Raw genomic sequence first — 144,179 nt, 5'->3', positions numbered from 1 at the left:
ATCCCTGCATGTTTATTATTATAATTATATATTAATAAAATAATAAAATTACAAATATGTTTTTATTTTAATAATAAAAATAATATTTTATTACCTAATTTTTCATTTATATGTTAAAAAATCTATACAATTTTAGCAACATAAAAATTCTTGGTGATTGGTTCTAAGTAACACAATTCATTAATTAATTGAAAACTACTGGCTATTGCTTTCTCCTTCTGTATGATAAGTAGACTTTTTTCAGTCCTTCTCTAATCCTTGTTATCATTTTCTCAGACAGGGTAAAAGGGGCCACTCTGGGGTCCATGGAAACATTTCTGGGGTACATTTGGGGCAGTCTTGGGTCTGCACAGGGAATTTAGAACTTGAGGGTTTGTAGGACACTTCAATGAGCCGGGTGGGCACTGGGCAGGGCACTGAGGGATTCTGACGGACACCTCGGAGGCCGGGAGAGCTCTTGGGGGTCCAAGGAAAAACTTGGAGGTCAGGGAGGGGAATGTGGAGCCCTTCGGGGTCCGGGTGGGTATTTGGGGGGCTCGAACGGGGCTCTCTGGGGCGCGGGGCATGATGGAAGTTGTAGGCGCGGGTAGAATACTGTTCAATAGAGCCGCGGAGCATCACGGGAGTTGAAGGCACAGCCGCAGTGTCTCTCTGTGGGTCGCGGTGCCTGATGGGAAATGTAGTCACGGCTGGAATAACACTCTACGGGACCGCGGAGCATGATGGGAGCTGTAGTCCCGGAAGTGGCTCGGACAAGGCATTTGGGGTCCGGGAAAGCACCTGGGGGACACTTTTGAGTCCGAGCCGTGACTTGAGGTCCTCAGGGCAGAACGCATGTGGTTCTGGAGCACTTGGGGGAAGCTTTGGGGGGTCTAATCAGGCTTTTTGGGCACCGAACTTTGCAGGTGTTTTTGGTGCCGAACTGTATTATGAGGGGCTGTGAGGCTGCGGTGGATGAGACGAGATGAATTCACAGAAGTGGCTCTAACGGGAATCTATGGGGTTGGTACCACTCAGGGCATCCGGTGATGCTTTTGGGGAGTCCCGAGTGGGCTCTGAGGGGGCACTTGGGGATTCTGGAGGGTCTGAGGGACACATATAGGACATTGTGGCAGATAGATTAGTGGAGGGGGAGGTGTGTAGCGCTGGGTATGATGGGCGTTGTGGTCCCAGCTCCAATGGAGTTCTATCGGGTGCATGATGTGAGACATAGGCAAGAAGAAAAGGCACCACCCCGAGGCCCCGATCCCCGGCTCTGATTGGCTGCTGGCAGTGATGGGCAGATACGTGAGCAGCCTGTTCAGCCACTCCAGTCTCTCCCAGTACACCCCAGTCAATCCTCAGTACAGCCCAGTACCACCCACGTGCTCCTCCATACCCTCCCAATACACCTGAGTTCATTCCTATTCCCTTCCAGTTCACCCCAGAGTCATCCATAGCACAACCCAGTGTCCCCCAATCTTCTCCACACTGTTCCCTGTGTCCCCAGTTGGTCCCACTATACCCCGTATTACTCACAGTATCCTCAGTTTGCTCCATTATTGCCCAGTATCATTCCCAGTATGTCCCAGTATGTCCCAGTGGGTCTCTGTGTACCCTCACAGTCCAACCCATCTGTACTGGTTTGAAAAGCAAAACCAATGAGACTTCAAGTCAGTAATACAATTTTTAATAGGGAAGAGAAAAAGGAAAAACAAAATACATGCAATAATAAAAAATACAACCACTGACAGTGTCAGAATGCAACCTGATACCCTGTCAGTCAGGGTGCTGGTGCAGTTTTCCTCCAAAGGGTCCAGCAATGATGTGGAAAAAAAGCCTGGCTCTTCCTCTGGAATCCAGTGGAAAAAGGTTGCATTTGGTGTTCTAAACCTCAGTTTTTATCTAGGTAGGAAAGGCTTGGCTCATCCCCCTGGCTGGAGCATCTCCCAATGGGATGATGTAATCTTATCAGTTATACAGTAGGACTCAATGGCCCATTAACAGAAGATACTTCCCGCAGAGATAAGGATGATCACCCTTCTCAGTTATACAGTTGGACTCAATGGCCCATAATCAGAAGACATTTCCCACAGAGATAAGGATGATCACCCTTCTCAGATGGTAATAGAATATATATCCTGTATTGTAAACCAGAACAATAATATAGAACATTTGTCAGGTGTTACCATACTCATTATTGAACAGAAGGAGTGAAGATGCTGAGGGGCTCCTCTTCATTTGAAGGGATTTCCATGGAAAATGTTGAACAGCAGGAGTGGTCTCTGTCCCCTCTCACCTGTGTGGAGTAGATCTGAATTGACATGAGGCCCTGGGATTACTTCCCATCATTGCAGCTGTGGTCTCCACCAAGCATACCTCCAACCTGGGGGCTGATGGAGGGTTTCCTGGAAAAGAAAGAGTTTTCTATGTGAGAGTGGGAATTGTGGAGGTGTTTTTGGACTAGCAAGGCCAAAGTGAGCTTGCTTTGCAGTATTGGGATAAATTGGGCTATTTCAGTACTAGCAAGGACTTGCTGACCTTGGACTGAGAATTAAGAGGTAAGCAGGTGGCAAAAATAAAGAAACCAAGCCAGGATGTGCTAATCGCAAGAGCAAGAAAGTAGAACAAAAACATAAAATGATATAACCAATTAGTAGGGTAGTCTCGGAGCATGAACAGTTGTTTATAGCCAATAAAATAGTAGTATTAGGCACGTAAGCACATGCACGCATGTTGAAACTTTATAAAAGACAACAGCTTGAAAAATAAAGTAGAGCATTCACCATAACTTTATGAGTGTTACGTGTTTGTCTCCGTTCGCTCCTCACAACATCTGGCCCTTGAACAGGGACACAGCGCGGTTTGACGCGGATCTCACTAGATATGTAGAAGCATTGATGCGAACTTGCTAATCTTGCCACGGCGTGTGGTGAGACAAAGTGGAAAGAGGAGCAAGGGACCATCCCTAGAGGAGGTAGGAAGAATTGAGCACTCTCTTCCCGGTCCTAATCAGAGGCAAGCATGGAAAGTGAATATGCTGCCGCGACTGCTTAGTATACTCGCTAAGCGAGGGGAATCAGTAGCCGAAAAATCCTCACCAAACTGGTGATGTGGGTGTGAGAACGTGGGTTTCTCACTAGCCCACCGCTTGTGTTTCAAGCAGAGGCTTGGTGTGCTCTCGGTGATCACATGCGGGACATGATGATCACAAGCAAGGATAAAGAAATTAAAGACCTCTGCACTACCTGGCACACGGTCATTAATACCTTAAATAATACGAAAGCGGAGGTAAAGATAGCTGCTGCTGCTGCTGTTGAGGTTCCTGCCCTGCCGGAGGGAGTGGCGAAACCCCCATTACCGGTTAAAGTGCTCATAAATTTTCCCTGAAATTTTCCCTGTTTTCCCCCATTTTTCCAAATTAAGATCTGGATTTCTCTCATTTTTTTCCATTTTCCCCCCAATTTTTTTCCATTTTTTCCCCATTTTTTTCCCAACTTTTTCCCAACTTTTCCCCAGTTTTTTCCCAAATTTTCCCAATTATTTTCCCAATTTATTTCCCATTTCTTCCCCATTTTTCCCATTTCCCCCATGTTTCCCATTTCCCCCATTTTTTCCATTTGTTTCCCTTTCTTTTCCCGTTTTTTTCTGTTTTTTCCCCATTTCCCTCCATTTTTCCTATTTTCCCCCATTTTCCCCCTCCTTTTTCCCTATTTTCTCCTTTTCTTCTTTTTCCTCATTTCCCCCATTTCCCCCACTTTTTCCATTTCTTCCTTTTCTTCCCTTGTTTCCCCTTTCCCCACATTTCTTCCCTTTTCCCATTTTTTCCCAATTTTATTTTTACCATTTTTCCCATTTTCCCCATTTCCCCCCCTTTTTCCCCCTCTTTTCCTATTTTTCCCTGTTTCCTCATTTTCCCGCATCTTCCCCACTTCCCCTTTTCCCATATTCCCCATTTCCCCCCTTTTTCCCCCCTCTTTTCCCCGTTTCCCCATTTTCCCCCAATTATTTCAAATTTCCTCCGATTTCCCCCCTTTTATCCCATTTCTTCCCATTTCCCCCCATTTCCCCCATTTCCCATTTTCCCTTTCTCCCATTTCCCCCCCTTTTTTCCCCATTTTTCCCCATTATTCCCCATTTCCCCCATTTTTCCTATTTTTCCCCAAATTTTTCCCAATTTCCCCCCAAATTTTTATTCCCCATTTTCCCCACTTTTCCCTATTTGTTTCCCTTTCTTTTCCTGTTTTCCCTTTCTTCCCATTCCCCATTTTTCCCATTTTTCCTATTTTTCCCTATTTTCCCACAACAAGAAGTAAAAAGCCAAATCCCAGCCCGGCCCCTCCCCCCGCTTCTGGAATCCTGGGAAAAATTGGGAAATATTGGGAGGGGGATGGGCGGTTGCCACGGCAACCATGGTGGGCGGGAATTGCCGGGGATGCCCAGAGAGCCAAGAAGAGGTCGGGGGAAATCCAGGAACTGCGGGGGAAAAGATGGGAAAAAATTCCGGGAATTGCGGGAGAAAATCTGGGGATTTGGGGGAAAAAATCTGGGAATTCCGGGAAAAAAATCGAGGGATTTGGAAAAAAAATCTGGGAATTTGGGAAAAAAAATCTAAGAAAAGAGTTAGGGAACTGTTTGAAAACCTGGTCCTGGAGGTAGACAGCTTGGCTCGGTATTGCTGAGTAGAAATAGAAGAGTATCTCTTCTGATTTTTCTCTCATCTTTCTTGCACAGTGTTTTTGTATTCCTGACTTGCGTTCACATCGGGGCCATCTGGCTTGGAGATCAGGAGCCAGTTCTGTTACTTACCCACGTCAGATTGGTCTGCACTGGTGCAGGAGATGAACTACAGGCTGACTTGGGAGCTCATAAAAAAAAGAAGCTCTTTTGTCTCTCTGCAAAATGATTTGGCTCCATCCGGGCATTAATTCAGGGAACTAACAGTTCATCTTTAATGTTCTCTGATCTGCCATCATCGCTGTGAGCCATGAAAGCCTCCTCAGCTGTTCTCATACAGACCTAACTTATTTGGTCAAAAAAAATAATCTTATTTTTGTTTGTTAAAAAAAATGCTATTACTGTGTGCAAACTCAGGGAGAAGACGCCTTGGCCATGGAACAACTAAGCCAGCAAGTTCTGGCTTCTGCCGCAACGAGCTCGCTACGTGCACTTTTCTTCTCAACCCTGTATGCCCTTGCTTTCTACCTTTCTTGTCTCCTTAATGGAGATGGAAAGCTTCTCGGTTACAACTGGCGTAGAGCAACTACAGCTGCTCATTAAGCTCACCCGGAGCATCCTGCTGAAATCTGCCTTCTCGCACCACATTCACAGGGTAGCCGTCCTTCTTCTGTCTCTGCAAAGCAAGCGCTGCCACATCGCCGTGCTCGTCACACGCCTATTTTCAGTTCGGCGTACCATGGCGCTGATTACAGCCTAGACAAATACTAGCACTCCGGAGAGCTGTCTCACAGACAAGAATGTCCCAGCACAGAAATTTGTCCTGCAATGTTCCCTTCTCTTTTCCCACATTCTGTTGCTCTGCTGAATGCCTTGACCATGGAACAACTAAGCCAGAAAGTGTTCCTCGCCGGCCACTTTTTGCTGAGAGAGATGTACGTGGACCTTTTGAACGCTGCCAAGCGAAAAGCACAGCAATGTCCCTAAAAGCGAGGAGAGAGCATGCACGAAGCACACTAGTTCTGTCTAGTGCTTTCCGTGCAGAAAGGTGGCAAAGCTGAATGCCGTGCCCGAGCTTCACTTCTCGCTGGAACACAGGAAGGCAAGAATGAAGAGGCAGAACACAGCCTTGGTTTCAGCAGCCTCTAGGAATGCAAAAGTGCGGCAATTGCTCTGTCAAAGCAGAACTCAGCCGAGAATGCTCTTGCAGCTTGGGAAAGTTAGGCGCAGCTGTTGACCAGCTCTGCCCGTGGCCACAGGCTGCTTCTTCCACCTTCACTGTGGCAGAGCTTTTGCGGAACAGAGAGGGCATTCTTCAAGTGCGTGTTCTCCAAGGAGCTGTGAAACAGAGCCTAGCACGCTGCCTCACTGATACTCGCTTTCTGCCAGCAGGCGTGCCGCGCCACCTACATTCTGCACTCTCGCAGCCTAGTTGCCAGCTTTCGGCAGCTGCTGTCCTAGCAAGGAAGCTCAGGAGGTCAAAGCCAGGGCAGGGCGGCACCTTTCTGCTTTGCCCGCCGAAGCGGCGTCACACTCACCCGGATACTGTGTCCTTTCCCTGTGCACTGCGTCTGCCAACGTGCTCTCTGCATCTCAGAGCCTCATGGCAAAGGACAGTGTTTTCCACATCAGGGTGGAAGTGGCATTGCAGACAGGAAAGCTGGCTGCCTTTCAACTGCCCCCTTACCACTTCCCACTCACTTCAGGCTCGTATGCTGAGCAGGGCAGCCTGTTGTTCTGCGGCTTCGCTGGCTGCCGTTCGTGCCCAGCTGCACTTTCCTTCCCGGAAGGAAGTAGACGGCGAAGCGCCGTCTACTTCTCGCACTGAGCACGCTGCTCCCGGCTTTCGCTTCTGCCGCAGCAAGCTCCCCACGTGCACTTTTCTTCTCAACCCTGGGTGCCCTTGTGTTCTGCCTTTCTTGTCTCGTGAATGGAGACAGAAAGCTTCTCGGCTTCAACTCGCCTAGAACAACTGCGGCTACACATTAAGCTTGCCCGGAGCATCCTGCTGCAACTTGCCTTCTCGCACCACATTCACGGGGCAGCCGTCTTTCTTCGGCCACCTGCAAAGTGCCCCCATTATCGGCGTGCCCGTCGCACTCCTCTTGTCAGCTTGGCATATGTTGGGGGTTGGTTTCTTTCCCTTTTTCCCTCTGTGGAATTTTCCCCATTGTCATGCTAAGATACCTGTTGACTGGGCCCTGGTGACAAGGGGGAGGGGACGGGACGGAAGAAGCAAGCCCCGCGAGATTCAAACAGCCAGAAGAGGAAGTGGAAGGCTGGGCCTCGGCCCATTTCCCCCGCGGAGTTCGGACGAGAAGGACGATCGCCGCCGGTGTCTCATCCCTGCCATCCCAGCGTCGGGAAACCACCATCGGACCCTGCCCGGCTGTCTTCTCGCTGTGAACTACCACCATCCAGCACTCTGCTGAGCATCGGGACCGACACCGTGAGCCGACAGCTCTCTCTCTCTCCATCTCTCTCTCCCCTGGGACAGCGCTGCCATCACCCCCAGCCCTCCTGCGGCTCTGCGGGACCCGCCCGCCCCCAGCACCGGGAACTGCAGCTCAGGGAAAAGGTGCCTGCAGCCAAAAAACACTGGGACTGAGTTACTGTTCTGTTTGTGGGTAATTTCATAGCTGTTGTTGTTCTTGTTTGTCGTGTTAGATATACTAGTAAAGAACTGTTATTCCTACCCCCATATCTTTGCCTGAGAGCTCTCTTAATTCCAAAATTATAATAATCGGAAGAATCACATTTTCTTTCAGTCCAAGGGGAAGCTTCTGCTTTCCTTGGCAAACACCTGTCCTTCAAACCAGGACAGATTTTGGCCACCCAGTGTGGGGCCCGAGGGCATTGAGAGAAAAGGGTGAAAAAGGAATAACAGTTCTTGAGTTACCTCAGTTTTGTGTTAGGTGGCATCATGTTGTCCAGCTTACCGTGGTTTGGGCTCCATGTGGCCACAGCTTTATCTCTCCCATTTGCAATCCCTTACTTGAACATGGGTCCTATAACTCAGGCTGCTGTAACTATTATCCAGTTCCTACTCTGGGGTGATAACGTGAGAAATTCATGGATTTTTAACTTCCTCTGGAAGGTGGGCACATGGATTCGGAGCTATCACACTCTAACTGTATGTTTTTGGGGCTACTTTAATAATGGTACATACTGTGAGGATATGACACCAGGGAAAATTTTGTCCCAACCCCTTACACAGTTTTTTGGGTCTGCTCCACCAGCTTTTGAGGGGTTCAAATCTCTTCTAAGCAGTAATGATATCATACAGTGGCTGACATTGCTAATAGGCCTTGTAAACCTGTTCTATTTAACATTCCGAGATGAGGGGAGATTGACTTGGATGACAACCCTGATACGTCCCCCAAGGAATAGGGATCCTGCCCCAGAGCCTGGCCCTGCCCCAGAGCCTGGCTCTGCCCCAGAGACTAAGGATTCTGCCCCAGAGACTAAGGATTCTGTCCCAGAGCCTGACCCTGCCCCTGCCCCAGAGACTAAGGATTCTGCCCCAGAGACTAAGGATTCTGCCCCAGAGGTTAAGGATGTTGCCCCTGAGCCTGATTCTGCCCCAGAGCTCACCTCAGAAAGGAACCATCCAGAGTGGGTGGGGTTTTCTAGTGAAGGAGATGGGCCAAATGCTGAAGGAGTACCTTTCCCCAGCTCTTGAGAAACTCTCCCTCTGCCTTAAAGAGGGAGAACCTGATGGTGCAGCAGTGGAACCCACAAATGTTACATCTCTCCAGGCTCCAGCTGAACTGCAAGGGCACTCACAGCCAGCAGCAGTTGCCCCCGTGGAAACTAGAAAGTCTAAGGTGAAAACAAAGCACCTAGATAATAATGATCAGAAAGCAGGGCCCTCACAACCAGCAGGGGAGCCAGAGGTTGAGATCGTCACAGAGTCCCTGTCATACGAGAGTCTCCGTAATCTGCGTAAAGATGTTGTACGAAGGGGCCGTGAGGCTTTTACAACGTGGTTACTGCGGGTCTGGGATCTTATGGGTACAGGTGTGCAGCTGGATGGTACTGAGGCAAGGAATTTGGGACCCCTAACCCAGGACTCAGGTGTGGATCACATATTCGTAACGGAACGAGGCCCCCTTTCCCTCTGGGAGCGGCTTTTAATGAGTGTAAGAGAGAGGTTTGTCCATAGAGAGAGAATGCAGGAGCACCACCATAGAATGCGCTGGAAAACCGCTGAGGAGGGGATCCAACAGCTGAGAGAAGTAGTAATACTGGAAGTACTCTTTGGGAGGGGTGGACAACATGACAATGACCCCGACAAGGTCAGGTGCACAGGGCAGATGTTGTGGAATCTGGCACACCTGGGGCCATCTCAATACACCACATTCATTGCAGCCATTAATGCTGACACCAACCACGAGACAGTGGGTTCTGTTGCCGATAAGCTCAGAAATTTTGAGAGTATAATGAATGGCCCAATGCAGGCTCAGGTCTCTGCCGTGATTAGGGAACTCAGAGAGGAGTTCAAGGAGGAGATAAGAGGGGTGAGGGAGGAGATGAGGAAGGTCAATGCAGCACCAGTGCGAGTCACAGATGCCAGAGTTAGAGCCCAACGCCCCCCAGCTAAGGAGAGAGGATACACCCCACGAGCTGACCTGTGGTTCTTTCTGCGTGACCATGGGGAAGACATGAGGAGGTGGGATGGGAAACCCACTTCTGCCCTGGCAGCACGGGTGCGTCAACTCAGGGAGGGAAACACTAACCAAAGGAGCTCCACTAAAGTGAAGGTAGCCTCAACTTCCCATAACCAAGATGCAGGGTATTACAAAAGGGAGGATGATTTGTCAGATCCCCTTGAGGGAACCTCCAACATGTATGCCCAGGAAGGAAATAATAACCAGTGCTAGAGGGGCCCTGCCTCTAGCCAGGGAGAGGCACGGGAAAACCGGGTCTTTTGGACGGTGTGGATCCGATGGCCTGGCACATCAGAGCCACAAAAACATAGGGCATTAGTTGACACTGGTTCACAGGTCACCCTAATACCATCAGAACATGTAGGGGAAGAGCCTGTTTCTATTGCTGGGGTGACAGGGGGATCACAGGAATTGACTTTGCTGGAGGCTGTGGTGAGCCTGACTGGGAAGGAGTGGCAGAAGCTTCCAATTGTGACTGGCCCAGAGGCACCGTGTATTCTAGGCATAGACTTCCTCAGGAATGGCTATTACAAAGACCCAAAGGGACTCAGGTGGGCTTTTGGAATAGCTGCTGTAGAGGCAGAAAACATTAAGCAATTGAACACCTTGCTTGGACTGCCAGAGAACCCATCTGTAGTGGGACTCCTGAAGGTGAAGGAGCAGCAAGTGCCAATTGCCACCTCCACAGTGCACCACCGGCAGTACAGGACAAAGCGAGATGCCATGATCCCCATCCACAAGATGATCCGTGAGCTGGAGGGCCAAGGGGTGGTCAGCAAAACCCACTCACCCTTCAACAGCCCCATCTGGCCTGTGCGCAAGTCTGACGGAGAATGGAGATTGACTGTGGACTATCGTGCATTGAATGAAGTGACTCCACCGCTGAGCGCTGCCGTGCCGGACATGCAGGAACTCCAGTACGAGCTGGAGTCCAAGGCAGCAAAGTGGTACGCCACCATTGACATTGCCAATGCATTTTTCTCCATTCCTCTGGCAGCAGAGTGCAGGCCTCAGTTTGCTTTCACCTGGAGGGGCGTGCAGTACACCTGGAACCGACTGCCCCAGGGGTGGAAACACAGCCCCACCATCTGCCATGGACTGATCCAGGCTGCACTGGAAAAGGGTGAAGCTCCAGAACACCTGCAATACATTGATGACATCATTGTGTGGGGGAACACGGCAATGGAAGTATTTGAGAAAGGAGAAAAGATCATCCAGATTCTGCTGGGAGCCGGTTTTGCCATCAAGAGGAGCAAAGTCAAAGGTCCTGCCCGAGAGATCCAGTTCCTGGGAGTAAAGTGGCAAGACGGGCGGCGCCAAATCCCCACTGAGGTCATCAATAAGATCACCGCGATGTCTCCACCAGCCAACAAGAAGGAAACACAAGCTTTCCTAGGTGCCATAGGCTTTTGGAGAATGCACATTCCTGAGTACAGCCAGATCGTGAGCCCTCTCTACCTGGTCACCCGGAAGAAGAACGAATTCCACTGGGGCCCTGAGCAGCAGCAAGCCTTTGCCCAGATCAAGCAGGAGATCGCTCATGCTGTAGCCCTCGGCCCAGTCAGGACGGGACCAGAGGTGAAGAATGTGCTCTACTCTGCAGCCGGGAACAAGGGCTTGCCCTGGAGCCTTTGGCAGAAGGTACCTGGTGAGACCCGAGGCCGACCTCTGGGATTTTGGAGCCGAAGTTACAGAGGGTCTGAAGCCAACTACACCCCAACAGAGAAGGAGATCTTGGCTGCTTATGAAGGAGTTCAAGCTGCCTCAGAAGTGATTGGCACAGAAGCACAGCTCTTCCTGGCACCCCGACTACCAGTGCTGGGGTGGATGTTTAAAGGGAAGGTCCCCTCTACCCACCATGCCACCGATGCCACATGGAGCAAGTGGATTGCCCTCATCACACAGCGCGCCCGTATCGGAAACCCAAATCTCCCTGGGATTTTGGAAATAATTACAAACTGGCCAGAAGGTGAAAATTTTGGTCTTGCCAATGAAGAGGAGCAAGAACAAGTGACCCGGGCTGATGAAGCCCCGCCATACAACCAACTGCCAGCAGATGAAACTCGCTACGCTCTTTTCACTGACGGTTCCTGTCACATCGTGGGGATGAACCGGAAGTGGAAAGCAGCCGTATGGAGCCCCACACGACAGGTTGCACAAGCTACTGAAGGAGAAGGTGGATCAAGTCAACTTGCTGAACTCAAAGCCGTTCAGCTGGCCCTGGACATTGCTGAAAGAGAGAAGTGGCCAAAGCTTTACCTTTACACTGATTCATGGATGGTAGCCAATGCTCTGTGGGGCTGGTTGGAAAGATGGAAAAAAGCTAACTGGCAACATAGGGGAAAACCAATCTGGGCTGCTGATGAGTGGAAAGACATTGCCAGTTGGGTAGAGAAGCTACCCGTAAAGGTCCGTCATGTAGATGTCCGTGTCCCCAAGAGTCGGGCTAATGAGGAGCACCAACACAATGAGCAAGTAGATCAGGCTGCAAGGATAGAGGTGTCACAGATAGACTTAGACTGGCAACACAAGGGAGAGTTGTTTCTGGCTCGATGGGCCCACGATGCCTCAGGTCACCAAGGCAGAGATGCTACCTATAAGTGGGCACAAGACCGAGGGGTGGATCTCACCATGGACAGTATTTCCCAGGTTATCCATGACTGTGAGACGTGTGCTGCCATCAAGCAAGCCAAGCGAGTGAAGCCCCTCTGGTATGGGGGGCGGTGGTCCAAATATAAGTATGGGGAGGCCTGGCAGATTGACTACATCACACTGCCTCAGACACGCCAAGGCAAGCGCTACGTGCTGACCATGGTGGAAGCCACCACTGGATGGTTGGAGACCTACCCTGTGCCTCATGCCACTGCCCGCAACACCATCCTGGGTCTGGAAAAACAAGTCCTTTGGAGACATGGTACCCCTGAGAGAATTGAGTCAGACAATGGGACTCATTTCAAGAACAGCCTCATAAGCACCTGGGCCAGAGAACACGGCATCGAGTGGGTGTACCACATTCCTTATCACGCACCAGCGGCTGGGAAAGTGGAACGGTGCAATGGGCTGCTTAAAACCACCTTGAAGGCACTGGGTGGGGGGACTTTCAAAAACTGGGAGATTAATCTACCAAAGGCCACATGGTTAGTAAACACCTGAGGTTCCACTAATCGAGCAGGCCCTGCCCAGTCTGAGCCCTTGAGAACACCAGATGGGGACAAGGTTCCACTGGTGCATATGAGAGGTATGCTAGGAAAAACTGTTTGGGTGAACCCTGCCTCCAGCAAAGACAATCCAATTTGGGGGGTGGTTTTTGCTCAAGGGCCAGGGTGTACCTGGTGGATCATGCAAAGGGATGGAAAGACCAGATGCATACCCCAAGGAGACCTTGTTTTAGGGTGAACTACCTTCAATACTGTGCCTGTATCTGTAACTGTATGGATGTCTATAATTTGAAGATTTTTAATTTGATTTGGCATGATGGTAGGGGAAAATTCGGGGTGGATAATGTTGAGGGTTAGTTCTTTCTTTTTTTTTCCCTCTGTGGAATTTTCCCCATTGTCATGCTAAGATACCTGTTGACTGGGCCCTGGTGACAAGGGGGAGGGGACGGGAGGGAAGAAGCAAGCCCCGCGAGATTCAAACAGCCAGAAGAGGAAGCGGAAGGCTGGGCCTCGGCCCAATTTCCCCCGCGGAGTTCGGACGAGAAGGACGATCGCGGTCTGTGTCCCATCCCAGCGTCGGGAAACCACCATCGGACCCTGCCCGGCTGTCTTCTCGCTGTGAACTACCACCATCCAGCACTCTGCTGATCACCAGGACCCACACCGTGAGCGGAGAGCTCTCTCTCCATCTCTCTCTCCCCTGGGACAGCGCTGCCATCACCCCCAGCCCTCCTGCGGCTCTGCGGGACCCGCCCGCCCCCAGCACCGGGAACTGCAGCTCAGGGAAAAGGTGCCTGCAGCCAAAAAACACTGGGACTGAGTCACTGTTCTGTTTGTGGGTAATTTCATAGCTGTTGTTGTTCTTGTTTGTCTTGTTAAATATACTAGTAAAGAACTGTTATTCCTACCCCCATATCTTTGCCTGAGAGCTCTCTTAATTCCAAAATTATAATAATCGGAAGAATCACATTTTCTTTCAGTCCAAGGGGAAGCTTCTGCTTTCTTTGGCAAACACCTGTCCTTCAAACCAGGACAGTGGCCTAAAAGGGCATGGGATGCATTGTGACAGCACAGGGGTTAAGAGAAGCAAGGATCCATTGTGACCCAATGGAGGATAATAATCCCAGGATCCGTTTTGACACCAAGGGGCGTAAAAGGGCCAGGGATGGATTGCTACAGCATGGGGCCCAATAGAAACAAGGAACCATTATGACACCATGGAGGCCAAGAATCAAATGATTCATTGTGACATCAAGTGGCCTAAAAGGGCATGGGATGCATTGTGACACCACAGAGGGTAAGAGAAGCAAGGAACCATTGTGACCCAATGCAGGCTAACAATCTAATGATCCATTGTGACACCAGGGGTTGTAATAGGGCCAGGGATGAATTGTGAAAGCATGGGGCACAATAAAAACCTGGAAATATTATGACACCATAGAGGCCAAGAATCAAATGATTCATTGTGACATCAAGTGGCCTAAAAGGGCATGGGATGCATTATGACACCACAGAGGATAAGAGAAGCAAGGAACCATTGTGTCCCAATGCAGGCTAACGATCTAATGATCCCTTTTGACACCAGGGGTTGTAAACGGGCCAGGGATGAATTGTGAAAGCATGGGGCACAATAAAACATGGAAACATTATGACACCATAGAGGCCAAGAATCAAATGATTCATTGTAACACCAAGTGGCCTAAAAGGGCATGGGATGCATTGTGACACCACAGGGGTTAAGAGAAGCAAGGAACCATTGTGACCCAATGCAGGCTAACAATCTAATGACCCCTTGTGACACCAATGGGCCTAAAAGGGCCAGGGATGGATTGTTACAGCACGGGGACCAATAGAAGCAAGGATCTATTATGCCACCATGGAGGCCAAGAATCAAAAAATTCATTGTGACATCAAGTGGCCTAAAAGGGCATGGGATGCATTGTGACACCTCAGGGGTTAATTAAACTAAGGAACCATTGTGACCCAATGCAGCCTAACAATCTAAGAATCCCTTTTGACACCAATGGGCCTAAAAGGGCCAGGGATGAATTGTGACACCATGGGGCCCAATAGACACAAGGAAATATTATGACACCATGAAGGCCAACAATCAAATGATTCATTGTGACATCAAGTGGCCTAAAAGGGCATGGGGTGCATTGTGACACCACAGAGGTTAAGAGACGCAAGGAACCATTGTGACCCAATGCAGGCTAACAATCTAATGATCCCTTGTGTCACCAGGGGGCGTAAAAGGGCCAGGGATGGATTGCTACAACATGGGGCCCAATAAAAACATGGAAACATTATGACACCATGTGGCCCAGAATCAAATGATTCATTGTGACATGAAGTGGCCTAAAAGGGCATGGGAAGCATTGTGACAGCACAGAGGTTAAGAGAAGCAAGGAACCATTGTTACCCAATGGAGGCTAGCAATCTAATGATCCCTTTTGACACCAGGGGTCTTAAAAGGGCCAGGGATGAATTGTGACACCATGGGGCCCAATAGAAATAAAGAAATATTATGACACCATGAAGGCCAAGAATCAAATGATTCATTGTGACATCAAGTGGCCTAAAAGGTCATGGGATGCATTGTGACACCACAGGGGTGAAGGAAACTAAGGAACCATTGTGACAGAATGGAGGCTATTAATCTAAGAATCCCTTTTGACACGAGGGGGCGCAAAAGGTCCAGGGATGAACTGTGACAGCATGGGGACCTATAGAAGCAAGGAACCATTATGACACCATGAAGGCCAAGAATCAAATGATTCATTGTAACAACGAGTGGCCTAAAAGGGCATGGAATGCATTGTGACACCACAGGGGTTAAGAGAAGCAAGGAACCATTGTGACCCAATGGAGGCTAACAATCTAATGATCCATTGTGACACCAGGGGTTGTAATAGGGCCAGGGTTGAATTGTGAAATCATGGGTCACAACAAAAACATGGAAATATTATGACACCATAGAGGCCAAGAATCAAATGATTCATTGAACACCAAGTGGCCTAAAAAGGCATCGGATTCATTGTGACACCACAGAGGTTAAGAGAAGCAAGGAACCATTGTGACCCAAAGCAGGCTAACAATCTAATGATCCCTTGTGACACCAATGGGCCTAAAATGGCCAGGAACTAATAGTGACACCATGGGGCCGAATAGAAACAAGGAAATATTATGACAAGAAGGCCAAGAATCAAATAATGCATTGTGACATCAAGCGGCCTAAAAGGGCATGGGATGCATTGTGACACCACAGAGGTTAAGAGAAGCAAGGAACCATTGTGACCCAATGCAGGCTAACAATCTAATGACCCCTTGTGACACCAATGGGCCTAAATGGGCCAGGGAAGGATTGTTACAACACGGGGACCAATAGAAGCAAGGATCTATTATGCCACCGTGGAGGCCAAGAATCAAATAATTCATTGTGACATCAAGTGGCCTAAAAGGGCATGGGATGCATTGTGACACCACAGAGGTTAAGAGAAGCAAGGAACCATTGTGACCCAAGGCAGGCTAACAATCTAAGAATCCCTTTTGACGCCAGGGGGCGCAAAAGGACCACGGATGTACTCTGACAGCATGGGGACCTATAGAAGCAAGGAACCATTATGACACCATGAAGGCCAAGAATCAAATGGTTCATTTTAAGACCAAGTGGCCTAAAAGGGCATGGGATGCATTGTGACACCACAGCGGTTAAGAGAAGCAAGGAACCATTGTGACCCAATGGAGGCTAACAATCTAATGGTCCCCTGTGACACCAATGGGCCTAAAAGGGCCAGGGATGAATTGTGAAAGCATGGGGCCTAATTAAAACCTGGTACAATTATGCCACCATGGAGGCCAAAAATGAAATGATTCATTGTGACATCAAGTGGCCTAAAAGGGCATGGGATGCATTGTGACACCACAGGGGTTAAGAGAAGCAAGGAACCATTGTGACCCAAGGCAGGCTAACAATCTTAGAATCCCTTTTGACACCAATGGGGGCGCAAAAGGACCACGGATGAACTGTGACAGCATGGGGACCTATAGAAGCAAGGAACCATTATGACACCATGAAGGCCAAGAATCAAATGGTTCATTGTAAGACCAAGTGGCCTAAAAGGCCTTGGAATGCATTGTGACACCACAGAGGTTAAGAGAAGCAAGGAACCATTGTGACCCAAAGCAGGCTAACAATCTAAGAATCCCTTTTGACACCAGGGGGCGCAAAAGGACCACGGATGAACTGTGACAGCATGGGGACCTATAGAAGCAAGGAACCATTATGACACCATGAAGGCCAAGAATCAAATGGTTCATTTTAAGACCAAGTGGCCTAAAAGGGCATGGAATGCATTGTGACACCACAGCGATTAAGAGAAGCAAGGAACCATTGTGACCCAATGGAGGCTAACAATCTAATGGTCCCATGTGACGCCAGGGGGCGTAAAAGGGCCAGGGATGAATTGTGAAAGCATGGGGCCCAATTAAAACCTGGTACAATTATGCCACCATGGAGGCCAAGAATCAAATGATTCATTGTGACATCAAGTGGCCTAAAAGGGCATGGGATGCATTGTGACACCACATGGGTTAAGAGAAGCAAGGATCCATTGTGACCCAATGGAGGCTAATAATCCCAGGATCCCATGTGACACCAGGGGGCGTAAAAGGGCCAGGGATGAATTGTGACAGCATGGGGCCCAATAGAAACAAGGAACCATTATGACACCATGGTGGCCAAGAATCAAATGATTCATTGTGACATCAAGTGGCCTAAAATGGCATGGAATGCATTGTGACACCACAGAGGTTAAGAGAAGCAAGGATCCATTGTTACCCAATGGAGGCTAACAATCTAATCGTCCCATGTGACACCAGGGGGCGTAAAAGGGCCAGGGATGAATTGTGAAAGCATGGGGCCCAATTAAAACCTGGTACAATTATGCCACCATGAAGGCCAAAAATCAAATGATTCATTGTGACATCACGTGGCCTAAAAGGGCATGGGATGCATTGTGACACCACAGGGGTTAAGAGAAGCAAGGAACCATTGTGTCCCAAGGCAGGCTAACAATCTTAGAATCCCTTTTGACACCAATGGGGGCGCAAAAGGACCACGGATGAACTGTGACAGCATGGGGACCTATAGAAGCAAGGAACCATTATGACACCATGAAGGCCAAGAATCAAATGGTTCATTGTAAGACCAAGTGGCCTAAAAGGGCTTGGAATGCATTGTGACACCACAGAGGTTAAGAGAAGCAAGGAACCATTGTGACCCAATGCAGGCTAACAATCTAATGATCCATTGTGACACCAGGGGTTGTAAAAGGGCCAGGGATGAATTGTGAAAGCATGGGGCACAATAAAAACATGGATATATTATGACACAATAGAGGCCAAGACTCAAATGATTCATTGTAACACCAAGTGGCCTAAAAGGGCATGGGATGCATTGTGACACCACAGGGGTTAAGAGAAGCAAGGAACCATTGTGACTCAAGGCAGGCTAACAATCTAAGAATCCCTTTTGACACCAGGGGTCGCAAAAGGACCACGGATGAACTCTGACAGCATGGGGACCTATAGAAGCAAGGAACCATTATGACACCAGGAAGGCCAAGAATCAAATGGTTCATTGTAAGACCAAGTGGCCTAAAAGGTCTTGGAAGGCATTGTGACACCACAGAGGTTAAGAGAAGCAAGGAACCATTGTGACCCAATGCAGGCTAACAATCTAATGATCACTTGTGGCACCAGGGGTTACAAAAAGGGGCAGGGATGGATTGTTACAGCACAGGGACCAATAGAAGCAAGGATCTATTATGCCACCATGGAGGCCAAGAATCAAATGATTCATTTTAAGACCAAGTGGCCTAAAAGGGCATGGGATGCATTGTGACACCACAGGGGTTAAGAGAATCAAGGAACCATTGTGACCCAATGCAGGCTAACAATCTAATGATCCCTTGTGGCACCAGGGTGTATAAAAAGGGCCAGGGATGAATTGTTACAGCACGGGGACCAATAGAAGCAAGGATTTATTATGTCACCATGGAGGCCAAGGATCCAATGATTCATTGTAAGACCAAGTATCCTAAAAGGGCATGGGATGCATTGTGACAGCACAGGGGTTAAGAGAAGCAAGGATCCATTGTTACCCAATGGAGGCTAACAATCTAATGATCCCTTGTGACACCAGTGGGCGTAAAAGGCCAGGGATGAATTGTGACAGCATGGGGCCCAATAGAAACAAGGAACCATTATGACACCATGGAGGCCAAGAATCAAATGGTTCATTGTAAGACCAAGTGGCCTAAAAGGGCTTGGAATGCATTGTGACACCACAGAGGTTAAGAGAAGGAAGGAACCATTGTGACCCAATGCAGGCTAACAATCTAATGCTCCATTGTGACACCAGGGCTTGTAATAGGGCCAGAGATGAATTGTGAAAGCATGGGGCACAATAAAAACATGGAAATATTATGACACCATGGAGGACAAGAATCAAATGATTCATTTTAAGACCAAGTGGCCTAAAAGGGCATGGGATGCATTGTGACACCACAGGGGTTAAGAGAAGCAAGGAACCATTGTGACCCAATGCAGGCTAACAATCTAATGATCCCTTGTCCCCCAGGGGGTATAAAAAGGGCCAGGGATGAATTGTTACAGCACGGGGACCATTAGAAGCAAGGATCTATTATGTCACCATGGAGGCCAAGACTCAAATGAATCATTGTGACATCAAGTGGCCTAAAATGGCATGGAATGCATTGTGACACCACAGAGGTTAAGAGAAGCAAGGAACAATTGTAACCCAATGGAGGCTAACAATCTAATGGTCCCTTGTGACACCAATGGGCCTAAAAGGGCCAGGGATGAATTGTGACAGCATGGGGCCCAATAGAAACAAGGAACCATTATGACACCATGAAGGCCAAGAATCAAATGGTTCATTGTAAGACCAAGTGGCCTAAAAGGGCTTGGAATGCATTGTGACACCACAGAGGTTAAGAGAAGCAAGGAACCATTGTGACTCAAGGCAGGCTAACAATCTAAGAATCCCTTTTGACACCAGGGGGCGCAAAAGGACCACGGATTAACTGGGACAGCATGGGGACCTATAGAAGCAAGGAACCATTATGACACCATGAAGGCCAAGAATGAAATGGTTCATTTTAAGACCAAGTGGCCTAAAAGGGCATGGGATGCATTGTGACACCACAGGGGTTAAGAGAAGCAAGGAACCATTGTGACCCAATGCAGGTTAACAATCTAATGATCCCTTGTGGCACCAGGGGGTATAAAAAGGGCCAGGGATGAATTGTTACAGCACGGGGACCAATAGAAGCAAGGATTTATTATGTCACCATGGAGGCCAAGGATCAAATGATTCATTGTAAGACCAAGTATCCTAAAAGGGCATGGGATGCATTGTGACACCACAGAGGTTAAGAGAAGCAAGGATCCATTGTGACCCAATGGAGGCTAATAATCCCAGGATCCCATTTGACACCGGGGGGCGTAAAAGGGCCAGGGAGGAATTGTGACAGCATGGGGCCCAATAGAAACAAGGAACCATTATGACACCATGGAGGCCAAGAATCAAATGATTCATTGTGACATCAAGTGGCCTAAAATGGCATGGAATGCATTGTGACACCACAGAGGTTAAGAGAAGCAAGGATCCATTGTGACCCAATGGAGGCTAATAATCCCAGGATCCCATGTGCTACCAGGGGGCATAAAAAGGGCCAGGGATGAATTGTGAAAGCATGGGGCCCAATTAAAACCTGGTACAATTATGCCACCATGGAGGCAAAAAATCAAATGATTCATTGTGACATCAAGTGGCCTAAAAGGGCATGGGATGCATTGTGACACGACAGGGGTTAAGAGAAGCAAGGAACCATTGTGACCCAAGGCAGGCTAACAATCTTAGAATCCCTTTTGACACCAGGGGGCGGAAAAGGACCACGGATGAACTGTGACAGCAGGGGGACCTATAGAAGCAAGGAACCATTATGACACCATGAAGGCCAAGAATCAAATGGTTCATTGTAAGACCAAGTGGCCTAAAAGGGCTTGGAATGCATTGTGACACCACAGAGCTTAAGAGAAGCAAGGAACCATTGTGACCCAATGCAGGCTAACAATCTAATGATCCATTGTGTCACCAGGGGTTGTAAAAGGGCCAGGGATGAATTGTGATAGCATGGGGAACAATAAAAACATGGAAATATTATGACACAATAGAGGCCAAGACTCAAATGATTCATTGTAACACCAAGTGGCCGAAAAGGGCATGGGATGCATTGTGACACCACAGGGGTTAAGAGAAGCAAGGAACCATTGTGACCCAATGCAGGCTAACAATCTAATGATCCCTTGAGACACCAGGGGGCCTAAAATGGCCAGGGATGGATTGTTACAGCACGGGGACCAATAGAAGCAAAGATCTATGATGCCACCATGGAGGCCAAGAATCAAATGATTCATTGTGACATCAAGTGGCCTAAAAGGGCATGGGATGCATTGTGACACCACAGGGGTTAAGAGAAGCTAGGAACCATTGTGACCCAAGGCAGGCTAACAATCTAATGATCCCTTGAGACACCAGGGGGCGCAAAAGGACCACGGATGAACTCTGACAGCATGGGGACCTATAGAAGCAAGGAACCATTATGACACCATGAAGGCCAAGAATCAAATGGTTCATTGTAAGACCAAGTGGCCTAAAAGGGCTTGGAATGCATTGTGACACCACAGAGGTTAAGAGAAGCAAGGAACCATTGTGACCCAATGCAGGCTAACAATCTAAGAATCCCTTTTGACACCAGGGGGCGCAAAAGGACCAGGGATGAACTGTGACAGCATGGGGACCTATAGAAGCAAGGAACCATTATGACACCATGAAGGCCAAGAATCAAATGGTTCATTTTAAGACCAAGTGGCCTAAAAGGGCATGGAATGCATTGTGACACCACAGCGATTAAGAGAAGCAAGGAACCATTGTGACCCAAGTCAGGCTAACAATCTAATGATCCCTTGTGGCAGCAGGGGGTATGAAAAGGGCCAGGGATGAATTGTTACAGCACGGGGACCAATAGCAGCAAGGATTTATTATGTCACCATGGAGGCCAAGACTCAAATGATTCATTGTGACATCAAGTGGCCTAAAAGAGCATGGGATGCATTGTGACACCACAGAGGTTAAGAGAAGCAAGGATCCATTGTGACCCAATGGAGGCTAATAATCCCAGGATCCCATTTGACACCAGGGGGCGTAAAAGGGCCAGGGATGAATTGTGAAAGCATGGGGCCCAATTAAAACCTGGTACAATTATGCCACCATGGAGACCAAAAATGAAATGATTCATTGTGACATCAAGTGGCCTAAAAGGGCATGGGATGCATTGTGACACCACAGGGGTTAAGAGAAGCAAGGAACCATTGTGACCCAATGCAGGCTAACAATCTAAGAATCCCTTGTGGCACCAGGGGGTATAAAAAGGGCCAGGGAAGGATTGTGAATGCATGGGGCACAATAAAAACATGGAAATATTATGACACCGTGGAGGCCAAGAATCAAATGATTCATTGTGACATCAAGTGGCCTAAAATGGCATGGAATGCATTGTGACACCACAGAGGTTAAGAGAAGCAAGGAACCATTGTTACCCAATGGAGGCTAACAATGTAATGGTCCCTTGTGACACCAATGGGCCTAAAAGGGCCAGGGATGAATTGTGACAGCATGGGGCCCAATAGAAACAAGGAACCATTATGACACCATGGAGGTCAAGAATCAAATGATTCATTGTGACATCAAGTGGCCTAAAATGGCATGGAATGCATTGTGACACCACAGAGGTTAAGAGAAGCAAGGATCCATTGTTACCCAATGGAGGCTAACAATCTAAGAATCCCATGTGACACCAGGGCGCGTAAAAGGGCCAGGGATGAATTGTGAAATCATGGGGCCTAATTAAAACCTGGTACAATTTTGCCACCATGAAGGCCAAAAATGAAATGATTCATTGTGACATCAAGTGGCCTAAAAGGGCATGGGATGCATTGTGACACCACAGGGGTTAAGAGAAGCAAGGAACCATTGTGACCCAAGGCAGGCTAACAATCGAAGAATCCCTTTTGACACCAGGGGGCGCAAAAGGACCACACATGAACTCTGACAGCATGGGGACCTATAGAAGCAGGGAACCGTTATGACACCATGGAGGCCAAGAATCAAATGGTTCATTGTAAGACCAAGTGGCCTAAAACGTCTTGGAATGCATTGTGACACCACACAGGTTAAGAGAAGCAAGGAACCATTGTGACCCAATGAAGGCTAACAATCTAATGATCCCTTGTGGCACCAGGGTGTATAAAAAGGGCCAGGGATGGATTGTTACAGCACGGGGACCAATAGAAGCAAGGATTTATTATGTCACCATGGAGGCCAAGACTCAAATGATTCATTGTGACATCAAGTGGCCTAAAAGGGCATGGGATGCATTGTGACACCACAGAGGTTAAGAGAAGCAAGGATCCATTGTGACCCAATGGAGGCTAATAATCCCACGATCCCATGTGACACCAGTGGGCGTAAAAGGGCCAGGGATGAATTGTGACAGCATGGGGCCCAATAGAAACAAGGAACCATTATGACACCATGGAGGCCAAGAATCAAATGATTCATTGTGACATCAAGTGGCCTAAAAGGGCATGGGATGCATTGTGACACCGCAGCGGTTAAGAGAAGCAAGGAACCATTGTTACCCAATGGAGGCTAACAATCTAATGGTCCCTTGAGACACCAATGGGCCTAAAAGGGCCAGGGATGAATTGTGAAAGCATGGGGCCCAATTAAAACCTGGTACAATTATGCCACCATGAAGGCCAAAAATCAAATGATTCATTGTGACATCAAGTGGCCTAAAAGGGCATGGGAGGCATTGTGACACCACAGGGGTTAAGAGAAGCAAGGAACTATTGCGACTCAAGGCAGGCTAACAATCTAAGAATCCCCTTTGACACCAGGGGACGCAAAAGGACCACGGATGAACTGTGACAGCATGGGGACCTATAGAAGCAAGGAACCATTATGACACCATGAAGGCCAAGAATCAAATGGTTCATTGTAAGACCAAGTGGCCTAAAAGGGCTTGGAATGCATTGTGACACCACAGAGGTTAAGAGAAGCAAGGAACCATTGTGACCCAATGCAGGCTAACAATCTAATGATCCCTTGTGGCACCTGAGGGTTTAAAAAGGGCCAGGGATGGATTGTTACAGCACGTGGACCAATAGAAGCAAGGATCTATTATGTCACCATGGAGGACAAGAATCAAAAGATTCATTGTGACATCAAGTGGCCTAAGAGGGCATGGGATGCATTGTGACACCACAGAGGTTAAGAGAAGCAAGGATCCATTGTGACCCAATGGAGGCTAATAATCCCAGTATCCCATGTGACACCAGGGGGCGTAAAAGGGCCAGGGATGAATTGTGACAGCATGGGGCCCAATAGAAACAAGGAACCATTATGACACCATGGAGGCCAAGAATCAAATGATTCATTGTGACATCAAGTGGCCTAAAATGGCATGGAATGCATTGTGACACCACAGAGGTTAAGAGAAGCAAGGAACAATTGTGACCCAAGGCAGGCTAACAATCTTAGAATCCCTTTTGACACCAGGGGGCACAAAAGGACCACGGATGAACTCTGACAGCATGGGGACCTATAGAAGCAAGGAACCATTATGACACCATGAAGGCCAAGAATCAAATGGTTCATTGTAAGACCAAGTGGCCTAAAAGGGCTTGGAATGCATTGTGACACCACAGAGCTTAAGAGAAGCAAGGAACCATTGTGACCCAAAGCAGGCTAACAATCTAATGATCCCTTTTGACACCAGGGGGCGAAAAAGGACCACGGATGAACTCTGACAGCATGGGGACCTATAGAAGCAAGGAACCATTATGACACCATGAAGGCCAAGAATCAAATGGCTCATTTTAAGACCAAGTGGCCTAAACGGGCATGGGATGCATTGTGACACCGCAGCGGTTAAGAGAAGCAAGGAACCATTGTGACCCAATGCAGGCTAACAATCTAATGACCCCATGTGGCATCAGGGGTTATAAAAAGGGCCAGGGATGAATTGTTACAGCACGGGGACCAATAGAAGCAAGGATTTATTATGTCACCATGGAGGCCAAGGATCAAATGATTCATTGTAAGACCAAGTATCCTAAAAGGGCATGGGATGCATTGTGACACCACAGGGGTTAAGAGATGCAAGGATCCATTGTTACCCAATGAGGTCTAATTATCCTAGGATCCCATTTGACACCAGGGGGCGTAAAAGGGCCAGGGATGAATTGTGACAGCATGGGGCCCAATAGAAACAAGGAACCATTATGACACCATGGAGGCCAAGAATCAAATGATTCATTGTGACATCAAGTGGCCTAAAATGGCATGGAATGCATTGTGACACCACAGAGGTTAAGAGAAGCAAGGATCCATTGTTACCCAATGGAGGCTAACAATCTAAGAATCCCTTTTGACACCAGGGCGCGTAAACGGGCCAGGGATGAATTGTGAAATCATGGGGCCTAATTAAAACCTGGTACAATTATGCCACCATGGAGGCCAAAAATGAAATGATTCATTGTGACATCAAGTGGCCTAAAAGGGCATGGGATGCATTGTGACACCATATGGGTTAAGAGAAGCAAGGATCCATTGTGACCCAATGGAGGCTAATAATCCCTGGATCCCATTTGACACCAGGGGGCGTAAAAGGGCCAGGGATGAATTGTGACAGCATGTGGGCCAATAGAAACAAGGAACCATTATGACACCATGGAGGCCAAGAATCAAATGATTCATTGTGACATCAAGTGGCCTAAAAGGGCATGGTATGCATTGTGACACCGCAGCGGTTAAGAGAAGCAAGGAACCATTGTGACCCAATGGAGGCTAACAATCTAATGGTCCCTTGTGTCACCAATGGGCCTAAAAGGGCCAGGCATGAATTGTTACAGCACGGGGCCCAATAGAAACAAGGAACCATTATGACACCATGGAGGCCAAGAATCAAATGATTCATTGTGACATCAAGTGGACGAAAATGGCATGGAATGCATTGTGACACCACAGAGGTTAAGAGAAGCAAGGAACCATTGTTACCCAATGGAGGCTAACAATCTAATGGTCCCTTGTGACACCAATGGGCCTAAAAGGGCCAGGGATGAATTGTGAAAGCATGGGGCCCAATTAAAACCTGGTACAATTATGCCACCATGAAGGCCAAAAATCAAATGATTCATTGTGACATCAAGTGGCCTAAAAGGGCATGGGAGGCATTGTGACACCACAGGGGTTAAGAGAAGCAAGGAACCATTGCGACTCAAGGCAGGCTAACAATCTAAGAATCCCTTTTGACACCAGGGGACGCAAAAGGACCACGGATGAACTGTGACAGCATGGGGACCTATAGAAGCAAGGAACCATTATGACACCATGAAGGCCAAGAATCAAATGGTTCATTGTAAGACCAAGTGGCCTAAAAGGGCTTGGAATGCATTGTGACACCACAGAGGTTAAGAGAAGCAAGGAACCATTGTGACCCAATGGAGGCTAACAATCTAATGGTCCCTTGTGTCACCAATGGGCCTAAAAGGGCCAGGCATGAATTGTTACAGCACGGGGCCCAATAGAAACAAGGAACCATTATGACACCATGGAGGCCAAGAATCAAATGATTCATTGTGACATCAAGTGGACGAAAATGGCATGGAATGCATTGTGACACCACAGAGGTTAAGAGAAGCAAGGAACCATTGTTACCCAATGGAGGCGAACAATCTAATGGTCCCTTGTGACACCAATGGGCCTAAAAGGGCCAGGGATGAATTGTGAAAGCATGGGGCCCAATTAAAACCTGGTACAATTATGCCACCATGAAGGCCAAAAATCAAATGATTCATTGTGACATCAAGTGGCCTAAAAGGGCATGGGAGGCATTGTGACACCACAGGGGTTAAGAGAAGCAAGGAACCATTGCGACTCAAGGCAGGCTAACAATCTAAGAATCCCTTTTGACACCAGGGGACGCAAAAGGACCACGGATGAACTGTGACAGCATGGGGACCTATAGAAGCAAGGAACCATTATGACACCATGAAGGCCAAGAATCAAATGGTTCATTGTAAGACCAAGTGGCCTAAAAGGGCTTGGAATGCATTGTGACACCACAGAGGTTAAGAGAAGCAAGGAACCATTGTGACCCAATGGAGGCTAACAATCTAATGGTCCCTTGTGTCACCAATGGGCCTAAAAGGGCCAGGGATGAATTGTTACAGCACGGGGCCCAATAGAAACAAGGAACCATTATGACACCATGGAGGCCAAGAATCAAATGATTCATTGTGACATCAAGTGGCCTAAAATGGCATGGAATGCATTGTGACACCACAGAGGTTTAGAGAAGCAAGGAACCATTGTTACCCAATGGAGGCTAACAATCTAATGGTCCCTTGTGACACCAATGGGCCTAAAAGGGCCAGGGATGAATTGTGAAAGCATGGGGCCCAATTAAAACCTGGTACAATTATGCCACCATGAAGGCCAAAAATCAAATGATTCATTGTGACATCAAGTGGCCTAAAAGGGCATGGGAGGCATTGTGACACCACAGGGGTTAAGAGAAGCAAGGAACCATTGCGACTCAAGGCAGGCTAACAATCTAAGAATCCCTTTTGACACCAGGGGGCGCAAAAGGACCACGGATTAACTGGGACAGCATGGGGACCTATAGAAGCAAGGAACCATTATGACACCATGAAGGCCAAGAATCAAATGGTTCATTGTAAGACCAAGTGGCCTAAAAGGGCTTGGAATGCATTGTGACACCACAGAGGTTAAGAGAAGCAAGAAACCATTGTGACCCAATGCAGGCTAACAATCTAATGATCCCTTGTGGCACCAGAGGGTTTAAAAAGGGCCAGGGATGGATTGTTACAGCACGTGGACCAATAGAAGCAAGGATCTATTATGTCACCATGGAGGACAAGAATCAAATGATTCATTGTGACATCAAGTGGCCTAAGAGGGCATGGGATGCATTGTGACACCACAGAGGTTAAGAGAAGCAAGGATCCATTGTGACCCAATGGAGGCTAATAATCCCAGTATCCCATGTGACACCAGGGGGCGTAAAAGGGCCAGGGATGAATTGTGACAGCATGGGGCCCAATAGAAGCAAGGAACCATTATGACACCATGGAGGCCAAGAATCAAATGATTCATTGTGACATCAAGTGGCCTAAAATGGCATGGAATGCATTGTGAAACCACAGGGGTTAAGAGAAGCAAGGAACAATTGTGACCCAAGGCAGGCTAACAATCTAATGGTCCCTTGTGACACCAATGGGCCTAAAAGGGCCAGGGATGAATTGTGAAAGCATGGGGACCTATAGAATCAAGGAACCATTATGACACCATGAAGGCCAAGAATCAAATGGTTCATTGTAAGACCAAGTGGCCTAAAAGGGCATGGGATGCATTGTGACACCACAGAGGTTAAGAGAAGCAAGGAACCATTGTCACTCAAGGCAGGCTAACAATCTAAGAATCCCTTTTGACACCAGGGGGCGCAAAAGGACCACGGATGAACTCTGACAGCATGGGGACCTATAGAAGCAGGGAACCATTATGACACCATGAAGGCCAAGAATCAAATGGTTCATTTTAAGACCAAGTGGCCTAAAAGGGCATGGGATGCATTGTGACACCACAGGGGTTAAGAGAAGCAAGGAAACATTGTGACCCAATGCAGGTTAACAATCTAATGATCCCTTGTGGCACCAGGGTGTATAAAAAGGGCCAGGGATGAATTGTTACAGCACGGGGACCAATAGAAGCAAGGATTTATTATGTCACCATGGAGGCCAAGGATCAAATGATTCATTGCAAGACCAAGTATTCTAAAAGGGCATGGGATGCATTGTGACACCACAGAGGTTAAGAGAAGCAAGGATCCATTGTGACCCAATGGAGGCTAATAATCCCAGGATCCCATGTGCTACCAGGGGGCGTAAAAGGGCCAGGGATGAATTGTGAAAGCATGGGGCCCAATTAAAACCTGGTACAATTATGCCACCATGGAGGCCAAAAATGAAATGATTCATTGTGACATCAAGTGGCCTAAAAGGGCATGGGATGCATTGTGACACCACAGGGGTTAAGAGAAGCAAGGAACCATTGTGACCCAATGCAGGCTAACAATCTAAGAATCCCTTGTGGCACCAGGGGGTATAAAAAGGGCCAGGGATGGATTGTGAATGCATGGGGAACAATAAAAACATGGAAATATTATGACACCATGGAGGCCAAGAATCAAATGATTCATTGTGACATCAAGTGGCCTAAAATGGCATGGAATGCATTGTGACACCACAGAGGTTAAGAGAAGCAAGGAACCATTGTTACCCAATGGAGGCTAACAATGTAATGGTCCCTTGTGTCACCAATGGGCCTAAAAGGGCCAGGGATGAATTGTGACAGCATGGGGCCCAATAGAAAAAAGGAACCATTATGACACCATGGAGGTCAAGAATCAAATGATTCATTGTGACATCAAGTGGCCTAAAATGGCATGGAATGCATTGTGACACCACAGAGGTTAAGAGAAGCAAGGATCCATTGTTACCCAATGGAGGCTAACAATCTAAGAATCCCATGTGACACCAGGGCGCGTAAACGGGCCAGGGATGAATTGTGAAATCATGGGGCCTAATTAAAACCTGGTACAATTATGCCACCATGGAGGCCAAAAATGAAATGATTCATTGTGACATCAAGTGGCCTAAAAGGGCATGGGATGCATTGTGACACCACAGGGGTTAAGAGAAGCAAGCAACCATTGTGACCCAAGGCAGGCTAACAATCTAAGAATCCCTTTTGACACCAGGGGGCGCAAAAGGACCACGGATGAACTCTGACAGCATGGGGACCTATAGAAGCAAGGAACCATTATGACACCATGAAGGCCAAGAATGAAATGGTTCATTGTAAGACCAAGTGGCCTAAAAGGTCTTGGAATGCATTGTGACACCACAGAGGTTAAGAGAAGCAAGGAACCATTGTGACCCAATGCAGGCTAACAATCTAATGATCCCTTGTGGCACCAGGAGGTATAAAAAGGGCCAGGGATGGATTGTTACAGCACGGGGACCAATAGAAGCAAGGATTTATTATGTCACCATGGAGGCCAAGACTCAAATGATTCATTGTGACATCAAGTGGCCTAAAAGGGCATGGGATGCATTGTGACACCACATGGGTTAAGAGAAGCAAGGATCCATTGTGACCCAATGCAGGCTAACAATCTAAGAATCCCTTTTGACACCAGGGGACGCAAAAGGACCACGGATGAACTGTGACAGCATGGGGACCTATAGAAGCAAGGAACCATTATGACACCATGAAGGCCAAGAATCAAATGGTTCATTGTAAGACCAAGTGGCCTAAAAGGGCTTGGAATGCATTGTGACACCACAGAGGTTAAGAGAAGCAAGGAACCATTGTGACCCAATGGAGGCTAACAATCTAATGGTCCCTTGTGTCACCAATGGGCCTAAAAGGGCCAGGGATGAATTGTTACAGCACGGGGCCCAATAGAAACAAGGAACCATTATGACACCATGGAGGCCAAGAATCAAATGATTCATTGTGACATCAAGTGGCCTAAAATGGCATGGAATGCATTGTGACACCACAGAGGTTTAGAGAAGCAAGGAACCATTGTTACCCAATGGAGGCTAACAATCTAATGGTCCCTTGTGACACCAATGGGCCTAAAAGGGCCAGGGATGAATTGTGAAAGCATGGGGCCCAATTAAAACCTGGTACAATTATGCCACCATGAAGGCCAAAAATCAAATGATTCATTGTGACATCAAGTGGCCTAAAAGGGCATGGGAGGCATTGTGACACCACAGGGGTTAAGAGAAGCAAGGAACCATTGCGACTCAAGGCAGGCTAACAATCTAAGAATCCCTTTTGACACCAGGGGGCGCAAAAGGACCACGGATTAACTGGGACAGCATGGGGACCTATAGAAGCAAGGAACCATTATGACACCATGAAGGCCAAGAATCAAATGGTTCATTGTAAGACCAAGTGGCCTAAAAGGGCTTGGAATGCATTGTGACACCACAGAGGTTAAGAGAAGCAAGAAACCATTGTGACCCAATGCAGGCTAACAATCTAATGATCCCTTGTGGCACCAGAGGGTTTAAAAAGGGCCAGGGATGGATTGTTACAGCACGTGGACCAATAGAAGCAAGGATCTATTATGTCACCATGGAGGACAAGAATCAAATGATTCATTGTGACATCAAGTGGCCTAAGAGGGCATGGGATGCATTGTGACACCACAGAGGTTAAGAGAAGCAAGGATCCATTGTGACCCAATGGAGGCTAATAATCCCAGTATCCCATGTGACACCAGGGGGCGTAAAAGGGCCAGGGATGAATTGTGACAGCATGGGGCCCAATAGAAGCAAGGAACCATTATGACACCATGGAGGCCAAGAATCAAATGATTCATTGTGACATCAAGTGGCCTAAAATGGCATGGAATGCATTGTGAAACCACAGGGGTTAAGAGAAGCAAGGAACAATTGTGACCCAAGGCAGGCTAACAATCTAATGGTCCCTTGTGACACCAATGGGCCTAAAAGGGCCAGGGATGAATTGTGAAAGCATGGGGACCTATAGAATCAAGGAACCATTATGACACCATGAAGGCCAAGAATCAAATGGTTCATTGTAAGACCAAGTGGCCTAAAAGGGCATGGGATGCATTGTGACACCACAGAGGTTAAGAGAAGCAAGGAACCATTGTCACTCAAGGCAGGCTAACAATCTAAGAATCCCTTTTGACACCAGGGGGCGCAAAAGGACCACGGATGAACTCTGACAGCATGGGGACCTATAGAAGCAGGGAACCATTATGACACCATGAAGGCCAAGAATCAAATGGTTCATTTTAAGACCAAGTGGCCTAAAAGGGCATGGGATGCATTGTGACACCACAGGGGTTAAGAGAAGCAAGGAAACATTGTGACCCAATGCAGGTTAACAATCTAATGATCCCTTGTGGCACCAGGGTGTATAAAAAGGGCCAGGGATGAATTGTTACAGCACGGGGACCAATAGAAGCAAGGATTTATTATGTCACCATGGAGGCCAAGGATCAAATGATTCATTGCAAGACCAAGTATTCTAAAAGGGCATGGGATGCATTGTGACACCACAGAGGTTAAGAGAAGCAAGGATCCATTGTGACCCAATGGAGGCTAATAATCCCAGGATCCCATGTGCTACCAGGGGGCGTAAAAGGGCCAGGGATGAATTGTGAAAGCATGGGGCCCAATTAAAACCTGGTACAATTATGCCACCATGGAGGCCAAAAATGAAATGATTCATTGTGACATCAAGTGGCCTAAAAGGGCATGGGATGCATTGTGACACCACAGGGGTTAAGAGAAGCAAGGAACCATTGTGACCCAATGCAGGCTAACAATCTAAGAATCCCTTGTGGCACCAGGGGGTATAAAAAGGGCCAGGGATGGATTGTGAATGCATGGGGAACAATAAAAACATGGAAATATTATGACACCATGGAGGCCAAGAATCAAATGATTCATTGTGACATCAAGTGGCCTAAAATGGCATGGAATGCATTGTGACACCACAGAGGTTAAGAGAAGCAAGGAACCATTGTTACCCAATGGAGGCTAACAATGTAATGGTCCCTTGTGTCACCAATGGGCCTAAAAGGGCCAGGGATGAATTGTGACAGCATGGGGCCCAATAGAAAAAAGGAACCATTATGACACCATGGAGGTCAAGAATCAAATGATTCATTGTGACATCAAGTGGCCTAAAATGGCATGGAATGCATTGTGACACCACAGAGGTTAAGAGAAGCAAGGATCCATTGTTACCCAATGGAGGCTAACAATCTAAGAATCCCATGTGACACCAGGGCGCGTAAACGGGCCAGGGATGAATTGTGAAATCATGGGGCCTAATTAAAACCTGGTACAATTATGCCACCATGGAGGCCAAAAATGAAATGATTCATTGTGACATCAAGTGGCCTAAAAGGGCATGGGATGCATTGTGACACCACAGGGGTTAAGAGAAGCAAGCAACCATTGTGACCCAAGGCAGGCTAACAATCTAAGAATCCCTTTTGACACCAGGGGGCGCAAAAGGACCACGGATGAACTCTGACAGCATGGGGACCTATAGAAGCAAGGAACCATTATGACACCATGAAGGCCAAGAATGAAATGGTTCATTGTAAGACCAAGTGGCCTAAAAGGTCTTGGAATGCATTGTGACACCACAGAGGTTAAGAGAAGCAAGGAACCATTGTGACCCAATGCAGGCTAACAATCTAATGATCCCTTGTGGCACCAGGAGGTATAAAAAGGGCCAGGGATGGATTGTTACAGCACGGGGACCAATAGAAGCAAGGATTTATTATGTCACCATGGAGGCCAAGACTCAAATGATTCATTGTGACATCAAGTGGCCTAAAAGGGCATGGGATGCATTGTGACACCACATGGGTTAAGAGAAGCAAGGATCCATTGTGACCCAATGGAGGCTAATAATCCCTGGATCCCATTTGACACCAGGGGGCGTAAAAGGGCCAGGGATGAATTGTGACAGCATGTGGGCCAATAGAAACAAGGAACCATTATGACACCATGGAGGCCAAGAATCAAATGATTCATTGTGACATCAAGTGGCCTAAAAGGGCATGGTATGCATTGTGACACCGCAGCGGTTAAGAGAAGCAAGGAACCATTGTGACCCAATGGAGGCTAACAATCTAATGGTCCCTTGTGTCACCAATGGGCCTAAAAGGGCCAGGCATGAATTGTTACAGCACGGGGCCCAATAGAAACAAGGAACCATTATGACACCATGGAGGCCAAGAATCAAATGATTCATTGTGACATCAAGTGGACGAAAATGGCATGGAATGCATTGTGACACCACAGAGGTTAAGAGAAGCAAGGAACCATTGTTACCCAATGGAGGCTAACAATCTAATGGTCCCTTGTGACACCAATGGGCCTAAAAGGGCCAGGGATGAATTGTGAAAGCATGGGGCCCAATTAAAACCTGGTACAATTATGCCACCATGAAGGCCAAAAATCAAATGATTCATTGTGACATCAAGTGGCCTAAAAGGGCATGGGAGGCATTGTGACACCACAGGGGTTAAGAGAAGCAAGGAACCATTGCGACTCAAGGCAGGCTAACAATCTAAGAATCCCTTTTGACACCAGGGGACGCAAAAGGACCACGGATGAACTGTGACAGCATGGGGACCTATAGAAGCAAGGAACCATTATGACACCATGAAGGCCAAGAATCAAATGGTTCATTGTAAGACCAAGTGGCCTAAAAGGGCTTGGAATGCATTGTGACACCACAGAGGTTAAGAGAAGCAAGGAACCATTGTGACCCAATGGAGGCTAACAATCTAATGGTCCCTTGTGTCACCAATGGGCCTAAAAGGGCCAGGCATGAATTGTTACAGCACGGGGCCCAATAGAAACAAGGAACCATTATGACACCATGGAGGCCAAGAATCAAATGATTCATTGTGACATCAAGTGGACGAAAATGGCATGGAATGCATTGTGACACCACAGAGGTTAAGAGAAGCAAGGAACCATTGTTACCCAATGGAGGCGAACAATCTAATGGTCCCTTGTGACACCAATGGGCCTAAAAGGGCCAGGGATGAATTGTGAAAGCATGGGGCCCAATTAAAACCTGGTACAATTATGCCACCATGAAGGCCAAAAATCAAATGATTCATTGTGACATCAAGTGGCCTAAAAGGGCATGGGAGGCATTGTGACACCACAGGGGTTAAGAGAAGCAAGGAACCATTGCGACTCAAGGCAGGCTAACAATCTAAGAATCCCTTTTGACACCAGGGGACGCAAAAGGACCACGGATGAACTGTGACAGCATGGGGACCTATAGAAGCAAGGAACCATTATGACACCATGAAGGCCAAGAATCAAATGGTTCATTGTAAGACCAAGTGGCCTAAAAGGGCTTGGAATGCATTGTGACACCACAGAGGTTAAGAGAAGCAAGGAACCATTGTGACCCAATGGAGGCTAACAATCTAATGGTCCCTTGTGTCACCAATGGGCCTAAAAGGGCCAGGGATGAATTGTTACAGCACGGGGCCCAATAGAAACAAGGAACCATTATGACACCATGGAGGCCAAGAATCAAATGATTCATTGTGACATCAAGTGGCCTAAAATGGCATGGAATGCATTGTGACACCACAGAGGTTTAGAGAAGCAAGGAACCATTGTTACCCAATGGAGGCTAACAATCTAATGGTCCCTTGTGACACCAATGGGCCTAAAAGGGCCAGGGATGAATTGTGAAAGCATGGGGCCCAATTAAAACCTGGTACAATTATGCCACCATGAAGGCCAAAAATCAAATGATTCATTGTGACATCAAGTGGCCTAAAAGGGCATGGGAGGCATTGTGACACCACAGGGGTTAAGAGAAGCAAGGAACCATTGCGACTCAAGGCAGGCTAACAATCTAAGAATCCCTTTTGACACCAGGGGACGCAAAAGGACCACGCATGAACTGTGACAGCATGGGGACCTATAGAAGCAAGGAACCATTATGACACCATGAAGGCCAAGAATCAAATGGTTCATTGTAAGACCAAGTGGCCTAAAAGGGCTTGGAATGCATTGTGACACCACAGAGGTTAAGAGAAGCAAGAAACCATTGTGACCCAATGCAGGCTAACAATCTAATGATCCCTTGTGGCACCAGAGGGTTTAAAAAGGGCCAGGGATGGATTGTTACAGCACGTGGACCAATAGAAGCAAGGATCTATTATGTCACCATGGAGGACAAGAATCAAATGATTCATTGTGACATCAAGTGGCCTAAGAGGGCATGGGATGCATTGTGAAACCACAGAGGTTAAGAGAAGCAAGGATCCATTGTGACCCAATGGAGGCTAATAATCCCAGTATCCCATGTGACACCAGGGGGCGTAAAAGGGCCAGGGATGAATTGTGACAGCATGGGGCCCAATAGAAACAAGGAACCATTATGACACCATGGAGGCCAAGAATCAAATGATTCATTGTGACATCAAGTGGCCTAAAAGGGCATGGAATGCATTGTGAAACCACAGGGGTTAAGAGAAGCAAGGAACAATTGTGACCCAAGGCAGGCTAACAATCTAATGGTCCCTTGTGACACCAATGGGCCTAAAAGGGCCAGGGATGAATTGTGAAAGCATGGGGACCTATAGAATCAAGGAACCATTATGACACCATGAAGGCCAAGAATCAAATGGTTCATTGTAAGACCAAGTGGCCTAAAAGGTCTTGGAATGCATTGTGACACCACAGAGGTTAAGAGAAGCAAGGAACCATTGTGACCCAAGGCTGGCTAACAATCTTAGAATCCCTTTTGACACCAGGGGGCACAAAAGGACCACGGATGAACTCTGACAGCATGGGGACCTATAGAAGCAAGGAACCATTATGACACCATGGAGGCCAAGAATCAAATGGTTCATTTTAAGACCAAGTGGCCTAAAAGGGCTTGGAATGCATTGTGACACCACAGCGGTTAAGAGAAGCAAGGAACCATTGTGACCCAATGCAGGCTAACAATCTAATGATCCCTTGTGGCACCAGGGTGTATAAAAAAAACCAGGGATTGATTGTTACGGCACGGGGACCAATAGAAGCAAGGATCGATTATGTCACCATGGAGGCCAAGACTCAAATGATTCACTGTGACATCAAGTGGCCTAAAATGGCATGGAATGCATTGTGACACCACAGAGGTTAAGAGAAGTAAGGAACCATTGTTACCCAATGGAAGCTAACAATCTAATGGTCCCTTGTGACACCAATGGGCCTAAAAGGGCCAGGGATGAATTGTGAAAGCATGGGGCCCAATTATAACCTGGTACAATTATGCCACCATGGAGGCCAAAAATGAAATGATTCATTGTGACATCAAGTGGCCTAAAAGGGCATGGGATGCATTGTGACACCACAGGGGTTAACAGAAGTAAGGAACCATTGTGACTAAAGGCAGGCTAACAATGTAAGAATCCCTTTTGACACCAGGGGGTGCAAAAGGACCACAGATGAAATGTGACAGCATGGGGACCTATAGAAGCAAGGAACCATTATGACACCATGAAGGCCAAGAATGAAATGGTTCATTTTAAGACCAAGTGGCCTAAAAGGGCATGGAATGCATTGTGACACCACAGCGGTTAAGGGAAGCAAGGAACCTTTGTGACCCAATGCAGGCTAACAATCTAATGATCCCTTGTGGCACCAGGGGGTATAAAAAGGGCCAGGGATGAATTTTTACAGCACGGGGACCAATAGAACAAAGGATCGATTATGTCACCATGGAGGCCAAGGATCAAATGATTTCATTGTAAGACCAAGTATCCTAAAAGGGCATGGGATGCATTGTGACACCACGGAGGTCAAGAGAAGCAAGGATCCATTGTGACCCAAGTCAGGCTAATAATCCCAGGATCCCATTTGACACCAGGGGGCGTAAAAGGGCCAGGGATGAATTGTGACAGCATGGGGCCCAATAGAAACAAGGAACCATTATGACACCATGGAGTCCAAGAATCAAATGATTCATTGTGACATCAAGTGGCCTAAAATGGCATGGAATGCATTGTGACACCACAGGGGTTAAGAGAAGCAAGGAACCATTGTTACCCAATGGAGGCTAACAGTCTAATGGTCCCTTGTGACACCAATGGGCCTAAAAGGGCCAGGGATGAATTGTGAAAGCATGGGGCCCAATTAAAACCTGGTACAATTATGCCACCATGGAGGCCAAAAATCAAATGATTCATTGTGACATCAAGTGGCCTAAAAGGGCATGGGATGCATTGTGACACCACAGGGGTTAAGAGAAGCAAGGAACCATTGTGACCCAAGGCAGGCTAACAATCTAAGTATCCCTAGTGTCACCAGGGGGCGCAAAAGGGACACGGATGAACTGGGACAGCATGGGGACCTATAGAAGCAAGGAACCATTATGACACCATGAAGGCCAAGAATCAAATGGTTCATTGTAAGACCAAGTGGCCTAAAAGGTCTTGGAATGCATTGTGACACCACAGAGGCTAAGAGAAGCAAGGAACCATTGTGACCCAATGCAGGCTAACAATCTAATGATCCCTTGTGGCACCAGGGGGTATAAAAAGGACCAGGGATTGATTGTTACGGCACGGGGACCAATAGAAGCAAGGATCGATTATGTCACCATGGAGGCCAAGATTCAAATGATTCATTGTGACATCAAGTGGCCTAAAAGGGCATGGGATGCATTGTGACACCACAGGGGTTAAGAGAAGCAAGGATCCATTGTGACCCAATGGAGGCTAATAATCCCAGGATCCCATGTGACACCAGGGGGCGTAAAAGTGCCAGGGATGAATTGTGACAGCATGGGGCCCAATAGAAACAAGGAACCATTATGACACCATGGAGGCCAAGAATCAAATGATTCATTGTGACATCAAGTGGCCTAAAATGGCATGGAATGCATTGTGACACCACAGGGGTTAAGAGAAGCAAGGAACCATTGTGACCCAATGCAGGGGAGCAACCTAATGGTCCCTTGTGACACCAATGGGCCTAAAAGGGCCAGGGATGAATTGTGAAAGCATGGGGCCCAATTAAAACCTGGTACAATTATGCCACCATGGAGGCCAAAAATCAAATGATTCATTGTGACATCAAGTGGCCTAAAAGGGCATGGGATGCATTGTGACACCACAGAGGATAAGAGAAGCAAGGAACCATTGTGACCCAATGCAGGCTAACAATCTAATGATCCCTTGTGGCACCAGGGGGTATAAAAAGTGCCAGGGATGGATTGTTACAGCACGGGGACCAATAGAAGCAAGGATCGATTATGGCACCATGGAGGCCAAGACTCAAATGATTCATTGTGACATCAAGTGGCCTAAAAGGGCATGGGATGCATTGTGACACCACATGGGTTAAGAGAAGCAAGGATCCATTGTGACCCAATGGAGGCTAATAATCCCAGGATCCCATGTGACATCAGGGGGCGTAAAAGTGCCAGGGATGAATTGTGACATCATGGGGCCCAATAGAAACCAGGAACCATTATGACACCATGGAGGCCAAGAATCAAATGATTCATTGTGACATCAAGTGGCCTAAAATGGCATGGAATGCATTGTGACACCACAGAGGTTTAGAGAAGCAAGGAACCATTGTGACCCAATGCAGGCTAACAATCTAATGATCCCTTGTGGCACCAGGGGGTATAAAAAGGGCCAGGGATGAATTGTTACAGCACGGGGACTAATAGAACCAAGGATCGATTATGTCACCATGGAGGCCAAGGATCAAATGATTTCATTGTAAGACCAAGTATCCTAAAAGGGCATGGGATGCATTGTGACACCACGGAGGTTAAGAGAAGCAAGGATCCATTGTGACCCAAGTCAGGCTAATAATCCCAGGATCCCATTTGACACCAGGGGGCGTAAAAGGGCCAGGGATGAATTGTGACAGCATGGGGCCCAATAGAAACAAGGAACCATTATGACACCATGGAGGCCAAGAATCAAATGATTCATTGTGACATCAAGTGGCCTAAAATGGCATGGAATGCATTGTGACACCACAGAGGTTAAGAGAAGCAAGGAACCATTGTTACCCAATGGAGGCTAACAGTCTAATGGTCCCTTGTGACACCAATGGGCCTAAAAGGGCCAGGGATGAATTGTGAAAGCATGGGGCCCAATTAAAACCTGGTACAATTATGCCACCATGGAGGCCAAAAATCAAATGATTCATTGTGACATCAAGTGGCCTATAAGGGCATGGCATGCATTGTGACACCACAGGGGTTAAGAGAAGCAAGGAACCATTGTGACCCAAGGCAGGCTAACAATCTAAGTATCCCTTGTGTCACCAGGGGGCGCAAAAGGGACACGGATGGACTGCGACAGCATGGGGACCTATAGAAGCAAGGAACCATTATGACACCATGAAGGCCAAGAATCAAATGGTTCATTGTAAGACCAAATGGCCTAAAAGGTCTTGGAATGCATTGTGACACCACAGAGGTTAAGCGAAGCAAGGAACCATTGTGACCCAATGCAGGCTAACAATCTAAGAATCCCTTTTGACACCAGGGGGCGCAAAAGGACCACGGATGAACTCTGACAGCATGGGGACCTATAGAAGCAAGGAACCATTATGACACCATGAAGGCCAAGAATCAAATGGTTCATTTTAAGACCAAGTGGCCTAAAAGGGCTTGGAATGCATTGTGACACCACAGAGGTTTAGAGAAGCAAGGAACCATTGTGACCCAATGCAGGCTAACAATCTAATGGTCCCTTGTGGCACCAGGGGGTATAAAAAGGACCAGGGATTGATTGTTACGGCACGGGGACCAATAGAAGCAAGGATCGATTATGTCACCATGGAGGCCAAAAATGAAATGATTCATTGTGACATCAAGTGGCCTAAAAGGGCATGGGATGCATTGTGACACCACAGGGGTTAAGAGAAGCAAGGATCCATTGTGACCCAAGTCAGGCTAATAATCCCAGGATCCCATTTGACACCAGGGGGCGTAAAAGGGCCAGGGATGAATTGTGACAGCATGGGGCCCAATATTAACAAGGAACCATTATGACACCATGGAGGCCAAGAATCAAATGATTCATTGTGACATCAAGTGGCCTAAAATGGCATGGAATGCATTGTGACACCACAGGGGTTAAGAGAAGCAAGGAACCATTGTTACCCAATGGAGGCTAACAGTCTAATGGTCCCTTCTGACACCAATGGGCCTAAAAGGGCCAAGGATGAATTGTGAAAGCATGGGGCCCAATTAAAACCTGGTACAATTATGCCATCATGGAGGCCAAAAATCAAATGATTCATTGTGACATCAAGTGGCCTAAAAGGGCATGGGATGCATTGTGACACCACAGGGGTTAAGAGAAGCAAGGCACCATTGTGACCCAAGGCAGGCTAACAATCTAAGAATCCCTTTTGACACCAGGGGGCGCAAAAGGATCACGGATGAACTCTGACAGCATGGGGACCTATAGAAGCAAGGAACCATTATGACACCATGAAGGCCAAGAATCAAATGGTTCATTTTAAGACCAAGTGGCCTAAAAGGTCTTGGAATGCATTGTGACACCACAGAGGCTAAGAGAAGCAAGGAACCATTGTGACCCAATGCAGGCTAACAATCTAATGATCCCTTGTGGCACCAGGGGGTATAAAAAGGACCAGGGATTGATTGTTACGGCACGGGGACCAATAGAAGCAAGGATCGATTATGTCACCATGGAGGCCAAGAATCAAATGATTCATTGTGACATCAAGTGGCCTAAAAGGGCATGGGATGCATTGTGACACCACAGGGGTTAAGAGAAGCAAGGATCCATTGTGACCCAATGGAGGCTAATAATCCCAGGATCCCATGTGACACCAGGGGGCGTAAAAGTGCCAGGGATGAATTGTGACAGCATGGGGCCCAATAGAAACAAGGAACCATTATGACACCATGGAGTCCAAGAATCAAATGATTCATTGTGACATCAAGTGGCCTAAAATGGCATGGAATGCATTGTGACACCACAGGGGTTAAGAGAAGCAAGGAACCATTGTGACCCAATGCAGGGGAGCAACCTAATGGTCCCTTGTGACACCAATGGGCCTAAAAGGGCCAGGGATGAATTGTGAAAGCATGGGGCCCAATTAAAACCTGGTACAATTATGCCACCATGGAGGCCAAAAATCAAATGATTCATTGTGACATCAAGTGGCCTAAAAGGGCATGGGATGCATTGTGACACCACAGAGGATAAGAGAAGCAAGGAACCATTGTGACCCAATGCAGGCTAACAATCTAAGTATCCCTTGTGGCACCAGGGGGTATAAAAAGTGCCAGGGATGGATTGTTACAGCACGGGGACCAATAGAAGCAAGGATCGATTATGGCACCATGGAGGCCAAGACTCAAATGATTCATTGTGACATCAAGTGGCCTAAAAGGGCATGGGATGCATTGTGACACCACATGGGTTAAGAGAAGCAAGGAACCATTGTGACCCAATGCAGGCTAACAATCTAAGAATCCCTTTTGACAACAGGGGGCGCAGAAGCACCACGGATGAACTCTGACAGCATGGGGACCTATAGAAACAAGGAACCATTATGACACCATGAAGGCCAAGAATCAAATGGTTCATTTTAAGACCAAGTGGCCTAAAAGGTCTTGGAATGCATTGTGACACCACAGAGGCTAAGAGAAGCAAGGAACCATTGTGACCCAATGCAGGCTAACAATCTAATGATCCCTTGTGGCACCAGGGGGTATAAAAAGGACCAGGGATTGATTGTTAGGGCACGGGGACCAATAGAAGCAAGGATCGATTATGTCACCATGGAGGCCAAGAATCAAATGATTCATTGTGACATCAAGTGCCCTAAAAGGGCATGGGATGCATTGTGACACCACAGGGGTTAAGAGAAGCAAGGATCCATTGTGACCCAAGTCAGGCTAATAATCCCAGGATCCCATTTGACACCAGGGGGCGTAAAAGGGCCAGGGATGAATTGTGACAGCATGGGGCCCAATAGAAACAAGGAACCATTATGACACCATGGAGGCCAAGAATCAAATGATTCATTGTGACATCAAGTGGCCTAAAATGGCATGGAATGCATTGTGACACCACAGGGGTTAAGAGAAGCAAGGAACCATTGTTACCCAATGGAGGCTAACAGTCTAATGGTCCCTTGTGACACCAATGGGCCTAAAAGGTCCAAGGATGAATTGTGAAAGCATGGGGCCCAATTAAAACCTGGTACAATTATGCCACCATGGAGGCCAAAAATCAAATGATTCATTGTGACATCAAGTGGCCTATAAGGGCATGGCATGCATTGTGACACCACAGGGGTTAAGAGAAGCAAGGAACCATTGTGACCCAAGGCAGGCTAACAATCTAAGTATCCCTTGTGTCACCAGGGGGCGCAAAAGGGACACGGATGGACTGGGACAGCATGGGGACCTATAGAAGCAAGGAAACATTATGACACCATGAAGGCCAAGAATCAAATGGTTCATTGTAAGACCAAATGGCCTAAAAGGGCTTGGAATGCATTGTGACACCACAGAGGTTAAGAGAAGCAAGGAACCATTGTGACCCAATGCAGGCTAACAATCTAAGAATCCCTTTTGACACCAGGGGGCGCAAAAGGACCACGGATGAACTCTGACAGCATGGGGACCTATAGAAGCAAGGAACCATTATGACACCATGAAGGCCAAGAATCAAATGGTTCATTGTAAGACCAAATGGCCTAAAAGGGCTTGGAATGCATTGTGACACCACAGAGGTTAAGAGAAGCAAGGAACCATTGTGACCCAATGCAGGCTAACAATCTAAGAATCCCTTTTGACACCAGGGGTTTCAAAAGGACCACGGATGAACTCTGACAGCATGGGGACCTATAGAAGCAAGGAACCATTATGACACCATGAAGGCCAAGAATCAAATGGTTCATTTTAAGACCAAGTGGCCTAAAAGGGCTTGGAATGCATTGTGACACCACAGAGGTTTAGAGAAGCAAGGAACCATTGTGACCCAATGCAGGCTAACAATCTAATGATCCCTTGTGGCACCAGGGGGTATAAAAAGGGCCAGGGATGAATTGTTACAGCACGGGGACCAATAGAAGCAAGGATTTATTATGTCACCATGGAGGCCAAGGATCAAATGATTTCATTGTAAGACCAAGTATCCTAAAAGGGCATGGGATGCATTGTGACACCACAGGGGTTAAGAGAAGCAAGGATCCATTGTGACCCAAGTCAGGCTAATAATCCCAGGATCCCATTTGACACCAGGGGGCGTAAAAGGGCCAGGGATGAATTGTGACATCATGGGGCCCAATAGAAACAAGGAACCATTACGACACCATGGAGGCCAAGAATCAAATGATTCATTGTGACATCAAGTGGCCTAAAATGGCATGGAATGCATTGTGACACCACAGGGGTTAAGAGAAGCAAGGAACCATTGTTACCCAATGGAGGCTAACAGTCTAATGGTCCCTTGTGACACCAATGGGCCTAAAAGGGCCAGGGATGAATTGTGAAAGCATGGGGCCCAATTAAAACCTGGTACAATTATGCCATCATGGAGGCCAAAAATCAAATGATTCATTGTGACATCAAGTGGCCTAAAAGGGCATGGGATGCATTGTGACACCACAGGGGTTAAGAGAAGCAAGGCACCATTGTGACCCAAGGCAGGCTAACAATCTAAGAATCCCTTTTGACACCAGGGGGCGCAAAAGGATCACGGATGAACTCTGACAGCATGGGGACCTATAGAAGCAAGGAACCATTATGACACCATGAAGGCCAAGAATCAAATGGTTCATTTTAAGACCAAGTGGCCTAAAAGGTCTTGGAATGCATTGTGACACCACAGAGGCTAAGAGAAGCAAGGAACCATTGTGACCCAATGCAGGCTAACAATCTAATGATCCCTTGTGGCACCAGGGGGTATAAAAAGGACCAGGGATTGATTGTTACGGCACGGGGACCAATAGAAGCAAGGATCGATTATGTCACCATGGAGGCCAAGATTCAAATGATTCATTGTGACATCAAGTGGCCTAAAAGGGCATGGGATGCATTGTGACACCACAGGGGTTAAGAGAAGCAAGGATCCATTGTGACCCAATGGAGGCTAATAATCCCAGGATCCCATGTGACACCAGGGGGCGTAAAAGTGCCAGGGATGAATTGTGACAGCATGGGGCCCAATAGAAACAAGGAACCATTATGACACCATGGAGGCCAAGAATCAAATGATTCATTGTGACATCAAGTGGCCTAAAATGGCATGGAATGCATTGTGACACCACTGGGGTTAAGAGAAGCAAGGAACCATTGTGACCCAATGCAGGGGAGCAACCTAATGGTCCCTTGTGACACCAATGGGCCTAAAAGGGCCAGGGATGAATTGTGAAAGCATGGGGCCCAATTAAAACCTGGTACAATTATGCCACCATGAAGGCCAAAAATCAAATGATTCATTGTGACATCAAGTGGCCTAAAAGGGCATGGGATGAATTGTGACACCACAGAGGATAAGAGAAGCAAGGAACCATTGTGACCCAATGCAGGCTAACAATCTAAGTATCCCTTGTGGCACCAGGGGGTATAAAAAGTGCCAGGGATGGATTGTTACAGCACGGGGACCAATAGAAGCAAGGATCGATTATGGCACCATGGAGGCCAAGACTCAAATGATTCATTGTGACATCAAGTGGCCTAAAAGGGCATGGGATGCATTGTGACACCACATGGGTTAAGAGAAGCAAGGATCCATTGTGACCCAATGGAGGCTAATAATCCCAGGATCCCATGTGACATCAGGGGGCGTAAAAGTGCCAGGGATGAATTGTGACATCATGGGGCCCAATAGAAACCAGTAACCATTATGACACCATGGAGGCCAAGAATCAAATGATTCATTGTGACATCAAGTGGCCTAAAATGGCATGGAATGCATTGTGACACCACAGAGGTTTAGAGAAGCAAGGAACCATTGTGACCCAATGCAGGCTAACAATCTAATGATCCCTTGTGGCACCAGGGGGTATAAAAAGGGCCAGGGATGGATTGTTACAGCACGGGGACTAATAGAACCAAGGATCGATTATGTCACCATGGAGGCCAAGGATCAAATGATTTCATTGTAAGACCAAGTATCCTAAAAGGGCATGGGATGCATTGTGACACCACGGAGGTTAAGAGAAGCAAGGATCCATTGTGACCCAAGTCACGCTAATAATCCCAGGATCCCATTTGACACCAGGGGGCGTAAAAGGGCCAGGGATGAATTGTGACAGCATGGGGCCCAATAGAAACAAGGAACCATTATGACACCATGGAGGCCAAGAATCAAATGATTCATTGTGACATCAAGTGGCCTAAAATGGCATGGAATGCATTGTGACACCACAGGGGTTAAGAGAAGCAAGGAACCATTGTTACCCAATGGAGGCTAACAGTCTAATGGTCCCTTGTGACACCAATGGGCCTAAAAGGGCCAGGGATGAATTGTGAAAGCATGGGGCCCAATTAAAACCTGGTACAATTATGCCACCATGGAGGCCAAAAATCAAATGATTCATTGTGACATCAAGTGGCCGATAAGGGCATGGAATGCATTGTGACACCACAGGGGTTAAGAGAAGCAAGGAACCATTGTGACCCAATGCAGGCTAACAATCTAAGTATCCCTTGTGTCACCAGGGGGCGCAAAAGGATCACGGATGAACTGGGACAGCATGGGGACCTATAGAAGCAAGGAACCATTATGACACCATGAAGGCCAAGAATCAAATGGTTCATTGTAAGACCAAGTGGCCTAAAAGGGCTTGGAATGCATTGTGACACCACAGAGGTTAAGAGAAGCAAGGAACCATTGTGACCCAATGCAGGCTAACAATCTAAGAATCCCTTTTGACACCAGGGGGCGCAAAAGGACCACGGATGAACTGTGACTGCATGGGGACCTATAGAAGCAAGGAACCATTATGACACCATGAAGGCCAAGAATCAAATGGTTCATTGTAAGACCAAGTGGCCTAAAAGGGCTTGGAATGCATTGTGACACCACAGAGGTTTAGAGAAGCAAGGAACCATTGTGACCCAATGCAGGCTAACAATCTAATGATCCCTTGTGGCACCAGGGGGTATAAAAAGGACCAGGGATTGATTGTTACGGCACGGGGACCAATAGAAGCAAGGACCGATTATGTCACCATGGAGGCCAAGACTCAAATGATTCATTGTGACATCAAGTGGCCTAAAAGGGCATGGGATGCATTGTGACACCACATGGGTTAAGAGAAGCAAGGATCCATTGTGACCCAATGGAGGCTAATAATCCCAGGATCCCATGTGACACCAAGGGGCGTAAAAGGGCCAGGGATGAATTGTGACATCATGGGGCCCAATAGAAACAAGGAACCATTATGAAACCATGGAGGCCAAGAATCAAATGATTCATTGTGACATCAAGTGGCCTAAAATGGCATGGAGTGCATTGTGACACCACAGAGGTTAAGAGAAGCAAGGAACCATTGTGACCCAATGCAGGCTAACAATCTAAGAAGCCCTTTTGACAACAGGGGGCGCAGAAGCACCACGGATGAACTCTGACAGCATGGGGACCTATAGAAGCAAGGAACCATTATGACACCATGAAGGCCAAGAATCAAATGGTTCATTTTAAGACCAAGTGGCCTAAAAGGTCTTGGAATGCATTGTGACACCACAGAGGTTAAGAGAAGCAAGGAACCATTGTGACCCAATGCAGGCTAACAATCTAATGATCCCTTGTGGCACCAGGGGGTATAAAAAGGGCCAGGGATGGATTGTTACAGCACGGGGACCAATAGAAGCAAGGATCGATTATGTCACCATGGAGGCCAAAAATGAAATGATTCATTGTGACATCAAGTGCCCTAAAAGGGCATGGGATGAATTGTGACACCACAGGGGTTAAGAGAAGCAAGGATCCATTGTGACCCAAGTCAGGCTAATAATCCCAGGATCCCATTTGACACCAGGGGGCGTAAAAGGGCCAGGGATGAATTGTGACAGCATGGGGCCCAATAGAAACAAGGAACCATTATGAAAACATGGAGGCCAAGAATCAAATGATTCATTGTGACATCAAGTGGCCTAAAATGGCATGGAATGCATTGTGACACCACAGGGGTTAAGAGAAGCAAGGAACCATTGTTACCCAATGGAGGCTAACAGTCTAATGGTCCCTTCTGACACCAATGGGCCTAAAAGGGCCAGGGATGAATTGTGAAAGCATGGGGCCCAATTAAAACCTGGTACAATTATGCCACCATGGAGGCCAAAAATCAAATGATTCATTGTGACATCAAGTGGCCTAAAAGGGCATGGGATGCATTGTGACACCACAGGGGTTAAGAGAAGCAAGGAACCATTGTGACCCAAGGCAGGCTAACAATCTAAGTATCCCTTGTGTCACCAGGGGTTTCAAAAGGACCACGGATGAACTGGGACAGCATGGGGACCTATAGAAGCAAGGAACCATTATGACACCATGAAGGCCAAGAATCAAATGGTTCATTGTAAGACCAAGTGGCCTAAAAGGGCTTGGAATGCATTGTGACACCACAGAGGATAAGAGAAGCAAGGAACCATTGTGACCCAATGCAGGCTAACAATCTAATGATCCCTTGTGGCACCAGGGGGTATAAAAAGGGCCAGGGATGGATTGTTACAGCATGGGGACCAATAGAAGCAAGGATCGATTATGGCACCATGGAGGCCAAGACTCAAATGATTCATTGTGACATCAAGTGGCCTAAAATGGCATGGAATGCATTGTGACACCACAGGGGTTAAGAGAAGCAAGGAACCATTGTTACCCAATGGAGGCTAACAGTCTAATGGTCCCTTGTGACACCAAGGGGCGTAAAAGGGCCAGGGATGAATTGTGAAAGCATGGGGCCCAATTAAAACCTGGTACAATTATGCCATCATGGAGGCCAAAAATCAAATGATTCATTGTGACATCAAGTGGCCTAAAAGGGCATGGGATGCATTGTGACACCACAGGGGTTAAGAGAAGCAAGGCACCATTGTGACCCAAGGCAGGCTAACAATCTAAGAATCCCTTTTGACACCAGGGGGCGCAAAAGGATCACGGATGAACTCTGACAGCATGGGGACCTATAGAAGCAAGGAACCATTATGACACCATGAAGGCCAAGAATCAAATGGTTCATTTTAAGACCAAGTGGCCTAAAAGGTCTTGGAATGCATTGTGACACCACAGAGGCTAAGAGAAGCAAGGAACCATTGTGACCCAATGCAGGCTAACAATCTAATGATCCCTTGTGGCACCAGGGGGTATAAAAAGGACCAGGGATTGATTGTTACGGCACGGGGACCAATAGAAGCAAGGATCGATTATGTCACCATGGAGGCCAAGATTCAAATGATTCATTGTGACATCAAGTGGCCTAAAAGGGCATGGGATGCATTGTGACACCACAGGGGTTAAGAGAAGCAAGGATCCATTGTGACCCAATGGAGGCTAATAATCCCAGGATCCCATGTGACACCAGGGGGCGTAAAAGTGCCAGGGATGAATTGTGACAGCATGGGGCCCAATAGAAACAAGGAACCATTATGACACCATGGAGGCCAAGAATCAAATGATTCATTGTGACATCAAGTGGCCTAAAATGGCATGGAATGCATTGTGACACCACAGGGGTTAAGAGAAGCAAGGAACCATTGTGACCCAATGCAGGGGAGCAACCTAATGGTCCCTTGTGACACCAATGGGCCTAAAAGGGCCAGGGATGAATTGTGAAAGCATGGGGCCCAATTAAAACCTGGTACAATTATGCCACCATGGAGGCCAAAAATCAAATGATTCATTGTGACATCAAGTGGCCTAAAAGGGCATGGGATGCATTGTGACACCACAGAGGATAAGAGAAGCAAGGAACCATTGTGACCCAATGCAGGCTAACAATCTAATGATCCCTTGTGGCACCAGGGGGTATAAAAAGTGCCAGGGATGGATTGTTACAGCACGGGGACCAATAGAAGCAAGGATCGATTATGGCACCATGGAGGCCAAGACTCAAATGATTCATTGTGACATCAAGTGGCCTAAAAGGGCATGGGATGCATTGTGACACCACATGGGTTAAGAGAAGCAAGGATCCATTGTGACCCAATGGAGGCTAATAATCCCAGGATCCCATGTGACATCAGGGGGCGTAAAAGTGCCAGGGATGAATTGAGACATCATGGGGCCCAATAGAAACCAGGAACCATTATGACACCATGGAGGCCAAGAATCAAATGATTCATTTTAAGACCAAGTGGCCTAAAATGGCATGGAATGCATTGTGACACCACAGAGGTTTAGAGAAGCAAGGAACCATTGTGACCCAATGCAGGCTAACAATCTAATGATCCCTTGTGGCACCAGGGGGTATAAAAAGGGCCAGGGATGAATTGTTACAGCACGGGGACTAATAGAACCAAGGATCGATTATGTCACCATGGAGGCCAAGGATCAAATGATTTCATTGTAAGACCAAGCATCCTAAAAGGGCATGGGATGCATTGTGACACCACGGAGGTTAAGAGAAGCAAGGATCCATTGTGACCCAAGTCAGGCTAATAATCCCAGGATCCCATTTGACACCAGGGGGCGTAAAAGGGCCAGGGATGAATTGTGACAGCATGGGGCCCAATAGAAACAAGGAACCATTATGACACCATGGAGGCCAAGAATCAAATGATTCATTGTGACATCAAGTGGCCTAAAATGGCATGGAATGCATTGTGACACCACAGGGGTTAAGAGAAGCAAGGAACCATTGTTACCCAATGGAGGCTAACAGTCTAATGGTCCCTTGTGACACCAATGGGCCTAAAAGGGCCAGGGATGAATTGTTAAAGCATGGGGCCCAATTAAAACCTGGTACAATTATGCCACCATGGAGGCCAAAAATCAAATGATTCATTGTGACATCAAGTGGCCGATAAGGGCATGGCATGCATTGTGACACCACAGGGGTTAAGAGAAGCAAGGAACCATTGTGACCCAATGCAGGCTAACAATCTAATGATCCCTTGTGTCACCAGGGGGCCCAAAAGGGACACGGATGAACTGGGACAGCATGGGGACCTATAGAAGCAAGGAACCATTATGACACCATGAAGGTCAAGAATCAAATGGTTCATTGTAAGACCAAGTGGCCTAAAAGGGCTTGGAATGCATTGTGACACCACAGAGGTTAAGAGAAGCAAGGAACCATTGTGACCCAATGCAGGCTAACAATCTAAGAATCCCTTTTGACACCAGGGGGCGGAAAAGGACCACGGATGAACTGTGACAGCAGGGGGACCTATAGAAGCAAGGAACCATTATGACACCATGAAGGCCAAGAATCAAATGGTTCATTGTAAGACCAAGTGGCCTAAAAGGTCTTGGAATGCATTGTGACACCACAGAGGTTAAGAGAAGCAAGGAACCATTGTGACCCAATGCAGGCTAACAATCTAATGATCCCTTGTGGCACCAGGGGGTATAAAAAGGACCAGGGATTGATTGTTACGGCACGGGGACCAATAGAAGCAAGGACCGATTATGTCACCATGGAGGCCAAGACTCAAATGATTCATTGTGACATCAAGTGGCCTAAAAGGGCATGGGATGCATTGTGACACCACATGGGTTAAGAGAAGCAAGGATCCATTGTGACCCAATGGAGGCTAATAATCCCAGGATCCCATGTGACACCAAGGGGCGTAAAAGGGCCAGGGATGAATTGTGACATCATGGGGCCCAATAGAAACAAGGAACCATTATGAAACCATGGAGGCCAAGAATCAAATGATTCATTGTGACATCAAGTGGCCTAAAATGGCATGGAGTGCATTGTGGCACCACAGAGGTTAAGAGAAGCAAGGAACCATTGTGACCCAATGCAGGCTAACAATCTAAGAAGCCCTTTTGACAACAGGGGGCGCAGAAGCACCACGGATGAACTCTGACAGCATGGGGACCTATAGAAGCAAGGAACCATTATGACACCATGAAGGCCAAGAATCAAATGGTTCATTTTAAGACCAAGTGGCCTAAAAGGTCTTGGAATGCATTGTGACACCACAGAGGTTAAGAGAAGCAAGGATCCATTGTTACCCAATGCAGGCTAACAATCTAATGATCCCTTGTGGCACCAGGGGGTATAAAAAGGACCAGGGATTGATTGTTACGGCACGGGGACCAATAGAAACAAGGAACCATTATGTCACCATGGAGGCCAAAAATGAAATGATTCATTGTGACATCAAGTGCCCTAAAAGGGCATGGGATGCATTGTGACACCACAGGGGTTAAGAGAAGCAAGGATCCATTGTGACCCAAGTCAGGCTAATAATCCCAGGATCCCATTTGACACCAGGGGGCGTAAAAGGGCCAGGGATGAATTGTGACAGCATGGGGCCCAATAGAAACAAGGAACCATTATGACACCATGGAGGCCAAGAATCAAATGATTCATTGTGACATCAAGTGGCCTAAAATGGCATGGAATGCATTGTGACACCACAGGGGTTAAGAGAAGCAAGGAACCATTGTTACCCAATGGAGGCTAACAGTCTAATGGTCCCTTCTGACACCAATGGGCCTAAAAGGGCCAGGGATGAATTGTGAAAGCATGGGGCCCAATTAAAACCTGGTACAATTATGCCACCATGGAGGCCAAAAATCAAATGATTCATTGTGACATCAAGTGGCCTAAAAGGGCATGGGATGCATTGTGACACCACAGGGGTTAAGAGAAGCAAGGAACCATTGTGACCCAAGGCAGGCTAACAATCTAAGTATCCCTTGTGTCACCAGGGGTTTCAAAAGGACCACGGATGAACTGGGACAGCATGGGGACCTATAGAAGCAAGGAACCATTATGACACCATGAAGGCCAAGAATCAAATGGTTCATTGTAAGACCAAGTGGCCTAAAAGGTCTTGGAATGCATTGTGACACCACAGAGGATAAGAGAAGCAAGGAACCATTGTGACCCAATGCAGGCTAACAATCTAATGATCCCTTGTGGCACCAGGGGGTATAAAAAGGGCCAGGGATGGATTGTTACAGCACGGGGACCAATAGAAGCAAGGATCGATTATGGCACCATGGAGGCCAAGACTCAAATGATTCATTGTGACATCAAGTGGCCTAAAAGGGCATGGGATGCATTGTGACACCACATGGGTTAAGAGAAGCAAGGATCCATTGTGACCCAATGGAGGCTAATAATCCCAGGATCCCATGTGACATCAGGGGGCGTAAAAGTGCCAGGGATGAATTGTGACATCATGGGGCCCAATAGAAACCAGGAACCATTATGACACCATGGAGGCCAAGAATCAAATGATTCATTGTGACATCAAGTGGCCTAAAATGGCATGGAATGCATTGTGACACCACAGAGGTTAAGAGAAGCAAGGAACCATTGTTACCCAATGGAGGCTAACAATCTAATGGTCCCTTGTGACACCAATGGGCCTAAAAGGGCCAGGGATGAATTCTGAAGGCATGGGGCCCAAATAAATCCTGGTATAATTATGCCACCATGGAGGCCAAAAATGAAATGATTCATTGTGACATCAAGTGGCCTAAAAGGGCATGGGATGCATTGTGACACCGCAGGGATTAAGAGAAGCAAGGAACCATTTTGACCCAAGGCAGGCTAACAATCTTAGAATCCCTTTTGACACCAGGGGGCGCAAAAGGACCACGGATGAACTCTGACACCATGGGGGCCTATAGAAGCAAGGAACCATTATGACACCATGAAGGCCAAGAATCAAATGGTTCATTGTAAGACCAAGTGGCCTAAAAGGTCTTGGAATGCATTGTGACACCACAGGGGTTAAGAGAAGCAAGGAACCATTGTGACCCAATGCAGGCTAACAATCTAATGATCCATTGTGACACCAGGTCTTGTAAAAGGTCCAGGGATGAATTGTGAAAGCATGGGGCACAATAAAAACATGGAAATATTATGACACAATAGAGGCCAAGACTCAAATGATTCATTGTAACACCAAGTGGCCTAAAAGGGCATGGGATGCATTGTGACACCACAGGGGCTAAGAGAAGCAAGGAACCATTGTGACCCAATGCAGGCTAACAATCTAATGATCCCTTGAGACACCAGTGGGCCTAAAATGGCCTGGGATGCAAGGTTACGGCGCGGGGACCAATAGAAGCAAGGATCTATTATGTCACCATGGAGGCCAAGACTCAAATGATTCATTGTGACATCAAGAGGCCTAAAAGGGCATGGAATGCATTGTGACACCACAGGGGTTAAGAGAAGCAAGGATCCATTGTGACCCAATGGAGGCTAATAATCCCAGGATCCCATGTGACACCAAGGGGCGCAAAAGGTCCAGGGATGAATTGTGACAGCACGGGGCCCAATAGAAACAAGGAACCAGTATGACACCATGGAGGCCAAGAATCAAATGATTCATTGTGACATCAAGTGGCCTAAAATGGCATGGAATGCATTGTGACACCACAGAGGTTAAGAGAATCAAGGAACCATTGTGACCCAATGGAGGCTAACAATCTAAGAATCCCATGTGACACCAGGGGGCGTAAAATGGCCAGGATGAATTGTGAAATCATGGGGCCTAATTAAAACCTGGTACAATTATGCCACCATGAAGGCCAAAAATGAAATGATTCATTGTGACATCAAGTGGCCTAAAAGGGCATGGGATGCATTGTGACACCACAGGGGTTAAGAGAAGCAAGGAACCATTGTGACCCAAGGCAGGCTAACAATCTAAGAATCCCTTTTGACACCAGGGGGTGCAAAAGGACCACGGATGAACTGTGACAGCATGGGGACCTATAGAAGCAAGGAACCATTATGACACCATGAAGGCCAAGAATCAAATGGTTCATTGTAAGACCAAGTGGCCTAAAAGGGCTTGGAATGCATTGTGACACCACAGAGGTTAAGAGAAGCAAGGAACCATTGTGACCCAATGCAGGCTAACAATCTAAGAATCCCTTTTGACACCAGGGGGCACAAAAGGACCACGGATGAACTCTGACAGCATGGGGACCTATAGAAGCAAGGATTTATTATGTCACCATGGAGGCCAAGAATCAAATGATTCATTTTAAGACCAAGTGGCCTAAAAGGGCATGGGATGTATTGTGACACCACAGCGGTTAAGAGAAGCAAGGAACCATTGTGACCCAATGCAGGCTAACAATCTAATGGTCCCTTGTGTCACCAATGGGCCTAAAAGGGCCAGGGATGAATTGTTACAGCACGGGGCCCAATAGAAACAAGGAACCATTATGACACCATGGAGGCCAAGAATCAAATGATTCATTGTGACATCAAGTGGCCTAAAAGGGCATGGAATGCATTGTGACACCACAGGGGTTAAGAGAAGCAAGGAACCATTGTGACTCAAGGCAGGCTAACAATCTAAGAATCCCTTTTGACACCAGGGGACGCAAAAGGACCACAGATGAACTCTGACAGCATGGGGACCTATAGAAGCAAGGAACCATTATGACACCATGACGGCCAAGAATCAAATGGTTCATTGTGAGACCAAGTGGCCTAAAAGGGCTTGGAATGCATTGTGACACCACAGAGGTTAAGAGAAGCAAGGAACCATTGTGACCCAATGCAGGCTAACAATCTAATGATCCCTTGTGGTACCAGGGGGTATAAAAAGGGCCAGGGATGGATTGTTACAGCATGGGGACCAATAGAAGCAAGGATCTATTATGTCACCATGGAGGACAAGAATCAAATGATTCATTGTGACATCAAGTGGCCTAAAAGGGCATGGGATGCATTGTGACACCACGGGGGTTAAGAGAAGCAAGGATCCATTGTGACCCAATGGAGGCTAATAATCTAAGAATCCCATGTGACACCAGGGGGTGTAAAAGGACCACGGATGAACTGTGACAGCATGGGGACCTATAGAAGCAAGGAACCATTATGACACCATGAAGACCAAGAATCAAATGGTTCATTGTAAGGCCAAGTGGCCTAAAATATCTTGGAATGCATTGTGACACCACAGAGGTTAAGAGAAGCAAGGAACCATTGTGACCCAATGCAGGCTAACAATCTTAGAATCCCTTTTGACACCAGGGGGCGCAAAAGGACCACGGATGAACTGTGACAGCATGGGGACCTATAGAAGCAAGGAACCATTATGACACCATGACGGCCAAGAATCAAATGGTTCATTTTAAGACCAAGTGGCCTAAAAGGTCTTGGAATGCATTGTGACACCACAGAGGTTAAGAGAAGCAAGGAACCATTGTGACCCAATGCAGGCTAACAATCTAATGATCCCTTTTGGCACCAGGGGGTATAAAAAGGACCAGGGATTGATTGTTACGGCACGGGGACCAATAGAAGCAAGGATCGATTATGTCACCATGGAGGCCAAGAATCAAATGATTCATTGTGACATCAAGTGGCCGAAAAGGGCATGGGATGCATTGTGACACCACAGGGGTTAAGAGAAGCAAGGATCCATTGTGACCCAATGGAGGATAATAATCCCTGGATCCCATGTGACAGCAAGGGGCGTAAAAGGGCCAGGGATGAATTGTGACAGCATGGGGCCCAATAGAAACAAGGAACCATTATGAAAACATGGAGGCCAAGAATCAAATGATTCATTGTGACATCAAGTGGCCTAAAATGGCATGGAATGCATTGTGACACCACAGAGGTTAAGAGAAGCAAGGAACCATTGTGATCCAAGGCAGGCTAACAATCTTAGAATCCCTTTTGACACCAGGGGGCGCAAAAGGACCACGGATGAACTCTGACAGCATGGGGACATATAGAAGCAAGGAACCATTATGACACCATGAAGGCCAAGAATCAAATGGTTCATTGTAAGACCAAGTGGCCTAAAAGGGCTTGGAATGCATTGTGACACCACAGAGGTTAACAGAAGCAAGGAACCATTGTGACCCAAGGCAGGCTAACAATCTAAGAATCCCTTTTGACACCAGGGGGCGCAAAAGGACCACGGATGAACTGTGACAGCATGGGGACCTATAGAAGCAAGGAACCATTATGACACCATGACGGCCAAGAATCAAATGGTTCATTTTAAGACCAAGTGGCCTAAAAGGGCTTGGAATGCATTGTGACACCACAGAGGTTAAGAGAAGCAAGGAACCATTGTGACCCAATGCAGGCTAACAATCTAATGATCCCTTTTGGCACCAGGGGGTATAAAAAGGACCAGGGATTGATTGTTACGGCACGGGGACCCTTAGAAGCAAGGATCTATTATGTCACCATGGAGGCCAAGAATCAAATGATTCATTGTGACATCAAGTGGCATAAAAGGGCATGGGATGCATTGTGACACCACAGGGGTTAAGAGAAGCAAGGATCCATTGTGACCCAATGGAGGCTAATAATCCCTGGATCCCATGTGACAGCAAGGGGCGTAAAAGTGCCAGGGATGAATTGTGACAGCATGGGGCCCAATAGAAACAAGGATCCATTATGAAAAGATGGAGGCCAAGAATCAAATGATTCATTGTGACATCAAGTGGCCTAAAATGGCATGGAATGCATTGTGACACCACAGGGGTTAACAGAAGCAAGGAACCATTGTGATCCAAGGCAGGCTAACAATCTTAGAATCCCTTTTGACACCAGGGGGCGCAAAAGGACCACGGATGTACTGTGACAGCATGGGGACCTATAGAATCAAGGAACCATTATGACACCATGAAGGCCAAGAATCAAATGGTTCATTGTAAGACCAAGTGGCCTAAAAGGGCTTGGAATGCATTGTGACACCACAGAGGTTAAGAGAAGCAAGGAACCATTGTGACCCAATGCAGGCTAACAATCTAATGATGTCTTGTGGCACCAGGGGGTATAAAAAGGACCAGGGATTGATTGTTACGGCACGGGGAACAATAGAAGCAAGGATCTATTATGTCACCATGGAGGCCAAGACTCAAATGATTCATTGTGACATCAAGTGGCCTAAAATGGCATGGAATGCATTGTGACACCACAGGGGTTAACAGAAGCAAGGAACCATTGTGACTCAAGGCAGGCTAACAATCTAAGAATTCCTTTTGACATCAGGGGGCGCAAAAGGACCACGGATGAACTCTGACCGCATGGGGACCTATAGAAGCAAGGAACCATTATGACACCATGAAGGCCAAGAATCAAATGGTTCATTTTAAGACCAAGTGGTCTAAAAGGGCTTGGAATGCATTGTGACACCACAGAGGTTAAGAGAAGCAAGGAACCATTGTGACCCAATGCAGGCTAACAATCTAATGATCCCTTTTGGCACCAGGGGGTATGAAAAGGACCAGGGATTGATTGTTACGGCACGGGGACCAATAGAAGCAAGGATCTATTATGTCACCATGGAGGCCAAGACTCAAATGATTCATTGTGACATCAAGTGGCCTAAAAGGGCATGGGATGCATTGTGACACCACAGGGGTTAAGAGAAGCAAGGATCCATTGTGACCCAATGGAGGATAATAATGCCTGGATCCCATGTGACACCAAGGGGCGTAAAAGGGACAGGGATGAATTGTGACAGCATGGGGCCCAATAGAAACAAGGATCCATTATGAAAACCTGGAGGCCAAGAATCAAATGATTCATTGTGACATCAAGTGGCCTAAAATGGCATGGAATGCATTGTGACACCACAGAGGTTAAGACAAGCAAGGAACCATTGTGACCTAAGGCAGGCTAACAATCTAAGAATCCCTTTTGACACCAGGGGGCGCAAAAGGACCACGGATGAACTGTGACAGCATGGGGACATATAGAAACAAGGAACCATTATGACACCATGACGGCCAAGAATCAAATGGTTCATTTTAAGACCAAGTGGCCTAAAAGGGCTTGGAATGCATTGTGACACCACAGAGGTTAAGAGAAGCAAGGAACCATTGTGACCCTATGCAGGCTAACAATCTAATGATCCCTTGTGGCACCAGGGGGTATAAAAAGGACCAGGGATTGATTGTTACGGCACGGGGACCAATAGAAGCAAGGATCTATTATGTCACCATGGAGGCCAAGATTCAAATGATTCATTGTGACATCAAGTGGCCTAAAAGGGCATGGGATGCATTGTGACACCACAGGGGTTAAGAGAAGCAAGGATCCATTGTGACCCAATGGAGGCTAACAATCTAAGAATCCCATGTGACACCAAGGGGCGTAAAAGGGACAGGGATGAATTGAGACATCATGGGGCCCAATAGAAACAAGGAACCATTATGACACCATGGAGGCCAAGAATCAAATGATTCATTGTGACATCAAGTGGCCTAAAATGGCATGGAATGCATTGTGACACCACAGAGGTTAAGAGAAGCAAGGAACCATTGTGACCCAATGCAGGCTAACAATCTTAGAATCCCTTTTGACACCAGGGGGCGCAAAAGGACCACAGATGAACTGTGACAGCATGGGGACCTATAGAAGCAAGGAACCATTATGACACCATGAAGGCCAAGAATCAAATGGTTCATTGTATGACCAAGTGGCCTAAAAGGGCTTGGAATGCATTGTGACACCACAGAGGTTAAGAGAAGCAAGGAACCATTGTGACCCAATGCAGGCTAACAATCTAATGATCCCTTGTGGCACCAGGGGGTATAAAAAGGACCAGGGATTGATTGTTACGGCACGGGGACCAATAGAATCAAGGATCGATTATGTCACCATGGAGGCCAAGACTCAAATGATTCATTGTGACATCAAGTGGCCTAAAAGGGCATGGGATGCATTGTGACACCACAGGGGTTAAGAGAAGCAAGGATCCATTGTGACCCAATGGAGGATAATAATCCCTGGATCCCATGTGACAGCAAGGGGCGTAAAAGGGCCAGGGATGAATTGTGACAGCATGGGGCCCAATAGAAACAAGGATCCATTATGAAAACATGGAGGCCAAGAATCAAATGATTCATTGTGACATCAAGTGGCCTAAAATGGCATGGAATGCATTGTGACACCACAGAGGTTAAGAGAAGCAAGGAACCATTGTGATCCAAGGCAGCCTAACAATCTTAGAATCCCTTTTGACACCAGGGGGCGCAAAAGGACCACGGATGAACTGTGACAGCATGGGGACCTATAGAAGCAAGGAACCATTATGACACCATGAAGGCCAAGAATCAAATGGTTCATTGTAAGACCAAGTGGCCTAAAAGGGCTTGGAATGCATTGTGACACCACAGAGGTTAAGAGAAGCAAGGATCCATTGTGACCCAATGGAGGCTAATAATCCCAGGATCCCTTTTGACACCAGGGGGCGCAAAAGGACCACGGATGAACTGTGACAGCATGGGGACCTATAGAAGCAAGGAACCATTATGACACCATGACGGCCAAGAATCAAATGGTTCATTTTAAGACCAAGTGGCCTAAAAGGGCTTGGAATGCATTGTGACACCACAGAGGTTAAGAGAAGCAAGGAACCATTGTGACCCAATGCAGGCTAACAATCTAATGATCCCTTGTGTCACCAGGGGGCCCAAAAGGGACACGGATGAACTGGGACAGCATGGGGACCTATAGAAGCAAGGAACCATTATGACACCATGAAGGTCAAGAATCAAATGGTTCATTGTAAGACCAAGTGGCCTAAAAGGGCTTGGAATGCATTGTGACACCACAGAGGTTAAGAGAAGCAAGGAACCATTGTGACCCAATGCAGGCTAACAATCTAAGAATCCCTTTTGACACCAGGGGGCGGAAAAGGACCACGGATGAACTGTGACAGCAGGGGGACCTATAGAAGCAAGGAACCATTATGACACCATGAAGGCCAAGAATCAAATGGTTCATTGTAAGACCAAGTGGCCTAAAAGGTCTTGGAATGCATTGTGACACCACAGAGGTTAAGAGAAGCAAGGAACCATTGTGACCCAATGCAGGCTAACAATCTAATGATCCCTTGTGGCACCAGGGGGTATAAAAAGGACCAGGGATTGATTGTTACGGCACGGGGACCAATAGAAGCAAGGACCGATTATGTCACCATGGAGGCCAAGACTCAAATGATTCATTGTGACATCAAGTGGCCTAAAAGGGCATGGGATGCATTGTGACACCACATGGGTTAAGAGAAGCAAGGATCCATTGTGACCCAATGGAGGCTAATAATCCCAGGATCCCATGTGACACCAAGGGGCGTAAAAGGGCCAGGGATGAATTGTGACATCATGGGGCCCAATAGAAACAAGGAACCATTATGAAACCATGGAGGCCAAGAATCAAATGATTCATTGTGACATCAAGTGGCCTAAAATGGCATGGAGTGCATTGTGGCACCACAGAGGTTAAGAGAAGCAAGGAACCATTGTGACCCAATGCAGGCTAACAATCTAAGAAGCCCTTTTGACAACAGGGGGCGCAGAAGCACCACGGATGAACTCTGACAGCATGGGGACCTATAGAAGCAAGGAACCATTATGACACCATGAAGGCCAAGAATCAAATGGTTCATTTTAAGACCAAGTGGCCTAAAAGGTCTTGGAATGCATTGTGACACCACAGAGGTTAAGAGAAGCAAGGATCCATTGTTACCCAATGCAGGCTAACAATCTAATGATCCCTTGTGGCACCAGGGGGTATAAAAAGGACCAGGGATTGATTGTTACGGCACGGGGACCAATAGAAACAAGGAACCATTATGTCACCATGGAGGCCAAAAATGAAATGATTCATTGTGACATCAAGTGCCCTAAAAGGGCATGGGATGCATTGTGACACCACAGGGGTTAAGAGAAGCAAGGATCCATTGTGACCCAAGTCAGGCTAATAATCCCAGGATCCCATTTGACACCAGGGGGCGTAAAAGGGCCAGGGATGAATTGTGACAGCATGGGGCCCAATAGAAACAAGGAACCATTATGACACCATGGAGGCCAAGAATCAAATGATTCATTGTGACATCAAGTGGCCTAAAATGGCATGGAATGCATTGTGACACCACAGGGGTTAAGAGAAGCAAGGAACCATTGTTACCCAATGGAGGCTAACAGTCTAATGGTCCCTTCTGACACCAATGGGCCTAAAAGGGCCAGGGATGAATTGTGAAAGCATGGGGCCCAATTAAAACCTGGTACAATTATGCCACCATGGAGGCCAAAAATCAAATGATTCATTGTGACATCAAGTGGCCTAAAAGGGCATGGGATGCATTGTGACACCACAGGGGTTAAGAGAAGCAAGGAACCATTGTGACCCAAGGCAGGCTAACAATCTAAGTATCCCTTGTGTCACCAGGGGTTTCAAAAGGACCACGGATGAACTGGGACAGCATGGGGACCTATAGAAGCAAGGAACCATTATGACACCATGAAGGCCAAGAATCAAATGGTTCATTGTAAGACCAAGTGGCCTAAAAGGTCTTGGAATGCATTGTGACACCACAGAGGATAAGAGAAGCAAGGAACCATTGTGACCCAATGCAGGCTAACAATCTAATGATCCCTTGTGGCACCAGGGGGTATAAAAAGGGCCAGGGATGGATTGTTACAGCACGGGGACCAATAGAAGCAAGGATCGATTATGGCACCATGGAGGCCAAGACTCAAATGATTCATTGTGACATCAAGTGGCCTAAAAGGGCATGGGATGCATTGTGACACCACATGGGTTAAGAGAAGCAAGGATCCATTGTGACCCAATGGAGGCTAATAATCCCAGGATCCCATGTGACATCAGGGGGCGTAAAAGTGCCAGGGATGAATTGTGACATCATGGGGCCCAATAGAAACCAGGAACCATTATGACACCATGGAGGCCAAGAATCAAATGATTCATTGTGACATCAAGTGGCCTAAAATGGCATGGAATGCATTGTGACACCACAGAGGTTAAGAGAAGCAAGGAACCATTGTTACCCAATGGAGGCTAACAATCTAATGGTCCCTTGTGACACCAATGGGCCTAAAAGGGCCAGGGATGAATTCTGAAGGCATGGGGCCCAAATAAATCCTGGTATAATTATGCCACCATGGAGGCCAAAAATGAAATGATTCATTGTGACATCAAGTGGCCTAAAAGGGCATGGGATGCATTGTGACACCGCAGGGATTAAGAGAAGCAAGGAACCATTTTGACCCAAGGCAGGCTAACAATCTTAGAATCCCTTTTGACACCAGGGGGCGCAAAAGGACCACGGATGAACTCTGACACCATGGGGGCCTATAGAAGCAAGGAACCATTATGACACCATGAAGGCCAAGAATCAAATGGTTCATTGTAAGACCAAGTGGCCTAAAAGGTCTTGGAATGCATTGTGACACCACAGGGGTTAAGAGAAGCAAGGAACCATTGTGACCCAATGCAGGCTAACAATCTAATGATCCATTGTGACACCAGGTCTTGTAAAAGGTCCAGGGATGAATTGTGAAAGCATGGGGCACAATAAAAACATGGAAATATTATGACACAATAGAGGCCAAGACTCAAATGATTCATTGTAACACCAAGTGGCCTAAAAGGGCATGGGATGCATTGTGACACCACAGGGGCTAAGAGAAGCAAGGAACCATTGTGACCCAATGCAGGCTAACAATCTAATGATCCCTTGAGACACCAGTGGGCCTAAAATGGCCTGGGATGCAAGGTTACGGCGCGGGGACCAATAGAAGCAAGGATCTATTATGTCACCATGGAGGCCAAGACTCAAATGATTCATTGTGACATCAAGAGGCCTAAAAGGGCATGGAATGCATTGTGACACCACAGGGGTTAAGAGAAGCAAGGATCCATTGTGACCCAATGGAGGCTAATAATCCCAGGATCCCATGTGACACCAAGGGGCGCAAAAGGTCCAGGGATGAATTGTGACAGCACGGGGCCCAATAGAAACAAGGAACCAGTATGACACCATGGAGGCCAAGAATCAAATGATTCATTGTGACATCAAGTGGCCTAAAATGGCATGGAATGCATTGTGACACCACAGAGGTTAAGAGAATCAAGGAACCATTGTGACCCAATGGAGGCTAACAATCTAAGAATCCCATGTGACACCAGGGGGCGTAAAATGGCCAGGATGAATTGTGAAATCATGGGGCCTAATTAAAACCTGGTACAATTATGCCACCATGAAGGCCAAAAATGAAATGATTCATTGTGACATCAAGTGGCCTAAAAGGGCATGGGATGCATTGTGACACCACAGGGGTTAAGAGAAGCAAGGAACCATTGTGACCCAAGGCAGGCTAACAATCTAAGAATCCCTTTTGACACCAGGGGGTGCAAAAGGACCACGGATGAACTGTGACAGCATGGGGACCTATAGAAGCAAGGAACCATTATGACACCATGAAGGCCAAGAATCAAATGGTTCATTGTAAGACCAAGTGGCCTAAAAGGGCTTGGAATGCATTGTGACACCACAGAGGTTAAGAGAAGCAAGGAACCATTGTGACCCAATGCAGGCTAACAATCTAAGAATCCCTTTTGACACCAGGGGGCACAAAAGGACCACGGATGAACTCTGACAGCATGGGGACCTATAGAAGCAAGGATTTATTATGTCACCATGGAGGCCAAGAATCAAATGATTCATTTTAAGACCAAGTGGCCTAAAAGGGCATGGGATGTATTGTGACACCACAGCGGTTAAGAGAAGCAAGGAACCATTGTGACCCAATGCAGGCTAACAATCTAATGGTCCCTTGTGTCACCAATGGGCCTAAAAGGGCCAGGGATGAATTGTTACAGCACGGGGCCCAATAGAAACAAGGAACCATTATGACACCATGGAGGCCAAGAATCAAATGATTCATTGTGACATCAAGTGGCCTAAAAGGGCATGGAATGCATTGTGACACCACAGGGGTTAAGAGAAGCAAGGAACCATTGTGACTCAAGGCAGGCTAACAATCTAAGAATCCCTTTTGACACCAGGGGACGCAAAAGGACCACAGATGAACTCTGACAGCATGGGGACCTATAGAAGCAAGGAACCATTATGACACCATGACGGCCAAGAATCAAATGGTTCATTGTGAGACCAAGTGGCCTAAAAGGGCTTGGAATGCATTGTGACACCACAGAGGTTAAGAGAAGCAAGGAACCATTGTGACCCAATGCAGGCTAACAATCTAATGATCCCTTGTGGTACCAGGGGGTATAAAAAGGGCCAGGGATGGATTGTTACAGCATGGGGACCAATAGAAGCAAGGATCTATTATGTCACCATGGAGGACAAGAATCAAATGATTCATTGTGACATCAAGTGGCCTAAAAGGGCATGGGATGCATTGTGACACCACGGGGGTTAAGAGAAGCAAGGATCCATTGTGACCCAATGGAGGCTAATAATCTAAGAATCCCATGTGACACCAGGGGGTGTAAAAGGACCACGGATGAACTGTGACAGCATGGGGACCTATAGAAGCAAGGAACCATTATGACACCATGAAGACCAAGAATCAAATGGTTCATTGTAAGGCCAAGTGGCCTAAAATATCTTGGAATGCATTGTGACACCACAGAGGTTAAGAGAAGCAAGGAACCATTGTGACCCAATGCAGGCTAACAATCTTAGAATCCCTTTTGACACCAGGGGGCGCAAAAGGACCACGGATGAACTGTGACAGCATGGGGACCTATAGAAGCAAGGAACCATTATGACACCATGACGGCCAAGAATCAAATGGTTCATTTTAAGACCAAGTGGCCTAAAAGGTCTTGGAATGCATTGTGACACCACAGAGGTTAAGAGAAGCAAGGAACCATTGTGACCCAATGCAGGCTAACAATCTAATGATCCCTTTTGGCACCAGGGGGTATAAAAAGGACCAGGGATTGATTGTTACGGCACGGGGACCAATAGAAGCAAGGATCGATTATGTCACCATGGAGGCCAAGAATCAAATGATTCATTGTGACATCAAGTGGCCGAAAAGGGCATGGGATGCATTGTGACACCACAGGGGTTAAGAGAAGCAAGGATCCATTGTGACCCAATGGAGGATAATAATCCCTGGATCCCATGTGACAGCAAGGGGCGTAAAAGGGCCAGGGATGAATTGTGACAGCATGGGGCCCAATAGAAACAAGGAACCATTATGAAAACATGGAGGCCAAGAATCAAATGATTCATTGTGACATCAAGTGGCCTAAAATGGCATGGAATGCATTGTGACACCACAGAGGTTAAGAGAAGCAAGGAACCATTGTGATCCAAGGCAGGCTAACAATCTTAGAATCCCTTTTGACACCAGGGGGCGCAAAAGGACCACGGATGAACTCTGACAGCATGGGGACATATAGAAGCAAGGAACCATTATGACACCATGAAGGCCAAGAATCAAATGGTTCATTGTAAGACCAAGTGGCCTAAAAGGGCTTGGAATGCATTGTGACACCACAGAGGTTAACAGAAGCAAGGAACCATTGTGACCCAAGGCAGGCTAACAATCTAAGAATCCCTTTTGACACCAGGGGGCGCAAAAGGACCACGGATGAACTGTGACAGCATGGGGACCTATAGAAGCAAGGAACCATTATGACACCATGACGGCCAAGAATCAAATGGTTCATTTTAAGACCAAGTGGCCTAAAAGGGCTTGGAATGCATTGTGACACCACAGAGGTTAAGAGAAGCAAGGAACCATTGTGACCCAATGCAGGCTAACAATCTAATGATCCCTTTTGGCACCAGGGGGTATAAAAAGGACCAGGGATTGATTGTTACGGCACGGGGACCCTTAGAAGCAAGGATCTATTATGTCACCATGGAGGCCAAGAATCAAATGATTCATTGTGACATCAAGTGGCATAAAAGGGCATGGGATGCATTGTGACACCACAGGGGTTAAGAGAAGCAAGGATCCATTGTGACCCAATGGAGGCTAATAATCCCTGGATCCCATGTGACAGCAAGGGGCGTAAAAGTGCCAGGGATGAATTGTGACAGCATGGGGCCCAATAGAAACAAGGATCCATTATGAAAAGATGGAGGCCAAGAATCAAATGATTCATTGTGACATCAAGTGGCCTAAAATGGCATGGAATGCATTGTGACACCACAGGGGTTAACAGAAGCAAGGAACCATTGTGATCCAAGGCAGGCTAACAATCTTAGAATCCCTTTTGACACCAGGGGGCGCAAAAGGACCACGGATGTACTGTGACAGCATGGGGACCTATAGAATCAAGGAACCATTATGACACCATGAAGGCCAAGAATCAAATGGTTCATTGTAAGACCAAGTGGCCTAAAAGGGCTTGGAATGCATTGTGACACCACAGAGGTTAAGAGAAGCAAGGAACCATTGTGACCCAATGCAGGCTAACAATCTAATGATGTCTTGTGGCACCAGGGGGTATAAAAAGGACCAGGGATTGATTGTTACGGCACGGGGAACAATAGAAGCAAGGATCTATTATGTCACCATGGAGGCCAAGACTCAAATGATTCATTGTGACATCAAGTGGCCTAAAATGGCATGGAATGCATTGTGACACCACAGGGGTTAACAGAAGCAAGGAACCATTGTGACTCAAGGCAGGCTAACAATCTAAGAATTCCTTTTGACATCAGGGGGCGCAAAAGGACCACGGATGAACTCTGACCGCATGGGGACCTATAGAAGCAAGGAACCATTATGACACCATGAAGGCCAAGAATCAAATGGTTCATTTTAAGACCAAGTGGTCTAAAAGGGCTTGGAATGCATTGTGACACCACAGAGGTTAAGAGAAGCAAGGAACCATTGTGACCCAATGCAGGCTAACAATCTAATGATCCCTTTTGGCACCAGGGGGTATGAAAAGGACCAGGGATTGATTGTTACGGCACGGGGACCAATAGAAGCAAGGATCTATTATGTCACCATGGAGGCCAAGACTCAAATGATTCATTGTGACATCAAGTGGCCTAAAAGGGCATGGGATGCATTGTGACACCACAGGGGTTAAGAGAAGCAAGGATCCATTGTGACCCAATGGAGGATAATAATGCCTGGATCCCATGTGACACCAAGGGGCGTAAAAGGGACAGGGATGAATTGTGACAGCATGGGGCCCAATAGAAACAAGGATCCATTATGAAAACCTGGAGGCCAAGAATCAAATGATTCATTGTGACATCAAGTGGCCTAAAATGGCATGGAATGCATTGTGACACCACAGAGGTTAAGACAAGCAAGGAACCATTGTGACCTAAGGCAGGCTAACAATCTAAGAATCCCTTTTGACACCAGGGGGCGCAAAAGGACCACGGATGAACTGTGACAGCATGGGGACATATAGAAACAAGGAACCATTATGACACCATGACGGCCAAGAATCAAATGGTTCATTTTAAGACCAAGTGGCCTAAAAGGGCTTGGAATGCATTGTGACACCACAGAGGTTAAGAGAAGCAAGGAACCATTGTGACCCTATGCAGGCTAACAATCTAATGATCCCTTGTGGCACCAGGGGGTATAAAAAGGACCAGGGATTGATTGTTACGGCACGGGGACCAATAGAAGCAAGGATCTATTATGTCACCATGGAGGCCAAGATTCAAATGATTCATTGTGACATCAAGTGGCCTAAAAGGGCATGGGATGCATTGTGACACCACAGGGGTTAAGAGAAGCAAGGATCCATTGTGACCCAATGGAGGCTAACAATCTAAGAATCCCATGTGACACCAAGGGGCGTAAAAGGGACAGGGATGAATTGAGACATCATGGGGCCCAATAGAAACAAGGAACCATTATGACACCATGGAGGCCAAGAATCAAATGATTCATTGTGACATCAAGTGGCCTAAAATGGCATGGAATGCATTGTGACACCACAGAGGTTAAGAGAAGCAAGGAACCATTGTGACCCAATGCAGGCTAACAATCTTAGAATCCCTTTTGACACCAGGGGGCGCAAAAGGACCACAGATGAACTGTGACAGCATGGGGACCTATAGAAGCAAGGAACCATTATGACACCATGAAGGCCAAGAATCAAATGGTTCATTGTATGACCAAGTGGCCTAAAAGGGCTTGGAATGCATTGTGACACCACAGAGGTTAAGAGAAGCAAGGAACCATTGTGACCCAATGCAGGCTAACAATCTAATGATCCCTTGTGGCACCAGGGGGTATAAAAAGGACCAGGGATTGATTGTTACGGCACGGGGACCAATAGAATCAAGGATCGATTATGTCACCATGGAGGCCAAGACTCAAATGATTCATTGTGACATCAAGTGGCCTAAAAGGGCATGGGATGCATTGTGACACCACAGGGGTTAAGAGAAGCAAGGATCCATTGTGACCCAATGGAGGATAATAATCCCTGGATCCCATGTGACAGCAAGGGGCGTAAAAGGGCCAGGGATGAATTGTGACAGCATGGGGCCCAATAGAAACAAGGATCCATTATGAAAACATGGAGGCCAAGAATCAAATGATTCATTGTGACATCAAGTGGCCTAAAATGGCATGGAATGCATTGTGACACCACAGAGGTTAAGAGAAGCAAGGAACCATTGTGATCCAAGGCAGCCTAACAATCTTAGAATCCCTTTTGACACCAGGGGGCGCAAAAGGACCACGGATGAACTGTGACAGCATGGGGACCTATAGAAGCAAGGAACCATTATGACACCATGAAGGCCAAGAATCAAATGGTTCATTGTAAGACCAAGTGGCCTAAAAGGGCTTGGAATGCATTGTGACACCACAGAGGTTAAGAGAAGCAAGGATCCATTGTGACCCAATGGAGGCTAATAATCCCAGGATCCCTTTTGACACCAGGGGGCGCAAAAGGACCACGGATGAACTGTGACAGCATGGGGACCTATAGAAGCAAGGAACCATTATGACACCATGACGGCCAAGAATCAAATGGTTCATTTTAAGACCAAGTGGCCTAAAAGGGCTTGGAATGCATTGTGACACCACAGAGGTTAAGAGAAGCAAGGAACCATTGTGACCCAATGCAGGCTAACAATCTAATGATCCCTTGTGGCACCAGGGGGTATAAAAAGGACCAGGGATTGATTGTTACGGCACGGGGACCAATAGAAGCAAGGATCGATTATGTCACCATGGAGGCCAAGATTCAAATGATTCATTGTGACATCAAGTGGCCTAAAAGGGCATGGGATGCATTGTGACACCACAGGGGTTAAGAGAAGCAAGGATCCATTGTGACCCAATGGAGGCTAATAATCCCAGGATCCCATGTGACACCAGGGGGCGTAAAAGTGCCAGGGATGAATTGTGACAGCATGGGGCCCAATAGAAACAAGGAACCATTATGACACCATGGAGGCCAAGAATCAAATGATTCATTGTGACATCAAGTGGCCTAAAATGGCATGGAATGCATTGTGACACCACTGGGGTTAAGAGAAGCAAGGAACCATTGTGACCCAATGCAGGGGAGCAACCTAATGGTCCCTTGTGACACCAATGGGCCTAAAAGGGCCAGGGATGAATTGTGAAAGCATGGGGCCCAATTAAAACCTGGTACAATTATGCCACCATGGAGGCCAAAAATCAAATGATTCATTGTGACATCAAGTGGCCTAAAAGGGCATGGGATGCATTGTGACACCACAGAGGATAAGAGAAGCAAGGAACCATTGTGACCCAATGCAGGCTAACAATCTAATGATCCCTTGTGGCACCAGGGGGTATAAAAAGTGCCAGGGATGGATTGTTACAGCACGGGGACCAATAGAAGCAAGGATCGATTATGGCACCATGGAGGCCAAGACTCAAATGATTCATTGTGACATCAAGTGGCCTAAAAGGGCATGGGATGCATTGTGACACCACATGGGTTAAGAGAAGCAAGGATCCATTGTGACCCAATGGAGGCTAATAATCCCAGGATCCCATGTGACATCAGGGGGCGTAAAAGTGCCAGGGATGAATTGTGACATCATGGGGCCCAATAGAAACCAGTAACCATTATGACACCATGGAGTCCAAGAATCAAATGATTCATTGTGACATCAAGTGGCCTAAAATGGCATGGAATGCATTGTGACACCACAGAGGTTTAGAGAAGCAAGGAACCATTGTGACCCAATGCAGGCTAACAATCTAATGATCCCTTGTGGCACCAGGGGGTATAAAAAGGGCCAGGGATGAATTGTTACAGCACGGGGACTAATAGAACCAAGGATCGATTATGTCACCATGGAGGCCAAGGATCAAATGATTTCATTGTAAGACCAAGTATCCTAAAAGGGCATGGGATGCATTGTGACACCACGGAGGTTAAGAGAAGCAAGGATCCATTGTGACCCAAGTCAGGCTAATAATCCCAGGATCCCATTTGACACCAGGGGGCGTAAAAGGGCCAGGGATGAATTGTGACAGCATGGGGCCCAATAGAAACAAGGAACCATTATGACACCATGGAGGCCAAGAATCAAATGATTCATTGTGACATCAAGTGGCCTAAAATGGCATGGAATGCATTGTGACACCACAGGGGTTAAGAGAAGCAAGGAACCATTGTTACCCAATGGAGGCTAACAGTCTAATGGTCCCTTGTGACACCAATGGGCCTAAAAGGGCCAGGGATGAATTGTGAAAGCATGGGGCCCAATTAAAACCTGGTACAATTATGCCACCATGGAGGCCAAAAATCAAATGATTCATTGTGACATCAAGTGGCCGATAAGGGCATGGCATGCATTGTGACACCACAGGGGTTAAGAGAAGCAAGGAACCATTGTGACCCAATGCAGGCTAACAATCTAAGTATCCCTTGTGTCACCAGGGGGCGCAAAAGGATCACGGATGAACTGGGACAGCATGGGGACCTATAGAAGCAAGGAACCATTATGACACCATGAAGGCCAAGAATCAAATGGTTCATTGTAAGACCAAGTGGCCTAAAAGGGCTTGGAATGCATTGTGACACCACAGAGGTTAAGAGAAGCAAGGAACCATTGTGACCCAATGCAGGCTAACAATCTAAGAATCCCTTTTGACACCAGGGGGCGCAAAAGGACCACGGATGAACTGTGACAGCATGGGGACCTATAGAAGCAAGGAACCATTATGACACCATGAAGGCCAAGAATCAAATGGTTCATTTTAAGACCAAGTGGCCTAAAGGGCTTGGAATGCATTGTGACACCACAGAGGTTAAGAGAAGCAAGGATCCATTGTGACCCAATGGAGGCTAATAATCCCAGGATCCCATGTGACACCAAGGGGCGTAAAAGGGCCAGGGATGAATTGTGACATCATGGGGCCCAATAGAAACAAGGAACCATTATGAAACCATGGAGGCCAAGAATCAAATGATTCATTGTGACATCAAGTGGCCTAAAATGGCATGGAGTGCATTGTGACACCACAGAGGTTAAGAGAAGCAAGGAACCATTGTGACCCAATGCAGGCTAACAATCTAATGATCCCTTGTGGCACCAGGGGGTATAAAAAGGGCAAGGGATGGATTGTTACAGCACGGGGACCAATAGAAGCAAGGATCGATTATGTCACCATGGAGGCCAAAAATGAAATGATTCATTGTGACATCAAGTGGCCTAAAAGGGCATGGGATGCATTGTGACACCACAGGGGTTAAGAGAAGCAAGGATCCATTGTGACCCAAGTCAGGCTAATAATCCCAGGATCCCATTTGACACCAGGGGGCGTAAAAGGGCCAGGGATGAATTGTGACAGCATGGGGCCCAATAGAAACAAGGAACCATTATGACACCATGGAGGCCAAGAATCAAATGATTCATTGTGACATCAAGTGGCCTAAAATGGCATGGAATGCATTGTGACACCACAGGGGTTAAGAGAAGCAAGGAACCATTGTTACCCAATGGAGGCTAACAGTCTAATGGTCCCTTGTGACACCAATGGGCCTAAAAGGGCCAGGGATGAATTGTGAAAGCATGGGGCCCAATTAAAACCTGGTACAATTATGCCACCATGGAGGCCAAAAATCAAATGATTCATTGTGACATCAAGTGGCCTAAAAGGGCATGGGATGCATTGTGACACCACAGGGGTTAAGAGAAGCAAGGAACCATTGTGACCCAAGGCAGGCTAACAATCTAAGTATCCCTTGTGTCACCAGGGGGCGCAAAAGGACCACGGATGAACTGGGACAGCATGGGGACCTATAGAAGCAAGGAACCATTATGACACCATGAAGGCCAAGAATCAAATGGTTCATTGTAAGACCAAGTGGCCTAAAAGGGCTTGGAATGCATTGTGACACCACAGAGGATAAGAGAAGCAAGGAACCATTGTGACCCAATGCAGGCTAACAATCTAATGATCCCTTGTGGCACCAGGGGGTATAAAAAGGGCCAGGGATGGATTGTTACAGCATGGGGACCAATAGAAGCAAGGATCGATTATGGCACCATGGAGGCCAAGACTCAAATGATTCATTGTGACATCAAGTGGCCTAAAATGGCATGGAATGCATTGTGACACCACAGGGGTTAAGAGAAGCAAGGAACCATTGTTACCCAATGGAGGCTAACAGTCTAATGGTCCCTTGTGACACCAAGGGGCGTAAAAGGGCCAGGGATGAATTGTGAAAGCATGGGGCCCAATTAAAACCTGGTACAATTATGCCATCATGGAGGCCAAAAATCAAATGATTCATTGTGACATCAAGTGGCCTAAAAGGGCATGGGATGCATTGTGACACCACAGGGGTTAAGAGAAGCAAGGCACCATTGTGACCCAAGGCAGGCTAACAATCTAAGAATCCCTTTTGACACCAGGGGGCGCAAAAGGATCACGGATGAACTCTGACAGCATGGGGACCTATAGAAGCAAGGAACCATTATGACACCATGAAGGCCAAGAATCAAATGGTTCATTTTAAGACCAAGTGGCCTAAAAGGTCTTGGAATGCATTGTGACACCACAGAGGCTAAGAGAAGCAAGGAACCATTGTGACCCAATGCAGGCTAACAATCTAATGATCCCTTGTGGCACCAGGGGGTATAAAAAGGACCAGGGATTGATTGTTACGGCACGGGGACCAATAGAAGCAAGGATCGATTATGTCACCATGGAGGCCAAGATTCAAATGATTCATTGTGACATCAAGTGGCCTAAAAGGGCATGGGATGCATTGTGACACCACAGGGGTTAAGAGAAGCAAGGATCCATTGTGACCCAATGGAGGCTAATAATCCCAGGATCCCATGTGACACCAGGGGGCGTAAAAGTGCCAGGGATGAATTGTGACAGCATGGGGCCCAATAGAAACAAGGAACCATTATGACACCATGGAGGCCAAGAATCAAATGATTCATTGTGACATCAAGTGGCCTAAAATGGCATGGAATGCATTGTGACACCACAGGGGTTAAGAGAAGCAAGGAACCATTGTGACCCAATGCAGGGGAGCAACCTAATGGTCCCTTGTGACACCAATGGGCCTAAAAGGGCCAGGGATGAATTGTGAAAGCATGGGGCCCAATTAAAAGCTGGTACAATTATGCCACCATGGAGGCCAAAAATCAAATGATTCATTGTGACATCAAGTGGCCTAAAAGGGCATGGGATGCATTGTGACACCACAGAGGATAAGAGAAGCAAGGAACCATTGTGACCCAATGCAGGCTAACAATCTAATGATCCCTTGTGGCACCAGGGGGTATAAAAATTGCCAGGGATGGATTGTTACAGCACGGGGACCAATAGAAGCAAGGATCGATTATGGCACCATGGAGGCCAAGACTCAAATGATTCATTGTGACATCAAGTGGCCTAAAAGGGCATGGGATGCATTGTGACACCACATGGGTTAAGAGAAGCAAGGATCCATTGTGACCCAATGGAGGCTAATAATCCCAGGATCCCATGTGACATCAGGGGGCGTAAAAGTGCCAGGGATGAATTGTGACATCATGGGGCCCAATAGAAACCAGTAACCATTATGACACCATGGAGTCCAAGAATCAAATGATTCATTGTGACATCAAGTGGCCTAAAATGGCATGGAATGCATTGTGACACCACAGAGGTTTAGAGAAGCAAGGAACCATTGTGACCCAATGCAGGCTAACAATCTAATGATCCCTTGTGGCACCAGGGGGTATAAAAAGGGCCAGGGATGAATTGTTACAGCACGGGGACTAATAGAACCAAGGATCGATTATGTCACCATGGAGGCCAAGGATCAAATGATTTCATTGTAAGACCAAGTATCCTAAAAGGGCATGGGATGCATTGTGACACCACGGAGGTTAAGAGAAGCAAGGATCCATTGTGACCCAAGTCAGGCTAATAATCCCAGGATCCCATTTGACACCAGGGGGCGTAAAAGGGCCAGGGATGAATTGTGACAGCATGGGGCCCAATAGAAACAAGGAACCATTATGACACCATGGAGGCCAAGAATCAAATGATTCATTGTGACATCAAGTGGCCTAAAATGGCATGGAATGCATTGTGACACCACAGGGGTTAAGAGAAGCAAGGAACCATTGTTACCCAATGGAGGCTAACAGTCTAATGGTCCCTTGTGACACCAATGGGCCTAAAAGGGCCAGGGATGAATTGTGAAAGCATGGGGCCCAATTAAAACCTGGTACAATTATGCCACCATGGAGGCCAAAAATCAAATGATTCATTGTGACATCAAGTGGCCGATAAGGGCATGGCATGCATTGTGACACCACAGGGGTTAAGAGAAGCAAGGAACCATTGTGACCCAATGCAGGCTAACAATCTAAGTATCCCTTGTGTCACCAGGGGGCGCAAAAGGATCACGGATGAACTGGGACAGCATGGGGACCTATAGAAGCAAGGAACCATTATGACACCATGAAGGCCAAGAATCAAATGGTTCATTGTAAGACCAAGTGGCCTAAAAGGGCTTGGAATGCATTGTGACACCACAGAGGTTAAGAGAAGCAAGGAACCATTGTGACCCAATGCAGGCTAACAATCTAAGAATCCCTTTTGACACCAGGGGGCGCAAAAGGACCACGGATGAACTGTGACAGCATGGGGACCTATAGAAGCAAGGAACCATTATGACACCATGAAGGCCAAGAATCAAATGGTTCATTTTAAGACCAAGTGGCCTAAAGGGCTTGGAATGCATTGTGACACCACAGAGGTTAAGAGAAGCAAGGATCCATTGTGACCCAATGGAGGCTAATAATCCCAGGATCCCATGTGACACCAAGGGGCGTAAAAGGGCCAGGGATGAATTGTGACATCATGGGGCCCAATAGAAACAAGGAACCATTATGAAACCATGGAGGCCAAGAATCAAATGATTCATTGTGACATCAAGTGGCCTAAAATGGCATGGAGTGCATTGTGACACCACAGAGGTTAAGAGAAGCAAGGAACCATTGTGACCCAATGCAGGCTAACAATCTAATGATCCCTTGTGGCACCAGGGGGTATAAAAAGGGCAAGGGATGGATTGTTACAGCACGGGGACCAATAGAAGCAAGGATCGATTATGTCACCATGGAGGCCAAAAATGAAATGATTCATTGTGACATCAAGTGCCCTAAAAGGGCATGGGATGCATTGTGACACCACAGGGGTTAAGAGAAGCAAGGATCCATTGTGACCCAAGTCAGGCTAATAATCCCAGGATCCCATTTGACACCAGGGGGCGTAAAAGGGCCAGGGATGAATTGTGACAGCATGGGGCCCAATAGAAACAAGGAACCATTATGACACCATGGAGGCCAAGAATCAAATGATTCATTGTGACATCAAGTGGCCTAAAATGGCATGGAATGCATTGTGACACCACAGGGGTTAAGAGAAGCAAGGAACCATTGTTACCCAATGGAGGCTAACAGTCTAATGGTCCCTTGTGACACCAATGGGCCTAAAAGGGCCAGGGATGAATTGTGAAAGCATGGGGCCCAATTAAAACCTGGTACAATTATGCCACCATGGAGGCCAAAAATCAAATGATTCATTGTGACATCAAGTGGCCTAAAAGGGCATGGGATGCATTGTGACACCACAGGGGTTAAGAGAAGCAAGGAACCATTGTGACCCAAGGCAGGCTAACAATCTAAGTATCCCTTGTGTCACCAGGGGGCGCAAAAGGACCACGGATGAACTGGGACAGCATGGGGACCTATAGAAGCAAGGAACCATTATGACACCATGAAGGCCAAGAATCAAATGGTTCGTTGTAAGACCAAGTGGCCTAAAAGGGCTTGGAATGCATTGTGACACCACAGAGGATAAGAGAAGCAAGGAACCATTGTGACCCAATGCAGGCTAACAATCTAATGATCCCTTGTGGCACCAGGGGGTATAAAAAGGGCCAGGGATGGATTGTTACAGCATGGGGACCAATAGAAGCAAGGATCGATTATGGCACCATGGAGGCCAAGACTCAAATGATTCATTGTGACATCAAGTGGCCTAAAATGGCATGGAATGCATTGTGACACCACAGGGGTTAAGAGAAGCAAGGAACCATTGTTACCCAATGGAGGCTAACAGTCTAATGGTCCCTTGTGACACCAAGGGGCGTAAAAGGGCCAGGGATGAATTGTGAAAGCATGGGGCCCAATTAAAACCTGGTACAATTATGCCATCATGGAGGCCAAAAATCAAATGATTCATTGTGACATCAAGTGGCCTAAAAGGGCATGGGATGCATTGTGACACCACAGGGGTTAAGAGAAGCAAGGCACCATTGTGACCCAAGGCAGGCTAACAATCTAAGAATCCCTTTTGACACCAGGGGGCGCAAAAGGATCACGGATGAACTCTGACAGCATGGGGACCTATAGAAGCAAGGAACCATTATGACACCATGAAGGCCAAGAATCAAATGGTTCATTTTAAGACCAAGTGGCCTAAAAGGTCTTGGAATGCATTGTGACACCACAGAGGCTAAGAGAAGCAAGGAACCATTGTGACCCAATGCAGGCTAACAATCTAATGATCCCTTGTGGCACCAGGGGGTATAAAAAGGACCAGGGATTGATTGTTACGGCACGGGGACCAATAGAAGCAAGGATCGATTATGTCACCATGGAGGCCAAGATTCAAATGATTCATTGTGACATCAAGTGGCCTAAAAGGGCATGGGATGCATTGTGACACCACAGGGGTTAAGAGAAGCAAGGATCCATTGTGACCCAATGGAGGCTAATAATCCCAGGATCCCATGTGACACCAGGGGGCGTAAAAGTGCCAGGGATGAATTGTGACAGCATGGGGCCCAATAGAAACAAGGAACCATTATGACACCATGGAGGCCAAGAATCAAATGATTCATTGTGACATCAAGTGGCCTAAAATGGCATGGAATGCATTGTGACACCACAGGGGTTAAGAGAAGCAAGGAACCATTGTGACCCAATGCAGGGGAGCAACCTAATGGTCCCTTGTGACACCAATGGGCCTAAAAGGGCCAGGGATGAATTGTGAAAGCATGGGGCCCAATTAAAAGCTGGTACAATTATGCCACCATGGAGGCCAAAAATCAAATGATTCATTGTGACATCAAGTGGCCTAAAAGGGCATGGGATGCATTGTGACACCACAGAGGATAAGAGAAGCAAGGAACCATTGTGACCCAATGCAGGCTAACAATCTAATGATCCCTTGTGGCACCAGGGGGTATAAAAAGTGCCAGGGATGGATTGTTACAGCACGGGGACCAATAGAAGCAAGGATCGATTATGGCACCATGGAGGCCAAGACTCAAATGATTCATTGTGACATCAAGTGGCCTAAAAGGGCATGGGATGCATTGTGACACCACATGGGTTAAGAGAAGCAAGGATCCATTGTGACCCAATGGAGGCTAATAATCCCAGGATCCCATGTGACATCAGGGGGCGTAAAAGTGCCAGGGATGAATTGAGACATCATGGGGCCCAATAGAAACAAGGAACCATTATGACACCATGGAGGCCAAGAATCAAATGATTCATTTTAAGACCAAGTGGCCTAAAATGGCATGGAATGCATTGTGACACCACAGAGGTTTAGAGAAGCAAGGAACCATTGTGACCCAATGCAGGCTAACAATCTAATGATCCCTTGTGGCACCAGGGGGTATAAAAAGGGCCAGGGATGAATTGTTACAGCACGGGGACTAATAGAACCAAGGATCGATTATGTCACCATGGAGGCCAAGGATCAAATGATTTCATTGTAAGACCAAGTATCCTAAAAGGGCATGGGATGCATTGTGACACCACGGAGGTTAAGAGAAGCAAGGATCCATTGTGACCCAAGTCAGGCTAATAATCCCAGGATCCCATTTGACACCAGGGGGCGTAAAAGGGCCAGGGATGAATTGTGACAGCATGGGGCCCAATAGAAACAAGGAACCATTATGACACCATGGAGGCCAAGAATCAAATGATTCATTGTGACATCAAGTGGCCTAAAATGGCATGGAATGCATTGTGACACCACAGGGGTTAAGAGAAGCAAGGAACCATTGTTACCCAATGGAGGCTAACAGTCTAATGGTCCCTTGTGACACCAATGGGCCTAAAAGGGCCAGGGATGAATTGTGAAAGCATGGGGCCCAATTAAAACCTGGTACAATTATGCCACCATGGAGGCCAAAAATCAAATGATTCATTGTGACATCAAGTGGCCGATAAGGGCATGGCATGCATTGTGACACCACAGGGGTTAAGAGAAGCAAGGAACCATTGTGACCCAATGCAGGCTAACAATCTAATGATCCCTTGTGTCACCAGGGGGCCCAAAAGGGACACGGATGAACTGGGACAGCATGGGGACCTATAGAAGCAAGGAACCATTATGACACCATGAAGACCAAGAATCAAATGGTTCATTGTAAGGCCAAGTGGCCTAAAATGTCTTGGAATGCATTGTGACACCACAGAGGTTAAGAGAAGCAAGGAACCATTGTGACCCAATGCAGGCTAACAATCTAAGAATCCCTTTTGACACCAGGGGGCGGAAAAGGACCACGGATGAACTGTGACAGCAGGGGGACCTATAGAAGCAAGGAACCATTATGACACCATGAAGGCCAAGAATCAAATGGTTCATTGTAAGACCAAGTGGCCTAAAAGGGCTTGGAATGCATTGTGACACCACAGAGGTTTAGAGAAGCAAGGAACCATTGTGACCCAATGCAGGCTAACAATCTAATGATCCCTTGTGGCACCAGGGGGTATAAAAAGGACCAGGGATTGATTGTTACGGCACGGGGACCAATAGAAGCAAGGACCGATTATGTCACCATGGAGGCCAAGACTCAAATGATTCATTGTGACATCAAGTGGCCTAAAAGGGCATGGGATGCATTGTGACACCACATGGGTTAAGAGAAGCAAGGATCCATTGTGACCCAAGTCAGGCTAATAATCCCAGGATCCCATGTGACACCAAGGGGCGTAAAAGGGCCAGGGATGAATTGTGACATCATGGGGCCCAATAGAAACAAGGAACCATTATGAAACCATGGAGGCCAAGAATCAAATGATTCATTGTGACATCAAGTGGCCTAAAATGGCATGGAGTGCATTGTGACACCACAGAGGTTAAGAGAAGCAAGGAACCATTGTGACCCAATGCAGGCTAACAATCTAAGAAGCCCTTTTGACAACAGGGGGCGCAGAAGCACCACGGATGAACTCTGACAGCATGGGGACCTATAGAAGCAAGGAACCATTATGACACCATGAAGGCCAAGAATCAAATGGTTCATTTTAAGACCAAGTGGCCTAAAAGGTCTTGGAATGCATTGTGACACCACAGAGGTTAAGAGAAGCAAGGATCCATTGTTACCCAATGCAGGCTAACAATCTAATGGTCCCTTGTGGCACCAGGGGGTATAAAAAGGACCAGGGATTGATTGTTACGGCACGGGGACCAATAGAAACAAGGAACCATTATGTCACCATGGAGGCCAAAAATGAAATGATTCATTGTGACATCAAGTGCCCTAAAAGGGCATGGGATGCATTGTGACACCACAGGGGTTAAGAGAAGCAAGGATCCATTGTGACCCAAGTCAGGCTAATAATCCCAGGTTCCCATTTGACACCAGGGGGCGTAAAAGGGCCAGGGATGAATTGTGACAGCATGGGGCCCAATAGAAACAAGGAACCATTATGAAAACATGGAGGCCAAGAATCAAATGATTCATTGTGACATCAAGTGGCCTAAAATGGCATGGAATGCATTGTGACACCACAGGGGTTAAGAGAAGCAAGGAACCATTGTTACCCAATGGAGGCTAACAGTCTAATGGTCCCTTCTGACACCAATGGGCCTAAAAGGGCCAGGGATGAATTGTGAAAGCATGGGGCCCAATTAAAACCTGGTACAATTATGCCACCATGGAGGCCAAAAATCAAATGATTCATTGTGACATCAAGTGGCCTAAAAGGGCATGGGATGCATTGTGACACCACAGGGGTTAAGAGAAGCAAGGAACCATTGTGACCCAAGGCAGGCTAACAATCTAAGTATCCCTTGTGTCACCAGGGGTTTCAAAAGGACCACGGATGAACTGGGACAGCATGGGGACCTATAGAAGCAAGGAACCATTATGACACCATGAAGGCCAAGAATCAAATGGTTCATTGTAAGACCAAGTGGCCTAAAAGGTCTTGGAATGCATTGTGACACCACAGAGGATAAGAGAAGCAAGGAACCATTGTGACCCAATGCAGGCTAACAATCTAATGATCCCTTGTGGCACCAGGGGGTATAAAAAGGGCCAGGGATGGATTGTTACAGCACGGGGACCAATAGAAGCAAGGATCGATTATGGCACCATGGAGGCCAAGACTCAAATGATTCATTGTGACATCAAGTGGCCTAAAAGGGCATGGGATGCATTGTGACACCACATGGGTTAAGAGAAGCAAGGATCCATTGTGACCCAATGGAGGCTAATAATCCCAGGATCCCATGTGACATCAGGGGGCGTAAAAGTGCCAGGGATGAATTGTGACATCATGGGGCCCAATAGAAACCAGGAACCATTATGACACCATGGAGGCCAAGAATCAAATGATTCATTGTGACATCAAGTGGCCTAAAATGGCATGGAATGCATTGTGACACCACAGAGGTTAAGAGAAGCAAGGAACCATTGTTACCCAATGGAGGCTAACAATCTAATGGTCCCTTGTGACACCAATGGGCCTAAAAGGGCCAGGGATGAATTGTGAAGGCATGGGGCCCAAATAAATCCTGGTATAATTATGCCACCATGGAGGCCAAAAATGAAATGATTCATTGTGACATCAAGTGGCCTAAAAGGGCATGGGATGCATTGTGACACCGCAGGGATTAAGAGAAGCAAGGAACCATTTTGACCCAAGGCAGGCTAACAATCTTAGAATCCCTTTTGACACCAGGGGGCGCAAAAGGACCACGGATGAACTCTGACACCATGGGGGCCTATAGAAGCAAGGAACCATTATGACACCATGAAGGCCAAGAATCAAATGGTTCATTGTAAGACCAAGTGGCCTAAAAGGTCTTGGAATGCATTGTGACACCACAGGGGTTAAGAGAAGCAAGGAACCATTGTGACCCAATGCAGGCTAACAATCTAATGATCCATTGTGACACCAGGTCTTGTAAAAGGTCCAGGGATGAATTGTGAAAGCATGGGGCACAATAAAAACATGGAAATATTATGACACAATAGAGGCCAAGACTCAAATGATTCATTGTAACACCAAGTGGCCTAAAAGGGCATGGGATGCATTGTGACACCACAGGGGCTAAGAGAAGCAAGGAACCATTGTGACCCAATGCAGGCTAACAATCTAATGATCCCTTGAGACACCAGTGGGCCTAAAATGGCCTGGGATGCAATGTTACGGCGCGGGGACCAATAGAAGCAATGATCTATTATGTCACCATGGAGGCCAAGACTCAAATGATTCATTGTGACATCAAGAGGCCTAAAAGGGCATGGAATGCATTGTGACACCACAGGGGTTAAGAGAAGCAAGGATCCATTGTGACCCAATGGAGGCTAATAATCCCAGGATCCCATGTGACACCAAGGGGCGTAAAAGGGCCAGGGATGAATTGTGACAGCATGGGGCCCAATAGAAACAAGGAACCATTATGACACCATGGAGGCCAAGAATCAAATGATTCATTGTGACATCAAGTGGCCTAAAATGGCATGGAATGCATTGTGACACCACAGGGGTTAAGAGAAGCAAGGAACCATTGTTACCCAATGGAGGCTAACAGTCTAATGGTCCCTTGTGACACCAATGGGCCTAAAAGGGCCAGGGATGAATTGTGAAAGCATGGGGCCCAATTAAAACCTGGTACAATTATGCCACCATGGAGGCCAAAAATCAAATGATTCATTGTGACATCAAGTGGCCGATAAGGGCATGGCATGCATTGTGACACCACAGGGGTTAAGAGAAGCAAGGAACCATTGTGACCCAATGCAGGCTAACAATCTAAGTATCCCTTGTGTCACCAGGGGGCGCAAAAGGATCACGGATGAACTGGGACAGCATGGGGACCTATAGAAGCAAGGAACCATTATGACACCATGAAGGCCAAGAATCAAATGGTTCATTGTAAGACCAAGTGGCCTAAAAGGGCTTGGAATGCATTGTGACACCACAGAGGTTAAGAGAAGCAAGGAACCATTGTGACCCAATGCAGGCTAACAATCTAAGAATCCCTTTTGACACCAGGGGGCGCAAAAGGACCACGGATGAACTGTGACAGCATGGGGACCTATAGAAGCAAGGAACCATTATGACACCATGAAGGCCAAGAATCAAATGGTTCATTTTAAGACCAAGTGGCCTAAAGGGCTTGGAATGCATTGTGACACCACAGAGGTTAAGAGAAGCAAGGATCCATTGTGACCCAATGGAGGCTAATAATCCCAGGATCCCATGTGACACCAAGGGGCGTAAAAGGGCCAGGGATGAATTGTGACATCATGGGGCCCAATAGAAACAAGGAACCATTATGAAACCATGGAGGCCAAGAATCAAATGATTCATTGTGACATCAAGTGGCCTAAAATGGCATGGAGTGCATTGTGACACCACAGAGGTTAAGAGAAGCAAGGAACCATTGTGACCCAATGCAGGCTAACAATCTAATGATCCCTTGTGGCACCAGGGGGTATAAAAAGGGCAAGGGATGGATTGTTACAGCACGGGGACCAATAGAAGCAAGGATCGATTATGTCACCATGGAGGCCAAAAATGAAATGATTCATTGTGACATCAAGTGCCCTAAAAGGGCATGGGATGCATTGTGACACCACAGGGGTTAAGAGAAGCAAGGATCCATTGTGACCCAAGTCAGGCTAATAATCCCAGGATCCCATTTGACACCAGGGGGCGTAAAAGGGCCAGGGATGAATTGTGACAGCATGGGGCCCAATAGAAACAAGGAACCATTATGACACCATGGAGGCCAAGAATCAAATGATTCATTGTGACATCAAGTGGCCTAAAATGGCATGGAATGCATTGTGACACCACAGGGGTTAAGAGAAGCAAGGAACCATTGTTACCCAATGGAGGCTAACAGTCTAATGGTCCCTTGTGACACCAATGGGCCTAAAAGGGCCAGGGATGAATTGTGAAAGCATGGGGCCCAATTAAAACCTGGTACAATTATGCCACCATGGAGGCCAAAAATCAAATGATTCATTGTGACATCAAGTGGCCTAAAAGGGCATGGGATGCATTGTGACACCACAGGGGTTAAGAGAAGCAAGGAACCATTGTGACCCAAGGCAGGCTAACAATCTAAGTATCCCTTGTGTCACCAGGGGGCGCAAAAGGACCACGGATGAACTGGGACAGCATGGGGACCTATAGAAGCAAGGAACCATTATGACACCATGAAGGCCAAGAATCAAATGGTTCATTGTAAGACCAAGTGGCCTAAAAGGGCTTGGAATGCATTGTGACACCACAGAGGATAAGAGAAGCAAGGAACCATTGTGACCCAATGCAGGCTAACAATCTAATGATCCCTTGTGGCACCAGGGGGTATAAAAAGGGCCAGGGATGGATTGTTACAGCATGGGGACCAATAGAAGCAAGGATCGATTATGGCACCATGGAGGCCAAGACTCAAATGATTCATTGTGACATCAAGTGGCCTAAAATGGCATGGAATGCATTGTGACACCAGAGGGGTTAGGAGAAGCAAGGAACCATTGTTACCCAATGGAGGCTAACAGTCTAATGGTCCCTTGTGACACCAAGGGGCGTAAAAGGGCCAGGGATGAATTGTGAAAGCATGGGGCCCAATTAAAACCTGGTACAATTATGCCATCATGGAGGCCAAAAATCAAATGATTCATTGTGACATCAAGTGGCCTAAAAGGGCATGGGATGCATTGTGACACCACAGGGGTTAAGAGAAGCCAGGCACCATTGTGACCCAAGGCAGGCTAACAATCTAAGAATCCCTTTTGACACCAGGGGGCGCAAAAGGATCACGGATGAACTCTGACAGCATGGGGACCTATAGAAGCAAGGAACCATTATGACACCATGAAGGCCAAGAATCAAATGGTTCATTTTAAGACCAAGTGGCCTAAAAGGTCTTGGAATGCATTGTGACACCACAGAGGCTAAGAGAAGCAAGGAACCATTGTGACCCAATGCAGGCTAACAATCTAATGATCCCTTGTGGCACCAGGGGGTATAAAAAGGACCAGGGATTGATTGTTACGGCACGGGGACCAATAGAAGCAAGGATCGATTATGTCACCATGGAGGCCAAGATTCAAATGATTCATTGTGACATCAAGTGGCCTAAAAGGGCATGGGATGCATTGTGACACCACAGGGGTTAAGAGAAGCAAGGATCCATTGTGACCCAATGGAGGCTAATAATCCCAGGATCCCATGTGACACCAGGGGGCGTAAAAGTGCCAGGGATGAATTGTGACAGCATGGGGCCCAATAGAAACAAGGAACCATTATGACACCATGGAGGCCAAGAATCAAATGATTCATTGTGACATCAAGTGGCCTAAAATGGCATGGAATGCATTGTGACACCACAGGGGTTAAGAGAAGCAAGGAACCATTGTGACCCAATGCAGGGGAGCAACCTAATGGTCCCTTGTGACACCAATGGGCCTAAAAGGGCCAGGGATGAATTGTGAAAGCATGGGGCCCAATTAAAAGCTGGTACAATTATGCCACCATGGAGGCCAAAAATCAAATGATTCATTGTGACATCAAGTGGCCTAAAAGGGCATGGGATGCATTGTGACACCACAGAGGATAAGAGAAGCAAGGAACCATTGTGACCCAATGCAGGCTAACAATCTAATGATCCCTTGTGGCACCAGGGGGTATAAAAAGTGCCAGGGATGGATTGTTACAGCACGGGGACCAATAGAAGCAAGGATCGATTATGGCACCATGGAGGCCAAGACTCAAATGATTCATTGTGACATCAAGTGGCCTAAAAGGGCATGGGATGCATTGTGACACCACATGGGTTAAGAGAAGCAAGGATCCATTGTGACCCAATGGAGGCTAATAATCCCAGGATCCCATGTGACATCAGGGGGCGTAAAAGTGCCAGGGATGAATTGAGACATCATGGGGCCCAATAGAAACAAGGAACCATTATGACACCATGGAGGCCAAGAATCAAATGATTCATTTTAAGACCAAGTGGCCTAAAATGGCATGGAATGCATTGTGACACCACAGAGGTTTAGAGAAGCAAGGAACCATTGTGACCCAATGCAGGCTAACAATCTAATGATCCCTTGTGGCACCAGGGGGTATAAAAAGGGCCAGGGATGAATTGTTACAGCACGGGGACTAATAGAACCAAGGATCGATTATGTCACCATGGAGGCCAAGGATCAAATGATTTCATTGTAAGACCAAGTATCCTAAAAGGGCATGGGATGCATTGTGACACCACGGAGGTTAAGAGAAGCAAGGATCCATTGTGACCCAAGTCAGGCTAATAATCCCAGGATCCCATTTGACACCAGGGGGCGTAAAAGGGCCAGGGATGAATTGTGACAGCATGGGGCCCAATAGAAACAAGGAACCATTATGACACCATGGAGGCCAAGAATCAAATGATTCATTGTGACATCAAGTGGCCTAAAATGGCATGGAATGCATTGTGACACCACAGGGGTTAAGAGAAGCAAGGAACCATTGTTACCCAATGGAGGCTAACAGTCTAATGGTCCCTTGTGACACCAATGGGCCTAAAAGGGCCAGGGATGAATTGTGAAAGCATGGGGCCCAATTAAAACCTGGTACAATTATGCCACCATGGAGGCCAAAAATCAAATGATTCATTGTGACATCAAGTGGCCGATAAGGGCATGGCATGCATTGTGACACCACAGGGGTTAAGAGAAGCAAGGAACCATTGTGACCCAATGCAGGCTAACAATCTAATGATCCCTTGTGTCACCAGGGGGCCCAAAAGGGACACGGATGAACTGGGACAGCATGGGGACCTATAGAAGCAAGGAACCATTATGACACCATGAAGACCAAGAATCAAATGGTTCATTGTAAGGCCAAGTGGCCTAAAATGTCTTGGAATGCATTGTGACACCACAGAGGTTAAGAGAAGCAAGGAACCATTGTGACCCAATGCAGGCTAACAATCTAAGAATCCCTTTTGACACCAGGGGGCGGAAAAGGACCACGGATGAACTGTGACAGCAGGGGGACCTATAGAAGCAAGGAACCATTATGACACCATGAAGGCCAAGAATCAAATGGTTCATTGTAAGACCAAGTGGCCTAAAAGGGCTTGGAATGCATTGTGACACCACAGAGGTTTAGAGAAGCAAGGAACCATTGTGACCCAATGCAGGCTAACAATCTAATGATCCCTTGTGGCACCAGGGGGTATAAAAAGGACCAGGGATTGATTGTTACGGCACGGGGACCAATAGAAGCAAGGACCGATTATGTCACCATGGAGGCCAAGACTCAAATGATTCATTGTGACATCAAGTGGCCTAAAAGGGCATGGGATGCATTGTGACACCACATGGGTTAAGAGAAGCAAGGATCCATTGTGACCCAATGGAGGCTAATAATCCCAGGATCCCATGTGACACCAAGGGGCGTAAAAGGGCCAGGGATGAATTGTGACATCATGGGGCCCAATAGAAACAAGGAACCATTATGAAACCATGGAGGCCAAGAATCAAATGATTCATTGTGACATCAAGTGGCCTAAAATGGCATGGAGTGCATTGTGACACCACAGAGGTTAAGAGAAGCAAGGAACCATTGTGACCCAATGCAGGCTAACAATCTAAGAAGCCCTTTTGACAACAGGGGGCGCAGAAGCACCACGGATGAACTCTGACAGCATGGGGACCTATAGAAGCAAGGAACCATTATGACACCATGAAGGCCAAGAATCAAATGGTTCATTTTAAGACCAAGTGGCCTAAAAGGTCTTGGAATGCATTGTGACACCACAGAGGTTAAGAGAAGCAAGGATCCATTGTTACCCAATGCAGGCTAACAATCTAATGATCCCTTGTGGCACCAGGGGGTATAAAAAGGACCAGGGATTGATTGTTACGGCACGGGGACCAATAGAAACAAGGAACCATTATGTCACCATGGAGGCCAAAAATGAAATGATTCATTGTGACATCAAGTGCCCTAAAAGGGCATGGGATGCATTGTGACACCACAGGGGTTAAGAGAAGCAAGGATCCATTGTGACCCAAGTCAGGCTAATAATCCCAGGTTCCCATTTGACACCAGGGGGCGTAAAAGGGCCAGGGATGAATTGTGACAGCATGGGGCCCAATAGAAACAAGGAACCATTATGAAAACATGGAGGCCAAGAATCAAATGATTCATTGTGACATCAAGTGGCCTAAAATGGCATGGAATGCATTGTGACACCACAGGGGTTAAGAGAAGCAAGGAACCATTGTTACCCAATGGAGGCTAACAGTCTAATGGTCCCTTCTGACACCAATGGGCCTAAAAGGGCCAGGGATGAATTGTGAAAGCATGGGGCCCAATTAAAACCTGGTACAATTATGCCACCATGGAGGCCAAAAATCAAATGATTCATTGTGACATCAAGTGGCCTAAAAGGGCATGGGATGCATTGTGACACCACAGGGGTTAAGAGAAGCAAGGAACCATTGTGACCCAAGGCAGGCTAACAATCTAAGTATCCCTTGTGTCACCAGGGGTTTCAAAAGGACCACGGATGAACTGGGACAGCATGGGGACCTATAGAAGCAAGGAACCATTATGACACCATGAAGGCCAAGAATCAAATGGTTCATTGTAAGACCAAGTGGCCTAAAAGGTCTTGGAATGCATTGTGACACCACAGAGGATAAGAGAAGCAAGGAACCATTGTGACCCAATGCAGGCTAACAATCTAATGATCCCTTGTGGCACCAGGGGGTATAAAAAGGGCCAGGGATGGATTGTTACAGCACGGGGACCAATAGAAGCAAGGATCGATTATGGCACCATGGAGGCCAAGACTCAAATGATTCATTGTGACATCAAGTGGCCTAAAAGGGCATGGGATGCATTGTGACACCACATGGGTTAAGAGAAGCAAGGATCCATTGTGACCCAATGGAGGCTAATAATCCCAGGATCCCATGTGACATCAGGGGGCGTAAAAGTGCCAGGGATGAATTGTGACATCATGGGGCCCAATAGAAACCAGGAACCATTATGACACCATGGAGGCCAAGAATCAAATGATTCATTGTGACATCAAGTGGCCTAAAATGGCATGGAATGCATTGTGACACCACAGAGGTTAAGAGAAGCAAGGAACCATTGTTACCCAATGGAGGCTAACAATCTAATGGTCCCTTGTGACACCAATGGGCCTAAAAGGGCCAGGGATGAATTGTGAAGGCATGGGGCCCAAATAAATCCTGGTATAATTATGCCACCATGGAGGCCAAAAATGAAATGATTCATTGTGACATCAAGTGGCCTAAAAGGGCATGGGATGCATTGTGACACCGCAGGGATTAAGAGAAGCAAGGAACCATTTTGACCCAAGGCAGGCTAACAATCTTAGAATCCCTTTTGACACCAGGGGGCGCAAAAGGACCACGGATGAACTCTGACACCATGGGGGCCTATAGAAGCAAGGAACCATTATGACACCATGAAGGCCAAGAATCAAATGGTTCATTGTAAGACCAAGTGGCCTAAAAGGTCTTGGAATGCATTGTGACACCACAGGGGTTAAGAGAAGCAAGGAACCATTGTGACCCAATGCAGGCTAACAATCTAATGATCCATTGTGACACCAGGTCTTGTAAAAGGTCCAGGGATGAATTGTGAAAGCATGGGGCACAATAAAAACATGGAAATATTATGACACAATAGAGGCCAAGACTCAAATGATTCATTGTAACACCAAGTGGCCTAAAAGGGCATGGGATGCATTGTGACACCACAGGGGCTAAGAGAAGCAAGGAACCATTGTGACCCAATGCAGGCTAACAATCTAATGATCCCTTGAGACACCAGTGGGCCTAAAATGGCCTGGGATGCAATGTTACGGCGCGGGGACCAATAGAAGCAATGATCTATTATGTCACCATGGAGGCCAAGACTCAAATGATTCATTGTGACATCAAGAGGCCTAAAAGGGCATGGAATGCATTGTGACACCACAGGGGTTAAGAGAAGCAAGGATCCATTGTGACCCAATGGAGGCTAATAATCCCAGGATCCCATGTGACACCAAGGGGCGCAAAAGGTCCAGGGATGAATTGTGACAGCACGGGGCCCAATAGAAACAAGGAACCAGTATGACACCATGGAGGCCAAGAATCAAATGATTCATTGTGACATCAAGTGGCCTAAAATGGCATGGAATGCATTGTGACACCACTGAGGTTAAGAGAATCAAGGAACCATTGTGACCCAATGGAGGCTAACAATCTAAGAATCCCATGTGACACCAGGGGGCGTAAAATGGCCAGGATGAATTGTGAAATCATGGGGCCTAATTAAAACCTGGTACAATTATGCCACCATGAAGGCCAAAAATGAAATGATTCATTGTGACATCAAGTGGCCTAAAAGGGCATGGGATGCATTGTGACACCACAGGGGTTAAGAGAAGCAAGGAACCATTGTGACCCAACGCAGGCTAACAATCTAAGAATCCCTTTTGACACCAGGGGGTGCAAAAGGACCACGGATGAACTGTGACAGCATGGGGACCTATAGAAGCAAGGAACCATTATGACACCATGAAGGCCAAGAATCAAATGGTTCATTGTAAGACCAAGTGGCCTAAAAGGGCTTGGAATGCATTGTGACACCACAGAGGTTAAGAGAAGCAAGGAACCATTGTGACCCAATGCAGGCTAACAATCTAAGAATCCCTTTTGACACCAGGGGGCACAAAAGGACCACGGATGAACTCTGACAGCATGGGGACCTATAGAAGCAAGGATTTATTATGTCACCATGGAGGCCAAGAATCAAATGATTCATTTTAAGACCAAGTGGCCTAAAAGGGCATGGGATGTATTGTGACACCACAGCGGTTAAGAGAAGCAAGGAACCATTGTGACCCAATGCAGGCTAACAATCTAATGGTCCCTTGTGTCACCAATGGGCCTAAAAGGGCCAGGGATGAATTGTTACAGCACGGGGCCCAATAGAAACAAGGAACCATTATGACACCATGGAGGCCAAGAATCAAATGATTCATTGTGACATCAAGTGGCCTAAAAGGGCATGGAATGCATTGTGACACCACAGGGGTTAAGAGAAGCAAGGAACCATTGTGACTCAAGGCAGGCTAACAATCTAAGAATCCCTTTTGACACCAGGGGACGCAAAAGGACCACGGATGAACTCTGACAGCATGGGGACCTATAGAAGCAAGGAACCATTATGACACCATGACGGCCAAGAATCAAATGGTTCATTGTGAGACCAAGTGGCCTAAAAGGGCTTGGAATGCATTGTGACACCACAGAGGTTAAGAGAAGCAAGGAACCATTGTGACCCAATGCAGGCTAACAATCTAATGATCCCTTGTGGTACCAGGTGGTATAAAAAGGGCCAGGGATGGATTGTTACAGCATGGGGACCAATAGAAGCAAGGATCTATTATGTCACCATGGAGGACAAGAATCAAATGATTCATTGTGACATCAAGTGGCCTAAAAGGGCATGGGATGCATTGTGACACCACGGGGGTTAAGAGAAGCAAGGATCCATTGTGACCCAATGGAGGCTAATAATCCCTGGATCCCATGTGACACCAGGGGGTGTAAAAGGACCACGGATGAACTGTGACAGCATGGGGACCTATAGAAGCAAGGAACCATTATGACACCATGAAGACCAAGAATCAAATGGTTCATTGTAAGGCCAAGTGGCCTAAAATGTCTTGGAATGCATTGTGACACCACAGAGGTTAAGAGAAGCAAGGAACCATTGTGACCCAATGCAGGCTAACAATCTTAGAATCCCTTTTGACACCAGGGGGCGCAAAAGGACCACGGATGAACTGTGACAGCATGGGGACCTATAGAAGCAAGGAACCATTATGACACCATGACGGCCAAGAATCAAATGGTTCATTGTAAGACCAAGTGGCCTAAAAGGGCTTGGAATGCATTGTGACACCACAGAGGTTAAGAGAAGCAAGGAACCATTGTGACCCAAGGCAGGCTAACAATCTAAGAATCCCTTTTGACACCAGGGGGCGCAAAAGGACCACGGATGAACTGTGACAGCATGGGGACCTATAGAAGCAAGGAACCATTATGACACCATGACGGCCAAGAATCAAATGGTTCATTTTAAGACCAAGTGGCCTAAAAGGGCTTGGAATGCATTGTGACACCACAGAGGTTAAGAGAAGCAAGGAACCATTGTGACCCAATGCAGGCTAACAATCTAATGATCCCTTTTGGCACCAGGGGGTATAAAAAGGACCAGGGATTGATTGTTACGGCACGGGGACCCTTAGAAGCAAGGATCTATTATGTCACCATGGAGGCCAAGAATCAAATGATTCATTGTGACATCAAGTGGCATAAAAGGGCATGGGATGCATTGTGACACCACAGGGGTTAAGAGAAGCAAGGATCCATTGTGACCCAATGGAGGCTAATAATCCCTGGATCCCATGTGACAGCAAGGGGCGTAAAAGTGCCAGGGATGAATTGTGACAGCATGGGGCCCAATAGAAACAAGGATCCATTATGAAAAGATGGAGGCCAAGAATCAAATGATTCATTGTGACATCAAGTGGCCTAAAATGGCATGGAATGCATTGTGACACCACAGGGATTAAGAGAAGCAAGGAACCATTGTGATCCAAGGCAGGCTAACAATCTTAGAATCCCTTTTGACACCAGGGGGCGCAAAAGGACCACGGATGAACTGTGACAGCATGGGGACCTATAGAATCAAGGAACCATTATGACACCATGAAGGCCAAGAATCAAATGGTTCATTGTAAGACCAAGTGGCCTAAAAGGGCTTGGAATGCATTGTGACACCACAGAGGTTAAGAGAAGCAAGGAACCATTGTGACCCAATGCAGGCTAACAATCTAATGATGTCTTGTGGCACCAGGGGGTATAAAAAGGACCAGGGATTGATTGTTACGGCACGGGGAACAATAGAAGCAAGGATCTATTATGTCACCATGGAGGCCAAGACTCAAATGATTCATTGTGACATCAAGTGGCCTAAAATGGCATGGAATGCATTGTGACACCACAGGGGTTAACAGAAGCAAGGAACCATTGTGACTCAAGGCAGGCTAACAATCTAAGAATTCCTTTTGACACCAGGGGGCGCAAAAGGACCACGGATGAACTCTGACCGCATGGGGACCTATAGAAGCAAGGAACCATTATGACACCATGAAGGCCAAGAATCAAATGGTTCATTTTAAGACCAAGTGGTCTAAAAGGGCTTGGAATGCATTGTGACACCACAGAGGTTAAGAGAAGCAAGGAACCATTGTGACCCAATGCAGGCTAACAATCTAATGATCCCTTTTGGCACCAGGGGGTATGAAAAGGACCAGGGATTGATTGTTACGGCACGGGGACCAATAGAAGCAAGGATCTATTATGTCACCATGGAGGCCAAGAATCAAATGATTCATTGTGACATCAAGTGGCCTAAAAGGGCATGGGATGCATTGTGACACCACAGGGGTTAAGAGAAGCAAGGATCCATTGTGACCCAATGGAGGATAATAATGCCTGGATCCCATGTGACACCAAGGGGCGTAAAAGGGACAGGGATGAATTGTGACAGCATGGGGCCCAATAGAAACAAGGATCCATTATGAAAACATGGAGGCCAAGAATCAAATGATTCATTGTGACATCAAGTGGCCTAAAATGGCATGGAATGCATTGTGACACCACAGAGCTTAAGACAAGCAAGGAACCATTGTGACCTAAGGCAGGCTAACAATCTTAGAATCCCTTTTGACACCAGGGGGCGCAAAAGGACCACGGATGAACTGTGACAGCATGGGGACATATAGAAACAAGGAACCATTATGACACCATGACGGCCAAGAATCAAATGGTTCATTTTAAGACCAAGTGGCCTAAAAGGGCTTGGAATGCATTGTGACACCACAAAGGTTAAGAGAAGCAAGGAACCATTGTGACCCTATGCAGGCTAACAATCTAATGATCCCTTGTGGCACCAGGGGGTATAAAAAGGACCAGGGATTGATTGTTACGGCACGGGGACCAATAGAAGCAAGGATCTATTATGTCACCATGGAGGCCAAGAATCAAATGATTCATTGTGACATCAAGTGGCATAAAAGGGCATGGGATGCATTGTGACACCACAGGGGTTAAGAGAAGCAAGGATCCATTGTGACCCAATGGAGGCTAACAATCTAAGAATCCCATGTGACACCAAGGGGCGTAAAAGGGACAGGGATGAATTGTGACAGCATGGGGCCCAATAGAAACAAGGAACCATTATGACACCATGGAGGCCAAGAATCAAATGATTCATTGTGACATCAAGTGGCCTAAAATGGCATGGAATGCATTGTGACACCACAGAGGTTAAGAGAAGCAAGGAACCATTGTGACCCAATGCAGGCTAACAATCTTAGAATCCCTTTTGACACCAGGGGGCGCAAAAGGACCACAGATGAACTGTGACAGCATGGGGACCTATAGAAGCAAGGAACCATTATGACACCATGAAGGCCAAGAATCAAATGGTTCATTGTAAGACCAAGTGGCCTAAAAGGGCTTGGAATGCATTGTGACACCACAGAGGTTAAGAGAAGCAAGGAACCATTGTGACCCAATGCAGGCTAACAATCTAATGATCCCTTGTGGCACCAGGGGGTATAAAAAGGACCAGGGATTGATTGTTACGGCACGGGGACCAATAGAATCAAGGATCGATTATGTCACCATGGAGGCCAAGACTCAAATGATTCATTGTGACATCAAGTGGCCTAAAAGGGCATGGGATGCATTGTGACACCACAGGGGTTAAGAGAAGCAAGGATCCATTGTGACCCAATGGAGGATAATAATCCCTGGATCCCATGTGACAGCAAGGGGCGTAAAAGGGCCAGGGATGAATTGTGACAGCATGGGGCCCAATAGAAACAAGGATCCATTATGAAAACATGGAGGCCAAGAATCAAATGATTCATTGTGACATCAAGTGGCCTAAAATGGCATGGAATGCATTGTGACACCACAGAGGTTAAGAGAAGCAAGGAACCATTGTGATCCAAGGCAGGCTAACAATCTTAGAATCCCTTTTGACACCAGGGGGCGCAAAAGGACCACGGATGAACTCTGACAGCATGGGGACCTATAGAAGCAAGGAACCATTATGACACCATGAAGGCCAAGAATCAAATGGTTCATTGTAAGACCAAGTGGCCTAAAAGGGCTTGGAATGCATTGTGACACCACAGAGGTTAAGAGAAGCAAGGATCCATTGTGACCCAATGGAGGCTAATAATCCCAGGATCCCTTTTGACACCAGGGGGCGCAAAAGGACCACGGATGAACTGTGACAGCATGGGGACCTATAGAAGCAAGGAACCATTATGACACCATGACGGCCAAGAATCAAATGGTTCATTTTAAGACCAAGTGGCCTAAAAGGGCTTGGAATGCATTGTGACACCACAGAGGTTAAGAGAAGCAAGGAACCATTGTGACCCAATGCAGGCTAACAATCTAATGATCCCTTTTGGCACCAGGGGGTATAAAAAGGACCAGGGATTGATTGTTACGGCACGGGGACCCTTAGAAGCAAGGATCTATTATGTCACCATGGAGGCCAAGAATCAAATGATTCATTGTGACATCAAGTGGCATAAAAGGGCATGGGATGCATTGTGACACCACAGGGGTTAAGAGAAGCAAGGATCCATTGTGACCCAATGGAGGCTAATAATCCCTGGATCCCATGTGACAGCAAGGGGCGTAAAAGTGCCAGGGATGAATTGTGACAGCATGGGGCCCAATAGAAACAAGGATCCATTATGAAAAGATGGAGGCCAAGAATCAAATGATTCATTGTGACATCAAGTGGCCTAAAATGGCATGGAATGCATTGTGACACCACAGGGATTAAGAGAAGCAAGGAACCATTGTGATCCAAGGCAGGCTAACAATCTTAGAATCCCTTTTGACACCAGGGGGCGCAAAAGGACCACGGATGAACTGTGACAGCATGGGGACCTATAGAATCAAGGAACCATTATGACACCATGAAGGCCAAGAATCAAATGGTTCATTGTAAGACCAAGTGGCCTAAAAGGGCTTGGAATGCATTGTGACACCACAGAGGTTAAGAGAAGCAAGGAACCATTGTGACCCAATGCAGGCTAACAATCTAATGATGTCTTGTGGCACCAGGGGGTATAAAAAGGACCAGGGATTGATTGTTACGGCACGGGGAACAATAGAAGCAAGGATCTATTATGTCACCATGGAGGCCAAGACTCAAATGATTCATTGTGACATCAAGTGGCCTAAAATGGCATGGAATGCATTGTGACACCACAGGGGTTAACAGAAGCAAGGAACCATTGTGACTCAAGGCAGGCTAACAATCTAAGAATCCCTTTTGACACCAGGGGGCGCAAAAGGACCACGGATGAACTCTGACCGCATGGGGACCTATAGAAGCAAGGAACCATTATGACACCATGAAGGCCAAGAATCAAATGGTTCATTTTAAGACCAAGTGGTCTAAAAGGGCTTGGAATGCATTGTGACACCACAGAGGTTAAGAGAAGCAAGGAACCATTGTGACCCAATGCAGGCTAACAATCTAATGATCCCTTTTGGCACCAGGGGGTATGAAAAGGACCAGGGATTGATTGTTACGGCACGGGGACCAATAGAAGCAAGGATCTATTATGTCACCATGGAGGCCAAGAATCAAATGATTCATTGTGACATCAAGTGGCCGAAAAGGGCATGGGATGCATTGTGACACCACAGGGGTTAAGAGAAGCAAGGATCCATTGTGACCCAATGGAGGATAATAATGCCTGGATCCCATGTGACACCAAGGGGCGTAAAAGGGACAGGGATGAATTGTGACAGCATGGGGCCCAATAGAAACAAGGATCCATTATGAAAACATGGAGGCCAAGAATCAAATGATTCATTGTGACATCAAGTGGCCTAAAAGGGCATGGAATGCATTGTGACACCACAGAGGTTAAGACAAGCAAGGAACCATTGTGACCTAAGGCAGGCTAACAATCTAAGAATCCCTTTTGACACCAGGGGGCGCAAAAGGACCACGGATGAACTGTGACAGCATGGGGACATATAGAAACAAGGAACCATTATGACACCATGACGGCCAAGAATCAAATGGTTCATTTTAAGACCAAGTGGCCTAAAAGGGCTTGGAATGCATTGTGACACCACAAAGGTTAAGAGAAGCAAGGAACCATTGTGACCCTATGCAGGCTAACAATCTAATGATCCCTTGTGGCACCAGGGGGTATAAAAAGGACCAGGGATTGATGGTTACGGCACGGGGACCAATAGAAGCAAGGATCTATTATGTCACCATGGAGGCCAAGAATCAAATGATTCATTGTGACATCAAGTGGCCTAAAAGGGCATGGGATGCATTGTGACACCACAGGGGTTAAGAGAAGCAAGGATCCATTGTGACCCAATGGAGGCTAATAATCCCAGAATCCCATGTGACACCAAGGGGCGCAAAAGGTCCAGGGATGAATTGTGACAGCACGGGGCCCAATAGAAACAAGGAACCAGTATGACACCATGGAGGCCAAGAATCAAATGATTCATTGTGACATCAAGTGGCCTAAAATGGCATGGAATGCATTGTGACACCACAGAGGTTAAGAGAATCAAGGAACCATTGTGACCCAATGGAGGCTAACAATCTAAGAATCCCATGTGACACCAGGGGGCGTAAAATGGCCAGGATGAATTGTGAAATCATGGGGCCTAATTAAAACCTGGTACAATTATGCCACCATGAAGGCCAAAAATGAAATGATTCATTGTGACATCAAGTGGCCTAAAAGGGCATGGGATGCATTGTGACACCACAGGGGTTAAGAGAAGCAAGGAACCATTGTGACCCAAGGCAGGCTAACAATCTAAGAATCCCTTTTGACACCAGGGGGTGCAAAAGGACCACGGATGAACTGTGACAGCATGGGGACCTATAGAAGCAAGGAACCATTATGACACCATGAAGGCCAAGAATCAAATGGTTCATTGTAAGACCAAGTGGCCTAAAAGGGCTTGGAATGCATTGTGACACCACAGAGGTTAAGAGAAGCAAGGAACCATTGTGACCCAATGCAGGCTAACAATCTAAGAATCCCTTTTGACACCAGGGGGCACAAAAGGACCACGGATGAACTCTGACAGCATGGGGACCTATAGAAGCAAGGATTTATTATGTCACCATGGAGGCCAAGAATCAAATGATTCATTTTAAGACCAAGTGGCCTAAAAGGGCTTGGAATGCATTGTGACACCACAGAGGTTAAGAGAAGCAAGGAACCATTGTGACCCAATGCAGGCTAACAATCTAATGATGTCTTGTGGCACCAGGGGGTATAAAAAGGACCAGGGATTGATTGTTACGGCACGGGGAACAATAGAAGCAAGGATCTATTATGTCACCATGGAGGCCAAGACTCAAATGATTCATTGTGACATCAAGTGGCCTAAAATGGCATGGAATGCATTGTGACACCACAGGGGTTAACAGAAGCAAGGAACCATTGTGACTCAAGGCAGGCTAACAATCTAAGAATTCCTTTTGACACCAGGGGGCGCAAAAGGACCACGGATGAACTCTGACCGCATGGGGACCTATAGAAGCAAGGAACCATTATGACACCATGAAGGCCAAGAATCAAATGGTTCATTTTAAGACCAAGTGGTCTAAAAGGGCTTGGAATGCATTGTGACACCACAGAGGTTAAGAGAAGCAAGGAACCATTGTGACCCAATGCAGGCTAACAATCTAATGATCCCTTTTGGCACCAGGGGGTATGAAAAGGACCAGGGATTGATTGTTACGGCACGGGGACCAATAGAAGCAAGGATCTATTATGTCACCATGGAGGCCAAGAATCAAATGATTCATTGTGACATCAAGTGGCCTAAAAGGGCATGGGATGCATTGTGACACCACAGGGGTTAAGAGAAGCAAGGATCCATTGTGACCCAATGGAGGATAATAATGCCTGGATCCCATGTGACACCAAGGGGCGTAAAAGGGACAGGGATGAATTGTGACAGCATGGGGCCCAATAGAAACAAGGATCCATTATGAAAACATGGAGGCCAAGAATCAAATGATTCATTGTGACATCAAGTGGCCTAAAATGGCATGGAATGCATTGTGACACCACAGAGCTTAAGACAAGCAAGGAACCATTGTGACCTAAGGCAGGCTAACAATCTTAGAATCCCTTTTGACACCAGGGGGCGCAAAAGGACCACGGATGAACTGTGACAGCATGGGGACATATAGAAACAAGGAACCATTATGACACCATGACGGCCAAGAATCAAATGGTTCATTTTAAGACCAAGTGGCCTAAAAGGGCTTGGAATGCATTGTGACACCACAAAGGTTAAGAGAAGCAAGGAACCATTGTGACCCTATGCAGGCTAACAATCTAATGATCCCTTGTGGCACCAGGGGGTATAAAAAGGACCAGGGATTGATTGTTACGGCACGGGGACCAATAGAAGCAAGGATCTATTATGTCACCATGGAGGCCAAGAATCAAATGATTCATTGTGACATCAAGTGGCATAAAATGGCATGGGATGCATTGTGACACCACAGGGGTTAAGAGAAGCAAGGATCCATTGTGACCCAATGGAGGCTAACAATCTAAGAATCCCATGTGACACCAAGGGGCGTAAAAGGGACAGGGATGAATTGTGACAGCATGGGGCCCAATAGAAACAAGGAACCATTATGACACCATGGAGGCCAAGAATCAAATGATTCATTGTGACATCAAGTGGCCTAAAATGGCATGGAATGCATTGTGACACCACAGAGGTTAAGAGAAGCAAGGAACCATTGTGACCCAATGCAGGCTAACAATCTTAGAATCCCTTTTGACACCAGGGGGCGCAAAAGGACCACAGATGAACTGTGACAGCATGGGGACCTATAGAAGCAAGGAACCATTATGACACCATGAAGGCCAAGAATCAAATGGTTCATTGTAAGACCAAGTGGCCTAAAAGGGCTTGGAATGCATTGTGACACCACAGAGGTTAAGAGAAGCAAGGAACCATTGTGACCCAATGCAGGCTAACAATCTAATGATCCCTTGTGGCACCAGGGGGTATAAAAAGGACCAGGGATTGATTGTTACGGCACGGGGACCAATAGAATCAAGGATCGATTATGTCACCATGGAGGCCAAGACTCAAATGATTCATTGTGACATCAAGTGGCCTAAAAGGGCATGGGATGCATTGTGACACCACAGGGGTTAAGAGAAGCAAGGATCCATTGTGACCCAATGGAGGATAATAATCCCTGGATCCCATGTGACAGCAAGGGGCGTAAAAGGGCCAGGGATGAATTGTGACAGCATGGGGCCCAATAGAAACAAGGATCCATTATGAAAACATGGAGGCCAAGAATCAAATGATTCATTGTGACATCAAGTGGCCTAAAATGGCATGGAATGCATTGTGACACCACAGAGGTTAAGAGAAGCAAGGAACCATTGTGATCCAAGGCAGGCTAACAATCTTAGAATCCCTTTTGACACCAGGGGGCGCAAAAGGACCACGGATGAACTCTGACAGCATGGGGACCTATAGAAGCAAGGAACCATTATGACACCATGAAGGCCAAGAATCAAATGGTTCATTGTAAGACCAAGTGGCCTAAAAGGGCTTGGAATGCATTGTGACACCACAGAGGTTAAGAGAAGCAAGGATCCATTGTGACCCAATGGAGGCTAATAATCCCAGGATCCCTTTTGACACCAGGGGGCGCAAAAGGACCACGGATGAACTGTGACAGCATGGGGACCTATAGAAGCAAGGAACCATTATGACACCATGACGGCCAAGAATCAAATGGTTCATTTTAAGACCAAGTGGCCTAAAAGGGCTTGGAATGCATTGTGACACCACAGAGGTTAAGAGAAGCAAGGAACCATTGTGACCCAATGCAGGCTAACAATCTAATGATCCCTTTTGGCACCAGGGGGTATAAAAAGGACCAGGGATTGATTGTTACGGCACGGGGACCCTTAGAAGCAAGGATCTATTATGTCACCATGGAGGCCAAGAATCAAATGATTCATTGTGACATCAAGTGGCATAAAAGGGCATGGGATGCATTGTGACACCACAGGGGTTAAGAGAAGCAAGGATCCATTGTGACCCAATGGAGGCTAATAATCCCTGGATCCCATGTGACAGCAAGGGGCGTAAAAGTGCCAGGGATGAATTGTGACAGCATGGGGCCCAATAGAAACAAGGATCCATTATGAAAAGATGGAGGCCAAGAATCAAATGATTCATTGTGACATCAAGTGGCCTAAAATGGCATGGAATGCATTGTGACACCACAGGGATTAAGAGAAGCAAGGAACCATTGTGATCCAAGGCAGGCTAACAATCTTAGAATCCCTTTTGACACCAGGGGGCGCAAAAGGACCACGGATGAACTGTGACAGCATGGGGACCTATAGAATCAAGGAACCATTATGACACCATGAAGGCCAAGAATCAAATGGTTCATTGTAAGACCAAGTGGCCTAAAAGGGCTTGGAATGCATTGTGACACCACAGAGGTTAAGAGAAGCAAGGAACCATTGTGACCCAATGCAGGCTAACAATCTAATGATGTCTTGTGGCACCAGGGGGTATAAAAAGGACCAGGGATTGATTGTTACGGCACGGGGAACAATAGAAGCAAGGATCTATTATGTCACCATGGAGGCCAAGACTCAAATGATTCATTGTGACATCAAGTGGCCTAAAATGGCATGGAATGCATTGTGACACCACAGGGGTTAACAGAAGCAAGGAACCATTGTGACTCAAGGCAGGCTAACAATCTAAGAATCCCTTTTGACACCAGGGGGCGCAAAAGGACCACGGATGAACTCTGACCGCATGGGGACCTATAGAAGCAAGGAACCATTATGACACCATGAAGGCCAAGAATCAAATGGTTCATTTTAAGACCAAGTGGTCTAAAAGGGCTTGGAATGCATTGTGACACCACAGAGGTTAAGAGAAGCAAGGAACCATTGTGACCCAATGCAGGCTAACAATCTAATGATCCCTTTTGGCACCAGGGGGTATGAAAAGGACCAGGGATTGATTGTTACGGCACGGGGACCAATAGAAGCAAGGATCTATTATGTCACCATGGAGGCCAAGAATCAAATGATTCATTGTGACATCAAGTGGCCGAAAAGGGCATGGGATGCATTGTGACACCACAGGGGTTAAGAGAAGCAAGGATCCATTGTGACCCAATGGAGGATAATAATGCCTGGATCCCATGTGACACCAAGGGGCGTAAAAGGGACAGGGATGAATTGTGACAGCATGGGGCCCAATAGAAACAAGGATCCATTATGAAAACATGGAGGCCAAGAATCAAATGATTCATTGTGACATCAAGTGGCCTAAAAGGGCATGGAATGCATTGTGACACCACAGAGGTTAAGACAAGCAAGGAACCATTGTGACCTAAGGCAGGCTAACAATCTAAGAATCCCTTTTGACACCAGGGGGCGCAAAAGGACCACGGATGAACTGTGACAGCATGGGGACATATAGAAACAAGGAACCATTATGACACCATGACGGCCAAGAATCAAATGGTTCATTTTAAGACCAAGTGGCCTAAAAGGGCTTGGAATGCATTGTGACACCACAAAGGTTAAGAGAAGCAAGGAACCATTGTGACCCTATGCAGGCTAACAATCTAATGATCCCTTGTGGCACCAGGGGGTATAAAAAGGACCAGGGATTGATGGTTACGGCACGGGGACCAATAGAAGCAAGGATCTATTATGTCACCATGGAGGCCAAGAATCAAATGATTCATTGTGACATCAAGTGGCCTAAAAGGGCATGGGATGCATTGTGACACCACAGGGGTTAAGAGAAGCAAGGATCCATTGTGACCCAATGGAGGCTAATAATCCCAGAATCCCATGTGACACCAAGGGGCGCAAAAGGTCCAGGGATGAATTGTGACAGCACGGGGCCCAATAGAAACAAGGAACCAGTATGACACCATGGAGGCCAAGAATCAAATGATTCATTGTGACATCAAGTGGCCTAAAATGGCATGGAATGCATTGTGACACCACAGAGGTTAAGAGAATCAAGGAACCATTGTGACCCAATGGAGGCTAACAATCTAAGAATCCCATGTGACACCAGGGGGCGTAAAATGGCCAGGATGAATTGTGAAATCATGGGGCCTAATTAAAACCTGGTACAATTATGCCACCATGAAGGCCAAAAATGAAATGATTCATTGTGACATCAAGTGGCCTAAAAGGGCATGGGATGCATTGTGACACCACAGGGGTTAAGAGAAGCAAGGAACCATTGTGACCCAAGGCAGGCTAACAATCTAAGAATCCCTTTTGACACCAGGGGGTGCAAAAGGACCACGGATGAACTGTGACAGCATGGGGACCTATAGAAGCAAGGAACCATTATGACACCATGAAGGCCAAGAATCAAATGGTTCATTGTAAGACCAAGTGGCCTAAAAGGGCTTGGAATGCATTGTGACACCACAGAGGTTAAGAGAAGCAAGGAACCATTGTGACCCAATGCAGGCTAACAATCTAAGAATCCCTTTTGACACCAGGGGGCACAAAAGGACCACGGATGAACTCTGACAGCATGGGGACCTATAGAAGCAAGGATTTATTATGTCACCATGGAGGCCAAGAATCAAATGATTCATTTTAAGACCAAGTGGCCTAAAAGGGCATGGGATGTATTGTGACACCACAGCGGTTAAGAGAAGCAAGGAACCATTGTGACCCAATGCAGGCTAACAATCTAATGGTCCCTTGTGTCACCAATGGGCCTAAAAGGGCCAGGGATGAATTGTTACAGCACGGGGCCCAATAGAAACAAGGAACCATTATGACACCATGGAGGCCAAGAATCAAATGATTCATTGTGACATCAAGTGGCCTAAAATGGCATGGAATGCATTGTGACACCACAGAGGTTAAGAGAAGCAAGGATCCATTGTTACCCAATGGAGGCAAACAATCTAATGGTCCCTTGTGACACCAATGGGCCTAAAAGGGCCAGGGATGAATTGTGAAAGCATGGGGCCCAATTAAAACCTGGTACAATTATGCCACCATTAAGGCCAAAAATCAAATGATTCATTGTGACATCAAGTGGCCGATAAGGGCATGGAATGCATTGTGACACCACAGGGGTTAAGAGAAGCAAGGAACCATTGTGACTCAAGGCAGGCTAACAATCTAAGAATCCCTTTTGACACCAGGGGACGCAAAAGGACCACAGATGAACTCTGACAGCATGGGGACCTATAGAAGCAAGGAACCATTATGACACCATGACGGACAAGAATCAAATGGTTCATTGTGAGACCAAGTGGCCTAAAAGGGCTTGGAATGCATTGTGACACCACAGAGGTTAAGAGAAGCAAGGAACCATTGTGACCCAATGCAGGCTAACAATCTAATGATCCCTTGTGGTACCAGGGGGTATAAAAAGGGCCAGGGATGGATTGTTACAGCATGGGGACCAATAGAAGCAAGGATCTATTATGTCACCATGGAGGACAAGAATCAAATGATTCATTGTGACATCAAGTGGCCTAAAAGGGCATGGGATGCATTGTGACACCACGGGGGTTAAGAGAATCAAGGATCCATTGTGACCCAATGGAGGCTAATAATCCCTGGATCCCATGTGACACCAGGGGGTGTAAAAGGACCACGGATGAACTGTGACAGCATGGGGACCTATAGAAGCAAGGAACCATTATGACACCATGAAGACCAAGAATCAAATGGTTCATTGTAAGGCCAAGTGGCCTAAAATGTCTTGGAATGCATTGTGACACCACAGAGGTTAAGAGAAGCAAGGAACCATTGTGACCCAATGCAGGCTAACAATCTTAGAATCCCTTTTGACACCAGGGGGCGCAAAAGGACCACGGATGAACTGTGACAGCATGGGGACCTATAGAAGCAAGGAACCATTATGACACCATGACGGCCAAGAATCAAATGGTTCATTTTAAGACCAAGTGGCCTAAAAGGTCTTGGAATGCATTGTGACACCACAGAGGTTAAGAGAAGCAAGGAACCATTGTGACCCAATGCAGGCTAACAATCTAATGATCCCTTTTGGCACCAGGGGGTATAAAAAGGACCAGGGATTGATTGTTACGGCACGGGGAACAATAGAAGCAAGGATCGATTATGTCACCATGGAGGCCAAGAATCAAATGATTCATTGTGACATCAAGTGGCCGAAAAGGGCATGGGATGCATTGTGACACCACAGGGGTTAAGAGAAGCAAGGATCCATTGTGACCCAATGGAGGATAATAATCCCTGGATCCCATGTGACAGCAAGGGGCGTAAAAGGGCCAGGGATGAATTGTGACAGCATGGGGCCCAATAGAAACAAGGATCCATTATGAAAACATGGAGGCCAAGAATCAAATGATTCATTGTGACATCAAGTGGCCTAAAATGGCATGGAATGCATTGTGACACCACAGAGGTTAAGAGAAGCAAGGAACCATTGTGATCCAAGGCAGGCTAACAATCTTAGAATCCCTTTTGACACCAGGGGGCGCAAAAGGACCACGGATGAACTCTGACAGCATGGGGACCTATAGAAGCAAGGAACCATTATGACACCATGAAGGCCAAGAATCAAATGGTTCATTGTAAGACCAAGTGGCCTAAAAGGGCTTGGAATGCATTGTGACACCACAGAGGTTAAGAGAAGCAAGGAACCATTGTGACCCAAGGCAGGCTAACAATCTAAGAATCCCTTTTGACACCAGGGGGCGCAAAAGGACCACGGATGAACTGTGACAGCATGGGGACCTATAGAAGCAAGGAACCATTATGACACCATGACGGCCAAGAATCAAATGGTTCATTTTAAGACCAAGTGGCCTAAAAGGGCTTGGAATGCATTGTGACACCACAGAGGTTAAGAGAAGCAAGGAACCATTGTGACCCAATGCAGGCTAACAATCTAATGATCCCTTTTGGCACCAGGGGGTATAAAAAGGACCAGGGATTGATTGTTACGGCACGGGGACCCTTAGAAGCAAGGATCTATTATGTCACCATGGAGGCCAAGAATCAAATGATTCATTGTGACATCAAGTGGCATAAAAGGGCATGGGATGCATTGTGACACCACAGGGGTTAAGAGAAGCAAGGATCCATTGTGACCCAATGGAGGCTAATAATCCCTGGATCCCATGTGACAGCAAGGGGCGTAAAAGTGCCAGGGATGAATTGTGACAGCATGGGGCCCAATAGAAACAAGGATCCATTATGAAAAGATGGAGGCCAAGAATCAAATGATTCATTGTGACATCAAGTGGCCTAAAATGGCATGGAATGCATTGTGACACCACAGGGATTAAGAGAAGCAAGGAACCATTGTGATCCAAGGCAGGCTAACAATCTTAGAATCCCTTTTGACACCAGGGGGCGCAAAAGGACCACGGATGAACTGTGACAGCATGGGGACCTATAGAATCAAGGAACCATTATGACACCATGAAGGCCAAGAATCAAATGGTTCATTGTAAGACCAAGTGGCCTAAAAGGGCTTGGAATGCATTGTGACACCACAGAGGTTAAGAGAAGCAAGGAACCATTGTGACCCAATGCAGGCTAACAATCTAATGATGTCTTGTGGCACCAGGGGGTATAAAAAGGACCAGGGATTGATTGTTACGGCACGGGGAACAATAGAAGCAAGGATCTATTATGTCACCATGGAGGCCAAGACTCAAATGATTCATTGTGACATCAAGTGGCCTAAAATGGCATGGAATGCATTGTGACACCACAGGGGTTAACAGAAGCAAGGAACCATTGTGACTCAAGGCAGGCTAACAATCTAAGAATTCCTTTTGACACCAGGGGGCGCAAAAGGACCACGGATGAACTCTGACCGCATGGGGACCTATAGAAGCAAGGAACCATTATGACACCATGAAGGCCAAGAATCAAATGGTTCATTTTAAGACCAAGTGGTCTAAAAGGGCTTGGAATGCATTGTGACACCACAGAGGTTAAGAGAAGCAAGGAACCATTGTGACCCAATGCAGGCTAACAATCTAATGATCCCTTTTGGCACCAGGGGGTATGAAAAGGACCAGGGATTGATTGTTACGGCACGGGGACCAATAGAAGCAAGGATCTATTATGTCACCATGGAGGCCAAGAATCAAATGATTCATTGTGACATCAAGTGGCCTAAAAGGGCATGGGATGCATTGTGACACCACAGGGGTTAAGAGAAGCAAGGATCCATTGTGACCCAATGGAGGATAATAATGCCTGGATCCCATGTGACACCAAGGGGCGTAAAAGGGACAGGGATGAATTGTGACAGCATGGGGCCCAATAGAAACAAGGATCCATTATGAAAACATGGAGGCCAAGAATCAAATGATTCATTGTGACATCAAGTGGCCTAAAATGGCATGGAATGCATTGTGACACCACAGAGCTTAAGACAAGCAAGGAACCATTGTGACCTAAGGCAGGCTAACAATCTTAGAATCCCTTTTGACACCAGGGGGCGCAAAAGGACCACGGATGAACTGTGACAGCATGGGGACATATAGAAACAAGGAACCATTATGACACCATGACGGCCAAGAATCAAATGGTTCATTTTAAGACCAAGTGGCCTAAAAGGGCTTGGAATGCATTGTGACACCACAAAGGTTAAGAGAAGCAAGGAACCATTGTGACCCTATGCAGGCTAACAATCTAATGATCCCTTGTGGCACCAGGGGGTATAAAAAGGACCAGGGATTGATTGTTACGGCACGGGGACCAATAGAAGCAAGGATCTATTATGTCACCATGGAGGCCAAGAATCAAATGATTCATTGTGACATCAAGTGGCATAAAAGGGCATGGGATGCATTGTGACACCACAGGGGTTAAGAGAAGCAAGGATCCATTGTGACCCAATGGAGGCTAACAATCTAAGAATCCCATGTGACACCAAGGGGCGTAAAAGGGACAGGGATGAATTGTGACAGCATGGGGCCCAATAGAAACAAGGAACCATTATGACACCATGGAGGCCAAGAATCAAATGATTCATTGTGACATCAAGTGGCCTAAAATGGCATGGAATGCATTGTGACACCACAGAGGTTAAGAGAAGCAAGGAACCATTGTGACCCAATGCAGGCTAACAATCTTAGAATCCCTTTTGACACCAGGGGGCGCAAAAGGACCACAGATGAACTGTGACAGCATGGGGACCTATAGAAGCAAGGAACCATTATGACACCATGAAGGCCAAGAATCAAATGGTTCATTGTAAGACCAAGTGGCCTAAAAGGGCTTGGAATGCATTGTGACACCACAGAGGTTAAGAGAAGCAAGGAACCATTGTGACCCAATGCAGGCTAACAATCTAATGATCCCTTGTGGCACCAGGGGGTATAAAAAGGACCAGGGATTGATTGTTACGGCACGGGGACCAATAGAATCAAGGATCGATTATGTCACCATGGAGGCCAAGACTCAAATGATTCATTGTGACATCAAGTGGCCTAAAAGGGCATGGGATGCATTGTGACACCACAGGGGTTAAGAGAAGCAAGGATCCATTGTGACCCAATGGAGGATAATAATCCCTGGATCCCATGTGACAGCAAGGGGCGTAAAAGGGCCAGGGATGAATTGTGACAGCATGGGGCCCAATAGAAACAAGGATCCATTATGAAAACATGGAGGCCAAGAATCAAATGATTCATTGTGACATCAAGTGGCCTAAAATGGCATGGAATGCATTGTGACACCACAGAGGTTAAGAGAAGCAAGGAACCATTGTGATCCAAGGCAGGCTAACAATCTTAGAATCCCTTTTGACACCAGGGGGCGCAAAAGGACCACGGATGAACTCTGACAGCATGGGGACCTATAGAAGCAAGGAACCATTATGACACCATGAAGGCCAAGAATCAAATGGTTCATTGTAAGACCAAGTGGCCTAAAAGGGCTTGGAATGCATTGTGACACCACAGAGGTTAAGAGAAGCAAGGATCCATTGTGACCCAATGGAGGCTAATAATCCCAGGATCCCTTTTGACACCAGGGGGCGCAAAAGGACCACGGATGAACTGTGACAGCATGGGGACCTATAGAAGCAAGGAACCATTATGACACCATGACGGCCAAGAATCAAATGGTTCATTTTAAGACCAAGTGGCCTAAAAGGGCTTGGAATGCATTGTGACACCACAGAGGTTAAGAGAAGCAAGGAACCATTGTGACCCAATGCAGGCTAACAATCTAATGATCCCTTTTGGCACCAGGGGGTATAAAAAGGACCAGGGATTGATTGTTACGGCACGGGGACCCTTAGAAGCAAGGATCTATTATGTCACCATGGAGGCCAAGAATCAAATGATTCATTGTGACATCAAGTGGCATAAAAGGGCATGGGATGCATTGTGACACCACAGGGGTTAAGAGAAGCAAGGATCCATTGTGACCCAATGGAGGCTAATAATCCCTGGATCCCATGTGACAGCAAGGGGCGTAAAAGTGCCAGGGATGAATTGTGACAGCATGGGGCCCAATAGAAACAAGGATCCATTATGAAAAGATGGAGGCCAAGAATCAAATGATTCATTGTGACATCAAGTGGCCTAAAATGGCATGGAATGCATTGTGACACCACAGGGATTAAGAGAAGCAAGGAACCATTGTGATCCAAGGCAGGCTAACAATCTTAGAATCCCTTTTGACACCAGGGGGCGCAAAAGGACCACGGATGAACTGTGACAGCATGGGGACCTATAGAATCAAGGAACCATTATGACACCATGAAGGCCAAGAATCAAATGGTTCATTGTAAGACCAAGTGGCCTAAAAGGGCTTGGAATGCATTGTGACACCACAGAGGTTAAGAGAAGCAAGGAAACATTGTGACCCAATGCAGGCTAACAATCTAATGATCCCTTGTGGCACCAGGGGGTATAAAAAGGACCAGGGATTGATTGTTACGGCACGGGGACCAATAGAATCAAGGATCGATTATGTCACCATGGAGGCCAAGACTCAAATGATTCATTGTGACATCAAGTGGCCTAAAAGGGCATGGGATGCATTGTGACACCACAGGGGTTAAGAGAAGCAAGGATCCATTGTGACCCAATGGAGGATAATAATCCCTGGATCCCATGTGACAGCAAGGGGCGTAAAAGGGCCAGGGATGAATTGTGACAGCATGGGGCCCAATAGAAACAAGGATCCATTATGAAAACATGGAGGCCAAGAATCAAATGATTCATTGTGACATCAAGTGGCCTAAAATGGCATGGAATGCATTGTGACACCACAGAGGTTAAGAGAAGCAAGGAACCATTGTGATCCAAGGCAGGCTAACAATCTTAGAATCCCTTTTGACACCAGGGGGCGCAAAAGGACCACGGATGAACTCTGACAGCATGGGGACCTATAGAAGCAAGGAACCATTATGACACCATGAAGGCCAAGAATCAAATGGTTCATTGTAAGACCAAGTGGCCTAAAAGGGCTTGGAATGCATTGTGACACCACAGAGGTTAAGAGAAGCAAGGATCCATTGTGACCCAATGGAGGCTAATAATCCCAGGATCCCTTTTGACACCAGGGGGCGCAAAAGGACCACGGATGAACTGTGACAGCATGGGGACCTATAGAAGCAAGGAACCATTATGACACCATGACGGCCAAGAATCAAATGGTTCATTTTAAGACCAAGTGGCCTAAAAGGGCTTGGAATGCATTGTGACACCACAGAGGTTAAGAGAAGCAAGGAACCATTGTGACCCAATGCAGGCTAACAATCTAATGATCCCTTTTGGCACCAGGGGGTATAAAAAGGACCAGGGATTGATTGTTACGGCACGGGGACCCTTAGAAGCAAGGATCTATTATGTCACCATGGAGGCCAAGAATCAAATGATTCATTGTGACATCAAGTGGCATAAAAGGGCATGGGATGCATTGTGACACCACAGGGGTTAAGAGAAGCAAGGATCCATTGTGACCCAATGGAGGCTAATAATCCCTGGATCCCATGTGACAGCAAGGGGCGTAAAAGTGCCAGGGATGAATTGTGACAGCATGGGGCCCAATAGAAACAAGGATCCATTATGAAAAGATGGAGGCCAAGAATCAAATGATTCATTGTGACATCAAGTGGCCTAAAATGGCATGGAATGCATTGTGACACCACAGGGATTAAGAGAAGCAAGGAACCATTGTGATCCAAGGCAGGCTAACAATCTTAGAATCCCTTTTGACACCAGGGGGCGCAAAAGGACCACGGATGAACTGTGACAGCATGGGGACCTATAGAATCAAGGAACCATTATGACACCATGAAGGCCAAGAATCAAATGGTTCATTGTAAGACCAAGTGGCCTAAAAGGGCTTGGAATGCATTGTGACACCACAGAGGTTAAGAGAAGCAAGGAACCATTGTGACCCAATGCAGGCTAACAATCTAATGATGTCTTGTGGCACCAGGGGGTATAAAAAGGACCAGGGATTGATTGTTACGGCACGGGGAACAATAGAAGCAAGGATCTATTATGTCACCATGGAGGCCAAGACTCAAATGATTCATTGTGACATCAAGTGGCCTAAAATGGCATGGAATGCATTGTGACACCACAGGGGTTAACAGAAGCAAGGAACCATTGTGACTCAAGGCAGGCTAACAATCTAAGAATCCCTTTTGACACCAGGGGGCGCAAAAGGACCACGGATGAACTCTGACCGCATGGGGACCTATAGAAGCAAGGAACCATTATGACACCATGAAGGCCAAGAATCAAATGGTTCATTTTAAGACCAAGTGGTCTAAAAGGGCTTGGAATGCATTGTGACACCACAGAGGTTAAGAGAAGCAAGGAACCATTGTGACCCAATGCAGGCTAACAATCTAATGATCCCTTTTGGCACCAGGGGGTATGAAAAGGACCAGGGATTGATTGTTACGGCACGGGGACCAATAGAAGCAAGGATCTATTATGTCACCATGGAGGCCAAGAATCAAATGATTCATTGTGACATCAAGTGGCCGAAAAGGGCATGGGATGCATTGTGACACCACAGGGGTTAAGAGAAGCAAGGATCCATTGTGACCCAATGGAGGATAATAATGCCTGGATCCCATGTGACACCAAGGGGCGTAAAAGGGACAGGGATGAATTGTGACAGCATGGGGCCCAATAGAAACAAGGATCCATTATGAAAACATGGAGGCCAAGAATCAAATGATTCATTGTGACATCAAGTGGCCTAAAATGGCATGGAATGCATTGTGACACCACAGAGGTTAAGACAAGCAAGGAACCATTGTGACCTAAGGCAGGCTAACAATCTAAGAATCCCTTTTGACACCAGGGGGCGCAAAAGGACCACGGATGAACTGTGACAGCATGGGGACATATAGAAACAAGGAACCATTATGACACCATGACGGCCAAGAATCAAATGGTTCATTTTAAGACCAAGTGGCCTAAAAGGGCTTGGAATGCATTGTGACACCACAAAGGTTAAGAGAAGCAAGGAACCATTGTGACCCTATGCAGGCTAACAATCTAATGATCCCTTGTGGCACCAGGGGGTATAAAAAGGACCAGGGATTGATGGTTACGGCACGGGGACCAATAGAAGCAAGGATCTATTATGTCACCATGGAGGCCAAGAATCAAATGATTCATTGTGACATCAAGTGGCCTAAAAGGGCATGGGATGCATTGTGACACCACAGGGGTTAAGAGAAGCAAGGATCCATTGTGACCCAATGGAGGCTAATAATCCCAGAATCCCATGTGACACCAAGGGGCGCAAAAGGTCCAGGGATGAATTGTGACAGCACGGGGCCCAATAGAAACAAGGAACCAGTATGACACCATGGAGGCCAAGAATCAAATGATTCATTGTGACATCAAGTGGCCTAAAATGGCATGGAATGCATTGTGACACCACAGAGGTTAAGAGAATCAAGGAACCATTGTGACCCAATGGAGGCTAACAATCTAAGAATCCCATGTGACACCAGGGGGCGTAAAATGGCCAGGATGAATTGTGAAATCATGGGGCCTAATTAAAACCTGGTACAATTATGCCACCATGAAGGCCAAAAATGAAATGATTCATTGTGACATCAAGTGGCCTAAAAGGGCATGGGATGCATTGTGACACCACAGGGGTTAAGAGAAGCAAGGAACCATTGTGACCCAAGGCAGGCTAACAATCTAAGAATCCCTTTTGACACCAGGGGGTGCAAAAGGACCACGGATGAACTGTGACAGCATGGGGACCTATAGAAGCAAGGAACCATTATGACACCATGAAGGCCAAGAATCAAATGGTTCATTGTAAGACCAAGTGGCCTAAAAGGGCTTGGAATGCATTGTGACACCACAGAGGTTAAGAGAAGCAAGGAACCATTGTGACCCAATGCAGGCTAACAATCTAAGAATCCCTTTTGACACCAGGGGGCACAAAAGGACCACGGATGAACTCTGACAGCATGGGGACCTATAGAAGCAAGGATTTATTATGTCACCATGGAGGCCAAGAATCAAATGATTCATTTTAAGACCAAGTGGCCTAAAAGGGCATGGGATGTATTGTGACACCACAGCGGTTAAGAGAAGCAAGGAACCATTGTGACCCAATGCAGGCTAACAATCTAATGGTCCCTTGTGTCACCAATGGGCCTAAAAGGGCCAGGGATGAATTGTTACAGCACGGGGCCCAATAGAAACAAGGAACCATTATGACACCATGGAGGCCAAGAATCAAATGATTCATTGTGACATCAAGTGGCCTAAAATGGCATGGAATGCATTGTGACACCACAGAGGTTAAGAGAAGCAAGGATCCATTGTTACCCAATGGAGGCAAACAATCTAATGGTCCCTTGTGACACCAATGGGCCTAAAAGGGCCAGGGATGAATTGTGAAAGCATGGGGCCCAATTAAAACCTGGTACAATTATGCCACCATTAAGGCCAAAAATCAAATGATTCATTGTGACATCAAGTGGCCGATAAGGGCATGGAATGCATTGTGACACCACAGGGGTTAAGAGAAGCAAGGAACCATTGTGACTCAAGGCAGGCTAACAATCTAAGAATCCCTTTTGACACCAGGGGACGCAAAAGGACCACAGATGAACTCTGACAGCATGGGGACCTATAGAAGCAAGGAACCATTATGACACCATGACGGACAAGAATCAAATGGTTCATTGTGAGACCAAGTGGCCTAAAAGGGCTTGGAATGCATTGTGACACCACAGAGGTTAAGAGAAGCAAGGAACCATTGTGACCCAATGCAGGCTAACAATCTAATGATCCCTTGTGGTACCAGGGGGTATAAAAAGGGCCAGGGATGGATTGTTACAGCATGGGGACCAATAGAAGCAAGGATCTATTATGTCACCATGGAGGACAAGAATCAAATGATTCATTGTGACATCAAGTGGCCTAAAAGGGCATGGGATGCATTGTGACACCACGGGGGTTAAGAGAATCAAGGATCCATTGTGACCCAATGGAGGCTAATAATCCCTGGATCCCATGTGACACCAGGGGGTGTAAAAGGACCACGGATGAACTGTGACAGCATGGGGACCTATAGAAGCAAGGAACCATTATGACACCATGAAGACCAAGAATCAAATGGTTCATTGTAAGGCCAAGTGGCCTAAAATGTCTTGGAATGCATTGTGACACCACAGAGGTTAAGAGAAGCAAGGAACCATTGTGACCCAATGCAGGCTAACAATCTTAGAATCCCTTTTGACACCAGGGGGCGCAAAAGGACCACGGATGAACTGTGACAGCATGGGGACCTATAGAAGCAAGGAACCATTATGACACCATGACGGCCAAGAATCAAATGGTTCATTTTAAGACCAAGTGGCCTAAAAGGTCTTGGAATGCATTGTGACACCACAGAGGTTAAGAGAAGCAAGGAACCATTGTGACCCAATGCAGGCTAACAATCTAATGATCCCTTTTGGCACCAGGGGGTATAAAAAGGACCAGGGATTGATTGTTACGGCACGGGGAACAATAGAAGCAAGGATCGATTATGTCACCATGGAGGCCAAGAATCAAATGATTCATTGTGACATCAAGTGGCCGAAAAGGGCATGGGATGCATTGTGACACCACAGGGGTTAAGAGAAGCAAGGATCCATTGTGACCCAATGGAGGATAATAATCCCTGGATCCCATGTGACAGCAAGGGGCGTAAAAGGGCCAGGGATGAATTGTGACAGCATGGGGCCCAATAGAAACAAGGATCCATTATGAAAACATGGAGGCCAAGAATCAAATGATTCATTGTGACATCAAGTGGCCTAAAATGGCATGGAATGCATTGTGACACCACAGAGGTTAAGAGAAGCAAGGAACCATTGTGATCCAAGGCAGGCTAACAATCTTAGAATCCCTTTTGACACCAGGGGGCGCAAAAGGACCACGGATGAACTCTGACAGCATGGGGACATATAGAAGCAAGGAACCATTATGACACCATGAAGGCCAAGAATCAAATGGTTCATTGTAAGACCAAGTGGCCTAAAAGGGCTTGGAATGCATTGTGACACCACAGAGGTTAAGAGAAGCAAGGAACCATTGTGACCCAAGGCAGGCTAACAATCTAAGAATCCCTTTTGACACCAGGGGGCGCAAAAGGACCACGGATGAACTGTGACAGCATGGGGACCTATAGAAGCAAGGAACCATTATGACACCATGACGGCCAAGAATCAAATGGTTCATTTTAAGACCAAGTGGCCTAAAAGGGCTTGGAATGCATTGTGACACCACAGAGGTTAAGAGAAGCAAGGAACCATTGTGACCCAATGCAGGCTAACAATCTAATGATCCCTTGTGGCACCAGGGGGTATAAAAAGGACCAGGGATTGATTGTTACGGCACGGGGACCCTTAGAAGCAAGGATCTATTATGTCACCATGGAGGCCAAGAATCAAATGATTCATTGTGACATCAAGTGGCCTAAAAGGGCATGGGATGCATTGTGACACCACAGGGGTTAAGAGAAGCAAGGATCCATTGTGACCCAAGTCAGGCTAATAATCCCTGGATCCCATGTGACAGCAAGGGGCGTAAAAGTGCCAGGGATGAATTGTGACAGCATGGGGCCCAATAGAAACAAGGATCCATTATGAAAAGATGGAGGCCAAGAATCAAATGATTCATTGTGACATCAAGTGGCCTAAAATGGCATGGAATGCATTGTGACACCACAGGGATTAAGAGAAGCAAGGAACCATTGTGATCCAAGGCAGGCTAACAATCTTAGAATCCCTTTTGACACCAGGGGGCGCAAAAGGACCACAGATGAACTGTGACAGCATGGGGACCTATAGAATCAAGGAACCATTATGACACCATGAAGGCCAAGAATCAAATGGTTCATTGTAAGACCAAGTGGCCTAAAAGGGCTTGGAATGCATTGTGACACCACAGAGGTTAAGAGAAGCAAGGAACCATTGTGACCCAATGCAGGCTAACAATCTAATGATGTCTTGTGGCACCAGGGGGTATAAAAAGGACCAGGGATTGATTGTTATGGCACGGGGAACAATAGAAGCAAGGATCTATTATGTCACCATGGAGGCCAAGACTCAAATGATTCATTGTGACATCAAGTGGCCTAAAATGGCATGGAATGCATTGTGACACCACAGGGGTTAACAGAAGCAAGGAACCATTGTGACTCAAGTCAGGCTAACAATCTAAGAATTCCTTTTGACACCAGGGGGCGCAAAAGGACCACGGATGAACTCTGACCGCATGGGGACCTATAGAAGCAAGGAACCATTATGACACCATGAAGGCCAAGAATCAAATGGTTCATTTTAAGACCAAGTGGTCTAAAAGGGCTTGGAATGCATTGTGACACCACAGAGGTTAAGAGAAGCAAGGAACCATTGTGACCCAATGCAGGCTAACAATCTAATGATCCCTTTTGGCACCAGGGGGTATGAAAAGGACCAGGGATTGATTGTTACGGCACGGGGACCCTTAGAAGCAAGGATCTATTATGTCACCATGGAGGCCAAGAATCAAATGATTCATTGTGACATCAAGTGGCCTAAAAGGGCATGGGATGCATTGTGACACCACAGGGGTTAAGAGAAGCAAGGATCCATTGTGACCCAATGGAGGATAATAATGCCTGGATCCCATGTGACACCAAGGGGCGTAAAAGGGACAGGGATGAATTGTGACAGCATGGGGCCCAATAGAAACAAGGATCCATTATGAAAACATGGAGGCCAAGAATCAAATGATTCATTGTGACATCAAGTGGCCTAAAAAGGCATGGAATGCATTGTGACACCACAGAGGTTAAGACAAGCAAGGAACCATTGTGACCTAAGGCAGGCTAACAATCTAAGAATCCCTTTTGACACCAGGGGGCGCAAAAGGACCACGGATGAACTGTGACAGCATGGGGACATATAGAAACAAGGAACCATTATGACACCATGACGGCCAAGAATCAAATGGTTCATTTTAAGACCAAGTGGCCTAAAAGGGCTTGGAATGCATTGTGACACCACAAAGGTTAAGAGATGCAAGGAACCATTGTGACCCTATGCAGGCTAACAATCTAATGATCCCTTGTGGCACCAGGGGGTATAAAAAGGACCAGGGATTGATGGTTACGGCACGGGGACCAATAGAAGCAAGGATCTATTATGTCACCATGGAGGCCAAGAATCAAATGATTCATTGTGACATCAAGTGGCATAAAAGGGCATGGGATGCATTGTGACACCACAGGGGTTAAGAGAAGCAAGGATCCATTGTGACCCAATGGAGGCTAACAATCTAAGAATCCCATGTGACACCAAGGGGCGTAAAAGGGACAGGGATGAATTGTGACAGCTTGGGGCCCAATAGAAACAAGGAACCATTATGACACCATGGAGGCCAAGAATCAAATGATTCATTGTGACATCAAGTGGCCTAAAATGGCATGGAATGCATTGTGACACCACAGAGGTTAAGAGAAGCAAGGAACCATTGTGACCCAATGCAGGCTAACAATCTTAGAATCCCTTTTGACACCAGGGGGCGCAAAAGGACCACAGATGAACTGTGACAGCATGGGGACCTATAGAAGCAAGGAACCATTATGACACCATGAAGGCCAAGAATCAAATGGTTCATTGTAAGACCAAGTGGCCTAAAAGGGCTTGGAATGCATTGTGACACCACAGAGGTTAAGAGAAGCAAGGAACCATTGTGACCCAATGCAGGCTAACAATCTAATGATCCCTTGTGGCACCAGGGGGTATAAAAAGGACCAGGGATTGATTGTTACGGCACGGGGACCAATAGAATCAAGGATCGATTATGTCACCATGGAGGCCAAGACTCAAATGATTCATTGTGACATCAAGTGGCCTAAAAGGGCATGGGATGCATTTTGACACCACAGGGGTTAAGAGAAGCAAGGATCCATTGTGACCCAATGGAGGATAATAATCCCTGGATCCCATGTGACAGCAAGGGGCGTAAAAGGGCCAGGGATGAATTGTGACAGCATGGGGCCCAATAGAAACAAGGATCCATTATGAAAACATAGAGGCCAAGAATCAAATGATTCATTGTGACATCAAGTGGCCTAAAATGGCATGGAATGCATTGTGACACCACAGAGGTTAAGAGAAGCAAGGAACCATTGTGATCCAAGGCAGGCTAACAATCTTAGAATCCCTTTTGACACCAGGGGGCGCAAAAGGACCACGGATGAACTCTGACAGCATGGGGACATATAGAAGCAAGGAACCATTATGACACCATGAAGGCCAAGAATCAAATGGTTCATTGTAAGACCAAGTGGCCTAAAAGGGCTTGGAATGCATTGTGACACCACAGAGGTTAAGAGAAGCAAGGAACCATTGTGACCCAAGGCAGGCTAACAATCTAAGAATCCCTTTTGACACCAGGGGGCGCAAAAGGACCACGGATGAACTGTGACAGCATGGGGACCTATAGAAGCAAGGAACCATTATGACACCATGACGGCCAAGAATCAAATGGTTCATTGTAAGACCAAGTGGCCTAAAAGGGCTTGGAATGCATTGTGACACCACAGAGGTTAAGAGAAGCAAGGAACCATTGTGACCCAATGCAGGCTAACAATCTAATGATCCCTTTTGGCACCAGGGGGTATAAAAAGGACCAGGGATTGATTGTTACGGCACGGGGACCCTTAGAAGCAAGGATCTATTATGTCACCATGGAGGCCAAGAATCAAATGATTCATTGTGACATCAAGTGGCATAAAAGGGCATGGGATGCATTGTGACACCACAGGGGTTAAGAGAAGCAAGGATCCATTGTGACCCAATGGAGGCTAATAATCCCTGGATCCCATGTGACAGCAAGGGGCGTAAAAGTGCCAGGGATGAATTGTGACAGCATGGGGCCCAATAGAAACAAGGATCCAGTATGAAAAGATGGAGGCCAAGACTCAAATGATTCATTGTGACATCAAGTGGCCTAAAATGGCATGGAATGCATTGTGACACCACAGAGGTTAAGACAAGCAAGGAACCATTGTGACCTAAGGCAGGCTAACAATCTAAGAATCCCTTTTGACACCAGGGGGCGCAAAAGGACCACGGATGAACTGTGACAGCATGGGGACATATAGAAACAAGGAACCATTATGACACCATGACGGCCAAGAATCAAATGGTTCATTTTAAGACCAAGTGGCCTAAAAGGGCTTGGAATGCATTGTGACACCACAAAGGTTAAGAGAAGCAAGGAACCATTGTGACCCTATGCAGGCTAACAATCTAATGATCCCTTGTGGCACCAGGGGGTATAAAAAGGACCAGGGATTGATTGTTACGGCACGGGGACCAATAGAAGCAAGGATCTATTATGTCACCATGGAGGCCAAGAATCAAATGATTCATTGTGACATCAAGTGGCATAAAAGGGCATGGGATGCATTGTGACACCACAGGGGTTAAGAGAAGCAAGGATCCATTGTGACCCAATGGAGGCTAACAATCTAAGAATCCCATGTGACACCAAGGGGCGTAAAAGGGACAGGGATGAATTGTGACAGCATGGGGCCCAATAGAAACAAGGAACCATTATGACACCATGGAGGCCAAGAATCAAATGATTCATTGTGACATCAAGTGGCCTAAAATGGCATGGAATGCATTGTCACACCACAGAGGTTAAGAGAAGCAAGGAACCATTGTGACCCAATGCAGGCTAACAATCTTAGAATCCCTTTTGACACCAGGGGGCGCAAAAGGACCACAGATGAACTGTGACAGCATGGGGACCTATAGAAGCAAGGAACCATTATGACACCATGAAGGCCAAGAATCAAATGGTTCATTGTAAGACCAAGTGGCCTAAAAGGGCTTGGAATGCATTGTGACACCACAGGGGTTAAGAGAAGCAAGGAACCATTGTGACCCAATGCAGGCTAACAATCTAATGATCCCTTGTGGCACCAGGGGGTATAAAAAGGACCAGGGATTGATTGTTACGGCACGGGGACCAATAGAATCAAGGATCGATTATGTCACCATGGAGGCCAAGACTCAAATGATTCATTGTGACATCAAGTGGCCTAAAAGGGCATGGGATGCATTGTGACACCACAGGGGTTAAGAGAAGCAAGGATCTATTGTGACCCAATGGAGGCTAATAATCCCAGGATCCCATGTGACAGCAAGGGGCGTAAAAGGGCCAGGGATGAATTGTGACAGCATGGGGCCCAATAGAAACAAGGAACCATTATGACACCATGGAGGCCAAGAATCAAATGATTCATTGTGACATCAAGTGGCCTAAAATGGCATGGAATGCATTGTGACACCACAGAGGTTAAGAGAAGCAAGGAACCATTGTTACCCAATGCAGGCTAACAATCTATGAATCCCTTTTGACACCAGGGGGCGCAAAAGGACCACGGATGAACTGTGACAGCATGGGGACCTATAGAAGCAAGGAACCATTATGACACCATGAAGGCCAAGAATCAAATGGTTCATTGTAAGACCAAGTGGCCTAAAAGGGCTTGGAATGCATTGTGACACCACAGAGGTTAAGAGAAGCAAGGAACCATTGTGACCCAATGCAGGCTAACAATCTAATGATCCCTTTTGGCACCAGGGGGTATAAAAAGGACCAGGGATTTATTGTTACGGCACGGGGACCAATAGAAGCAAGGATCGATTATGTCACCATGGAGGGCAATAATCAAATGATTCATTGTGACATCAAGTGGCCTAAAAGGGCATGGGATGCATTGTGACACCACAGGGGTTAAGAGAAGCAAGGATCCATTGTGACCCAATGGAGGCTAATAATCTAATGATCCCTTGTGGAACCAGGGGGTATAAAAAGGGCCAGGGATGGATTGTTACAGCATGGGGACCAATAGAAGCAAGGATCTATTATGTCACCATGGAGGACAAGAATCAAATGATTCATTGTGACATCAAGTGGCCTAAAAGGGCATGGGATGCATTGTGACACCACGGGGGTTAAGAGAAGCAAGGATCCATTGTGACCCAATGGAGGATAATAATCCCTGGATCCCATGTGACACCAAGGGGCGTAAAAGGGACAGGGATGAATTGTGACAGCATGGGGCCCAATAGATACAAGGAACGATTATGAAACCATGGAGGCCAAGAATCAAATGATTCATTCTGACATCAAGTGGCCTAAAAGGGCATGGGATGCATTGTGACACCACAGGGGTTAAGAGAAGCAAGGAACCATTGTGACTCAAGGCAGGATAACAATCTAAGAATCCCTTTTGACACCAGGGGGCGCAAAAGGACCACGGATGAACTGTGGCAGCATGGGGACCTATAGAAGCAAGGAACCATTATGACACCATGAAGGCCAAGAATCAAATGGTTCATTGTAAGACCAAGTGGCCTAAAAGGTCTTGGAATGCATTGTGACACCACAGAGGTTAAGAGAAGCAAGGAAACATTGTGACTCAAGGCAGGCTAACAATCTAATGATCCCTTTTGGCACCAGGGGGTATAAAAAGTGGCAGGCATGGATTGTTACGGCACGGGGACCAATAGAAGCAAGGATCAATTATGTCACCATGGAGGCCAAGACTCAAATGATTCATTGTGACATCAAGTGGCCTAAAAGGGCATGGGATGCATTGTGACACCACATGGGTTAAGAGAAGCAAGGATCCATTGTGACCCAATGGAAGCTAATAATCCCAGGATCCCATGTGACACCAAGGGGCGTAAAAGGGCCAGGGATGAATTGTGACAGCATGGGGCCCAATAGAAACAAGGATTTATTATGACTCCATGGAGGCCAAGAATCAAATGATTCATTGTGACATCAAGTGGCCTAAAATGGCATGGAATGCATTGTGACACCACAGAGGTTAAGAGAAGCAAGGAACCATTGTTTCCCAATGGAGGCTAACAATCTAATGGTCCGTTGTGACACCAATGGGCCTAAAAGGGCCGGGGATGAATTGTGAAAGCATGGGGCCCAATTAAAACCTGGTACAATTATGCCACCATGGAGGCCAAAAATCAAATGATTCATTGTGACATCAAGTGGCCTAAAAGGGCATGGAATGCATTGTGACACCACAGGGGTTAAGAGAAGCAAGGAACCATTGTGATCCAAGGCAGGCTAACAATCTAAGAATCCCTTGTGTCACCAGGGGGCGCAAAAGGACCACGGATGAACTGTGACAGCATGGGGACCTATAGAAGCAAGGAACCATTATGACACCATGAAGGCCAAGAATCAAATGGTTCATTGTAAGACCAAGTGGCCTAAAAGGGCTTGGAATGCATTGTGACACCACAGAGGTTAAGAGAAGCAAGGAACCATTGTGACCCAAGGCAGGCTAACAATCTAAGAATCCCTTTTGACACCAGGGGGCGCAAAAGGACCACGGATGAACTCTGACAGCATGGGGACCTATAGAAGCAAGGAACCATTATGACACCATGAAGGCCAAGAATCAAATGGTTCATGGTAAGACCAAGTGGCCTAAAAGGGCTTGGAATGCATTGTGACACCACAGCGGTTAAGAGAAGCAAGGAAACATTGTGACCCAATGCAGGCTAACAATCTAATGATCCCTTGTGGCACCAGGGGGTATAAAAAGGACCAGGGATTGATTGTTACGGCACGGGGACCAATAGAAGCAATGATCGATTATGTCACCATGGAGGCCAAGACTCAAAAGATTCATTGTGACATCAAGTGGCCTAAAAGGGCATGGGATGCATTGTGACACCACAGGGGTTAAGGGAATCAAGGATCCATTGTGACCCAATGGAGGCTAATAATCCCAGGATCCCATGTGACACCAAGGGGCGTAAAAGGGCCAGGGATGAATTGTGACAGCATGGGGCCCAATAGAAACAAGGAAGCATTATGCCACCATGGAGGCCAAAAATCAAATGATTCATTGTGACATCAAGTGGCCTAAAAGGGCATGGGATGCATTGTGACACCACAGGGGTTAAGAGAAGCAAGGAACCATTGTGACTCAAGGCAGGCTAACAATCTAAGAATCCCTTTTGACACCAGGGGGCGCAAAAGGACCACAGATGAACTGTGGCAGCATGGGGACCTATAGAACAAGGAACCATTATGACACCATGAAGGCCAAGAATCAAATGGTTCATTGTAAGACCAAGTGGCCTAAAAGGCCTTGGAATGCATTGTGACACCACAGAGGTTAAGAGAAGCAAGGAACCATTGTGACCCAATGCAGGCTAACAATCTAAGAATCCCTTTTGACACCAGGGGGCGCAAAAGGACCACGGATGAACTCTGACAGCATGGGGACCTATAGAAGCATGGAACCATTATGACACCATGACGGCCAAGAATCAAATGGTTCATTGTAAGACCAAGTGGCCTAAAAGGGCTTGGAATGCATTGTGACACCACAGAGGTTAAGAGAAGCAAGGAACCATTGTGACCCAATGCAGGCTAACAATCTAATGATCCCTTGAGGCACCATGGGGTATAAAAAAGTCCAGGGATTGATTGTTACGGCACGGGGACCAATAGAAGCAAGGATCTATTATGTCACCATGGAGGCCAAGACTCAAAAGATTCATTGTGACATCAAGTGGCCTAAAAGGGCATGGGATGCATTGTGACACCACAGGGGTTAAGAGAAGCAAGGATCCATTGTGACCCAATGGAAGCTAATAATCCTAGGATCCCATGTGACACCAGGGGGCGTAAAAGTGCCAGGGATGAATTGTGAAAGCTTGGGGCCCAATAGAAACAAGGATTTATTATGACTCCATGGAGGCCAAGAATCAAATGATTCATTGTGACATCAAGTGGCCTAAAATGGCATGGAATGCATTGTGACACCACAGAGGTTAAGAGAAGCAAGGAACCATCGTTACCCAATGGAGGCTAACAATCTAATGGTCCGTTGTGACACCAATGGGCCTAAAAGGGCCGGGGATGAATTGTGAAAGCATGGGGCCCAATTAAAACCTGGTACAATTATGCCACCATGGAGGCCAAAAATCAAATGATTCATTGTGACATCAAGTGGCCTAAAAGGGCATGGAATGCATTGTGACACCACAGGGGTTAAGAGAAGCAAGGAACCATTGTGATCCAAGGCAGGCTAACAATCTAAGAATCCCTTGTGTCACCAGGGGGCGCAAAAGGACCACGGATGAACTCTGACAGCATGGGGACCTATAGAAGCAAGGAACCATTATGACACCATGAAGGCCAAGAATCAAATGGTTCATTGTAAGACCAAGTGGCCTAAAAGTGCTTGGAATGCATTGTGACACCACAGAGGTTAAGAGAAGCAAGGAACCATTGTGACCCAAGGCAGGCTAACAATCTAAGAATCCCTTTTGACACCAGGGGGCGCAAAAGGACCACGGATGAACTCTGACAGCATGGGGACCTATAGAAGCAAGGAACCATTATGACACCATGAAGGCCAAGAATCAAATGGTTCATGGTAAGACCAAGTGGCCTAAAAGGGCTTGGAATGCATTGTGACACCACAGAGGTTAAGAGAAGCAAGGAAACATTGTGACCCAATGCAGGCTAACAATCTAATGATCCCTTGTGGCACCAGGGGGTATAAAAAGGACCAGGGATTGATTGTTACGGCACGGGGAACAATAGAAGCAAGGATCGATTATGTCACCATGGAGGCCAAGACTCATATGATTCATTGTGACATCAAGTGGCCTAAAAGGGCATGGGATGCATTGTGACACCACAGGGGTTAAGAGAAGCAAGGATCCATTGTGACCCAATGGAGGCTAATAATCCCAGGATCCCATGCGACACCAAGGGGCGTAAAAGGGCCATGGATGAATTGTGAAAGCATGGGGCCCAATAGAAACAAGGAACCATTATGAAACCATGGAGGCCAAGAATCAAATGATTCATTGTGACATCAAGTGGCCTAAAATGGCATGGAATGCATTGTGACACCACAGAAGTTAAGAGAAGCAAGGAACCATTGTGACCCAATGCAGGCTAACAATCTTAGAATCCCTTTTGACACCAGGGGGCGCAAAAGGACCACGGATGAACTCTGACAGCATGGGGGCCTATAGAAGCAAGGAACCATTATGACACCATGACGGCCAAGAATCAAATGGTTCATTTTAAGACCAAGTGGCCTAAAAGGGCTTGGAATGCATTGTGACACCACAGAGGTTAAGAGAAGCAAGGAACCATTGTGACCCAATGCAGGCTAACAATCTAATGATCCCTTGTGGCACCAGGGGGTATAAAAAGGACCAGGGATTGATTGTTACGGCACGGGGACCAATAGAAGCAAGGATCTATTATGTCACCATGGAGGCCAAGACTCAAATGATTCATTGTGACATCAAGTGGCCTAAAAGGGCATGGGATGCATTGTGACACCACAGGGGTTAAGAGAAGCAAGGAACCATTGTGATTCAAGGCAGGCTAACAATCTAAGAATCCCTTTTGACACCAGGGGGCGCAAAAGGACCACAGATTAACTGTGGCAGCATGGGGACCTATAGAACAAGGAACCATTATGACACCATGAAGGCCAAGAATCAAATGGTTCATTGTAAGACCAAGTGGCCAAAAAGGGCTTGGAATGCATTGTGACACCACAGAGGTTAAGAGAAGCAAGGAACCATTGTGACCCAATGCAGGCTAACAATCTAAGAATCCCTTTTGACACCAGGGGGCGCAAAAGGACCACGGATGAACTCTGACAGCATGGGGACCTATAGAAGCATGGAACCATTATGACACCATGAAGGCCAAGAATCAAATGGTTCATTGTAAGACCAAGTGGCCTAAAAGGGCTTGGAATGCATTGTGACACCACAGAGGTTAAGAGAAGCAAGGAACCATTGTGACCCAATGCAGGCTAACAATCTAATGATCCCTTGAGGCACCATGGGGTATAAAAAAGACCAGGGATTGATTGTTACGGCACGGGGACCAATAGAAGCAAGGATCTATTATGTCACCATGGAGGCCAAGAATCAAATGATTCATTGTGACATCAAGTGGCCTAAAAGTGCATGGGATGCATTGTGACACCACAGGGGTTAAGGGAATCAAGGATCCATTGTGACCCAATGGAGGCTAATAATCCCAGGATCCCATGTGACACCAAGGGGCGTAAAAGGGCCAGGGATGAATTGTGACAGCATGGGGCCCAATAGAAACAAGGAACCATTATGCCACCATGGAGGCCAAAAATCAAATGATTCATTGTGACATCAAGTGGCCTAAAAGGGCATGGGATGCATTGTGGCACCACAGGGGTTAAGAGAAGCAAGGATCCATTGTGACCCAATGGAGGCTAATAATCCCAGGATCCCATGCGACACCAAGGGGCGTAAAAGGGCCATGGATGAATTGTGAAAGCATGGGGCCCAATAGAAACAAGGAACCATTATGAAACCATGGAGGCCAAGAATCAAATGATTCATTGTGACATCAAGTGGCCTAAAATGGCATGGAATGCATTGTGACACCACAGAAGTTAAGAGAAGCAAGGAACCATTGTGACCCAATGCAGGCTAACAATCTTAGAATCCCTTTTGACACCAGGGGGCGCAAAAGGGCCACGGATGAACTCTGACAGCATGGGGACCTATAGAAGCAAGGAACCATTATGACACCATGAAGGCCAAGAATCAAATGGTTCATTGTAAGACCAAGTGGCCTAAAAGGGCTTGGAATGCATTGTGACACCACAGAGGTTAAGAGAAGCAAGGAACCATTGTGACCCAATGCAGGCTAACAATCTAATGATGTCTTGTGGCACCAGGGGGTGTAAAAAGGACCAGGGATTGATTGTTACGGCACGGGGACCAATAGAAGCAAGGATCTATTATGTCACCATGGAGGCCAAGACTCAAATGATTCATTGTGACATCAAGTGGCCTAAAAGGGCATGGGATGCATTGTGACACCACAGGGGTTAAGAGAAGCAAGGATCCATTGTGACCCAATGGAGGCTAATAATCCCAGGATCCCTTGTGACAGCAAGGGGCGTAAAAGGGCCAGGGATGAATTGTGACAGCATGGGGCCCAATAGAAACAAGGATCCATTATGAAAAGATGGAGGCCAAGAATCAAATGATTCATTGTGACATCAAGTGGCCTAAAATGGCATGGAATGCATTGTGACACCACAGAGGTTAAGAGAAGCAAGGATCCATTGTGACTCAAGGCAGGCTAACAATCTAAGAATCCCTTTTGACACCAGGGGGCGCAAAAGGACCACAGATGAACTGTGGCAGCATGGGGACCTATAGAACAAGGAACCATTATGACACCATGAAGGCCAAGAATCAATTGGTTCATTGTAAGACCAAGTGGCCTAAAAGGGCTTGGAATGCATTGTGACACCACAGAGGTTAAGAGAAGCAAGGAACCATTGTGACCCAATGCAGGCTAACAATCTAAGAATCCCTTTTGACACCAGGGGGCGCAAAAGGACCACGGATGAACTCTGACAGCAAGGGGACCTATAGAAGCAAGGAACCATTATGACACCATGAAGGCCAAGAATCAAATGGTTCATTTTAAGACCAAGTGGCCTAAAAGGGCTTGGAATGCATTGTGACACCACAGAGGTTAAGAGAAGCAAGGAACCATTGTGACCCAATGCAGGCTAGCAATCTAATGATCCCTTGAGGCACCATGGGGTATAAAAAAGACCAGGGATTGATTGTTACGGCACGGGGACCAATAGAAGCAAGGATCTATTATGTCACCATGGAGGCCAAGACTCAAAAGATTCATTGTGACATCAAGTGGCCTAAAAGGGCATGGGATGCATTGTGACACCACAGGGGTTTAGGGAATCAAGGATCCATTGTGACCCAATGGAGGCTAATAATCCCAGGATCCCATGTGACACCAAGGGGCGTAAAAGGGCCAGGGATGAATTGTGAAAGCATGGGGCCCAATAGAAACAAGGAACCATTATGCCACCATGGAGGCCAAAAATCAAATGATTCATTGTGACATCAAGTGGCCTAAAAGGGCATGGGATGCATTGTGACACCACAGGGGTTAAGAGAAGCAAGGAACCATTGTGACCCAATGCAGGCTAACAATCTAAGAATCCCTTTTGACACCAGGGGGCGCAAAAGGACCACGGATGAACTCTGACAGCATGGGGACCTATAGAACAAGGAACCATTATGACACCATGAAGGCCAAGAATCAAATGGTTCATTGTAAGACCAAGTGGCCTAAAAGGGCTTGGAATGCATTGTGACACCACAGAGGTTAAGAGAAGCAAGGAACCATTGTGATCCAAGGCAGGCTAACAATCTAAGAATTCCTTTTGACACCAGGGGGCCCAAAAGGACCACGGATGAACTCTGACAGCATGGGGACCTATAGAAGCATGGAACCATTATGACACCATGAAGGCCAAGAATCAAATGGTTCATTGTAAGACCAAGTGGCCTAAAAGGGCTTGGAATGCATTGTGACACCACAGAGGTTAAGAGAAGCAAGGAACCATTGTGACCCAATGCAGGCTAACAATCTAATGATCCCTTGAGGCACCATGGGGTATAAAAAAGACCAGGGATTGATTGTTACGGCACGGGGACCAATAGAAGCAAGGATCTATTATGTCACCATGGAGGCCAAGACTCAAAAGATTCATTGTGACATCAAGTGGCCTAAAAGGGCATGGGATGCATTGTGACACCACAGGGGTTTAGAGAAGCAAGGATCCATTGTGACCCAATGGAGGCTAATAATCCCAGGATCCCATGTGACACCAAGGGGCGTAAAAGGGCCAGGGATGAATTGTGACAGCATGGGGCCCAATAGAAACAAGGAACCATTATGACACCATGGAGGCCAAGAATCAAATGATTCATTGTGACATCAAGTGGCCTAAAATGGCATGGAATGCATTGTGACACCACAGAGGTTAAGAGAAGCCAGGATCCATTGTGACCCAATGGAGGCTAATAATCTAATGGTCCCTTGTGACACCAATGGGCCTAAAAGGGCCAGGGAAGAATTGAGAAAGCATGGGGCCCAATTAATACCTGGTACAATTATGCCACCATGGAGGCCAAAAATCAAATGATTCATTGTGACATCAAGTGGCCTAAAAGGGCATGGGATGCATTGTGACACCACAGGGGTTAAGAGAAGCAAGGAACCATTGTGACTCAAGGCAGGCTAACAATCTAAGAATCCCTTTTGACACCAGGGGGCGCAAAAGGACCACAGATGAACTGTGGCAGCATGGGGACCTATAGAACAAGGAACCATTATGACACCATGAAGGCCAAGAATGAATTGGTTCATTTTAAGACCAAGTGGCCTAAAAGGGCTTGGAATGCATTGTGACACCACAGAGGTTAAGAGAAGCAAGGAACCATTGTGACCCAATGCAGGCTAACAATCTAATGATCCCTTGTGGAACCAGGGGGTATAAAAAGGACCAGGGATTGATTGTTACAGCACGGAGACCAATAGAAGCAAGGATCGATTATGTCACCATGGAGGCCAAGAATCAAATGATTCATTGTGACATCAAGTGGCCTAAAAGGGCATGGGATGCATTGTGACACCACAGGGGTTAAGAGAAGCAAGGATCCATTGTGACCCAATGGAGGCTAGTAATCCAAGGATCCCATGTGACACCAGGGGGCGTAAAAGTGCCAGGGATGAATTGTGACATCATGGGGCCCAATGGAAACAAGGAAGCATTATAACACCATGGAGGCCAAGAATCAAATGATTCATTGTGACATCAAGTGGCCTAAAATGGCATGGAATGCATTGTGACACCACAGAGGTTAAGAGAAGCAAGGAACCATTGTTACCCAATGCAGGCTAACAATCTAATGGTCCCTTCATGACACCAATGGGCCTAAAAGGGCCAGGGATGAATTGTGAAAGCATGGGGCCCAATTAAAACCTGGTGCAATTATGCCACCATGGAGGCCAAAAATGAAATGATTCATTGTGACATCAAGTGGCCTAAAAGGGCATGGGATGCATTGTGACACCACAGGGGTTAAGAGAAGCAAGGAACCATTGTGACCCAATGCAGGCTAACAATCTAAGAATCCCTTTTGACACCAGGGGGCGCAAAAGGACCACGGATGAACTGTGACAGCATGGGGACCTATAGAAGCAAGGAACCATTATGACACCATGAAGGCCAAGAATCAAATGGTTCATTGTAAGACCAAGTGGCCTAAAAGGGCTTGGAATGCATTGTGACACCACAGAGGTTAAGAGAAGCAAGGAACCATTGTGACCCAATGCAGGCTAACAATCTAATGATCCCTTGTGGCACCAGGTGGTATAAAAAGGGCCAGGGATGGATTGTTACAGCACGGGGACCAATAGAAGCAATGATCGATTATGTCACCATGAAGGCCAAGAATCAAATTATTCATTGTGACATCAAGTGGCCTAAAAGGGCATGGGATGCATTGTGACACCACAGGGGTTTAGAGAAGCAAGGATCCATTGTGACCCTATGGAGGCTAATAATCCTAGGATCCCATGTGACACCAGGGGGCGTAAAAGTGCCAGGGATGAATTGTGAAAGCTTGGGGCCCAATAGAAACAAGGAACCATTATGACACCATGGAGGCCAAGAATCAAATGATTCATTGTGACATCAAGTGGCCTAAAAGGGCATGGGATGCATTGTGACACCACAGAGGTTAAGAGAAGCAAGGAACCATTGTGACTCAAGGCAGGCTAACAATCTAATGATGTCTTGTGGCACCAGGGGGTGTAAAAAGGACCAGGGATTGATTGTTACGGCACGGGGACCAATAGAAGCAAGGATCTATTATGTCACCATGGAGGCCAAGACTCAAATGATTCATTGTGACATCAAGTGGCCTAAAAGGGCATGGGATGCATTGTGACACCACAGGGGTTAAGAGAAGCAAGGATCCATTGTGACCCAATGGAGGCTAATAATCCCAGGATCCCATGTGACACCAAGGGGCGTAAAAGGGCCAGGGATGAATTGTGACAGCATGGGGCCCAATAGAAACAAGGATCCATTATGAAAAGATGGAGGCCAAGAATCAAATGATTCATTGTGACATCAAGTGGCCTAAAATGGCATGGAATGCATTGTGACACCACAGAGGTTAAGAGAAGCAAGGATCCATTGTGACTCAAGGCAGGCTAACAATCTAAGAATCCCTTTTGACACCAGGGGGCGCAAAAGGACCACAGATGAACTGTGACAGCATGGGGACCTATAGAACAAGGAACCATTATGACACCATGAAGGCCAAGAATCAATTGGTTCATTGTAAGACCAAGTGGCCTAAAAGGGCTTGGAATGCATTGTGACACCACAGAGGTTAAGAGAAGCAAGGAACCATTGTGACCCAATGCAGGCTAACAATCTAAGAATCCCTTTTGACACCAGGGGGCGCAAAAGGACCACGGATGAACTCTGACAGCAAGGGGACCTATAGAAGCAAGGAACCATTATGACACCATGAAGGCCAAGAATCAAATGGTTCATTTTAAGACCAAGTGGCCTAAAAGGGCTTGGAATGCATTGTGACACCACAGAGGTTAAGAGAAGCAAGGAACCATTGTGACCCAATGCAGGCTAGCAATCTAATGATCCCTTGAGGCACCATGGGGTATAAAAACACCAGGGATTGATTGTTACGGCACGGGGACCAATAGAAGCAAGGATCTATTATGTCACCATGGAGGCCAAGACTCAAAAGATTCATTGTGACATCAAGTGGCCTAAAAGGGCATGGGATGCATTGTGACACCACAGGGGTTAAGGGAATCAAGGATCCATTGTGACCCAATGGAGGCTAATAATCCCAGGATCCCATGTGACACCAAGGGGCGTAAAAGGGCCAGGGATGAATTGTGAAAGCATGGGGCCCAATAGAAACAAGGAACCATTATGCCACCATGGAGGCCAAAAATCAAATGATTCATTGTGACATCAAGTGGCCTAAAAGGGCATGGGATGCATTGTGACACCACAGGGGTTAAGAGAAGCAAGGAACCATTGTGACCCAATGCAGGCTAACAATCTAAGAATCCCTTTTGACACCAGGGGACGCAAAAGGACCACAGATGAACTGTGACAGCATGGGGACCTATAGAAGCAAGGAACCATTATGACACCATGAAGGCCAAGAATCAAATGGTTCATTGTAAGACCAAGTGGCCTAAAAGGGCAAGGAATGAATTGTGACACCACAGAGGTTAAGAGAAGCAAGGATCCATTCTGACCCAATGGAGGCTAATAATCCCAGGATCCCATTTGACACCAGGGGGCGTAAAAGGGCCAGGGATGAATTGTGATAGCATGGGGCCCAATAGAAACAAGGAACCATTATGACACCATGGAGGCCAAGAATCAAATGATTCATTGTGACATCAAGTGGCCTAAAAGGGCATGGGATGCATTGTGACACCACAGAGGTTAAGAGAAGCAAGGAACCATTGTGACCCAATGCAGGCTAACAATCTAATGATCCCTTGTGGCACCAGGGGGCGTAAAAGGGCCAGGGATGACTTGTGACATCATGGGGCCCAATAGAAACAAGGAAGCATTATAACACCATGGAGGCCAAGAATCAAATGATTCATTGTGACATCAAGTGGCCTAAAAGGACATGGAATGCATTGTGACACCACAGAGGTTAAGAGAAGCAAGGAACCATTGTTACCCAATGCAGGCTAACAATCTAATGGTCCCTTGTGACACCAATGGGCCTAAAAGGGCCAGGGATGAATTGTGAAAGCATGGGGCCCAATTAAAACCTGGTACAATTATGCCACCATGGAGGCCAAAAATGAAATGATTCATTGTGACATCAAGTGGCCTAAAAGGGCATGGGATGCATTGTGACACCACAGGGGTTAAGAGAAGCAAGGAACCATTGTGACCCAATGCAGGCTAACAATCTAATAATCCCTTTTGACACCAGGGGGCGCAAAAGGACCACGGATGAACTGTGACAGCATGGGGACCTATAGAAGCAAGGAACCATTATGACACCATGAAGGCCAAGAATCAAATGGTTCATTGTAAGACCAAGTGGCCTAAAAGGGCTTGGAATGCATTGTGACACCACAGAGGTTAAGAGAAGCAAGGATCCATTCTGACCCAATGGAGGCTAATAATCCCAGGATCCCATGTGACACCAGGGGGCGTAAAAGGGCCAGGGATGAATTGTGATAGCATGGGGCCCAATAGAAACAAGGAACCATTATGACACCATGGAGGCCAAGAATCAAATGATTCATTGTGACATCAAGTGGCCTAAAATGGCATGGAATGCATTGTGACACCACAGAGGTTAAGAGAGGCCAGGATCCATTGTTACCCAATGCAGGCTAACAATCTAATGGTCCCTTGTGACACCAATGGGCCTAAAAGGGCCAGGGATGAATTGTGAAAGCATGGGGCCCAATTAAAACCTGGTACAATTTTGCCACCATGAAGGCCAAAAATCAAGTGATTCATTGTGGCATCAAGTGGCCTAAAAGGGCATGGGATGCATTGTGACACCACAGGGGTTAAGAGAAGCAAGGAACCATTGTGACCCAAGGCAGGCTAACAATCTAAGAATCCCTTTTGACACCAGGGGGCGCAAAAGGACCACGGATGAACTGTGACAGCATGGGGACCTATGGAAGCAAGGAACCATTATGACACCGTGAAGGCCAAGAATCAAATGGTTCATTGTAAGACCAAGTGGCCTAAAAGGGCTTGGAATGCATTGTGACACCACAGAGGTTAAGAGAAGCAAGGAACCATTGTGACCCAATGCAGGCTAACAATCTAATGATCCCTTGTGGAACCAGGGGTATAAAAAGGGCCAGGGATGGATTGTTAAAGCACGGGGACCAATAGAAGCAAGGATCGATTATGTCACCATGGAGGGCAAGAATCAAATGATTCATTGTGACATCAAGTGGCCTAAAAGGGCATGGGATGCATTGTGACACCACAGAGGTTAAGAGAAGCAAGGAACCATTGTGACCCAATGCAGGCTAACAATCTAATGATCCCTTGTGGCACCAGGGGGCGTAAAAGGGCCAGGGATGACTTGTGACATCATGGGGCCCAATAGAAACAAGGAAGCATTATAACACCATGGAGGCCAAGAATCAAATGATTCATTGTGACATCAAGTGGCCTAAAATGGCATGGAATGCATTGTGACACCACAGAGGTTAAGAGAAGCAAGGAACCATTGTTACCCAATGCAGGCTAACAATCTAATGGTCCCTTGTGACACCAATGGGCCTAAAAGGGCCAGGGATGAATTGTGAAAGCATGGGGCCCAATTAAAACCTGGTACAATTATGCCACCATGGAGGCCAAAAATGAAATGATTCATTGTGACATCAAGTGGCCTAAAAGGGCATGGGATGCATTGTGACACCACAGGGGTTAAGAGAAGCAAGGAACCATTGTGACCCAACGCAGGCTAACAATCTAAGAATCCCTTTTGACACCAGGGGGCGCAAAAGGACCACGGATGAACTGTGACAGCATGGGGACCTATAGAAGCAAGGAACCATTATGACACCATGAAGGCTAAGAATCAAATGGTTCATTGTAAGACCAAGTGGCCTAAAAGGGCTTGGAATGCATTGTGACACCACAGAGGTTAAGAGAAGCAAGGATCCATTCTGACCCAATGGAGGCTAATAATCCCAGGATCCCATTTGACACCAGGGGGAGTAAAAGGGCCAGGGATGAATTGTGATAGCATGGGGCCCAATAGAAACAAGGAACCATTATGACACCATGGAGGCCAAGAATCAAATGATTCATTGTGACATCAAGTGGCCTAAAATGTCATGGAATGCATTGTGACACCACAGAGGTTAAGAGAAGCAAGGATCCATTGTTACCCAATTGAGGCTTACAATCTCATGGTCCCTTGTGACACCAATGGGCCTAAAAGGGCCAGGGATGAATTGTGAAAGCATGGGGCCCAATTAAAACCTGGTACAATTTTGCCACCATGAAGGCCAAAAATCAAGTGATTCATTGTGGCATCAAGTGGCCTAAAAGGGCATGGGATGCATTGTGACACCACAGGGGTTAAGAGAAGCAAGGATCCATTGTGACCCAATGGAGGCTAATAATCCCAGGATCCCATGTGACACCAAGGGGCGTAAAAGGGCCAGGGATGAATTGTGACAGCATGGGGCCCAATAGAAACAAGGAACCATTATGACACCATGGAGGCCAAGAATCAAATGATTCATTGTGACATCAAGTGGCCTAAAATGGCATGGAATGCATTGTGACACCACGGAGGTTGAGAGAAGCAAGGATCCATTGTGACCCAATGGAGGCTAATAATCTAATGGTCCCTTGTGACACCAATGGGCCTAAAAGGGCCAGGGATGAATTGTGAAAGCATGGGGCCCAATTAAAACCGGGTACAATTATGCCACCATGGAGGCCAAAAATCAAATGATTCATTGTGACATCAAGTGGCCTAAAAGGGCATGGGATGCATTGTGACACCACAGGGGTTAAGAGAAGCAAGGAACCATTGTGACTCAAGGCAGGCTAACAATCTAAGAATCCCTTTTGACACCAGGGGGCACAAAAGGACCACAGATGAACTGTGGCAGCATGGGGACCTATAGAACAAGGAACCATTATGACACCATGAAGGCCAAGAATCAATTGGTTCATTGTAAGACCAAGTGGCCTAAAAGGGCTTGGAATGCATTGTGACACCACAGAGGTTAAGAGAAGCAAGGAACCATTGTGACCCAATGCAGGCTAACAATCTAAGAATCCCTTTTGACACCAGGGGGCGCAAAAGGACCACGGATGAACTCTGACAGCATGGGGACCTATAGAAGCATGGAACCATTATGACACCATGAAGGCCAAGAATCAAATAGTTCATTTTAAGACCAAGTGGCCCAAAAGGGCTTGGAATGCATTGTGACACCACAGAGGTTAAGAGAAGCAAGGAACCATTGTGACCCAATGCAGGCTAACAATCTAATGATCCCTTGAGGCACCATGGGGAATAAAAAAGACCAGGGATTGATTGTTACGGCACGGGGACCAATAGAAGCAAGGATCTATTATGTCACCATGGAGGCCAAGACTCAAAAGATTCATTGTGACATCAAGTGGCCTAAAAGGGCATGGGATGCATTGTGACACCACAGGGGTTAAGAGAAGCAAGGATCCATTGTGACCCAATGGAGGCTAATAATCCCAGGATCCCATGTGACACCAGGGGGCGTAAAAGTGCCAGGGATGAATTGTGACATCATGGGGCCCAATAGAAACAAGGAAGCATTATAACACCATGGAGGCCAAGAATCAAATGATTCATTGTGACATCAAGTGGCCTAAAATGGCATGGAATGCATTGTGACACCACAGAGGTTAAGAGAAGCAAGGAACCATTGTTACCCAATGCAGGCTAACAATCTAATGGTCCCTTGTGACACCAATGGGCCTAAAAGGGCCAGGGATGAATTGTGAAAGAATGGGGCCCAATTAAAACCTGGTACAATTATGCCACCATGGAGGCCAAAAATGAAATGATTCATTGTGACATCAAGTGGCCTAAAAGGGCATGGGATGCATTGTGACACCACAGGGGTTAAGAGAAGCAAGGAACCATTGTGACCCAACGCAGGCTAACAATCTAAGAATCCCTTTTGACACCAGGGGGCGCAAAAGGACCACGGATGAACTCTGACAGCATGGGGACCTATAGAAGCAAGGAACCATTATGACACCATGAAGGCCAAGAATCAAATGGTTCATTGTAAGACCAAGTGGCCTAAAAGGGCTTGGAATGCATTGTGACACCACAGAGGTTAAGAGAAGCAAGGAACCATTGTGACCCAATGCAGGCTAACAATCTAATGATCCCTTGTGGCACCAGGTGGTATAAAAAGGGCCAGGGATGGATTGTTACAGCACGGGGACCAATAGAAGCAAGGATCGATTATGTCACCATGGAGGCCAAGAATCAAATGATTCATTGTGACATCAAGTGGCCTAAAAGGGCATGGGATGCATTGTGACACCACAGGGGTTAAGAGAAGCAAGGATCCATTGTGACCCAATGGAGGCTAATAATCCCAGGATCCCATGTGACACCAAGGGGCGTAAACGGGCCAGGGATGAATTGTGACAGCATGGGGCCCAATAGAAACAAGGAACCATTATGACACCATGGAGGCCAAGAATCAAATGATTCATTGTGACATCAAGTGGCCTAAAATGGCATGGAATGCATTGTGACACCACAGAGGTTAAGAGAAGCAAGGATCCATTGTTACCCAATTGAGGCTTACAATCTCATGGTCCCTTGTGACACCAATGGGCCTAAAAGGGCCAGGGATGTATTGTGAAAGCATGGGGCCCAATTAAAACCTGGTACAATTTTGCCACCATGAAGGCCAAAAATCAAGTGATTCATTGTGGCATCAAGTGGCCTAAAAGGGCATGGGATGCATTGTGACACCACAGGGGTTAAGAGAAGCAAGGAACCATTGTGACCCAAGGCAGGCTAACAATCTAAGAATCCCTTTTGACACCAGGGGGCGCAAAAGGACCACGGATGAACTGTGACAGCATGGGGACCTATGGAAGCAAGGAACCATTATGACACCGTGAAGGCCAAGAATCAAATGGTTCATTGTAAGACCAAGTGGCCTAAAAGGGCTTGGAATGCATTGTGACACCACAGAGGTTAAGAGAAGCAAGGAACCATTGTGACCCAATGCAGGCTAACAATCTAATGATCCCTTGTGGCACCAGGGGGTATAAAAAGGGCCAGGGATGGATTGTTGCAGCACGGGGACCAATAGAAGCAAGGATCGATTATGTCACCATGGAGGCCAAGAATCAAAAGATTCATTGTGACATCAAGTGGCCTAAAAGGGCATGGGATGCATTGTGACACCACAGGGGTTAAGAGAAGCAAGGATCCATTGTGACCCAATGGAGGCTAATAATCCCAGGATCCCATGTGACACCAGGGGGCGTAAAAGGGCCAGGGATGAATTGTGAAAGCATGGGGCCCAATTAAAACCTGGTATAATTATGCCACCATGGAGGCCAAAAATGAAATGATTCATTGTGACATCAAGTGGCCTAAAAGGGCATGGGATGCATTGTGAAACCGCAGGGATTAAGAGAAGCAAGGAACCATTTTGACCCAAGGCAGGCTAACAATCTTAGAATCCCTTTTGACACCAGGGGGCGCAAAAGGACCTCGGATGAACTCTTACACCATGGGGGCCTATAGAAGCAAGGAACCATTATGACACCATGAAGGCCAAGAATCAAATGGTTCATTGTAAGACCAAGTGGCCTAAAAGGTCTTGGAATGCATTGTGACACCACAGGGGTTAAGAGAAGCAAGGAACCATTGTGACCCAATGCAGGCTAACAATCTAATGATCCATTGTGACACCAGGTCTTGTAAAAGGTCCAGGGATGAATTGTGAAAGCATGGGGCACAATAAAAACATGGAAATATTATGACACAATAGAGGCCAAGACTCAAATGATTCATTGTAACACCAAGTGGCCTAAAAGGGCATGGGATGCATTGTGACACCACAGGGGCTAAGAGAAGCAAGGAACCATTGTGACCCAATGCAGGGTAACAATCTAATGATCCCTTGAGACACCAGTGGGCCTAAAATGGCCTGGGATGCCATGTTACGGCGCGGGGACCAATAGAAGCAAGGATCTATTATGTCACCATGGAGGCCAAGACTCAAATGATTCATTGTGACATCAAGAGGCCTAAAAGGGCATGGAATGCATTGTGACACCACAGGGGTTAAGAGAAGCAAGGATCCATTGTGACCCAATGGAGGCTAATAATCCCAGGATCCCATGTGACACCAAGGGGCGCAAAAGGTCCAGGGATGAATTGTGACAGCACGGGGCCCAATAGAAACAAGGAACCAGTATGACACCATGGAGGCCAAGAATCAAATGATTCATTGTGACATCAAGTGGCCTAAAATGGCATGGAATGCATTGTGACACCACAGAGGTTAAGAGAATCAAGGAACCATTGTGACCCAATGGAGGCTAACAATCTAAGAATCCCATGTGACACCAGGGGGCGTAAAATGGCCAGGATGAATTGTGAAATCATGGGGCCTAATTAAAACCTGGTACAATTATGCCACCATGAAGGCCAAAAATGAAATGATTCATTGTGACATCAAGTGGCCTAAAAGGGCATGCCATGCATTGTGACACCACAGAGGTTAAGAGAAGCAAGGAACCATTGTGACCCAAGGCAGGCTAACAATCTAAGAATCCCTTTTGACACCAGGGGGTGCAAAAGGACCACGGATGAACTGTGACAGCATGGGGACCTATAGAAGCAAGGAACCATTATGACACCATGAAGGCCAAGAATCAAATGGTTCATTGTAAGACCAAGTGGCCTAAAAGGGCTTGGAATGCATTGTGACACCACAGAGGTTAAGAGAAGCAAGGAACCATTGTGACCCAATGCAGGCTAACAATCTAATGGTCCCTTGTGTCACCAATGGGCCTAAAAGGGCCAGGGATGAATTGTTACAGCACGGGGCCCAATAGAAACAAGGAACCATTATGACACCATGGAGGCCAAGAATCAAATGATTCATTGTGACATCAAGTGGCCTAAAATGGCATGGAATGCATTGTGACACCACAGAGGTTAAGAGAAGCAAGGATCCATTGTTACCCAATGGAGGCAAACAATCTAATGGTCCCTTGTGACACCAGGGGGCGTAAAAGTGCCAGGGATGAATTGTGAAAGCATGGGGCCCAATTAAAACCTGGTACAATTATGCCACCATTAAGGCCAAAAATCAAATGATTCATTGTGACATCAAGTGGCCTAAAAGGGCATGGAATGCATTGTGACACCACAGGGGTTAAGAGAAGCAAGGAACCATTGTGACTCAAGGCAGGCTAACAATCTAAGAATCCCTTTTGACACCAGGGGACGCAAAAGGACCACAGATGAACTCTGACAGCATGGGGACCTATAGAAGCAAGGAACCATTATGACACCATGACGGCCAAGAATCAAATGGTTCATTGTGAGACCAAGTGGCCTAAAAGGGCTTGGAATGCATTGTGACACCACAGAGGTTAAGAGAAGCAAGGAACCATTGTGACCCAATGCAGGCTAACAATCTCATGATCCCTTGTGGTACCAGGGGGTATAAAAAGGGCCAGGGATGGATTGTTACAGCATGGGGACCAATAGAAGCAAGGATCTATTATGTCACCATGGAGGACAAGAATCAAATGATTCATTGTGACATCAAGTGGCCTAAAAGGGCATGGGATGCATTGTGACACCACAGGGGTTAAGAGAAGCAAGGATCCATTGTGACCCAATGGAGGCTAATAATCCCAGGATCCCATGCGACACCAAGGGGCGTAAAAGGGCCATGGATGAATTGTGACAGCATGGGGCCCAATAGAAACAAGGATCCATTATGAAAACATGGAGGCCAAGAATCAAATGATTCATTGTGACATCAAGTGGCCTAAAATGGCATGGAATGCATTGTGACACCACAGAGGTTAAGAGAAGCAAGGAACCATTGTGATCCAAGGCAGGCTAACAATCTTAGAATCCCTTTTGACACCAGGGGGCGCAAAAGGACCACGGATGAACTGTGACAGCATGGGGACCTATAGAAGCAAGGAACCATTATGACACCATGAAGGCCAAGAATCAAATGGTTCATTGTAAGACCAAGTGGCCTAAAAGGGCTTGGAATGCATTGTGACACCACAGAGGTTAAGAGAAGCAAGGAACCATTGTGACCCAAGGCAGGCTAACAATCTAAGAATCCCTTTTGACACCAGGGGGCGCAAAAGGACCACGGATGAACTGTGACAGCATGGGGACCTATAGAAGCAAGGAACCATTATGACACCATGACGGCCAAGAATCAAATGGTTCATTTTAAGACCAAGTGGCCTAAAAGGGCTTGGAATGCATTGTGACACCACAGAGGTTAAGAGAAGCAAGGAACCATTGTGACCCAATGCAGGCTAACAATCTAATGATCCCTTTTGGCACCAGGGGGTATAAAAAGGACCAGGGATTGATTGTTACGGCACGGGGACCCTTAGAAGCAAGGATCTATTATGTCACCATGGAGGCCAAGAATCAAATGATTCATTGTGACATCAAGTGGCATAAAAGGGCATGGGATGCATTGTGACACCACAGGGGTTAAGAGAAGCAAGGATCCATTGTGACCCAATGGAGGCTAATAATCCCTGGATCCCATGTGACAGCAAGGGGCGTAAAAGTGCCAGGGATGAATTGTGACAGCATGGGGCCCAATAGAAACAAGGATCCATTATGAAAAGATGGAGGCCAAGAATCAAATGATTCATTGTGACATCAAGTGGCCTAAAATGGCATGGAATGCATTGTGACACCACAGGGGTTAACAGAAGCAAGGAACCATTGTGACTCAAGGCAGGCTAACAATCTAAGAATCCCTTTTGACACCAGGGGGCGCAAAAGGACCACGGATGAACTCTGACAGCATGGGGACCTATAGAAGCAAGGAACCATTATGACACCATGAAGGCCAAGAATCAAATGGTTCATTGTAAGACCAAGTGGCCTAAAAGGGCTTGGAATGCATTGTGACACCACAGAGGTTAAGAGAAGCAAGGAACCATTGTGACCCAATGCAGGCTAACAATCTAATGATCCCTTGTGGCACCAGGTGGTATAAAAAGGGCCAGGGATGGATTGTTACAGCACGGGGACCAATAGAAGCAATGATCGATTATGTCACCATGGAGGCCAAGAATCAAATTATTCATTGTGACATCAAGTGGCCTAAAAGGGCATGGGATGCATTGTGACACCACAGGGGTTTAGAGAAGCAAGGATCCATTGTGACCCTATGGAGGCTAATAATCCTAGGATCCCATGTGACACCAGGGGGCGTAAAAGTGCCAGGGATGAATTGTGAAAGCTTGGGGCCCAATAGAAACAAGGAACCATTATGACACCATGGAGGCCAAGAATCAAATGATTCATTGTGACATCAAGTGGCCTAAAAGGGCATGGGATGCATTGTGACACCACAGAGGTTAAGAGAAGCAAGGAACCATTGTGACTCAAGGCAGGCTAACAATCTAAGTATCCCTTTTGACACCAGGGGACGCAAAAGGACCACAGATGAACTGTGACAGCATGGGGACCTATAGAAGCAAGGAACCATTATGACACCATGAAGGCCAAGAATCAAATGGTTCATTGTAAGACCAAGTGGCCTAAAAGGGCATGGAATGTATTGTGACACCACAGAGGTTAAGAGAAGCAAGGATCCATTCTGACCCAATGGAGGCTAATAATCCCAGGATCCCATCTGACACCAGGGGGCGTAAAAGGGCCAGGGATGAATTGTGATAGCATGGGGCCCAATAGAAACAAGGAACCATTATGACACCATGGAGGCCAAGAATCAAATGATTCATTGTGACATCAAGTGGCCTAAAAGGGCATGGGATGCATTGTGACACCACAGAGGTTAAGAGAAGCAAGGAACCATTGTGACCCAATGCAGGCTAACAATCTAATGATCCCTTGTGGCACCAGGGGGCGTAAAAGGGCCAGGGATGACTTGTGACATCATGGGGCCCAATAGAAACAAGGAAGCATTATAACACCATGGAGGCCAACAATCAAATGATTCATTGTGACATCAAGTGGCCTAAAAGGGCATGGAATGCATTGTGACACCACAGAGGTTAAGAGAAGCAAGGAACCATTGTTACCCAATGCAGGCTAACAATCTAATGGTCCCTTGTGACACCAATGGGCCTAAAAGGGCCAGGGATGAATTGTGAAAGCATGGGGCCCAATTAAAACCTGGTACAATTATGCCACCATGGAGGCCAAAAATGAAATGATTCATTGTGACATCAAGTGGCCTAAAAGGGCATGGGATGCATTGTGACACCACAGGGGTTAAGAGAAGCAAGGAACCATTGTGACCCAACGCAGGCTAACAATCTAAGAATCCCTTTTGACACCAGGGGGCGCAAAAGGACCACGGATGAACTGTGACAGCATGGGGACCTATAGAAGCAAGGAACCATTATGACACCATGAAGGCCAAGAATCAATTGGTTCATTGTAAGACCAAGTGGCCTAAAAGGTCTTGGAATGCATTGTGACACCACAGAGGTTAAGAGAAGCAAGGAACCATTGTGACCCAATGCAGGCTAACAATCTAAGAATCCCTTTTGACACCAGGGGGCGCAAAAGGACCACGGATGAACTCTGACAGCATGGGGACCTATAGAAGCAAGGAACCATTATGACACCATGAAGGCCAAGAATCAAATGGTTCATGGTAAGACCAAGTGGCCTAAAAGGGCTTGGAATGCATTGTGACACCACAGAGGTTAAGAGAAGCAAGGAACCATTGTGA

The 144,179-nt window shown here is 46.7% G+C and overlaps 1 protein-coding gene across 1 annotated transcript in view; it reads right to left on the bottom strand.

Moving 5' to 3' along the window:
- The window catches only part of LOC134054818 (ataxin-1-like), a 7,815-nt gene extending 4,870 nt beyond the window's left edge, over nucleotides 1–2,945 (bottom strand). The window contains exon 1 of the mRNA XM_062510813.1: nucleotides 2,786–2,945. Coding sequence (XP_062366797.1) covers nucleotides 2,786–2,945 — 160 coding nt within the window. The remainder of the gene's footprint in view (nucleotides 1–2,785) is intronic.
- Nucleotides 2,946–144,179: the final 141,234 nt, after the last annotated feature.

Source organism: Cinclus cinclus, chromosome 30 (genome assembly GCF_963662255.1).
Source record: "Cinclus cinclus chromosome 30, bCinCin1.1, whole genome shotgun sequence".
In the NCBI taxonomy this organism is placed as follows: domain Eukaryota; kingdom Metazoa; phylum Chordata; class Aves; order Passeriformes; family Cinclidae; genus Cinclus; species Cinclus cinclus.
The sequence above is the reverse complement of the archived record's forward strand: the minus strand, read 5'-3'. Positions and strand labels throughout refer to the sequence as shown.